This window comes from Salmo salar, chromosome ssa14 (genome assembly GCF_905237065.1).
Source record: "Salmo salar chromosome ssa14, Ssal_v3.1, whole genome shotgun sequence".
Taxonomy (NCBI): Eukaryota; Metazoa; Chordata; class Actinopteri; order Salmoniformes; family Salmonidae; genus Salmo; species Salmo salar.
The window spans coordinates 7,755,986-7,900,164 of record NC_059455.1 but is presented as its reverse complement, the minus strand read 5'-3'; the positions used below and the strand labels follow the sequence as shown (position 1 = coordinate 7,900,164).

The 144,179-nt window shown below is 41.7% G+C and overlaps 2 protein-coding genes and 1 non-coding gene across 3 annotated transcripts; 1 reads left to right on the top strand and 2 right to left on the bottom strand.

Moving 5' to 3' along the window:
• Positions 1-9,644: 9,644 nt before the first annotated feature.
• On the bottom strand, positions 9,645-43,976 carry LOC106568696 (amyloid beta A4 precursor protein-binding family B member 1-interacting protein). Its single transcript, XM_014139262.2, has 13 exons — positions 43,808-43,976; positions 41,770-41,829; positions 38,330-38,417; positions 35,276-35,520; positions 34,029-34,106; positions 33,614-33,773; positions 31,576-31,697; positions 31,134-31,208; positions 30,837-30,980; positions 26,591-26,701; positions 12,295-12,393; positions 11,695-11,815; positions 9,645-9,886 (listed from the first exon to the last, which is right to left on the bottom strand). Exons 2-13 carry the CDS (start codon positions 41,827-41,829, stop codon positions 9,798-9,800), a joined length of 1,392 nt encoding a protein of 463 aa, XP_013994737.2. The 5' UTR covers positions 43,808-43,976; the 3' UTR covers positions 9,645-9,797.
• LOC123726928 (U7 small nuclear RNA) lies at positions 34,662-34,714 on the top strand. Its single transcript, XR_006759038.1, has one exon. It is a non-coding gene; the product is annotated as a U7 small nuclear RNA (small nuclear RNA).
• A 9,540-nt stretch (positions 43,977-53,516) lies between the features above and the next one.
• On the bottom strand, positions 53,517-137,773 carry LOC106568695 (probable G-protein coupled receptor 158). The gene is made up of 11 exons (XM_014139260.2): positions 136,303-137,773; positions 131,382-131,487; positions 96,534-96,636; positions 93,622-93,839; positions 87,518-87,586; positions 76,677-76,786; positions 75,163-75,401; positions 71,890-72,028; positions 63,077-63,182; positions 62,600-62,746; positions 53,517-57,182 (listed from the first exon to the last, which is right to left on the bottom strand). The coding sequence occupies exons 1-11, from the start codon at positions 137,172-137,174 to the stop codon at positions 55,359-55,361; spliced, it is 3,933 nt and encodes a 1,310-aa protein (XP_013994735.2). The 5' UTR covers positions 137,175-137,773; the 3' UTR covers positions 53,517-55,358.
• Between the last annotated feature and the right edge of the window lie 6,406 nt (positions 137,774-144,179).

Sequence of the window (144,179 nt, the reverse complement as noted above, 5' to 3'; positions counted from 1 at the left end):
TCAGATGTTACTATGGAATACTGAAGTACAATTACAAGCATTTCGTAAGTGTCAAAGGCTTTTATTGACAATTACATGAAGTTGATGCATAGAGTCAATATTTGCAGTGTTGACCCTTCTTTTTCAAGACCTCTGCAATCCGCCCTGGCATGCTGTCAATTAACTTCTGGGCAACATCCTGACTGATGGCAGCCCATTCCTGCATTATCAATGCTTGGAGTTTGTCAGAATTTGTGGGTTTTTGTTTGTCCACCCGCCTCTTGAGGATTGACCACAAGTTCTCAATGGGATTAAGGTCTGGGGAGTTTCCTGGCCATGGACCCAAAATATCGATGTTTTGTTCCCCGGGCCACTTAGTTATCACTTTTGCCTTATTTGCAAGGTACTCCATCATGCTGAGAAAGGCATTGTTCGTCACCAAACTGTTCCTAGATGGTTGGGAGAAGTTGCTCTTGGAGGATGTGTTGGTACCACTCTTTATTCATGGCTGTGTTCTTCGGCAAAATTGTGAGTTAGCCCACTCAATTAGCTGAGAAGCAACCCCACACATGAATGGTCTCAGGATGCTTTACTGTTGGCATGACACAGGACTGATGGTAGCACTCACCTTGTCTTCTCCGTACAAGCTTTTTTCCGGAAGCCCCAAACAATCGGAAAGATGATTCATCAGAGACAATGACTTTACCCCAGTCCTCAGCAGTCCAATTCCTGTACCTTTTGCAGAATATCAGTCTGTCCCTGATGTTTTTCCTGGAGAGAAGTGGCTTCTTTGCTGCCCTTCTTGACACCAGGCCATCCTCCAAAAGTCTTTGCCTCACTGTGCGTGCAGATGCACTCACACCTGCCTGCTGCCATTCCTGAGCAAGCTCTGTACTGGTGGTGCTCCGATCCCGCAGCTGAATCAACTTTAGGAGATGGTCCTGGCGCTTGCTGGACTTTCTTGGGCGCCCTGAAGCCTTTGAACTGCTCTCCTTGAAGTTCTTGATGACCCGATAAATGGTGCAATCTTACTGGCAGCAATCTCCTTACCTGTGAAGATCTTTTTGTGCAAAGCAATGATGACGGCACGTGTTTCCTTCCAGGTAACCATGGTTGACAGATGAAGAACAATGATTCCAAGCACCAACCTCCTTTTGAAGCTTCCAGTCTGTTTTTCGAACTCAATCAGCATGACAGAGTGATCTCCAGCCTTGTCCAAGTCAACACTCACATCTGTGTTAACGAGAGAATCACATTTTACTTTAAAAAAAACAACATTTTAGTCATTTAGCAGACGCTCTTATCCAGAGCGACTTACAGTAGTGAATGCATACATTTCATTTCATGCATTTTTTTATTTATTATTTTTTGTACTGGCCCCCCGTGGGAATCAAACCCACAACCCTGGCGTTGCACACACCATGCTGGCATTGCAAACACCATGCTCTACCAACTGAGCCACAGGGAAGACATGATGTCAGCTGGTCCTTTTGTGGCAGGGCTGAAATGCAGTGGAAATGTTTTTTGGGGATTCAGTTCATTTGCATGGCAATGAATTGCAATTCATCTGATCACTCTTCATAACATTCTGGAGTATATGCAAATTGCCATCATATAAACTGAGGCAGCAGACTTTGTGAAAATGAATATTTGTGTCATTCTCAACTTTTGGCCATGACTGTACTACATAACTAAAATGTTAATGTAAAGCATGTCAGGCAAGGCTGTGACTAGATGGCAGTTCCATGTGATGAAGGCCTACAGGCCAGGCTCCAGTTCATCATTGCTATCTCCCCTGATGTTAAGCATATTTGTTGACAGGGGTACAAACAAATGTTTATACAGTGCATTCGGAAAGTATTCAGACCCCTTGACTTTTTCCAAACTGTATAAATAAATACTGTTATTGAGTTTGTTTTATGCAACAGAATCGTTTTTTTTTAAGAACACTCTCATCTGTGTGTGTGGATTGAAAGTAGGCCTCTGGGAGATTTAATGCTGACAGAAGTTTTACGATGCTTTGGGTGATAAACCTAACAAGACCGCATTCCATAGCATGAGTTGGTGTTTCTGTTCTACTAGGTACCAGGGAGAGATGGCTTGGGGCCAGACCCTGGTTTCTACACAATGAGAACTGTCTTTACAGCAGATACTGTGACCCATTTACAGCAGATACTGTAACCTTGTGACCCATTCCATACATCTGTTGTTTGTCATGAACATCCAGGATGATGGACTTTGCTATAAAATTCTGTGGCTCAAATCCACTCGTTGGGCTCTCAACGAATCACCTATGGGGGCTCGTTGACAAGCTCCATTACTTCAGTAATTAAATAATACAGTTTTGAAGAAATGTAAAAATCTCTCCTTTTGATTACAATAATTCCACAACAGTAGACTTACCCTGGTGTGGCGTTTTGATAACTGTGTAACTCTTTCTAGGACAAGGTGACTTCTACCAATATATTTGCCTGTATTTACCCCCCAAAAATTAAATGGTATTTAGCTGCGAATGTGGCTATCGTAAAGAACTACAAACACCATGATGATCTGGACAAAACTGCCAAATCATGGCAAGGATAAGAATCTTTGGATTAACTATTTAATGTTAGCTAAATTTAGTAATGAATAAATTGGCAAAAGTTCTTTAAATTGACAGTTCTGTGAACTGTCTTGTGCAAGTTTTAAATTGACACAATACCTGTTAGCAAAGGTTTCAGCTACAGATAACATGCAGGAGCTTGCAGGGATTTGTATTTTTGCATGATGTTTACTTTGATGCTAATTAGCATTTTCGAATCTGAGAGTAAATAGAGCCGAATACATTGATAAAAGTCACGTTGTCTGAGAGATTTACATGGTTATCAAAACGTCATGCCAGAGTAAGCCTACACAAAACACAGCCCTTATTTTCAGTGTTTTTAAAATCCCCTATGGGAAAAATGAATGGTGGAAAAACTATTGGAACCATTTTCCTGTCTGACCGCTAGGTTTTATGGGTATTATGACACCTCCACTGTGGGGCTCTATTGGCACACTGTCACGCCTCCTAGATGGCATCAGCTGGAACTCTGTGTTCAGTGCATGTGTGGGGTCCGATAGGACCTTTCTGGCCTGTCTGATGGTCTCCTCGAAAATGTCCTGGAGAGAGGAGGGAAGTGTCATGTTTATAATCTTACATTTACATTTAAGTCATTTAGCAGACGCTCTTATCCAGAGCGACTTACAAATTGGTGCATTCACCTTATAATATCCAGTGGAACAACCACTTTACAATAGTGCATCTAAGTCTTTTAAGGGGGGGTTAGAAGGATTACTTTATCCTATCCCAGGTATTCCTTAAAGAGGTGGGGTTTCAGGCATCTTCCGTGCTGTCTTGGTCAGTTTCAAGATTTGGGCTTTGAGCTGCACTGTCAGGTTACCAAACCAATAGAACAGTGCTGTAGCATAGGACTGATTCAATGGTGGATGTATAAAAGAGGATAATAATCTTCTGGTTGACTCCATCATTGGAGGCTCCTTAGAGGAGGAAGGGGAGGACCATCCTCCTCAGTAAAATTTCATAAAAATAATACAAATAGTGAAACATTAAAAAAGTGATCCTTTTAAAACTTTATTAAATGTATTCATATATCACCAAATAATTGATTAAATAACCCTTTTTTGCAATGGTCTACAGTAACTTCAACAGCACTGTCTGTGGTAGCACCATGGTGCAGCGGTCCTATGTGTTAGAAGTTTGGGGAAATTGTTGGATAGAGATTAAGAGTGAAAAGTGATAGTTGAGCATTTTTTTGAAATTATTCAATTAAAATTCGTTGTTTCAAATTACAGGAGACAGGTGAAATATTATCAATTGTTTTCTTAACTTTATTTTTGCGTCCAGTTTGTGCAATTTATTTACATTTGCCTTGTTAACTTCAATAATTTAGCTAACCTTAGCTAGCTACGGAAAAGTTGCGAATTAAAATCGAGGGTCGACCTCTGCCTGAGATCAGTTTCACGAAGAAGGGTGAAAAGGTGAGGGTGTTCAATGGCACCTGGTATCAAAAGTATAGCTGGTTAACAGGGGGCCTTTCATTAAGCCGACTGTAATTGCTAGCCTTGCCTGCGTGTTTGGGCATGCAATATTTTGAGATGGAAAGTTCCACCGACAAGGGGAACTACAAGGAGCTTGCAGAGGTAATTGCACGTTTCGATGCTTCACTTGCTGAACATATCGAACTTTCGACTGTATTTTCTGGGATGTCGAAAACAATTCCGAATGATTTGATAGCTTCCATCTCATCATCCATTAAAAGATTAAAGAGAGAGTTTGACGCAGCGCATTTGTTTCGCGTGCGCTCAAGTAGACTTTCCACTTTCATCCGGTATACATTTAGCAAAGATGATAACACATAATCACTCCGGACAGACACAAGTAAAAAGTCATGATATAAATGTTGCAGCAGCCTAGGCTACACCTAAACATTAGAAATCTGACATGCTGTATGGGATGAAAACAAGACTATTTTTCAGTCTGATCAACAGTAGGTTACTAATAAGAGCAGCTGCATACATCCTATGCGCCCTGTCCATCTGGTCAGGGTAAACTAATTGGTAACGTTATGTATTTATAGTCCATTTGTGTGTCAGGAGAAAATGTGAATGTGATGAAATTGAGTTTATATTTATAATTGGGCTGGCTAGGCTGCCTATACGTGTTTAATCCATAATGATTAACTGGAATTAAGGAATCAACATAATAGTGATGACGGATGTGAGTAAATGTTTTGTAAGGCCTACAGTTGCATAGACCTGCATGATGCAAACATGCCTAAAGCAAGCTCAGCCCTGTGAGTTCTATTGTAGTATCAGTTGTCTGTGTCTGGGTAGAGGAAATCCCCCTCTTAATATAGTCTAATTATAATTTATATGAACAAATATAAGGTAGCTGCAGTTTGCAGTCGGGAGTTTTTAAAAATCATGTGACCTGATTATGAAAAACTGGTCCCTTCATAGCCCAATTAAAACCTTTTTACAACTGATTAATCACTGTCATACCTTAGTGTCCAGAGTTTTCCTACTTAGGTTAACATATAAGGAAAAACTCCAGGCCCCAGGGTGTAAAAATTGCCCCACAGCTCTGGAACCTATGGTGGCACCAGTCTGCTTGCAGTTGTCCGTTATCGTCAGGTATGTGGATGATCAGGGCTTTATTCAGGAACGTTTCTTGGAATTCTTTGATATGTCATGTGGGCGAAATACGCAGTCTGGTTTGACTTTATGAATTTTGAGATGTCTGAGTTTAAGTTCATAGAGAAACTCGTTGTCCAAACCTACGATGGTGCAGCTGTAATGGAATGTATCTGTTATTTGTATTTACAGCTAAGTCCCCTCCTGTTGCCTGATTTTTAAGAGGTGATGACTACTCCACTCCACTACCTTTGTCAACATTCTCCTGACATGAACTGAAGCCACGTCTCATGCCCACTCATCCACTGGCACATTGAATGTTTCCTCGCCAAGCACTGTGAGAACCCCTATACATTTTCTCTCATTCCTGTCAGTCATTAGACTCAACTCATTAGAGGTAGTCACGTACACAATCACATTATTACACATCAATGATTTTACTCCTTGCTTGGACTAACTCATTCTTTTAGCTCTTTTGTCTATCTATGTAGTGTGTTGTGTTATTGTTTTTCGTATTCCCAGTCAAATCCTGTCCTATACTGGTCAAGCCTCTGAACACCTCAACTCATGCATCATACCCTCATTCAATCACTGCTGTGATCCCTCTCAGCCCTCTCATTCCCAATAATATTGTACTATAAATGTCTATCTTAAATGCTTTAGGTTAAAATAATTAGTCTTTGCCGATTTTTGAAACACACTTTGTCGTCTCCGTGCGTTACGCGCCTATAATGTGGGTCTCCCATCCTCCTCAACATGTTCAAGTCACCAGCCTCCATAGACCCTAAAGTCAATGCAGGAAGTGCAAGCGCTATTGGATGCGTGAGCACACGCTCTCTCAAATCGGAGTGCCTGTTGTCCGGACCTCTGGCAGTCTCTATGGGAGTGCCACAGGGTTCAATTCTTGGGCCAACTCTTTTCTCTGTATACATCAATGATGTCGCTCTTGCTGCTGGTGAGTCTTTGATCCACCTCTACGCAGACGACACCATTCTGTATACTTCTGGCCCTTCTTTGGACACTGTGTTAACAACCCTCCAGACGAGCTTCAATGCCATACAACTCTCCTTCCGTGGCCTCCAACTGCTCCTAAATACAAGTAAAACTAAATGCATGCTCTTCAACCGATCGCTGCCTGCACCTGCCTGCCTGTCCTGCATCACTACTCTGGACGGTTCTGACTTAGAATATGTGGACAACTACAAATACCTAGGTGTCTGGTTAGGCTGTAAACTCTCCTTCCAGACTCACATCAAACATCTCCAATCCAAAGTTAAATCAAGAATTGGCTTCCTATTTCACAACAAAGCATCCTTCACTCATGCTGCCAAACATACCCTCGTAAAACTGACCATCCTACCGATTCTCGACTTTGGCGATGTCATTTACAAAATAGCCTCCAATACCCTACTCAACAAACTGGATGCAGTCTATCACAGTGCCATCCGTTTTGTCACCAAAGCCCCATATACTACCCACCACTGCGACCTGTACGCTCTCGTTGGCTGGCCTTCGCTTCATAATCGTCGCCAAACCCACTGGCTCCAGGTCATCTACAAGACCCTGCTAGGTAAAGTCCCCCCTTATCTCTGCTCACTGGTCACCATAGCAGCACCCACCTGTAGCACGCGCTCCAGCAGGTATATCTCTCTGGTCACCCCCAAAGCCAATTCCTCCTTTGGCCGTCTCTCTTTCCAGTTCTCTGCTGCCAATGACTGGAACGAACTACAAAAATCTCTGAAACTGGAAACGCTTATCTCCCTCACTAGCTTTAAGCACCTGCTGTCAGAGCAGCTCACAGATCACTGCACCTGTACATAGCCCATCTATAATTTAGCCCAAACAACTACCTCTTCTCCTATTGTATTTATTTATTTTATTTTGCTCCTTTGCACCCCATTATCTATTTTTACTTTGCACTTTCTTCTACTACAAATCTACCATTCCAGTGTTTTACTTGCTATATTGTATTTACTTTGCCACCATTGACTTTTTTTGCCTTTACCTCCCTTATCTCACCTCATTTGCTCACATTGTACATAGACTTATTTTTCTACTGTATTATTGACTGTATATTTGTTTTACTCCATGTGTAACTCTGTTGTATGTTGTCGAACTGCTTTGCTTTATCTTGGCCAGGTCGCAATTGTAAATGAGAACTTGTTCTCAACTTACCTACCTGGTTAAATAAAGGTGAAATAAATAAAATAAAACATGGGTGCGCCAGCAAAGCCCACTGTCAATGTGGACCCCCAGGTACTTGTATGAGTTCACCTGCTTAATGTTCTTTCTGTGTACCACCATGGGGATGTAGTCTCCAATGGACTTAGAGTCAAGGATCATCTCCTTAGTTTTTTTCACATTCAGTTGTAGGTGATGTTCATCACACCATCTGATGAATCCTTCAATCGCCGCCCTGTAGCCGTTGGCGTCAGTCTTTGTTTAAGAGTCCGAGGACAACGGTTTTGTCCGAGAACTTAACTATGTAGTTGTTGCGGTGCTTGCAGAGCAGATGCAGTAGTTTGTGTACAGCGTGAAGAGGATAGGCGACCTTGAGGTGACCTTGAGGATAAGGCGCCTCTTCTTGAACTGCACTGTTGTTTAAGGGCTTGTAAGTAAGCATTTCACGGTAAGGTCTACACTTGTTGTATTCGGCGCATGTGAGAAATAAAGTTTGATTTGATTTATGGAAGCACTGTTGGCAGCCATTACAGATGTGAATCATTTTGAATAAGATTAGTATTGTGGTGGCAGAATCATGTTATGGGTATGCTTGTTGCTGGAAGGGGCTGGGGAGTTTGTTAGGATCAAAATAAATATGAAAAGAGCAAAGGACAGGTAAAAAGTTAGAGGAAAACCCGCCATAGTCTTCTAAATACCTAACCCTTAGATAGTTATTTTTTTGCGGAACAATTGCACAAATTCTAATGCTAAAGATACACCAGAATGGCTTCCTAAGAGGTGTTGAGTGTTCCTAAATAGTCTAGTAGTCTCAGTCCTGACCTAAATCTGCTTGAAAATATTATTGTCCATCAATGATTCCCAACCAAATATACTGAGTTTGAGTAATTTTGACAAAAACCCTAAGAGTTGTGCAAGGTTATTAGAATCTTATTAAAAATGATTCACAGCTCTAATGGCTGCCAAAGGTGCTTTCACACTGGGGTGTGAAGACATTCGCAATCAATACATTTTCATTTCTTAACATTTTCTGTAAATGTTCTTTCACTTTGAACAAGAGAAGTAAGTTGTAATCCCTTTTTATATTTAATTTTAGTATGAAGACAGTGCAATATGTAGACTTTCAGTAGCGACTGCATTGTTGGTTAAGGGCTTGTAAGTAAGCATTTCACTGTAAGGGTACATCTGTATTTGGCGCATGTGACAAATAAAATTTGATTTGATGTAGGAGCATACAAATGCAATCTTACTCCCAAGAAGGTAATTATCATGGATTTTTTTGTATAAAAAATCTAAGTATATCAAAAATTGGAATGATTGATAATAGTATTTTTTATATAAAAAAAATATCATTATTGATATAAACATGTAAATTATTGATATAAATTGTTTAAATTATTAATATAAAAAATGATATGAATATGTTAAAAGGGCTTTCTGTAATGCGTGGTACTTGACAAAACAACTTCTGTTATCCCCCCAGATAGCATATGAACACGTCATAAGCAAGAGAGGCATAATAATTCATGTCCAACTGTGTAAACTAGCAGGAAATGTGTTTTTAAATGTAAAAAACGGAGTTAGAGCTGTCAAATCCACTGCCGGCATTAAACCTAAAGAGGACATTACCATTGGCTACACGGAGTAGCATTTAACAGAAAGCCTTGTTTTCAAACACTGGAATGTGAGATGTAATCTACACCTCGATTAGGATGATAGAAATCCTCATTATTTAGGTTAATGATTTTTCAATTTGAGCATAATTATTTCTATATAGCCTAGATTTTCTCGTTCTGAACTTTAATCCGAGTGGGGTGGATGTGGCTTCGTGACAGTGATCGCAAGAGCAGCTGCTCACCGATTTGATGCCTCCAATGCTGTTCCACCTCTGACACTGCCAAAACATCTGTATGTGGGTGTCGGCCTTTCCCGGTTAACGCTTGATCTGATTGAATCTAGCCTTTTAGGTCTTATTAATTCTGCTATATTCAACACATAAATAACCCAAGAACATGCATCATCAGTTAAAAATATAAATATATTATTTAACTAGGCAAGTCAGTTAAGAACAAATTCTTATTTACAATGATGGCCTACCAGGGAACAGTGGGTTAACTGCCTTGTTCAGTGGCAGAATGACAGATTGTTTTACCTTGTTAGCTCAGGGATTCGGTCCAGCAACCTTTTGGTTCCTGGGCCAACACTCTAACCACTAGGCTACTGTACCTGCCCCCTCAGTCAATGGTTTGGAAATGTCTTCACTACATTCCATTGTCCAATCATGTATTTTCAGATCAGTTACTTCAAAGAAGGAAGGGTGCATTTTATTGGAGCAGGGCCCTTCACCTCCAGAGGGTTGTATTTCAGCAAGCATTGTCCATGTAGACTGGGCCTGTCTGTAGGTAGATTGAGAATGTCCTATGATAGTCATGGTTGTGCATTGAGGGGGTGGAGCTCCTTCCCTAGACCCCAGAGCCCCAACCAGGAGGGTGCGGGGGAATAAAGTCTGGGGGAGGTTCAGGGAGGTCCTCCTGAGAGGTGTGTCCATTTGCTGAGGAAAGGAAAACAATATTTATTATTTAGATTATGTTTTGGGTTTGACCATATTATATTCCATTTGTGTGTGGTTTTTGTTTAACTATCCTTGTGGGTACCAGAAATCCTCAAAAGGATAGTAAAACAAGGAAAATTCAGACAGGAGGAAAATTGCTATTTTAGAATTAGGGTTAGGATTAAGGTTAGGGGTTATGATAAGGTTAAGGTTTAGGGAAAATAGGATTTTGAAAGGGAATACATTTTTGGTCCCCATAAGGATGTGCGTACAGTTGTCAGAAGTTTACATACACTTTTATGTTGGAGTCATTAAAACTCATTTTTCAACCACTTCACTAATTCCTTGTTAACAAACAATAGTTTTGACAAGTCAGTTAGGACATCTACTTTGTGCATGACACAAGTAATTTTTCCAACAATTGTTTACAGACAGATTATTTCACTTATAATTCACTGTATCACAATTCCAGTGGGTCAGAAGTTTACATACACTAAGTTGACTGTGCCTTTAAACAGCGTGGAAAATTGCAGAAAATTATGTCATTGCTTTAGAAGCTTCTGATAGGCTAATTGACACCATTTGAGTCAATTGGAGGTGTACCTGTGGATGTATTTCGAGGCCTACCTTCAAACTCAGTGCCTCTTTGCTTGACATCATGGGAAATCAAAATAAATCAGCCAAGACCTCAGAAATAAAATTGTAGACCTCCACAAGTCTGCTTCATCCTTGGGAGCAATTTCCAAACGCCTGAAGGTACCTCGCTCATCTGTACATACAATAGTACAGATGAATAGCAAGTATAATCACCATGGGACCACACAGCCGTCATACCGCTCAAGAAGGAGACGTGTTCTGTCTCATAGAGATGAACGTACTTTGGTACGAAAATGTGCAAATCAATCCCAGAACAACAGCAAAGGACCTTGTGAAGATGCTCGAGGAAACCGGTACAAAAGTATCTATATCCACAGTAAAACGAGTCCTATATCGACATAACCTGAAAGGCCGTTCAGCAAGGAAGAAGCCACTGCTCCAAAACCACCATAAAAAAGCCAGACTACGGTTTGCAACTGCACATGGGGACAAAGATCATACTTTTTAGAGAAATGTCCTCTGGTCATAATGACCATCATTATGTTTGGAGGGAAAAGGGGGAGGTTTGCAAGCTGAAGAACACCACCCCAACCGGGCAGCACGGGGGTGGCAGCATCATGTTGTGGGGGTGCTTTGCTGCAGGAGGGACTGGTGCACTTCACAAAATAGATGGCATCATGAGAAAGGAAAATGATGTGGATGTATAAGCAACATTTGAAGCAACATCAGTCAGAAAGTTAAAGCTTGGTCGCAAATGGGTCTTCCAAATGAACAATGGCCCCAAGCATACTTCCATAGTTGTGGCAAAATGGCTTAATGACAACAAAGTCAAGGTATTGGAGTGGCCATCACAAAGCCCTGACCTCAATCCCATACAAAAGTTGTGGGCAGAACTGAAAAAGCGTGTGCGAGCAAGGAGGCCTACAAACGGAACGTTTGACCCAGGTGAAATAATTTAAAGGCAATGCTACCAAATACTAATTGAGTGTATGTAAACTTCTGACCCACTGGGAATGTGAAAGCTGAAATAAATCATTCTCTCTACTATTATACTGACATTTCACATTAAATTAAATTGGTGATCCTAACTTACCTAAGACAGAGAATTTTTACTAGGATTAAATGTCAGGAATTGTGAAATTAATTTAAATGTATTTGGCTAAGGTGTATGTAAACTTCTGACTTCAACTGTATGTGTGTAATTGTATCACCTCTGTGCACAGTAGGTGTGGAAGGGCTGGAGGCAGGCAGACTAGTCAGGTGCAGAGTGGAGCTGATGGTTGATGCTCTCCTCACTGCCATCTGGTAGTTCTTGTACAGGATGGCCCCATACTAAACAAAGATAGATACAATAGGTACACACAACATACAGTGCAGTGAAAAAGTATTTGCCCCTTTTTGAATTTTCCCTACTTTTGCATATTTTTGATACTGAATGTTATCAGATATTCAACCAAAACCTAATATTAAATAAATGGAACCTGAGAAACCTACATTCCAAGTAAAGACAATATGTTGTGTTTCCTACAGGTTATAGAGAAGAGCACAAGCTCTGAACTCTTTACTGTCATTGTAAAAGAGCTTGTGCTCTTCTCTACAGTATTCACTGTAGTGTTTTTGCAGACTTTAGTCCGCAAAAACACTACAGTGAATACTATAGTATTTATACCATAGTATACTATAGTCTTTTTTTCATGTGGGAGTTGCTAGGACCATACTGGAAAGAATAATGTGAAAAGAATATAACTGAGCCTGCACAGTACAGCTCAGGTTGGCAAGATAGTAGGAAAAGAGTATTAATAAAGCCTGACCTTGGCTACTCTGATGGAGTTGACCCAGAGGGAGAGAGTGTGCTCATCATCACAACACAGGAATCTGATGTGTTGGGACTCCTTCTGGATCTGAGGATGCTTTGGGGAAAAGAACAGAACAAATGGTATTGATGGTAATCTCTGCTCTTAGCGCAACATCTCCTGTGCATGCAATGTATGTCACAAAATACTGTATTGATGCTTGATTCACTGCGCCGTCTTTGTTCAAGTAGTCCAGTATTTTTGTTGTTGTTGTAGTTCATCAAATAGACAACAGGGGGCAGCCAATGCTCACATGAGTCAAGCCATTAGAGGAGCACTATTTGTATTGCACTACCATGTTTCAAGTTTGATTAGTCGTATGTACAGGATACACATTGTATACACTGTCCAACGAAATGCTTACATCCATGTGGGTTGCACTACCATGTTCTCAAACCCTCTCACATTAAGAACCTTTCTCGTTCATGTTAAGAATGCCTGAACATTATCATACACACAAAATAAATGGTGAGTAAAAAATAAAGGCCCTAATTTGAACCATAGCTTTGTTGCCTGTTTGAAATCAAATTTGAAGATAAACAATTTTTTTACTAGAAGGGTTCTTTGGCTGTCCCCATAGGAGAACCCTTTGAATAATCTTTTTTGGTTCCCGGTAGAACCCTTTAGGGTTCCATGTAGGCCCCTTTCCACAGAGAGTTCTACGTGGAACCAAAAAGGGTTCTCCCTGGAACCAAAAAGGGTTATTTCTATTGGGACAGCTGAAGAATCCTTTTGGAACACTTTTTTCTAAGAGTTTAGGGACACTGGTGAGGAATAATTTTTTCTCCAAAATGGACAGAAAAGAATTCTGGTCATATGTTGTTGTTATCAACCATACAGTTTAAATATGCTAAAATTCAAGGTAAACAGCAACTTAAGTTAACTGCTATAATGTACCTTTAAAAACAGATCATTGTCAGACGTGGTTCTGCAAGTAACTGACATAAATATTAAGCAACCAATATTGAAAAGCAACCAAAGTGCCTGTCAAACATGGGAAAACCATACTGTCCATATACTTATGAATTAACATAAATATAAAATATTTCCAATGTGGTCTCAGGGCAATTCATATTATTCTGTACATAAATCTGTGGCACTCAATTTAGTATGATATATTAAGTTACTTAGGTTACATTATGAATGTAATAGTGGTCGTACAATATCATTCGAATTATAGGACGTACAGTATCATGTCTCACCTGGCAATGCCATTACATAATTACTTGTTACTTTTATTATCTGTATATTTTTAAACTGCACTGTTGGTTAGGGGCTCGTAAGTAAGCATTTCACTGTAAGGTCTCCACCTTTTGTATTCGGCGCTTGTGACTAATACAATTTGATTTGATTGGAATAGCATACGGTTTGGATAATGTAACTTATCATACATCTTGAATCAGCAGGTATAGTAACACTGCACTGTAACAACAAATTAGAATTATGGGGAGCATTTACATTGGCGGTTAGGGGAACTAACGATAAAGGTTAGGTTCATTTATGGAAAAAGGTTAGGAGAACTAAAACGACAAAGCTTAGGTGAATTTACGTAGTAGGTTCGGCAAAGGAGACTGGTAAGGGGAGGACGGCTCAGAATAATGGTTGGCATGGAGTGAATGGAATGGTACCAAACACAAGGAAACTATGTGTTTATACTATTCCATTACTTCCGTTCGAGCCATTACTATAAGCCGTCCCCCGATTTAAAGTGCCACCAGCCACCACTGGTGAATGGGGTTAACATTTTACATTTTAGTCATTTACATTTACATTACATTTAAGTCATTTAGCAGACGCTCTTATCCAGAGCGACTTACAAAATGGTGCATTCACCTTATGATATCCAGTGGAACAACCACTTTACAATAGTGCATCCTCAGAGGGTAGGGGGGCCAGCAGGCCAGTGGTGGATGAACGCAGTGCCCTTGTTTGGGTGTAGGGCCTGATCAGAGCCTGAAGGTATGGAGGTGCCGTTCCCTTCACAGCTCTGTAGGCAATCACCATGGTCTTGTTTAGCAGACGCTCTTATCCAGAGCAACTTACAGTAGTGAATGCATACATTTCATTTCATACATTTTTTTTTTTTTCCTGTGCTGGCCCCCCGTGGGAATCGAACCCACAACACTGGCGTTGCAAACACCATGCTCTACCAACTGAGCTACAGGGAAGGCTAATAGCTTCAACATCTTTGTTACATGAACTCTGTTCTTCTTTCCCAAACTGCCTTCATCCACCCCAGATGGGACTCGAACCCACAATCCCTGGCTTAGAAGGCCATTGCCTTATCCATTAGTTTAGAATAAGACCAAGTGGGGATTTTTTTGTATGGACGTCTATGAGAGACTGTCATATTTGGTCCACAACATTTATTGCTAATTTGCTACGTGAAGCTTATTTGATCCAATAGAACTTTCGTAATGTTTAGGTTTTTACAAATGAACTGATAAGTGGATGCTCGTGACAACTTTGAGAAAAAATATTTTATATCAGAGTTGTGTCTGTTGTTTACACACGTATCTGCCCTCTCATTAGCTAGAACGTTCCCACCTGATCTCACCTCCTCCTGCCTGCCGTCCTCCTTTGTGGACATTCATCTCCTAGCAACCAATGCCATGAGCAGCAGCACTTAAATTGCAATTTTGTAAAAACGAATTATAATTTTTTTGCGTTGCTGTCTTCTGCCAATCTAGAAGAACTGGAAGATACTTTTCTTTTGTGTAAATAGTTTGGAGTGATTTTGAGACATTTATCGACTTGGTTCTTGCTAGACTCCCCTGCTGAATCATCAGGCAACACAAGGAAGGAATCGGATAGGAGGACCATAAACCCAACAAGGACAACAACAAGAATTAGGACATATATAAGAAAACAAAACCAACAGAGAGAGAAAGAGAGGATTTCTGGAGGATAGTTCAGGCCTTGATAGTGAAACAAGCATTCAGACGAACAAACAAGCAAAATAGCACTTTGAAAGGAGGTAGAAACATTCCGAACATTGAGAGAGTATCTTAATTTATGTGTAATGTGTTGTTTCATTGAAAAACACATTCAATATCTTTATTTGTATTATTAATAAAATGTGCATTGTTTTAAAAGTGCATTTATCTACAGGTGCATTTTTTAAATAAGCACTTTCATCAAGTAAGCACTTCACATCATTCTAGAGCAGAGTGGATTGTTAAAACAGGTCACCATGGAGATGAATATGGATGCATTCTCTAAGCGTTGTTTCAGAGACCTTGCCATCACGTATCCTGAAAATGTTACGAGTGAGTCAGGAAAAAAGAAATTCAAAAAGAAATTGCTAAGAGAAGAGAATCCCCAGAGACTTCATCCTAAAAGTGAACAGGAAAATTAAAGGAGACCTTTTGTCCTACATGGATGATCCTAATGCTTGGCACACAGCTCTCCATAAGACCTTAAAATGTCAGAAAACAGAACAATGAGGCAACTGTACATTGATTCCACCCTCAAATGTAACATTCATATTCATAACAACGGCACTGTGATGGATCAAGGTTCGGAGGCCAGTCTGGATCAATTTGTCCACTACTTCGACCAAATAAAACCTCTTGTTGCTGAACTTAAAACCGCTCCACTCTCACTACCTACAACAGCCTCCACTCCCTCTGTTCCCCAGTATGTAGTCCCCAGTGTCCCTCTCCCTCCCTCGCCTGCAGCAGACACAGCCCTGATCATGCCTCTCTCACACGTGACACCTGCATCATATAGAGGAGATCAGCCTGGTGCGTCAGCATAGGGGTGAGATCCAGGAGCTGCAGTGTGCAATGAAAAATGTTGAGGAGAACAACCAGGCTCTCAGGATGGAAGTGCGCACTCTTAGAGAGGAACTGTCCAGCACAGACAACACCAGCCACATGCACGACCTCCAGAAGGAGCTACAGTACATGAGCTAAGGCAGGAATTTCTCAGCCACCACCATCCATCTACAAAGAGTCACACAAAAACCCAGGACCAGGCCAACAGCTGAGTCAGAACCCACCAACCAACCCAACCAACAAATGCACCAACCCAGCTGACCATCTCCATGCCCATCTCACGGCCTGTAATTACTCCCATCACTCCTGCCATCCTCCATAGACTTGACGAAAAACCAGATATTATATTAATGATGGACTCAAATGGAAAGTTTATATAGAGAATAAACTTTTCCCAAATAAAAAGGTGTCAAAGTTATGGTGCCCCACAACAGAGAGAGCTACTGGGTGAAATACCACAGTGTGCCATCACAGCAGCAAGATTTGTGACCTTTTGCCACAAGAAAAGGGCAACCAGTGAAGAACAAACACCATTGTAAATACAACCCAGATTTATTTTTATTTATTTTCCCTTTTGTACTTTAACTATTTGCACATCGTTACAACGCTGTATTTGTAATGCCTTTTATTATTTTGGAACTTCTGTGAGTGTAATGTTTACTGTTCATTTTTATTGTTTATTTCACTTTGTATATTATCTACTTCACTTGCTTTGGCAATGTTAACATATCTTTCCCATGCCAATAAAGCCCCTTGAATTGAAATTGAGTTGAATTGAGAGCTATGGAGCTCATGACTGTGGCCCAGCTTGCTCACCAAGCCATATCATCACTCACACCTGGGGACCAATGACCTGCGTGCCCAACATGAGAGGGTGGCCACATCACTAAGGGGACTGATAGACAGGGCCTCCACCATCTTACCCCTTGCAAAGATAGTAATATCTACCCTGCTCCAGAGGAGAGAATTTCAATAATGCCACCATCCAGAGGGTAAATGCCAGCCTCTCTCGGGACTGTGTGCTATGGCTCACTATTCCACCCTCAGCCTGCACTGTCTTTATGACAATGTATACCTGTACAAAGAGACAGTCTTAAAGGATGTTGCTCTGCGTGGCCAGTCCACCTCACCCACCAACTCCCTGAGACAAATAAGACACTCCTTTAGACCTGAATCCGGTGGCGCCTTATAGAGATAGAAGAACAGCCAGCAACCCTGCCCCCCACACCACCCTACACCACTTCTCTCCCAAGAATTGCATGCAGATAGACTGAGCGATGCCCAAGCCGCAAACAGTCAGTGGCCCCATGCACAGTTTGGAGCATCGGGGGTCACACTGCCCTCCACACCACCCTCTTCAATTCCCACTACAACCTCCTTCTCATACTACCAGACTAGGTCCGCCTCAGCACAGCTCTACCAGACCCGGCCCATCACAGCACAGCTCAACCAGACCCGGCCCATCACAGCACAGCTCTACCAGACCCGGCCCATCACAGCACAGCTCTACCAGACCTGACCCATCACAGCACAGATCCACCAGACCCGGCCCATCACAGCACAGCTCTATCAGACTAGGCCCACCTCAACTGCCCAGCTCTACACAGCACCGACCACTACCCTAGGGTGTGGCAAAACACTGTGGATGGTAGTGTTGATGCAGTCCACACCAAGTATCATTCACATCATCAGCCCTCATGTGCTGAGAGTTTGGAGCTTTGCCAGTCACACTGCCCTCCACACCACCCTCAATTCCCCCTACAACCTCCCTCCCAAGCTAGTTTTGGTTACCCTCCCTACTCCCATTCCCAGGACAGGCCTGGGACACTTCTTCCCCCCCATGGCAGCCCCAACCCTGCAAAATTAGCCACACCAAAGCCTCCTGTGCACACCCATAATGGAGCATTGGCGGGAGCTTCATCAGGGTGGACTGAGCTCTGCCAACACTGCTCTCCCAGTTCCCACTCCAGCCCCTGCATCCAGTGACTTGAGGGATGTCTGTCAAATGCTCAGTCTACTCTGCTCTCATGTGGTTGGCCAGGGACCTTGGCAAAGTCTCAGCTCACTCAACAAATAGCTGCAGATGACCCTATGCCTGTCAGCTCTTATGGGAATGAGCTGAATACCCCCCAGACTTTAAATCTAGTAGGGGGCTTGGGCTAATGCACCTAAATGTGCGAAGTATGATTGAAAAAATGGACACAATTGACATTTGGGAACAGGTTCTCTCGGAAACATGGTTAAATGGTTCTGTAACTGATAAAGACATTGAAGTAAATGATTATAATGTATTTAGGTGTGACAGATTACAGAAAGGGGAGGAGTGGCCATATATGTCAAATCTAATTTCATGGAGTGTCAATCTTCAGATATTTCTCTTCCCAAGAAATTTGAGCTCCTGGTTGTAGATGTGTCCATAAACCAGAATACACATTTATTTGTTAATGGGATTTACCGCCCCCCTGCTGCCATGGCAGACGTTATTGGTGGTATAGCTGAGTGTTTAACACTTTTTTTGTCCTTGGAGTTGGTCATTTGAGGGGATTTGAGTCTGGATTGGCTATCACCGGCCACAGATCAATTTAAGAGTATATGCATTGATTTTAGTCTGACTCAATTGATCTCAAAATGCACACGGCTAAATGTGAGAAACCCTGTGAACTCATTGATTGATTTAATTCTCACTAATAAGCCCCATAAATATTTGCCTAGTAGAGTATTTGCATATGATCTCAGTGATCATTGTCCTATAGTATAGTACAGAAAAATACTAATCCTTGTTTAATTAAGATTCTCCTCAAGTGATTTTACATTACATGTTCTTTTCTGATTTAGCCACTCTCCTGTATTACTGACCCTGAGTTGGCTCTAGAACATTTCTTCCCTGCCTAATCTATCTGACTCTGGCATCATAACTGAGAAGAATGGAATAAGTGATGCTTTTCATCATTTTCTCTCAGCAGGCTTTTTATCTAAGAGAAACTGTGGTTTAATTGACGTCAATCAACTGCTTTTCCCTCTGCCAGCCTCTAGCTGACTCAATGGCTAACCCTTCAATTTCTAGTGAATCTTTGTTTTCATTTCAACAATTTACTATCTGTGATGTGCTAGATGCCTTGATTAAGATTGATGTAAAAAAGAAAATCTAGGTCTGATATGCTTGATCCATATCTGTTGCAGCTCTCTGCCCCGCTGATTGCTGAATCATTAACCCATATTTTTAACATGACGATTATCTGGTACTATCCCCAAGGTTTGGAAGGCGGGCAATGTACTCCACCTTCATAAAGATGATGACCCTTGTGACCTAAATAATTATTGCCCTATTTCTAAAATCTCTTGCCCAGGTAAAATGTTACAATCCTTGATTAATTCTCAGCTAAGACCTTTCTTATCTAAGAAATGTACTCTAAATGTACAGTACCGGTCAAAAGTTTGGACACACCTACTCATTCAATACTTTTTCTTTAGTTTAACTATTTTCTACGTTGTAGAATAATAGTGAAGACATCAAAACTATAAAATAACACAGATGGAATCATGTAGTAACCAAAAAAGTGTTAAACAAATCAAAATATATTTTAGATTCTTCAAAGTAGCCACCCTTTGCCTTGATGACACCTTTGCACACTCTTGGCATTCTCTCAACCAGTTTCATGGAATGCAATTTAATTAACAGGTGTGCCTTGTTAATTTGTGGAATTTCTTCCCTTCTTAATGCGTTTGTGCCAATCAGTTGTTATGACAAGGTAAGGGTGGTATACAGAAGATAGCCCTATTTGGTAATGACCAAGTCCATATTATGGCAAGAACAGCTCAAATAAGCAAAGAGAAATGACAGTCCATCATTACTTTAAGACATGAAGGTCAGTCAATCTGTAAAATTTCGAGAACTTTGGAAGTTTTTTCAAGTGCAGTCGCAAAAACCATCAAGCGCTATGATGAAACTGGCTCTCATGAGGACCGCCACAGGAAAGGAAGACCCAGAAGAGGATAAAGTTAATTAGAGTTAACTGCACCGCAAATTGCAGCTCAAACAAATGCTTCACAGAGTTCAAGTAACAGACACATCTCAACATCAATTGTTCAGAGGAGACTGCATGAATCAGGCCTTCATGGTCGAATTGCTGCAAAGAAACCACTACTAAAGGACACTAATAAAAATAAGAGACTTGCTTGGGCCAGGAAACACCAGCATTGGACATTAGACCGGGGGAAATCTGTCCTTTGGTCTGATGACTCCAAATTTTCGATTTTTGGTTCCAACCGCAGTGTCTTTGTGAGATGCAAAGTAGGTGAACGGATGATCTCTGCATGTGTAGTTCCCACCGTGAAGCATGTAGGAGGTGGTGTGATGGTGTGTGGGTGCTTTTCTGATGACACTGTCAGTGATTTATTTAGAATTCAAGGCACACTTAACCAGCACGGCTACCGCAGCAATCTGCAATGATACGCCATCCCATCTGTACGCCATCCCATGTGTTTTTCAACAGGACAATGACCCAACACACCTCCAGGCTGTGTAAGGGCTATTTGACCAAGAAGGAGAGGGATGGAGTGCTGCATCAGATGACCTGGCCTCCACAATCACCCAACCTCAACCCAATTGAGATGGTTTGGGATGAGTTGGACCTCAGAGTGAAGATAAAGCAGCCAACAAGTGCTCAGCATATGTGGGAACTCCTTCAAGACTGTTGGAAAAGCATTCCAGGTGAAGTTGGTAGAGAGAATGCCAAGAGTGTGCAAAGCTATCATCAAGGCAAAGGGTGGCTACTGAAGAATCTAAAATGTATTTTGATTTGTTTAACACTTTCTGGTTACTACATGATTCCATTTGTGTTGTTTCTTAGTTTTGATGTCTTCACTATTATTCTACAATGTAGAAAATAGTATAAATAAGGAAAACCCCTTGAATGAGTAGGTGTTTCCAAACTTTTGACTGGTACTGTACATCAGTAAGGTTTTACGCCAGGTCATAGCACTATCTCTGCTGCATCCCTAGTAATAAATAATACGGTTAATTGTATGGATAAAAGGCAACATTGTGCTGCCCTCTTAATTGACCTGTAAAAGGCTTTCAATACTGTTGATCACTCACTGCTAATTCCAAGGCTTTCCTCAATTGGCCTAGACCAGGCTGCATGTAACTGGTTAAAAAATGACTTGACAGATAGAACTCATTGATCTATCTACTGATGGTGTTAAATCAGGTTTCCTGGATATCACAAAAGGTGTCTCGCAGGGGTCGATTCTGGGTCCTGTACTTTTTACTGTTTGCATTTGCAATATCGACTTGTCTGTAAAAAAAACTGTAACCTACACTTGTATGCCGATAATACTGTTGTGTATGCTATTGCTCCCACGGTTGACCAGGCTCTATCTGAACTATAGTCTGCCTTCATTGTATTACAGAAACACTTTATTGACCTGAAATTAGTATTGGATGCAGGTAAAACTAAGCATATGTTGTTCTCTAGAGCACATAAAAATAACTCTGATTTAAACTTATGTACTTTGGATGGTGTCCATATTGATCGTGTCCCTGCTAATAAATATCTGGGCATCTGGATAGATGAAAAGCTGTCTTTTAAAAAGCATATGGAGGAGTTAGTTAATAAGCTGAGAATAAAAATGTGCTCTTCTATATAAATAGGACCTGACTCTCACTAAATAGTAGATAGCAGATTATTCAATCAACGTTCCCATCGGTCCTAGACTATGGTGACATCATCTATATGGACGCAACTGCCACTTCATTAAAACCTGTTAGGGCTAGGGGGCAGTATTTGCACGGCCGGATAAAAAAACGTACCCGATTTAATCTGGTTATTACTACTGCCCAGAAACTAGAATATGCATATAATTATTGGCTTTGGATAGAAAACACCCTAAAGTTTCTAAAACTGTTTGAATGGTGTCTGTGAGTATAACAGAACTCATATGGCAGTCAAAACCCTGAGACAAATCCTGACAGGAAACTGAAATCTGATGTGTGGATATCACTTCAAACATTTGCCATTGAAACACACAGTGGCTTGCGATTCATTTAGCCTCCTACCATCAAAATTGACTGAAAGAGAGGATGTTTACCTTGGTCACAGGAAATGGGCCATTACCATTGTGACGTCGGCGCCCATGGGTACTCTCCCTTTTCGAAACGTTTTGAAAGACAATGCAACCATCCCAATGGAATATTATTGAAGCCCTGGTTGAAAAAGCCCCTAAAGATTTATGTTATACAACGTTTGACATGTTTGAACGAACTTAAATATATTTTTTTTGCTCATTCCTGACGACAAGTCAGACGCAGACGGTACATTTTCACTAGCCTTCGGAGCGCGCTAACGCTATTGGGACATAAATTATTAACTGTTTTGAACAAAACTACATTTGTTATGGACCTGGGAATCCTAGAAGTGCCTTCTGATAAAGATAATCAAAGGTAAGGGATTATTTACAATATTATTTTTGATGGTTGATCGTTCCAAGATGGCTCAAAACATGTATAGCCTAGACAATTTTTCTGGACATACCACGTCATTTATTGCAAAGTGTGATTTCCCAGTAAAGTTATTTTTAAATCTGGCAAAGAGATGGCATTCAAGACATGTTAATCTATAAGTCTTTGACTGACAATATTACATTTTAACAATGTTTTCGAATAGTAATTTTGTAAATTGTAGCGCTAATAAACCGGAAGCATTTGAGGCAAAAGATTTTCTGAACGGCACACGCCGATGTAAAATGCTGTTTTTATATATAAATATGAACTTTATCGAACAAAAAATGCATGTGTTGTGTAACATGATGTCCTAGGAGTGTCATCTGATGAAGGTTGTCAAAGGTTAGTGCTGCATTTAGCTGTGTTTTGGGTATTTGTGATGCATGCTAGTTGCTTTGAAAATGGCTGTGTGATTATTTCTGGCTGGGTACTCTGCTGACATAATCTAATGTTTTGCTTTTGCTGTAAAGCCTTTTTGAAATCGGACAATTCAGGAGAGGTGTATCTATAAAACGGTGTAAAATAGTCATATGTTTGAGAAATTGAAGTTATAGCATTTATGAGGTTTTGCATTTAGCATGACGCGATTCCACTGGCTGTTGATTAGGGTGGGACGCAAGCGTCCCACTGGCCCAGAGAGGTTTTTAAAGCTGTTAGATGCAGTTTATCGTAGTGCACTTTATTACGGGCGACCATTTTATAAAGCCCTTTTACAAAAGTCCCACTGTACCTAATATCTTTACTAAACTTTAGACATACGAGTTACCACACCCGGTCTCAGGGATAGTTAGCTCTGGAAATTCCTTTGGTCTCTACTGAGTTAGGTAAATCAGCTTTTAGTTTTCTTGCACCTTATTTGTGGAACAATCTTCGAAATGTTCTTAAATTTGATGTTTTGGTGCCTCTAGGGCAATTCAGAAGGCTGATTGGGGGACCATATCACTGATGAATGTGTTTGAATTTTGTTCTTTCTGCTTGCATTTTGTATTTATATTGATGTGTGTATTTTCTGTAATTTACATTATTCAGGGCTCATCTGTAAAAGAGACCTTGGTCTCAGTATGACTCCCTGATAAAATAAAGATTAAATAAATGTATTTCCATTGTTGGAGCAGTCAGTCGACTATCTTGTCAATATAATAGATCATCGTTGATATAAATTAATTATTGCGAACTTCATGAACCTACATTCATTTCCTTGCTGGTGTGACCTTACCATGAGAACCACCACTATCATAAACTTAACTAATTTCCTGAAAATGTGAGGTGTAACTGTAAAGAGAACATGGGGGCAGATCTGGGTTCACGAACTATGGCAAATTATTCCAAATATTTTAGCTGGGCTTGATTTAGCTTGCCGGGCACAATGGAGCCAATAGAATAATAGCAAAAAGGGAAAATCCTGCCCTTCTGGCACTCCAAGCAGGCTAAAGCAAACACTCAAAGTATTAGAAAGATTTCAAATAGCATTTGAATCCAGTTCTGGAGAGCACATGGGGGCTGAGCGGTAAATTGTAGTTGGTGTAGTAAAGACCATCATACACAGCTTAACCAAGTTGCAAGGTTCTCAATACTGACCCCAAACATTATTTTGAAGGGAAACCACAACCCAGCATGTCAGAGCTGCTTTGCACTTCAACCAACTAAGACCTCACTTCCCCCTGCTTTCGTTCTGTCTGAGCAAGTCCTATTCTGGGTATGGAAAATATTCCTTATTAAAATGCCTCCTCCTTGACGATTGACATTAGGTCATTTTAAGTTGACCCCTGTCTGTCTCTCTGTCTGTCTTGTATTCTCAGTCTCTCTCGTTCCACATAACAGCTGGTTTTGTGTGATCCTTTAGAGATCACCATTGGAAACATGTGGGTCTGTCTGTGTGGTGGTGTGGGTGGTGCAATGCCAATATGTTAAAGTAGTGCAGTGCACAACTTCCTGTCGAACACATCTAGCCTATACAGTGGTGGGGAAATGATTTTGTATGTTTGCCCACTGACAAAGAAAGGATCAGTCTATAATTTTAATGGTAGGTTTATTTGAACAGTGAGAGACAGAATAACAACAAAAATATCCAGAAAAACGCATGTCAAAAATGTTATAAATTGATTTGCATTTTAATAAGGGAAATAAGTATTTGATCCCCTCTCAATCAGAAATATTTCTGGCTCCCTGGTGTCTTTTATACAGGTAACGAGCTGAGATTAGGAGCACACTCTTAAAGGGAGTGCTCCTAACCGCAGCTTGTTACCTGTAAAAAAGACACCTGTCCATAGAAGCAATCAATCAAGATTCCAAACTCTCCACCATGGCCAAGACCAAAGAGCTCTCCAAGGATGTCAGGGACAAGATTGTAGACCTACTCAAGGCTGGAATGGGCTACAAGACCATCGCCAAGCAGCTTGGTGAGAAGGTGACAACATTTGGTGCGATTATTCGCAAATGGAAGAAACACAAAAGAACTCTCAATCTCCCTCGGCCTGGGGCTCCATGCAAGATCTCACCTCGTGGGGTGGCAATGATCATGAGAACAGTGAGGAATCAGCCCAGAAGTACACGGGAGGATCTTGTCAATGATCTCAAGGCAGCTGGGACCATAGTCACCAAGAAAACAATTGGTAACACACTACGCCGTGAAGGACTGAAATCCTGCAGCACCCGCAAGATCCCCCTGCTCAAGAATACATATATATGCCCGTCTTAAGTTTGCCAATGAACATCTGAATGATTCAGAGGACAACTGGTGAAAGTGTTGTGGTCAGATGAGACCAAAATGGAGCTCTTTGGCATCAACTCAACTTGCCGTGTTTGGAGGAGGAGGAATGCTGCCTATGACCCCAAGAACACCATCTCCACCGTCAAACATGGAGGTGGAAACATTATGCTTTGGGGGTCTTTTTCTGCTAAGGGGACAGGACAACTTCACCGCATCAAAGGGACGATGGACGGGGCCATGTACCGTCAAATCTTGGATGAGAACATCCTTCCCTCAGCCAGGGCATTGAAAATGGGTCGTGGATGGGTATTCCAGCATGACAATGACCCAAAACACACGGCCAAGGCAACAAAGGAGTGGCTCAAGAAGAAGCACATTAAGGTCCTGGAGTGGCCTAGCCAGTCTCCAGACCTTAATCCCATAGAAAATCTGTGGAGGGAGCTGAAGGTTCGAGTTGCCAAACGTCAGCCTCGAAACCTTAATGACTTGGAGAAGATCTGCAAAGAGGAGTGGGACAAAATCCCTCCTGAGATGTGTGCAAACCTGGTGGCCAACTACAAGAAACGTCTGACCTCTGTGATTGCCAGCAAGGGTTTTGCCACCAAGTACTAAGTCATGTTTTGCAGAGGGGTCAAATACTTATTTCCCTCATTAAAATGCAAATCATTTTATAACATTTTTGACATGCGTTTTTCTTGATTTTTTGTTGTTGTTATTCTGTCTCTCACTGTTCAAAAAACCTACCATTAAAATTATAGACTGATCATTTCTTTGTAAGTGGGCAAACGTACAAAATCAGCAGGGGATCAAATACTTTTTTCCCCCCCTGTATTTAAACATGCAAATATTCAGAATTATGTTCAGCTTATTTTCTTCCCTGCTGGCCCTCAAAACTTAGCATTTTTAAATGTTGCAAATGTACAGTATTGAGGTGGAAATATATTTTTCCCATAACATCTGACTATCAGTCTTCAAATAGTTTTCAACAAATCGATTTGCGCTTCAGTACACTAAATGGGCCAAACATGGACACTGACTTTCCACCCAGTTAGTCTAAACCCTGAACCTAGTTTAAACCCCCAAAAGTGCTCCAGGACCATTGCACTGTGACTTCAGCCAGCCTGTCAAAGATGTGTGTGTGTGTGTGTGTGTGTTACCCCGTCTGTTACCTCAGCGAGTCGATTGGAGAAGAGCAGAAGACAAATGTCCACTGTGACAAACTGATAACATTTGTTAATCTTTCCTCCAAGATGGATGGCCTACCTTGAGGATGAAGCAGAAATCAGTTGGTGCTTTGTATTTCTGTTTGTAATCAGTGGTGGTGTAGATATTAACTTTGTCAAACTGAATGAAGCACGCCAGGTCCCTGGATGTCTGCCAAGGAAGAAAAACATGAGAAAACCTAAAGTCTACTTATTCAGGTTATATCGTCGCTGTCTGATGAAAACATATTATCTCTAAAATAGAGACTTTTCAGGAAATTGTGAAAATTAACATATTTTCCCATTAACGAACACACAATTATGAAATTCAGAAACTATTTTCTTGATCCTAAAGTCATGAAATGTTCAGAGTACATTGAAGGTTGTTACTGCTTTCAAGAAAAAAATTAAATAATGAAAATTGGTAACAAATGGAGTTCCTAGGTTTTCATCAGACAACGACGATATGGATCATATCATTGGAGATCCAGTTAGTAAGGATTTCATAGAGCAGTGTTTTAGTCTGAAAAGTCCCAACTTGAATGAATGTGTGCACTGTGGACTTCCTGAGCCAATTGTTTTTAAGCGTTTTTCAGACACAACATATACAGTGCATTCGGAAACTATTCAGACCCCTTGACTTATTCCACATTTTGTTATGTTGTTACAGGCTTGTTCTAAAATGGATTACATTGTTTTTTCCCCATCAATCTACACACAATGACAAAGCAAAAACTGTTTATACATTTTTGAAAATGTGTGTGTGTGTGTATATATATATATATATATATATATATATATATATATATAAAACTGATATAACACATTTACATAAGTATTCAGACCCTTTACTCAGTACTTTGTTGAAGCACCTTTTGCAGCGATTACAGCCTCGAGTCTTCTTGGGTATGACGCTACAAGCTTGGCACACCTGTATTTGGGTAGTTTCTCCCATTCTTCTCTGCAGATTCTCTCAAGCTCTGTCAGGTTGGATGGGGAGCGTCGCTGCACAGCTATTTTCAGGTCTCTCCAGAGATGTTCGATGGGGTTCAAGTCCAGGCTCAGGCTGGGCCACTCAAGGACATTCAGATACTTGTCCCGAAGCCAGTCCTGCGGTGTCTTGGCTATGTGCTTAGGGTTGTTATCCTGTTGGAAGGCAAACCTTCGTCCCAAGTCTGAGGTCCTGAGCGCTCCAGAGCAGGTTTTCATCAAGGATCTCTCTTTACTTCAAATCAAATTTTATTGGTCACATGCACATGGTTAGCAGATGTTAGCACGAGTGTAGCGAAATGCTTGTGCTTCTAGTTCCGACAGTACAGCAATATCTAACAAATCCACAACAACTACCTAATACACACAAATCTAAGTTTAGGAATGGAATAAGAATATATACATATAAATATATGGATGAGCAATGACAGAGCGGCATAGGCAAGATGCAATAGATGGTATAAAATACAGTATATACATTTGAGATGAGTAATGCAAGATTTGTAAACATTATTAAAGTGCCATTATTAAAGTGACTAGTGATCCATTTATTAAAGTGGCCAATTATTTTAACAGTTTGATGGCCTTGAGACTGAAGCTGTTTTTCAGTCTCTCCGTCCAAGCTTTGATGCACCTGTACTGATCTCGCCTTCTGGATGGTAGCGGGGTGAACAGGCAGTGGCTCGGATGGTTGTTGTCCTTGATGATCTTTCTGGGGGTGGCAGGTAGCCTAGTGGTTAGAGTGTTGGACCAGTAACCGAAAGGTTGCTAGATCAAATCCCCGAGCTGACAAGGTAAAAATATGTCATTCTGTTCCTGAACAAGGCAGTTAACCCACAGTCCCTAGGCTGTCATTGTAAATAAGAATTTGTTCTTAACTGACTTGCCTAGTTAAATAAAGGAAAAAATATATATATTTTTGGCCTTCCTGTGACATCGGGTGCTGTAGGAATCCTGGAGGGCAGGTAGTTTACCCCCAGTGATGCGTTGTGCAGACCGCACCACCCTCTGGAGACCCATGCGGTCGTGGGCTGTGGAGTTTCCGTACCAGGCGGTGATACAGCCCGACAGGATGCTCTCAATTGTGCATCTGTAAAAGTTTGTGAGGGTTTTAGGTGACCTATTTCTTCAGCCTCCTGAGGTTGAAGAGGCGGTGTTGCGCCTTCTTCACCACACTGTCTGTGTGGGTGGACCATTTCAGTTTGTCCTTGATGTGTACGCCGAGGAACTTGAGGCTCTGCACCTTCTCCACTGCTGTCCCATCGACGTGGATAGGGGGGTGCTCCCTCTGGTGTTTTCTGAAATCCATGATCATCTCCTTTGTTTTGTTGATGTTGAGTGAGAGGTTGTTTTCCTGACACCACATTCTGAGTGCCCTCACCTCCTCCCTATAGGCTGTCTCGTCATTGTTGGTAATCAAGCCCACTACTATTGTGTTGTCTGCAAACTTGATGATTGAGTTGGGGCCTGCATGGCCATGCAGTCATGGGTGAAGAGGGAGTACAGGAGGGGGCTGAGCACGCACTCTTGTGGGGCCCCAGTGTTGAGGATCAGCGAAGTGGAGATGTTGTTTCTTACCTTCACCACCTGGGGGCAGCCTGTCAGGAAGTCCAGGACCCAATTGCACAGGGCGGGGTTGAGACCCAGGGCTTCAAGCTTAATGATGAGCTTGGAGGGTGATATGGTGTTGAATGCTGAGCTGTAGTCAATGAACAGCATTCTTACATAGGTTTTCCTCTTGTCCAGATGGGATAGGGCAGTGTGCAGTGTGATGGCGATTGCATCGTCTGTGGATCTATTGGGGCGGTAAGCAAATTGAAGTGGGTCTAGGAGGACAGGTAAGGTGGAGGTGATATGATCCTTGACCGGTCTCTCGAAGCACTTCATGATGACAGAAGTGAGTGCTACGGGGCGATAGTCATTTAGTTCAGTTACCTTTGCCTTCTTGGGTACAGGAACAATGGTGGCCATCTTGAAGCATGTGGGGACAGCAGACTGGGATAGGGAGAGATTGAATATGTCCGTAAACACACCAGCCAGCTGGTCTGCACATGCTAGAGGACGCAGCTAGTAGTGCTGTCTGGGCTGGCAACCTTGCGAGGGTTAGCACGTTTAAATGTCTTACTCATGTAGGCCACGAAGAAGGAGTGAACACAGTCCTTGGTAGCGGGCCGCGTCGGTGGCACTGTATTATCCTCAAAGCGGGCAAAGAAGGTGTTTAGTTTGTCTGGAAGCAAGACGTCAGTGTACGTGACGTGGCTGGTTTTCCTTTTGTAGTCCGTGGTTGTCTGTAGACCCTGCCATATACATCTCGTGTCTGAGCCGTTGAATTGCGACTCCACTTTGTCTCCACACTGAAATTTGGCTTGTTTGATTGCCTTGTGGAGGGAATAACTACACTGTTTGTACCATAAATGCCTGATTGGTTGGGTGCTGCAGAGTTACTTTGCTCCATTCACCTTTGCCTCGATCCTGACTAGTCTCTCTGTCCCTGCCACTGAAAAACATCCCCACATCATGATGCTGCCACCACAATGCTTCACCATAGGGATGGTGCCAGGTTTCCTCTCGACGTGACGCTTTGCATTCAAGCCAAACGGTTCAATCTTGGTTTCATCAGACCAGAGAACCTTGTTTCTCATGGTCTAAAAGTCCTTTAGGTGCCTTTTGGCAAACTCCAAGCGGGCTGTTATGTGCCTTTTATTGAGGAGTGGCTTCCGTCTGGCCACTCTACAATAAATACCTGATTGGTGGAGTGCTGCAGAGATGGTTGTCCTTCTGGAAGGTTCTCCCATCTCCACATAGGAACTCTGGAGCTCTGTCAGAGTGACCATCGGGTTCTTGGTCACATCTTGCTCACATCTTGCTCACATCCCCAGGATGCACCTTAATTTTGCTCAATTTTGAGTCTCATAGCAAAGGGTCTGAATACTTATGTAAATAAGGTATTCCTGTTTTTTATTTTTAATATATTTGTAGAAAGTTTTTGCCATTGTGGGGTAGTGTGTGTAGATTGATGAGGATTTTTTAAAATGTAATCAATTTTAGAATAAGTCTGTAATGTAGCAAAATGTGGAAAGAGTCAAGGGGTCTGAATACTATACGTTTTTATATTAGTTCATAAACTGCCTATACAATATACTGTATGTGCAAGACTATTTATTGACAAGCTGTTTACTCAACTTGCTGTGACGAAGGACATGCAGCCAAAACGCATCTGGGTTTATAATCTTTGTTTCCATTGAACATGCCATACAAATAAAGGCATTTTATAAATTATATTTAGAGTGCCTTGGTACTCCTTTCACTTCCTGTACCTTTGTCTTTCCTTTAGGCACATAATATATCCCAGATGCCCTGAGCAGGAAGTAGCGACGTTTCCACGATTTCTTGCCGTCCTCTCTCAGATACAGCAGCCCCTCCAGGTCTGGGACGATGAGAGAAGGCCCATCAAAATTTTCCTGGATTCAGAAATAAAAAATAAGGTGTGAAGAAGTGTTTGAGGGTTTGGATAAGCCTGATTTTCTCAAGAGGAACAACAAAATATTGGTACAGTAAATGTGTGTACTGTATAGGCTACAGAGAAGACTACAGGTGTGTTTGTGATAACTCACCTTTATCAGAAGTTCCTTATGCCTTTCTTTTATCTCATTAATATGTTTTTGGTCTTTCTTCCATAGGTAGAATATCTTGAAGTTGACGTGAAAAGAAAGTGAAAAGACAATGTCAGCACAAGGATATAAATAATGGAACTAAAACAAAAAGCTTGGTTTCCAGTTTGTCTCTACTTAAACCATTATTTTGTTTGGTAAAAGTTGGGAGAAGTAGAGACAGATCATTGGCTTAAATTAGAAAGCACAGTTAACTTCACTATTTTGTGTGAACTCTGGGTCATGTTCATATGGGCACACAACGGAAAACGTTTTAAAGAGCTTTGCAACAGAAAAAATATATATTTTTGGGGGGTGGAAAAGTCCAGGTAATTTCTCCCTGATTCAGTCTATTTTCTTCTGTTTGGTGCTTAATGTTTGGTGCCCTGTTGTCTACTGTACTCACCTGGGGGTCCTTGAAGAAGAGATATTTGTTGGGTCTCAGAAGGAAAATGATTTTGTTTTTACTGTCACGTGTCCATGCAGAAAGAGGCTCCACTAGATATTCATGGTCTTCAAACCCCCTTTCTGCATTGAGAACAAAAGAGGAGCCTAATTTCTTTATGAAAATGATATACATAAATCATACAATGTCATATATCTCACTGGTCATCCCCAAAGCCAACACCTCCTTTGGCCGCCTTTCCTTCCAGTTCTCTGCTGCCAGTGACTGGAACGAATTGCAAAAATCGCTGAAGCTGGAAACTTATATCTCCCTCACTAAATTTAAGCATCAGCTGTCAGAGCAGCTAACCGATCGCTGCATCTGTACATAGTCCATCTGTAAATAGCCCACTCAATCTACCTACCTCATCCTCATATTGTTTTTATTTACTTTTCTGCTCTTTTTCACACCAGTATCTCTACTTGCACATCATCATATGCTCATTTGTCACTCCAGTGTTAATCTGCTAAATTGTAATTACTTCACTACTATGGCCTATTTATTGCCTACCTCTTCACGCCATTTGCACACACTGTATATAGACTTTCTTTTTTTCTATTGTGTTATTGACTGTACGCTTGTTTATTCCATGTGTAACTCTGTGTTGTTGTTTGTGTCGCACTGCTTTGCTTTATCTTGGCCAGGTCACAGTTGTAAATGAGAACTTGTTCTCAACTAGCTTACCTGGTTAAATAAAGGTGAAATTAAAATAAAAAATATCTTAAATCATACCTAAAGTACACTAAATTACCAACATAATGTGGACACCTGCTCGTTCTTCCACAACCGATATCGACAAACCATTTCTGTATGGGCCTCACTTTTTTCACAGGGGCATTGCCATGCTGAAACAGGAAAGGGTTTTCCACAAACTGTTGCCACGAAGTTGGAAGCACAAATCAAATCAACCTTTTTACATCAGCAGATCAGTCAAAAAATGCTTATACAGAAACCTAGCTTAAAACCCCAAACAGCAAGGAATGCAGATGTAGAAGCACAGTGGTTAGGAAAAACTCCCTAGAAAGGCAGGAACCTAGGAAGAAACCTAGAGAGGAACCAGTCTCTGAGGGGTGGCCAGTCCTCTTCGCCTAGAATGTCATTGCATGCTGTAGCGTTAAGATTTCCCTTCACTGGAACTAAGGGGCCTAGCCCGAACCATAAAAACACCCACAGACCATTATTCCTCCTCCACCAAACTTTACAGTTGGCACTATGCATTTCGACAGGTAGCGTTCTCCTGGCATCCGCCAAACCCAGATTCATTTGTCGGACTGCCAGATGGTGAAGCGTGATTCATCATTCCAGAGAACGTGTTTACACTGCTCCAAAGTCCAGTGGTGGCGAGCTTTATACCACTCCAGCCGACGCTTGGCATTGCGCATGGTGATCTTGGCTTGTGTGTGGCTGCCAGGCCATGGAAACCCATTTCACGAAGCTGCTGACGAATAGTTCTTGTGCTGACGTTGCTTCCAGAGGCAGTTTGGAACTCGCTAGTGAGTGTTGTAACCGAGGACAGATGATTTTTACGCGCTACGCGCTTCAGCACTCGGCAGTCCTATTTTGTGAGACGTTGTTGCTCCTAGATATTTCCACTTCACAATAACATCAGCTCTAGCAGGACAGATATTTGACAAACTGACTTGTTGGTAAGGCGGCATCCTGTGACGGTGCCACGTTGAAAGTCACTGAGCTCTTCAGTCAGGCCATTCTACTGCCAATGATTTCCTATGGAGATTGCATGGCTATGTACTCGATTTATACAACTGTCAGCAACGGGTGTGGCTGAAATAGCCGAATCCACTCATTTAAAGGGGTGTCCACATACTCTTGTATATATAGTGTACCTTGACTGCACTTGATTGAGCTTGCTTGGTGCAATGGAACCAATGGAAGAGCCGAAAAAGTGCAAACCTGACCCAACTGGCTCAATCAAATGCTCAAAGTGTTTGACAGAAAACAAATACCACCTGAACCAAGGTCTGGTGTGTATGATTCTCACCAGTCTGCAGCTCGGGGTTGATCTCACACAGGCTCCAGTCCATGCTGTAGTCACAGTGGGTCTTCTCAAACAGATTATCCAGCACGTCCCTGACCGTCTGTCTCTCGTCCACCATCAGTGTCTTGGAGCTGCCATCACTCATCATCACCTTCACTACCAACTACCAGGAGGTACATACAAATAGCCATTGAAATATAAGTACTTATTGAGTACACTCAATATGACTGCTGGCCCACCCATCACAGAATGTTGACTTACATGGGGATTGCCATTCTAGTAATTAACAATGATTACTAGAAACATTTGCATATAGCATTTTTATCCAACTCAAAGTGCTTTGCATGATATAGGGGTAGCTCTAATCCTCACAATGTGAAGCTGTTATAGCGGGTTTAGTGAAATGAACCCAATGTACCTTCTTAACTTTGGCTTCTTTTAGCTTCTCCAGAGCCAGCTTGATTTTGTCAGTTTTGGCTTGTGCTTCGGCCTCTCCCTGGAAAAATTTGGTATACTGTTTGATTAAAAGAGCAGGAATGTGAAAAAGTGCTACACCTACATGAAAAAATACTACATTTTACTATAGAAAACTACAGTACTTACAGTAGAATTCTATAGTAAACTGCATTCAAAATGGTTAAATTTCCGTTTCATTACAAGGGTTCTATTTCTTGCTGTAAATGTTTTTTTTTTGTGGTATCCCTTGATCATGTGTAGTACTTACTATAGAATGCTGTAGTATACTGTAAAATACTATAGTAAATACTACAGTATTAACCAAAATAACACTGTAGTAAATACTACAGTAATGTCAGCAAAAACACTAGTCTGCAAAAACATTTTTTTTTACTATAGTAAATACTACTGTATCTTATTTGCATATACTTCGCTCATTCGTAATTTGTGGCACCCATAACTGAGAAACCTACATGCAGAGTATAGAACATATATTCTGTTCCGTACAGTTTCTAGAAAAAAGCAAAGGCTCTGAACTATCCGTTCATATAACTATCCGTTCAGACCTCAGTCATACCTAGCTACAGGTTATGGAAAATGTGCTCTTTTAGCATTTCTCCAGTAGGTTTCCTGAAGGAGAAAGCCTCCACTTCTATGTCAAAGATAATAAAACAAATACACCATAGTAAATACTACACTGATGTCCGCAATAACACTACAGTAAATACTTCAGTGTACTACAGTCCCTAAAAACACTACAGTAAATATACAGTATAATACAATCTGCAAAAACCCTACATTCATTACTTTAGTATATACTACTATTTTACATTATTTTAATACACCTTAGTATAAAAATACTGTAAAACTGTAGTATATACTAAAGTAATGAATGTACGGTTTTTGCAGATAGTATAATACAGTCTATTTACTGTTGTGTTTTGTGCAAAAAATCTACAGTGAATACTATAGTCATTATACCATAGTATATTTTTTATGTGGCAGTTTACTGTATTTTGGCAGTAATTAGCTACAAAAACAGAAAGGTAAGATGCCTTGATATGCAAATCAATAGAACTGCAGAACTCAAGGGCCTGACATTGTGCACCCCTGCATTTGAAACAGAAATAGTTCTGTAATCTTGGTTGAGACCTGAAGACTTGCATTAGCTCCCCTGACTAACGCCTAGGGTTACACAGTCACAGTTACCGGTGGAAGTGGTTTGGTGGGTTCAGGAGATGGAGAGGATGAGGAGGACGCCAGCGTTGACATTTGGGACAAGGAGATAGGTGCTCGGACATTTTGTTGTTGGGTGGAATAGCCAGACTTGTGTTGCTGTGTGTGGACATGTCCCGTCTTGGTTGCGCTCAGTCTCTCCTCTGTCTCTGCCAAATCTGACCCCAGATCAGCCATCAGAGCGTCCAGGTCATGATCCTCTAGCTCATTTAGAGATTCTGCCAGAGAGGAAGATGGGAAATGAGGGGTTTATCTTATCAACCCGTGATAAGACGTGATAACACAACCACTTCCCTTCTTATGAATACTTTTACCTTTCTAACGCATGTACTAGTGAACTGTGCTTAATATGGTTGCTATTGGCAAGCAGGACTTAAAATATTTGTCATATGCATCAACTCTAATTGTAAACCAGGTAGTTTGGGTACTCGATGCTAATTGGCTGAATAGTATTTCAGCCATCTGTATATGTAAGGGATAAATGCAGATGTTCTGTACATTACACTCTTAGAAAAAAGGGTTCCAAAAGGGTTCTTCGGCAGTCCCGATAGGAGAACCCTTTTGGGTTCCAGTTAGAACCCTCTGTGGAAAGGGTTCTACATGGAACCAAAAAAGGTTCTTCAAAGTGTGCTCCTAAGAGTGTACCTTGGAAATAATGGACGACGAAGCATGATGAGGCGGAGCTGAGTCCCTTTGCGTAGTTCGTTTTTCCAAGGTAATGTACAGAACGAAGGCGTTTATCCGCTAATACCACATTTGCCAAAGAAAACAATACTAAAGCAAACAATTACTGGTAGAAATAAAACATTTTCATTGATATTAAATATTAAACAACAGCAAAGGAGCTGCATTTGCATTTGTTTAAGCTGATTTCTATTGACATTCATTTGGATACATCCATAAGGAGCTGATGATGCAAGTTTTTTGCCTGGCATAGCTAGAAAAGTGGTTTGAGCCCTGAATGCTGATTGGCTGATATCAGACCGTATACCACGGGTATGACAAAACATACATTTTTACTGCTCTAATTACGTTTGGAAACAATTTACAATAGCAATAAGGCACCTCGGAATTTGTGGTATATGGCCAATATACCACGGCTAATGGCTGAATGCTGATTGGCTTGCGTCGTGCCTAAGAACAGCCCTTAGCCGTGATATATTAGCCATGGACCACACCCCCTCAGGCCTTATTGCTTAAAGTTGAAGTCGGAAGTTTACATACACCTTAGCCAAATACATTTAAACTCAGTTTTTCACAATTCCTGACATTTAATCCTTGTAAAAATTCTCTGTCTTAGGTCAGTTAGGATCACCACTTTATTTTAAGAATTTGAAATGTCAGAATAATAGTAGAGAGAAGGATTTATTTCAGCTTTTATGTCTTTCATTACATTCCTAGTGGGACAGAAGTTTACATACACTCAATTAGTATTTGGTAGCATTGCCTTTAAATTGTTTAACTTGGGTCTAACGTTTCGGGTAGCCTTCCACAAGCTTCCCACAATAAGTTGGGTGAATTTTGGCTCATTCCTCCTGACAGAGCTGGTGTAACTGAGTCAGGTTTGTAGGCCTCCTTGCTCGCACACACTTTTTCAGTTCTGCCCACAAATTGTCTATAGGATTAAGGTCAGGGCTTGTGATGGCCACTCCAATACCTTGACTTTGTTGTCCTTAAGCCATTTTGCCATAACTTTGGAAGTATGCTTGGGGTCATTGTCCATTTGGAAGACTCATTTGCGATCAAACTTTAACTTCCTGACTGATGTCTTGAGATGTGTCTTCAATATATCCACATCATTTTCTTTCCTCTTGATGCCATCTACTTTGTGAAGTGCACCAGTCCCTCCTGCAGCAAAGCACCCCCACAACATGAGGCTGCCACCCCCATGCTTCACGGTTAGGATGGTGTTCTTCAGCTTGCAAGCCTCCCCCTTTTTCCTCCAAACATAACGATGGTCATTATGGCCAAACAGGTCTATTTTTGTTTCATCAGACCAGAGGACATTTCTCCAAAAAGTACGATCTTTGTCCCCATGTGCAGTTGCAAATCGTAGTCTGGCTTTTTTATGGCGGTTCTGGAGCAGTGGCTTCTTCCTTGCTGAGCGGCCTTTAAGGTTAGGTCGATATAGGACTCGTTTTAAGGTGGATATAGATACTTTTGTACCGGTTTCCTCCAGCATCTTCACAAGGTCCTTTATTGTTGTTCTGGGATTGATTTGCACTTTTCGCACCAAAGTATGCTCATCTCTAGGAGACAGAACACGTCTCCTTCCTGAGCAGTATGACGGCTGCGTGGTCCCATGGTGTTTATACTTGCATACTATTGTTTGTACAGATTAACATGGTACCTTTAGGTGTTTGGAAATTGCTCCCAAGGATGAACCAGACTTGTGGAGGTCGAAAAAAAATTCTGAGGTTTTGGCTGATTTCTTTAGATTTTCCCATGATGTCAAGCAAAGGGGCACTGAGTTTTGAAGGTAGGCCTTGAAATACATCCACAGGTACACCCCCAATTGTCTCAAATTATGTCACTTAGCCTATCAGAAGCTTCTAAAGCCATGACATAATTTTCTGGAATTTTCCAAGCTGTTTAAAGGCACAGTCAACTTAGTGTATGTAAACTTCTGACCCACTGGAATTGTGATACAGTGAATTATAAGTGAAATAATCTGTCTGTAAACAATTGTTGGAAAAATGACTTGTGTCATGCACAAAGTAGATGTCTTAACCGACTTGCCAAAACTATAGTTTGTTAACAAGAAATTTGTGGAGTGGTTGAAAAACAAGTTTTCATGACTCCAACCTGTGTATGTAAACTTTAGACTTGTATTGTACTGTATACCACAGGTACGATGCAAAAATACTTTGTTTACTGTACTATTTTTGTTGGTAACCAGTTTATAATAGCATTAAGGGACCTCTGGGTTTGTGGTATATGGCCAACATTCCGCACCCCCTTGGGTCTTATTGCGTCAAGATAAAATTTCCACTGTTTGCTAATGTAGTGTTGTATTATGTTTCTCACCATTCAAATCTGTGAACCCAATAGAAAAGTTGTTTTCTCTCTGCGAGCTGGATGACATTTCTGAGGGCTCCATTTCATACCCAAGACTCTGTCAAAAAAATGGTTTCAGATGAAGTGTTGGCATACAGAGATTTTAGTACAGAACCAGATAGAAACTGTATGTTTTACATAACACTAATACAGATAGAGAGCACTACAACGATATCTGCAACATTTTTACATTCATTCTAAGAAAACCCTCTTTAAGGACCATCTCAGAAGCCACATTTCTAAGCTGTGCAGAAGACAGTCAAAATTCAAACCTTATACTTTGAATGCAAAACAAATAAAAACCTGCACTATGGTGATGATGTGATATCATATGAAAGTGATTATTTCATCTGATATGTCATGTTTTCATAAACGTCCCCAGCAGGCAATTCCAGGCGAATCATACACAGTGGATTTAGAAAGTATTCAGACCACTTCACTTTTTCCACATTTTGTGACGTTACAGCCTTATTCTAAAATTGATTACATAACATTTTTCCTCATCACTCTACACACAATACCCCATAATGACAAAGCAAAAACAGTTTGTAATTTCTTTGCAAATGTATTAAAAACTGAAATATTACATTAACATAAGTATTCAGATCCTTTACTCAGTACTTGTTGAAGCACCTTTGGCAGCGAGTCAGCCTCGAGTCTTGGGCATGATGCTACAAGCTTGGCACACCTGTATTTGGGGAGTTTCTCCCATTCTTCTCTGCAGATCCTCTCAAGCTCTGTCAGGTTGGATGGGGACCGTCGCTGCACAGCTATTTTCAGGTCTCTCCAGAGATGTTCGATTGGGTTCAAGTCCGGGATCTGGCTGGGTCACTCAAGGACATTCAGAGACTTGTCCTGAAGCCAATCCTGCATTGTCTTGGCCGTGTGCTTAGGGTTGTTGTCCTGTTGGAAGGAGATCCTTCGCCCCAGTCTGAGGCCCTGAGAACTCTAGAGCAGGTTTTCATCAAGGATCTCTCTGTACTTTGCTCCATTTATCTTAGCCTCGATCCTGACTAGTCTCCCAGTCCGTGCCGCTGAAAAACATCCCCACAGCATGATGCTGACACCACCATGCTTCACCGTAGGGATGGTGCCAGGTTTCCTCGAGACGTGACTCTTGGCATTCAGGCCAAAGTGTTCAATCTAGGTTTCATCAGACCAGAGAATCTTGTTTCTCATGGTCGAAAAGTCCTTTAAGTGCCTTTTGGCAAACTCCAAGCGGGCTGTCATGTGCCTTTTACTGAGGAGTGGCTTCTGTCTGGCCACTCTATCATAAAGGCCTGATTAGTGGAGTGCTGCAGAGATGGTTGCTCATCACAACAGAGGAACTCTGGAGCTCTGTCAGAGTGACCATCGGTTTCTTGGTCACCTCCCTGACCAAGGCCCTTCTCCCCCAATTGCTCAGTTTGGCCGGGTGGCCAGCTCTAAGAAGTGTCTTGGTGGTTCCACACTTCTTCCATTTAAGAGTGATCGAGGCCACTGTGGTCTTTGGGATCTTCAATGCTGCAGAAATATTGTGGTACCATTCCCCAGATCTGTGACTTGACACAATCCTGTCTCTGAGCTCTACGGACAATTCCTTTGACCACATGGCTTGGTTTTTGCTCTGACATGCACTGTCAACTGTGGGACCTTATATAGACAGTTGTGTGCCTTTCCAAATCATGTCCAGTCAATTGAATTTACCAGAGGTGGAATCCAATGAAATTGTAGAAACATCTCAAGAATAATCAATGGAAACAGGATGCACTTGAGCTCAATTTTGAGTCTCATAACAAAGGGTCTGAATACTTATTTCTGTTTCTGTTCTTTATTTTTAATACATTTGAAAAAATGTTTAAAAACCTGTTCTCACTTTGTCATTATGGGGTCTTGTGTGTAGATTGATGAGGAAAATGTTTTATTTAATCAATTTTAGAATAGGTCTGTAACGTAACAAATGTGGTAAAAGTCTTTCCTAATGCACTCTATGGTTAACAGTCTATAGAACTGGGTGACCTGCTGACCTGCATATGATCTCCCCTGGCACATAACCTAACTCTGATGAATATAGAGAGAAACATATGTTTTCATGTTCGAAGCCATGCTCAATGAAACGTTTAGCCCTTCGTGTCATGGGGTAGGAAACCCTGGATGTATTCTGAGGTCTGTTGGTCTCCATGGTCCCAGAAAGTAATCCAAATTATATATCAATCCAATCATGGTCAAATTTGAAAACATTTGATCCTCTTATGTTCAGGATGCATGATTATTCTAATCAAATGGTTATCTTCCTACATTTTAGTCATTTTAGCAGACGCTCTTATCCAGAGTGACTTACAGTAGTGAATACATCCATTTCATTTCATTTCCCTTTTTTTTGTTGTACTGGCCCCCCGTGGGAATCGAACCCACAACCCTGGCTTTGCACACACCATGCTCTACCAACTGAGCCACAGTTCCTAATTTGCATAAGACTGTAGACAGTGACACAATATTTGTGGCTCTCCAAAAGGATGACTGCCAATAAGTTTGAATTGGCATAAATACCCATTCCGTAGAGTTCGATTTAAATGTAATGTTATTTGGTCTAATTACTACTCCTGTTCTTAGAGCTACATTCATTAAAGGGGATGTTCTGTATTTTATGGTTCCTCACCCTGAAAGAAGTCTATGGGCCAGGAGAAACTGTAATCCATAGTTCGGTTTTCTTTCCATCCACTACAAACTACAGCTAACATTATCTACCGCTAGCAGCTAAAAATCTATTTAAGTGATATGGCAGCACCAAACCAGATATTGAGTTGTTTGATTTGCTCGGTTGCCCCTATCACTTCCATTTATTGTTAGCTAGCGGTGGCTAAAGTTAGCTTTAGTTTGTAGTGGCTGTTTAATGAAAACCTAGCCATCGATTACAGTTTGTCTGGGTGAGGAACCATCTAATATTAAGTTGTAAAATACTGAACTTCCCCTTTAAGAGGAGTTTACTGCTGAGTACAATGTACAATGCACATAGGTATTAGCCAGGATTCTATTAATGTCATCTAATGTTTCATCTGGCAAGCCACATACTGTACATACTTGTGTCATGGAGGGCCAAAGTGCTTGAGGACACCTTGGTGCCATGACCTTAAGTGGCTTGTGTCCATTACTCAACCCAGATAATGTTTCTCATCATTCATTTTACTTTATTTTATTTATTTGACAGGGATAATGCACAATAATCAACACCTTCTGTAAATGTTCCAGATTTAGCCCAAAGGTTCATTTCCATCTGTAGGCTCTGGGTTACACCTCTACACTGCTGAGTCTCAACAAAAACTACTTTTACACGGCTGCTGACGTATGTCTGGTTTATCCATTTCTGGTAAAACACTTCTGATGAATCAGGGGAAGTGTAGTTTATAAGAGTGGTCCCAGTGAGAACTCACCTGTGTTAGGAGGTCCATCTCTCCCAGCAGGTCAGTGAACATGGAGTCTATATCATCCATCTGTTACAGACAACAAGCAGACATATTTTAGACAAACGTCTGCACACTAGAAGGCCATCAATGAGCCCTATATACCTAAACATGATATCATTGATGTTGACATAAACACTAAGGACCATTATTGTGGCAGACAGAGAATAGGTCTACACAACCAATGCCACTTAAACTTGTAAAATCATGATTAAAGGGATAGTTCAGCCTAATTACAAATGTCCATATTTGTTTTCTAACTGGGAAAGCAGTCTATGGACAAAGAGAGGCAGTAATCCATCCTTTGCTTTTGTTATACTAGCCAATGCCAACAACCGCTAATTTGACCTATTTCTAACCAAAAACCAATGTGCCCCAGTGAGCATGTTTTGAATATCATGCCCATATTACCACGGGGAGTCTGCAATGTGACAATGTGTTATGTGACATCTAAAATTGCTTCCATGTTGCTTGGACTGTGAGAGACAAACACGTTTTCATTAGAGGCCACCAAAGTAGAGCTGCATTGACACAGAGGGCTACGCTGAACAATAAATGATCCCATAAGCAGTCTGCTGCTCTTTGAGCGAGGCCTGTTCAGGTTAGCTAATGATTTAGTCAACGTTAAGGGAAACAAACACCAGTACATGTGTAGCAGGCAGCTCTGGCCAAATGGATCATCTCTCCAAGTATGCAGTTTAGATACGAGCACCGTCTCACCAAATTTGAGTGGCCTTCAACGACCATTACTCGTTTTTTTTGTTGGTATCTTTATTTTTTGCACTGACTCTTTTGCACTGGCTCTATGCACCCTCTATAGACTCTACCCACACACTCACGCATACAGTACTACACTGACACTCCAACACACACACACACACACACACACACACACACACACACACACACACACACACACACACAGTGTAATATGGTCAAAGCCACTCACTGTACATAAATGGCAACAACAGTTTGTATTTATTCATATTACCTCAGTACTGTATGTACTGTAAATGTGCACTACACTACATACGCTCACACAAACATGCATATTGATGCCACACACACGCATGCACGCACACACGCACACACACACACACACACATATTCATATAGGTACTCCTTGTATATAGCCTCATTATTATTATTTTATTGTGTTACTATTTCGATTTTTTATTTAGCAAATATTTTTCTTACTTTTTAACTTTGCATTGTTGGGAATGGGTTCTTAAGTAAGCATTTCACAGTCAATTCTCCACCTGTTGTATTCGGCGCATGTGGCCAATAAAATTATATTTGATTTTTAAAATAGCGTAAGAATGCCACGTGGTCTGTGGGCATGCTACTTCTGCACTGACACATAAAGTGACTCACTAAAGTTTAGACAGAGAGAATGGCCAATGCCTAATCATCAACAATGATTTAGTGTGCATAGAAAGAGGTACAGTGGTTCTCGATAGGCTGGCTACATATGTTGAATGTTCTTGTGGTCAAATGGTCCCTCTGTTTTATAATTGTTTTATAACTGTTTTATAATTGAGTACATAAGCAATTACTGGTTGCTACTGTAGAAAGATGTGTTCACTTTAAAGGGGCAATCTTATTCATTTAAATGTCCAGAGTGGATGTACCAATCCCAGATTTCCCCTTTAACCAAAGATGGCTGTTGAAGTATTTCCTAACTGGCCAATTTGTATTTGTGAGTATTGTACAAAACTGTATAACTTTTTAATCATATTGCATCATAACATGAAAGTAATACAATGCCCAATATGAGAAAGTTGAATGTAACAATCACATAATTGTCTTTGGTAGTACTATGAAGAAGCATTAAAGCTCAAACCTTCAAAATCTAGACAGTAAGATAACATAACATACAATGACACTACAAGTAGAGCTTAGCATCTATTCACAGACATATTAAAGAAGCAAAGTCATGTAATAAAAGTCAAAAGACACAAATGTCAAAGATAAACAGCATCCTGTCAAAAATCACCAGAGAGCTTACCTTTCTAGTCTAATGAATCTCCTGGATTACTCTTCGGTAATAGATTAGATATAAGATATTGTATCGTTAAGTACATGTGCACCTTGCACATGTGGGGTTGAATTGGAAATGGTATGAATACTGAGACTGAACGATAGGGGCTCTATTTCCTGTTCTATGTCGAAAGTTGACCTTCTTACTGTCACATGACTCAGGAAGAGGCTTGTTTTGTGTGTAACAATGAGGTGGCTTCCTCTTCTTGTCTCCTTAATCTGCACTGGTCTGAAGACGCAGGATAGGTGCCAACAAAATGGTTGACGCTTACTGTGAATTTGCTTGCGCCTGTCCAGATTTGATGGAGGATTTAATATTCAGTCTGAAAATCAAAGGTGTTGTTTAATTTTACTATAGGTTGTCTTAAAGTGGCAATCAGCAGTTCAAACAATAACAAAGCGACACCCCACCACTGTTTCGTTAAAAAGATGAGGGATGGGCTGGAGAAAACCACTCTCAAATTCATGGACATAGAGCTATGAATGCAAGGAATGACCATCCATGATATCAAAATTATAGTTTTACCCAAGTTTTGAGGCTATACAAGTTTTGTTTATATTTAATTTGTTTACAAACATGGTTTAAAACAATGTTGTATTTGGGGTTCTGATGGCGTAGGAAGGTTGAATTAAGCTCATGAGGCATTTTTTTCTTACATTCTTCAAGAATCAATGGGTACTTAACATTAATTGAAGTAAAACATTTGATCTAGTGAGGTACTCAGAAGTTATTCATACCGCTTGACTTATTCCACATTTTGTTATGTTACAGCCTGAATTCAAAATTGATTAGTTTTCTCAACCATCTATATACTCCATAATAACAAAGTGAAAACCTGTTTTTTTTTATATTAGCAAATTTATTGAAATTGAAATGAAATACATAAATATAATTTACATACAGTGCATTCAGAAAGTATTCACACCCCGTGCTTGACTTGTTCCACATTTTGTTGTGTTACAGCCTGAATTAAAAAAAATATTCAATTTAGATTTTTTGGTCACCAGCTAACACACAATACCCATAATGTCAAAGCAGAATTATGGTTTTATATCTTGTTGCAAATGAATTAAATATATAATGCTGAAATGTCTTGAGTCAATAAGTATTCAACCCCTTTGTTATGGCAAGCCTAAATAAGTACAAGTAAAAATGTGCTTAACAAGTCACATAATAAGTTGCATGGACTCACTCTGTGTGCAATAATAGTGTTTAACGTGATTTTATAATGACTACCTCATTCCTGTACCCCACACATACAATTATCTGTATTAGTCGAGCAGTGAATTTCGAACACAGATTCAACCACAAAGACCAGGGAGGTTTCCAATGTCTCACAATGAAGGGAACCTATTGGGTGATGGGTAAAATAGATAGATGAGCATTTTCAAGCATGGTGGTGGCTGCATCATGTTATGGGTATGCTTGTCATCGGCAAGGCAAGGGAGTTTTTTATGATAAAAAGATACGGAATGGAGCTAAGCACAGGCAAAATCCTAGCGGAAAACCTGGTTCAGTCTGCTTTCCAACAGACACTGGGAGACAAATTCACCTTTCAGCAGGACAGTAACCTAAAGCACAAGGTCAAATATACACTGGAGTTTCCTAGTTACAGTTTTGACTTAAATCTGCTTGGAAATCTATGGAAAGACTTGAAAATGGCTGTCTAGCAATGATCAACAACCAACTTGACAGAGCTTAAAGAATTTTTAAAAGAATAATGTGCAAATATTGTACAATCCAGGTGTGCGAAGCGCTCAGAGACTTACCCAGAAATACTCACTGCTATAATCGCTGCCAAAGGTGATACTAACAGGGGTGTGAATACTTAAATTAATGAGATATTTCTGTATTTAATCTTTTATACATTTGCAAAAATGTCAAAAAATATGTTTTTACTTTGTCATTATGGGGTATTGTGTGTAGATAGGTGAGAGACAAAAATATATTTAATACATTTTTAATTCAGGCTGTAACACAACAAAATGTGGAATAAGTCAATGGGTATGAAGACTTTCTGAAGGCACTGCATGTGTTTACATCTGTGGGTGGGGTGGGGCTAAGGCTTAAGAAGGTGTGAACGATGTTGAATGGGCGTAAACAAAGAGCTCTCTAGGAAGTGTGAAAATCTCATCAAAATCTTTCAAAGGGCATTTTCTCCTACTTTCCCATGTTTCCTCCAGTTACAGTGTATGAAAGTCTGTACTTTCATAAAATGTAAAATTAGCAAGTAACTTACATTTGATATTAGCCTCAATAGAAAAACCTGGACACATATGAAATATTTGATTTCAAATCTAAAATGCTGGAGTATAGAAATCAAATAAAAATAGCGCACAAAAAACAATAACGAGGCTATACAAGGAGTACCGGTACCGAATCAATGTGCAGGTGTACGAGGTAGTTGAGGTAATTGAGGTAAATCTAGGCAGGGGTAAAAATGACTAGGCAATCAGGGTAGATAATAAACAGAGTAGCAGCAGCGTATGTGAAGAGTGTGAAAGTGTGTCTATGTGTGAGTGTGTGCGTGTGTGGCGTTAATATGCATATATATGTATGTGTGTTTTGTGTGTGTGTATGTGTGTTGGTGTGTCAGTGTAGTATGTGTGAGTGTGTGGGTAGAGTCCAGTGATTGTGCATAGAGCCAGTGCAAGAATGTCAGTGCAAAAAAAGGGGGTCATGCAAATAGTCTGGGTAGCCATTTGATTAACTGTTCAGCAGACTTATGGCTTGGGGGTAGAAGCTGTTCAGAGACTTTCGGTCCCAGACTTGGCACTCCAGTACTGCTTGCCATGCGGTAGCAGAGAGAACAGTCTATGACTTGGGTGGCTGGAGTCTTTTACATTTTTAGGGCCTTGTATAGAGGTCCTGGATGGCAGGGATCTATCCCTGTAGGCTGTCTCATTGTCGTCGGTGATCAGGCCTACCACCGTCGTGGTGGTGTTGGAGTTGTGCGCGGCCACGCAGCTGTGGATGAAAAGTGAGTACAGGAGGGGACTAAGCACACACCCCTGAGGGTCCCCTGTATTGAGGGTCAGCGTGGTGGATGTGTTGTTGCCTACCCTCACCACCTGGAGGCAGTAGATAGCCTAGTGGTTAGTTGTGCAACTGACTAGGTTTCCCTTTCTCAATAGGAAATCCAGGGAGGTGTTTAATCCCAGGGTCCTTAGCTTAGTGATGAGCTTGGAAGGCACTATGGTGTTGAACGCTGAGCTGTAGTCAATGAACAACATTCTCACATAGGTGTTCCTTTTGTCCAGGTGGGAAAAGGCAGTGTTGAGTGCAGTAGAGATTGCAGTGGATCTGTTTGGGCGGTATGCAAATTGGAATGGGTCTAGGCTTTCTGGGATAATGGTGTTGAAGTGAGCCATGACCAGCTTTTCAAAGCACTTCATGGCTACAGACGTGAGTGCTATGGATCGGTAGTCATTTAGGCAGGTTACCTTAGTGTTCTTGGGCACAGGGACTATGCTGGTCTGCTTGAAACATGTTGGTATTACAGACTCAGTCAGGGATAGGTTGAAAATGTCAGTGAAGACACTTGCTAGTTGGTCAGCGCCTGCTCGTAGTACACGTCCTGGTCATCCGTCTGGCCCTGCGGCCTTGTGAATGTTGACCTGTTTAAAGGTCTTACTCACATCGGCTACGGAGAACGGGATCACACAGTTGTCCGGAACAGCTGGTGCTCTCATGCATGTTTCAGTGTTACTTGCCTCGAAGCAAGCATAGAAGTAATTTAGCTCGTCTGGTAGGTTCGTGTCACTAGGCAGCTCGTGGCTGTGCTTCCCTTTGTAGTCTGTAATGGTTTGCAAGCCCTGCCACATCCGACGAGCATCAGAGCTGGTGTAGTATGATTCAATCTTAGTCCTGTATTGACGCTTTGCCTGTTTGATGGTTCGTCGGAGGGAATAGCGGGATTGCTTATAGGCTTCAGGGTTAGAGTCCCACTCCTTGAAAGCGGCAGCTCTAGCCTAGCGCAGATTTTGCCTGTAATCCATGGCTTCTGGTTGGGGTATGTACATACGATCACTGTGGGGACAACGTCATCAATGCACATATTGATGAAGCCAATTACTGATGTGGTGTACTCCTCAATGCCATCGGAGGAATCTCTGGAACATATTCCAGTCTGTGCTAGCAAAACAGTCCTGTAGCTTAGCATCTGCTTCATCTGACCACTTTTTTATTGATCTAGTCACTGGTGCTTCCAGCTTTCATTTTTGCTTGTAAGCAGGAATCAGGAGAATAGAATTATGGTCAGATTTGCCAAATGGAGGCTCGAGGGAGAGCTTTATGCATCTCTGTGTGTGGAGTAAAGGTGGTCCAAAGTTTTTTCCCCCTCTGGTTGCGCATTTGACATGCATTAAAGTCTGCATTAAAGTCCCCGGCTACTAGGAGCGCCGCCTCTGGGTGAGCGTTTTCTTGTTTGCTCATGGCGGAATACAGCTCATTCAATGCTGTCTTAGTGCCAGCCTCAGTCTGTGGTGGTATGTAAACAGCTACGAAAAATACATATGAAAACTCTCTAGATAGATAGTGTGGTCTATAGCTTATCATGAGATACTCTACCTCAGGCGAGCAATAGCTCGAGACTTTTTTAGATATCATACACCAGCTGTTATTTACAAAAATACATAGTCCGCCGCCCCTTTCTTACCACACGCCGCTGTTCTATCCTGCCGGTACAGCATCTTCGTTCAGCCACGACTCTATGAAGCATAAGATATTACAGTTTTGAATGTCCCGTTGGTAGTTTAATCTTCCGCGTGGGTCATCTATTTTATTCGCCAAAGATTGCACGTTTGCTAGCAGAATAGAAGGAAGTGGAGGTTTATTCGATCGCCTACGAATTCTCAGAAGGCAGCCCGCCCTCTGGCCCCTTTTTTCTCCACCTTCTCTTCACGTAAATCACAGGGATCTGGGCCTGTTCCAGAGAAAGCAGTATGTCATCCGCGTCGGGCTCATCATACTTGTTAAAGGAAAAAAAGGATTCTGTCAGTCCGTGGTGAGTAATCGCAGTCCTGATGTCCATAAGTTATTTTCAGTCATAAGAGACGGTAGTGGCAACAGTATGTACAAAATAAGTTGTAAAAAAAGTTACAAACAACGCAAATAAACAAACCAAAAAATTGCATATTTAAGTTTTATCATCTTCTATCCATATTTCATACTGTATTTTGATACTACATTGATGCTAGAATTAGCATTGATATTCAACAATTCTTGGTAAGAACCTTTGTCCATGTAGAAATCCGTTGTGCGCTTATTTTTTGTCATTGTTGTATTTATACAATTGAGTTACTATATTGATGCCAGAGTTTTATTGAATATACTTGTTGTGACATTTAAATTATCTGCATTCATCAAGGATGATTTGTGTGTTAAGAGGATGCAGTGTTCAGAAATTATTCATACCCTTTGACTTAATCCATATTTTGCTGTGTTACAGTCTGAATTCAAAATGGATTAAATATATTTTTTCTCACCCATCTACAAACAATACTCCATAATGACAAATGGAAAATATGTTTTTAGACATTTTTGCACATTTTCTGAAAATGAAATACAGAAATATCTCATTTACGTAAGTAAATGAATTGTGAGTGTTTCTGGGTAAGTCTCTAAGAGCTTTGCACACCTGGATTGTACAATATTTGCACATAATTTTTTATTTATTATTTAAAGATGTTAAAGTTGCACTATGCAGAAATCACTCTGACATTTCCTGGTAGCTAAAATTCACATAGTTCTACTAATTTCAGTTTATGTGACAAAACAAGCAATCTCTTGTGTGGAGAATCATTGTACCATGTAAACCACAGTGAAATATGTTTTCTATAACCAACGTTTTTGTATATTCAGCTGTTTGAAGCTGGTGTACAAAACCAAATGTAAAAGATGCAAAAACTAAACTTCAGAACAGGAAGCATAGAATCAGCCCACATTGAACAGATCTACTGCCTCTTAGACTTTCTTTCAATGGGAATGAAAGATCTATAACTCGCCCAAAAAGTTACATATTGAAGCTTTAAGCTCTGTCAAGTTGGTTGTTGATCATTGCTAGACAGCCATTTTCAAGTCTTTCCATTGATTTCCAAGCCGATTTAAGTCAAAACTCATCTTGGTAAGCAATTACAGTGTAGATTTGACCTTGTGTTTTAGGTTATTGTCCTGCAGAAAGGTGAATTTGTCTCCCAGTGTCTGTTGGAAGCAGATTGAACCAGGTTTTCCTCTAAGATTTTGCCTATGCTTAGCTCCATTCTATTTATTTTTATCCCAGAAAACTCCCAAGTCCTTGCTGATGACAAGCATACCCATAACATGATGCAGCCTCCACCAGGCTTGAAAATACGAAGAGTGGTACACAGTGATGTGCTGGTTTTGCCCCAAACATTACGCTTTGTATTCGGGACAAAAAGTTCGGGACAAAAAGTTCAGGACATAAAGTTAATTTCTTTGCCACATTTTTGTGTAAACAGGATGCATGTTTTGGAATTCTGTACAGGCTTCCTTCTTTTCACCCTATCATTTAGGTTAGTATTGTGGAGTAACTACGATGTTGTTGATCCATCCTAAGTTCTCATATCACAACCATTAAACTATGTAACTGTTTTAAACTGTCTATGGGGCAGCAGGTAGCCTAGTGGTTAGGGCGTTGGGCCAGTAACCAAATGGTAAAAATCTGTTGTTCTGCCCCTGAACAAAGCAGTTAACCCACTGTTCCCCGGTAGGCCGTCATTATAAATAAAAATTTGTTCTTAACTGACTTGCCTAGTTAAATAAAGGTAAAACATTTTTTAATCCCAATTAGCCTCATGGTGAAACCCCTGAGCAGTTTCCTACCTCTCCGGCAACTTAGTTAGGAAGGATGCCTGTATCTTTGTAGTCACTGGGTGTATTGATACACCATCCAAATCTTAAATAATAATTTCAGCATGCTCAAAGGAATATTCAGCATATGCTTTTTTTATTTTCACCAATCGGTGCCCTTCTTTGCGTGGCATCAAAAAACCTCCCTGGTCTTTGTGGCTGAATATGTACTTGAGGGACCTTACAGGTCCCTTACAGGTGTGCGTAGGGTACAGAGATGGTGTAGTCATTCAAAAATCATGTCAACCACTATTATTGAACATGGAATGAGTCCATGCAACTTATGACATTTGTTAAGGACATTTGTAACTTCTAAACTTATTTAGGTTTGCCATAACAAAGGGGTTGAATACTTATTTTAAATTCAGGCTGTAACACAACAAAATGTAGGAAAAGTAAAGGGGTATGAAGGCACTTTCTGAAGGCACTGTGTGTTTCGTGTTAGCCACCATATTCTATTGTGAGTATCCTCTGCATGCCTTATATAATGTCTGCTTTGTGTGATGTATTTTTGTCCCTACCTTCTTGCCATTTATGCTGTTTTCTGTGCCCAATAATGTTTGTACCATGTTTTGTGCTGCTACCATTTTGTGCTGCTGCCATGTTGTGTTACTACCATGTTGTTGTCATGTTGTGTTGCTACCATGCTGTGTTTTCATGTGTTGCTGCCATGCTGTGTTGTTGTCTTAGGTCTCTCTTTATGCAGTGTTATGGTGTCTCTTGTCGTGATGTGTGTTTTTGTCATATATTTTATTTTATTTTTAATCCCAGCCACAGTCCACGCAGGAGGCCTTTTGCCTTCTGGTAGGCCGTCATTGCAAATAATAATTTGTTCTTAACTGACTAGCCTAGTTAAATAAAGGTTAAATAAATAACAAAATATGAATACTGTATATATAATGACAATTTTCAGGAGACCCTAGGCTACCAGAATGGGGTTGTACACTGTTGTGTGGAGATCCACATGTGTTAGACATCCACAAACAATCATATTATTTTAACATGGACACAGTATGTAAGTAATATAAACATATTGTTTACCCCAAATGAGCTGTAATAAAATGTTTATTTGTTTTTTACAGTGATTCCAATAAAATGCATTTGTAATACCAGATGTGCAATGCTGCTGCTGTAGTGTCTCTTCGCATTAGCACACGTTTAGCATGACATTTAGAGACATGTGGGGCTAAGTCCAGTAGATAGTAGGCTTACTATAACCACTAATTAAAGTTCTAAGAATAGCAATTATGCCACCAGCCAAAGTGCCAGTCTTTACTGCCGTAATACATGCTTTGTAAACATTATGACACCAAACCTCATGCTGATCAAGGCCATTAAACTCTGCTTTAACAAGACTGTAGGCTACATATTTTAATTGTGGTTGAAAGTTTGTTATATATTTAAGCAACAATGTTCCTGGGTACAGCCCTTAGCCGTGTTATTTTGGCCATACACCAGAAACCCCAGAGGTGCCTTATTGCTATTATAAACTGGTTACCAACATAAATAGAACAGTAAACAAGTGTTTTTCCATCACACCTGTGGTATATTGTCTGATATACACACTCTGAAATGTTTCCACCAATCAGGATCCAGGACCCAAACTATCCGGTTTATAATTAAGCAATAAGGCAACGAGGGGTTGTGGTATATGGCCAATATACCACGGCTAAGAACTACTTTTAATAAATGAGCAAAAATGTCTAAAAACCTGTTTTTGCTTTGTCATTATGGGGTATTGTGTGTGTATATTGATGAGGGAAAAAACAACATTTTAATCCATTATATAATAAGGCTGTAACGTAACGCAATGTGGAAAAAGTAAAGGGGTCTGAATACTTTCAGAATGCACTGTATGTTTTCAATAAACATTGGAGACGAATTATAGTTTACATGTTACCAATCTAAGCCAACCTGTCAGTTTTGCCCCATAGTTGTGCACGAGTTGGTTTTGTTGCTAAACGACAAACCCATCTATAGAGATCAGTTATTTCGGGAGCCCAGATACTCTATTTATAAATCCCATCATCGGATGGTTCGGTTTCCCAAGGTACTCCATACACACTTTTCTCTGAAGACAAAGCCTCTCTTGTTCATTGTCAGAACACAAAATAACTACAGCCCACAGTCCCTCTGTGTATTCAGCTTGACCCAGCACTGACCAGAAGCTTCTCCTTCTCTGATATGCAATATCAATACATATTTAGTATATTTTCAGTATATTCAATATTCAATCACTTATTTTATTTAATGCTTTGGTTAAGTGTCTAAAAACTTAAGGGTCATTACAAATGAGCAATCGGTTTGGTTCAACTATAAATTATATTGTTGGGACTTCATTAGTCTGATATTAGGCTCCTGGTGAAATTCTAGTCTGTAAAAACAATTCAAGGATGAGGAAGTAACATTTTAAGAATTGTCATAAGCATGTATGAACCCCTTAAATGGATAGACCAGCCAAATTGCTAATGTACATATTTTCTTGCTTATTGAAAGCAGTCTATGGACAAGGAGAAAACTGCAATCTACCCTTTGGTTTTGCTTACCATGTCAATGCCAATAATATTTGTATTTTCTAACCAAAATCAATGTTTTCCAAAATTCAAACAAATTAAGTAGCGACACAATCCCTTCCAGAGACTTTGAAATACAAGCCTGGCAGAAAATATTATGTCTACGGTTATGTATGCTTATCTCCACCAGGGGTTAGTGTTGTTCTATGTGATGAAGTAGTAGCTATTCTCTCCAGACCATGGTTAGTCAGCACTGTTCGACAATACCCGTCAAATAACAACAGAAAATAAGATTTGAGTTTTATATGAATATTTATTGCAAGCATACAATAGTGGTACAAGCAAACAAGTCATAACAGTCTGATGGAGCAGGGTTTGCGAAGAGCAGTGAGATGTTGGGTCAATATGTTTAGTGTCATGCAGAAGCCACTGTAGCATTCATACAGCATAATCGTGTTCCGGATTACCTAGATCTTATTCACCAGGATACCAAATGGAGGAAAACAGACAAACAGGGAGGAAATAAACCGAACTTGTCTAATAACAAATGTTTCTTTCCATTGCGAAAGTTTTCCATTGCAATAATGAATATGATCCTTATGTCTTTGACAACATTCAACAACAAGAGTTACTAGTTACTGGTGCAGTAGATCAAATCACCACCACTAAAATTTTACAAAGGCCATATAAAGGAAGAGGGAATCGGTAATAATGCTAAAGTGGCAAACGTTTTTTTCATGCAATGCAATGATGCAGACACACACACGCTGTACACACCCACACACACACATGCAATAATGCACACACACTGTACACACCCACGCAATAATGCACACACACACTGTACACACCCACACACACATGCAATAATGCACACACACACACCTACCTGTGTGGAATCTATGGTGACACTATTTTGACAATCAATGTCATAGCATTTGATTTTAGGTGAACAACTATAAGGTGCTATCAAGCAATTACATGGATTTGGAAAGCAAGCAAAAGTAAAATATGCTGTATAATCCATCTGACTTTTCTTTGCTTTTGGTCCATAAGAGAGCACTGAAGTGATTATACATAATCCTTAAAATAAAAAGTTTGATATATTGATGTTTGGGAAAAGTACAAGACAAAACTGGTTAATGATTCACCTAAAATTAACATATGTAAATTAATGTCAACATTGTATAAGAGGGGGGGAAATTGGGATTACAATACTGCTTCAATATTTTTTCCATATCATATTTTCAGATTAATGCACATAGAAACATTCTTGAAAGCTTTATGTTTTAAGTTGTATTTTAACTTTGAACATTGAATTATAATAGGCAACATCAAGTATTACATCTTCATTACCAAATGTTTTGGATGTAAGTTGACGAATGGACATAAAGACACTTTTGAAAGTGCTTTGCCACATGCTACAGCAGTTTTTTTGAGAAATGAATACATCAAAGATAAACTTCCGTTTTTTTTTTACAGACATAAAGCATGTTTGACTAAATGGAGACCAGGTGAGATACTTTTCCTTCAGGGCATGTATCATCATGTCGCTACCTATGTACTAAATGTTAACTATGTACGGTTTATCTATGTACCTATTTCTCCTGCTCAACACTCAAAATGCATATCCTTTGTATAATCTACAAGGCCCAAAATGAAGGCATAATTATCTGTGCACTGTGCTTAATATGGAAATTACATGATGTACTTCCCAATGACCAACATTCTGAACTCATACTCCAACCATTACTTCACAAAAATGGCACAGATGCAGGATACAGGCCAAAGAGAACTCCTAGGACATCATTTAATGTATTGAAGAATGTGAAAAAAGGTGCACAAATGCAAACTGAGAAAATCCACAAGGAAATTGTACCGACAACACATTCCTCTACATTTCAGAAAAGTGACTTTAAGTTACATAATTGCACAACTAACAAAACAACAAATACTTTGTTTGGAATGCTTTAAGAGACGGTAGTGTCATGTTTTTCTTCACAATATGATTTTGACATAACCACAAGGCAAATTGTGCATTGTTTTTTTCCCCACACTTCCCCTATTTTTAAAACCCAGTTTGCAGGGCTTTTGTGCTGTGAATACAAAACATATAAAGTCTATTATTGCAAATATCATGCACTTTTCTCTGACCCATTGTCTTCAAAATCACACGGACAAACGTCAACCTTTTTGGCAGTGCTCATTGGTTGTTTATAATTAGAACTCAAAGAGTTTTCTTTTGCTGGAGAAGTTTTTGTCTGTGCCATGTTGGTTGGTGCGTTCTCTACCTCCCACGAGCATGCCTCCGCTCTCTTGTTCTCCAACACCTCCGGGTCTCTTGTCGAGCTTTTCCGTCTCCCAGACGCGGGCACGGCGACCGAACCGCCCTCCGAGGATTGGCTGACACGTCGTCTTTCCGAGGGCTTGCTGGAGGAGCTCCTCCTCTCCTTGCTCTTTGACCTGTGCTGCTTCTCTTCCTCCCTGTCCCTCCCTCCTTTCTCTCTCTCACCCCGCTCTCCCCTCTCTTTGTAGGAGCATGAGCCTTTTCGTTTCCGCTTGGAGTGAGTCGTGGGGCTGGAGCAGTTTTTCTCCTGGCTGGGGGAGGGCGGGGCAGGGGCTTCATTGTAGTCCCAGGGACAGATGTCCACCATCAGGGTGGGCGGCTGCAGCAGACTCCCAGTGGATTTGGAGTAGTCTGAGTGGAGGATCTTGGGCTTCCCATCGGTGGGTGTAACACTCTTCTTACTTCTGATCCTCTCTGGGGAGATGGAGTCTGAATCACCTCCCAACACCGGCTGCTCCTCAAAGGCCCAGGGGCACACCTCTAGTTTGAGGGGGAGTGGAGATCTGGGGCTTCCTTGTTTCTCTGGCCTCGTCTGGTTCACTCCCCTTACCTTTGGAGCGACGTCGGCCTGCAGGTGATTGCCCTGCGGCTCCCTGTTGCTTCTGTTGGGAGCGACTGCCCTTCGTGCTAACCACGCCACCACCACCACCCCCCCCCTGTGGACTGTGGTGGTCTCTCCCAGAGCAATGGACACATGCTTCTGTGACCTTCCTTCCGAGGGGGTTGGGGGGTCCTCTACATCCCAAGGGCACACCTCGGAGAGGTCATACAGGTTTCTCCCTGGCTCTGTATTGATGGACGGCTGGCTGCCACTCACCTGTTGCTTCATGATGCCCATCTTGCCCATGGGCGTCTTGGAGTACTCCACCGACTGGCTGATGATCATCTTGGGATAACACTCCTTCTCTTCCGCCTCGTCCACCTCAGATAGCATCCTCCCATCGCAGCCCTTGAGTCCCTTCTTGCTTGCTTCCTCCACGCAATGTGTCTTGCTGGTGAGCCCGGGCATCTTCTCTTTGGCACTGGTTATGACACTCAGTGACTTCTGCATGATGGACGTCCTCAGGTGGATAGGCTTTTTATCCACTGTAAAGTTGTGCGCGCTGGCCGACTTGCAGACCAAGGGCACTGACTCCGTGGACTCGGAAGGTTCAACTCTTGGGGCATGCTCTGGTGACTTCTTCACCTGTCTCCTCATGAGGGATCCAAGCAAGGAACCCTCACCGGCAGCCATTTTGTCCCCACACGAGCTCTCTCCGCCAGCAGTTTGCTCCCCTTGGTCACATACGTGGTCGTAGCTGTGTGATTTCTTCAGGCCCAGGACCTTGTTTTTCAGAGAGTCTTCCCTGGACTTGTGACCAGAGTGGGATGGGTCAAAGGGGTTCTGTCGAAGGTTGCTCCGGTTGCTCCCATGCTCACTACAGTCACGATCCTCACGACTGCCATGGCTGCTGTGCCGGTGCATAGTCTCTGGGATCTCAGTGATGCGCCTCATGAGGGAGCGGCCCAGGCCCTTCTTGGAGCTGCGCTTCTTCTGGAGATGGGGGTTGTTGGCCAACATCTTCTTGCGCTTGTAGACCTCCAGTTGGACGTAGAGCTTCTTTAGCTCGTCCTAAAATAGCAACACAGAGAGAGGTGTTGAGAGAGAGAAAAGTGGATGAGAAATCATAAGAGGAAAATGATTTCTCTAAGTGTTTGTGCTACAGACATTTTCTGACATCACAGACACAAACTAACCATGGTCCATTTCCTTGACAGACCAGAACTTTGCCACAAGGTAGTGACTTCCCACAGGGGTCAGTGTTGGGGCCAATCCTGTTTTTATATCTACATGCTCTTTCTAAACCAAATACCTAAGTATACATGAAAACAAAAGGGACACAACATCTCTACCTTATAAAACTTTGGCATCTGCTCTAATGAAAAGCGCTATACAAATTAAACTTGATCATTAATTACAAAAATGTGCTGCTGTCAGTGATACGCCTTCATTGATTGGGCATGTTCCCAAACAAAATGTATTTTCCTTTGTTAAGACAGAGCAAATGGGTGCTTAATCTAACCAGTCTCTTCTCTGTAAAATAAGCTGAATGGCGCCAGAGGAGATGGCTGCCGTTTCACAGGCTTCTACCCAATTGTGCTATTGTGTGTGTTTTTTTGCTTTATTTGTAACTTATTTTGTACCTAATGTTTCTGCCACCGTCTCTTATGACGGAAAAGAGCTTCTGGATATCAGGACAGCGATTATGCACATCGTACTGGACAAAGATTTTTTCTTTAACGAGTCGGACGTGAAGGATTTACTTCAGACCCAAATCCTTGTCATTCACATGAAGAAGAGACAGAGCTATCGGGGACGTAGGTCGAGGTGCCTTGTAAGATTCCGACGGCGAGTGGGTAATCCGCCTCTACCATCAGTCCTATTAGCCAAAGTGCAATCATTGGATAATAAAATGGATGAGCTCCGATCAAGAGTATCCTACCAAGAGACATTAAAAACGGTAATATCTTATGTTTCACAGTGTCGTGGCTGAACAATGACATGGATAGCATACAGCTGGCTGGGTTTTCCATGCATCGGCAAGATAGAACAGCTGCCTCCGGTAAGACAAGGGGTGGCGGTCTGTGTCTATTTATAAATAACAGCTGGTGTAGAAAATCTAATATAAAGGAAGTCTCTAGTTATGCGCGGCTGAGGTAAAGTATCTCATGATAAGCTGTAGAACACACAATTTACCAAGAGACTTTTCATCTATATTTTTTTGTAGCTGTCTATTTACCACCACAAACCGATGCTGGCACTAAGACCACACTCAACAAGCTGAATAAGGCCATAAGCTAACAAGAAAATTCTCATCCAGAGGCGACGCTCCTAGTGGCCGGGGACTTTAGGGAAACTTAAATCCATTTTACCTCATTTCTACCAGCATGTTACATGTGCAACAAGAGGGAAAAAAACTCTAGACCACCTTTACTCCACACACAGAGACGCGTACAAAGCTCTCCCTCGAGCCTCCATTTGGCAATTCTGGCCATAACTTTATCCTCATGATTCCTGCTGACAAGCAACAACTAAAGCAGGTAGTACCAGTGACTTGCTCAATACGGAAGTGGTCAGATGACACAGATGCTAAGCTACAGGACCGTTTTGCTAGCACAGACTGGAATATGTTCCAGGGATTCTTCTGATGGCATTGAGGAGTACACCACATCCGTCACTGGTTTCATCAATAAGTGCATCGATGACGTCGTCCCCACTGTGATCGTACGTACATACCCCAACCAGAAGCCATGGATTACAGGCAACATCTGCACTGAGCAAATGTGTAGAGCTACCGCTTTCAAGGTGCGGGACTCTAACCCGGACGCTTATAAGAAATCCCGCTATGCCCTCCGACAAACCATAAATCAGGCAAAGCGTCAATACAGGACTAAGATTGAATCATACTAGACCGGCTCTGACACACGTTGGATGTGGCAGGGCCTGCAAACTATTACAGACTACAAAGGGAATCACAGCCACGAGCTGCCCAGTGACACAAGCTTACCAGATGAGCTAAATGACTTCTATGCTCGCTTCGAGGCAAGCAACACCGAAGCATGCATTAGAACACCAGCTGTTCTGGACAACTGTGTGAACACGCTCTTCGTAGCCAATGTGAGTAAGACCTTTAAACAGGTCAACATTCACAAGGCCGCAGGGCCAGATGGATTACCAGGACATGTACTCCGAGCATGCGCGGACCAACTAGCAAGTGTCTTCACTGACATTTTCAACCTGTCCCTGACCGAGTCTGTAACACCAACATGTTTCAAGCAGACCAGCATAGTCCCTGTGCCCAAGAACACCAAGGTAACCTGACTAAATGACTACCGACCCGTAGCACTCACGTCTGTAGCCATGAAGTGCTTTGAAAGGCTGGTCATGGCTCACATCAACACCATTATCCCAGAAACCCTAGACCCACTCCAATTTGCATACCGCCCCAACAGATCCACAGATGACGCAATCTCTATTGCAATCCACACTGGCCTTTCCAACCTGGACAAAAGGAACACCTATGTGAGAATGCTATTCATTGACTACAGCTCAGCATCCAACACCATAATGCCCTCAAAGCTCATCACTAAGCTAAGGACCCTGGGACTAAACACCTCCCTCTGCAACGGGATCCTGGACTTCCGCATGGGCCGCTCCCAGGTGGTAAGGGTAGGTAACAACACATCTGCCACGGTGATCCTCAACACAGGGGCTCCTCAGGGGTGCGTGCTCAGGCACTACAGAGGATAGTGCGTACGGCCCAGTATATCACTGGGGCCAAGCTTCCTGCCATCCAGGACCTTTATCTTCTTGGTGACAGGGGGCAGTATTCGGAAATTCAGATGAATAACGTGCCCAAATTAAACTGCCTGCTACTCGGGCCCAGAAGGTAGGATATGCATATTATTAGTCGATTTGGATAGAAAACACTCTGAAGTTTCTAAAACTGTTTGAATGATGTCTGTGAGTATAACATAAGTCATTTGGCAGGCAAAAACCTGAGAAAAAATCCAACCAGGAAGTGGTTTGTAGTTTTTCAATTGATTGCCTTTCCAAACTACAGTGTCACTGGGTCGTATTGCACTTCCTAAGGCTTCCACTAGATGTCAACCGTCTTTAGAACCTTGATTCATGCTTCTACTGTTACTGGGGAGAGAATAAGAGCTGTCTCAAGTCTGGGACCAACGAGTTGTTTACTGCGTTCCTTCTTTTTCCTCTGTAATGAATATGCTATTGTCCGGTTGGAATATTATCGAAGATTTATCATAAAAAGACCCTAAGGAGTGATTGTAAACATCGTTTGACATGTTTCTACGAACGGTAATGGAACTATTTGACTTTTCGTCTCGGGTTTTGCGCTCGCGCATTATGCCTTTGGATTAGTGATCTGAACGCGCGAACAAAACGGAGGTATTTGGACATAAATATGGAGTTTATCGAACAAAACAAACATTTCTTGTGGAAGTGGGAGTCCTGGGAGTGCATTCCGACGAAGATCAGCAAAGGTAAGTGAAGATTTATAATACTATTTCTGAGTTTAGTTGACTCCAGAACTTGGCGGGTAACTGTATAGCTTGCTTTGATGGCTGAGCTCTGTACTCAGAATATTGAACAATGTGCTTTTGCCGTAAAGCTATTTTGAAATCTGACACAGCGGTTGCATTAAGGAGAAGTGTATCTATAATTCTTTCAATAACTGTTGTAATTTTTATCAACGTTTATGATGAGTATTTTTGTAAATTGATGTGCTTATTCACCAGAAGTTTTGGAGGCATTATATTTTCTGAACATCACGCGCCAATGTAAAATGGAGTTTTTGGATATAAATATGAACTTTATCGAACAAAACATACATGTATTGTGTAACACTGAGTCCTGGGAGTGTCATCTGATGAAGATCATCAAAGGTTAGTGATTAATTTGAGCTGTATTTCTGGTTTTTGTGACGCCTCTCCTTGCTTGGAAAATGGCTGTGGTTTTTCTTGTTTAGGCGCTGTCCTAACATAATCTAAAGTTATATTTTCGCCGTAAAGCCTTTTTGATATCGGACAATGTGGTTGGATTAACGAGAAGTGTATCTTTAAAATGGGATATAATAGTTGTATGTTTGAGAAATTTGAATTATGAGATTTCTGTTGTTTTGAATTTGCCGCCCTACTATTTCACTGGCTAGCGTCCCACATGTCCCAGAGAGGTTAAACCAGGTGTGTCAGAGGAAGGCCCTAAAAATTGCCAAAGACTCCAGCCACCCTAGTCATAGACTGTTCTCTTTGCTACCGATTGGCAAGCTGTAACAGAGCGCCAAGTCGAGGTCCAAAAGGCTTCTTAACCTGTTAGGGCTAGGGTAATAACATTTTTCTTATAGTAAATCTGACTTTGGTGAGTGCTAAACTTGCTGGGTGTCTAAATAGCTAGCCCTGTGATGCCGGGCTATCTACTGAGAATATTGCAAAATGTGCTTTCACCGAAAAGCTATTTTAAAATCGGACATATCGAGTGCATAGAGGAGTTCTGTATCTATAATTCTTAAAATAATTGTTATGTTTTTTGTGAACGTTTATCGTGAGTAATTTAAATTTAGTAAATTCACCGGCAGTGTTCGGTGGGAATGCTAGTCACATGCTAGTCACATCCTAATGTAAAAAGCTGGTTTTTGATATAAATATGAACTTGATTGAACAAAACATGCATGTATTGTATAACATAATGTCTTAGGGTTGTCATCTGATGAAGATCATCAAAGGTTAGTGCTGCATTTAGCTGTGGTTTGGGTTTATGTGACATTATATGCTAGCTTGAAAAATGGGTGTCTGATTATTTCTGGCTGGGTACTCTGCTGACATAATCTAATGTTTTGCTTTCGTTGTAAAGCCTTTTTGAAATCGGACAGTGTGGTTAGATTAACGAGAGTCTTGTCTTTAAAATGGTGTAAAATAGTCATATGTTTGAAATTTTTGAGGTATTTGAATAACGCGCCACGGGATTACACTGGCTGTTGAGTAGGTGGGACGCAAGCGTCCCACCTAGCCCATAGAGGTTAACAGCTTCTATCCCTTAGCCGTAAGACTCCTGAACAGATAATCAAATGGCTACCAGGACTACATTCATTTACGCTGCTGCTACTCTCTCTTCATTATCTATGCATAGTCACTTTACCTCTACCTACATGTACATATTACCTCAATTACCTCGGCTAACCTGTGCCCTCGCACATTGACTCTGTACCAGTACCCCTTGTATATAGCCATCCTACTGTTATTTTATTGTTGCTCTTTAATTATTTATTTTTCTATTTTCTTATTGTTCACTTCAGTTTATTTTAGTAAATATGTTCTTAACACTTTTTTGTCATAAAACTGCATTGTTGGTTAAGGGCTTGTAAGTAAGCATTTCACTGTACACCTGTTGTGTAGACCTTACAGTGCATGTGACAAATAACATTTGATTTGTTTACGGAACAAAAAAAGACAGAGAGGGACCCTGCTCACCCGTATGTCCCCAGGGTCCAGGCTGTGCTCACTCCAGGCTGAGGTGATACTGCTGTTGAGGTAGGACCCAGACCGGCCCATGTCCAGCTCCTCCTCATAGGCTTCAGTGGCAATGTCATCCCTTGCCTGAGTCACTGTGGACAGAAACTAACGAGAGGGGAAAAAACCTTCTTGGGGTGACATTATTTAAAATGTAATAGTGCATTTGTTCACGGCGTGCTTGTATTTTCAGGAGGAAAATGTCACCAACAGACAAGATTGACATCATCCCATTGTTCCCAATTGTCATCTAATTAAATCTTGAGAAATGATCGGTTTATTCTCCACTCATCGAGTGTTTAAATGTTCTCCAGAAGACTTAAAAATACCCAGATGCGCACTTAAATTACAATACGATAATTATTATTGCAGTAAGAAGCTGTTAAATGTAATGCTTATGTATTCAGGGGAAAGGGAGAGGAGAGAGAGCAGGGTTACCTTTGGAACAAGCAGAAGCCCCAAAGTCACAGTCACGGTGAGGTGTGTGTGAGCGAAGACCAGCATGAGCATCCAGTCAGGGTGCCACAGAGGGGCCAGAGTGAACCTGCAAATAGATAGCAACAGATTTTTTTGAGGACACTTTTATTTAAGTGTAACAGAGTGCATTCTATTCTGCCCTGAGCAGGGTTGGAACACAACCCTAGTCAAAGAACCTATATGATTTGTGATTTTTTCCCCAATAGAATCCTATAGGATTCTCACAATCCTATAAAATGTTATGTCACTATCAGAAATCTATTGGAATCCTATTGGAATGTTTTTTCCCCCTATTGGAAATCAATCCTATAGGTTTTTGATAAATCATGTAGGATTTTGCCACCCCAATCTGAATCCTATAACTTGTTATCTTAATTGAACTCATTCATTTATAGTTTGTTGTCATTTTTTCCAGTACAATACAACAACATTAATTACAACATTTGTGTTGATCGGATAAAACTATTCTATATTATTTCGTTTTTTTATTCATGGCTGCAAGTTTATTTGCAGTATGACCACCAGTCCAGTACACCTTTTTAAACAAAACTCTCACTTGAGTTATTTGACTTGAGTCTTATTCATGCAACTTCTTGTCTTTGAGTTAGAAGACAATACAATATGAAATACAATATTATATTCAATGCTACAATAACACAAGGTTGTTTGGGGTTTCCCCTTAGAATGCACATCTTAAATAGAAATAAAAAGTTGAACGAAAATTCATATTTAGGTACAGTAACACAAAGATATGAGCATTTCTTTCATTTCATATACTGTATAATAGTCAGCTATGCATACAAAAAAGAGAATGTCCCCTTTATTCTCTTTATGTTGGGATAAGGAGAGGAAAAGAAAACTCTAAAGATAATGAGACCCCCCCCCCCACTCCCTTACTCCCAGGGTTCTACCACCCCCTCTCCCTCCCCGAACCTGCCTGCCTGCCCCCCTCCCCCCGGAGCTGACCCTCCCCACCCTCTCTCCATCCCCAGAAGGTGCTCCCTCCCCATCTCCCCTATCTCCCTCCTGGATGTTACTATGTTACTATCTAGTGACCTCTTGGCACACCTGATCCAGGTATTGTAAAAACCAAAAACATGATTAAGATTACATCAAATTGTTCATCTACCGTAGCTCTATGCTTTATGGATGTAATGCCAAATAGCACACCTTTTTGACACAAATGTAAACATCCTTGCGGACAATCTCAGAAGGTTTTACAGCAATTGTTGTCGCAGTTGGCACCATAACTTATAAGGACCTTCCCCAAACTGTTACCACAAAGTTGGAAGCACAGAATCGTCTAGAATGTCATTGTTCTTTGTAGCGTTAAGATTTCCCTTCACTGGAACTAACGGGCCTAGCCCTATCCATGAAAACCATTATTTCTCCTCCACCAAACTTTACAGTTGGCTCTATGCATTGGGGCAGGTAGCGTTCTCCTGGCATCTGCCAAACCCAGATCTGTCCATCGAACTGCCAGATGGTGAAGCGTAATTCATCACTCCAGAAAACGCGTTTCCACTGCTCCAGAGTCCAATGGTGGCAAGCTTTACACCACTCCAGCCGACACTTGGCATTGCGCATGGTAATCTTAGGCTTGTGTGCTGCTGCTCGACCATGGAAACCCATTTCATGAAGCTCCCGACAAACAAGTATTGTGCTGACGTTCTTGTGCTGACGCGCTTCAGAACTCGGCGGTCCCGTTCTGCTTGTTTTCTACCACTTCGCGGCTGGAAAGGGGGCATCCTATGACAGAGCCACCTTGAAAGTCACTGAGCTCTTCGGTAAGGCCATTCTACTGCCAATGTTTGTCTATGGCGATTGCATGGCTGTGTGCTCGATTTTATACACCTGTCAGCAACGGGTGTGGCTAAAATAGCCATATCCACTCATTTGAAGGGGTGTCCACAAACCTTTGTTTATATAAGGTAGGTACTGGGTAGAGGGGACATGTGGTTTCCCACTATAGGGTCACCATCTCAAGTGGCAAGGGTGCAGTGGAGGCTGCACCCTTGCAGCCTCCACTGCAAGGGTGCAGTGGAGTGGAGTCAATGGAGTCAATGGAGTGGTATCAACCACATGGAAACAACGTGTTTATATGCTCCCTCTTCAACGGGGGTTCGAGCCCCGGCTTGGCCGACTGTCTTCCCTAAACCACTTTCTGTACCCCTCTCTATATCTGTCTCCCTATCTGTACTTACATCTGTCCCTAAAAAAAATGTAATAATAATATATCCGATCTCCTAAAAAAAGAACACATTTTTACCCTAGTCAAAAAAATCCTACAGTATTCCAATAAAAAAATCCTACTAGAATCTAAAAGAATAAAACAAACCCTATTGGATAGGTTCCAAAATCTGATACAATTTTATTTTGGATTCTAACATGATTTTTTATTTATTGCAATCCTATAAGATTTTTGACTAGGGAACCTCCTGCACCACAACATGCCATGTAGTTCAGTCCTTGACTAATAATGTTCTGTACTATCTATTACAGAATGTCATATTTCATGTGGACCCCAGGAAGAGTAGCTGCTGATCCTAATTAATACCAAATACCAGAAAAAACTAAAATAAGCATGATTTGCATGGAGAAAAAAAAACAGTGTGTGAAAACAAAAGTACCAGGATGCACGCAAACTCAAAACTTTGCTCCACCACTACCTATGCAGTGGAGTCTCTCTGCTCTTTAATGGGAGTTGTGTTATTAGGAAGTACCCCAATAGTAAACGTGACTTTGAAATGAGTGGCCACTCAGTCATCACAGTTTGGTGAATATGAAGCTTCTTATGCCATTAATCGGAATGGAAACCCAGAGTATTACGGGATATGCAGCTTCACTAAGAAGGACACCAACCCCTGGTGGAGAGATGACCTGCTGGATATGTACAGAGTGACTGCTGTTTTCGTCACCAACAGAGGATACCACTTCCTGAGAAGCTCGACGGTGCTGAGATCCTCATCGGTAACTCACTGGAACAACGGCAACAACCCCAGATGTGCTGTCATCTTCCACACCTCAGCAGGAGAGACCCACACCTTCCAGTGTAAAGAGTTACCTTCTCGTTTCTTTACCACTCTTCTTCAACATACCCTTTGCATTAAACATTTCTTGACATTTGATGTGTTCTTTCAAATCTGATAGACAGTGCAAAAGGCTGTTGGATTCTCTGTTTGAGCGCTATGGAACCCCTGGCTCAGATGTATGTTTAGCCTAGTGGTTAAGAACGTTGGGTCAGTAACTTTTGGTTGCTGGTTTGAATCCCTGAGCCGGAAAAGTGGGAAAATCTGCCGTTCTGCCCTTGAACAAGGCAGTTAACCCCCAACAACAAGTCTTTCCCTTCCATTTCCCTTCATGAAGAGTATCACTTTCTGAACGAAAACAAGCCGTGGACTGAAGCACAGCGTTACTGCAGAGATAAGTACAGTGACTGGGCCACCATAGACAACACGGAGGACATGGACAGACTGACTAAAACTGTGGACAGTGGCTATACTGAAGCAGGCTGGAGAAGGGCACAGTGTTAAGAAAGTGGTAGGGGTCAGATAACACTTGCAGTGAAGGATATTTCAAATAGGGAAGGAGGAATGTGTGTTTATGAGAAACAGTATTTGTTGGAATGATCACTGATGCAACGGTCCACATATTTGGTTTATCTGCTACAACGGTAAGCAATCCCAATCACACAATCCATCATAAAATATTCTACAAATCTCTGTTGATATGATACTGTAGTAGTATATGTCATAGCCTTGCGGCCGGTTCAAATTCAAAGCACTGACAGGATGACAAATCAGGAGGGAGTGAGCTGGCAACTAGAGGGTTGCTGGCACCTACAGTACCAGTCAAAAGTTTGGACACACCTGCTCATTCTAGGGTTTTCCTTTATTTGTACTATTTTCTACATTGTAGATTAATAGTGAAGACATTAAAACTATGAAATAACACTACCAAAAAAGTGTGAAACAAATCAAAATATTTTATATTTGAGATTCTTCAAAGTAGCCACCCTTTGCCTTGATGACAGCTTTGCACATTCTTGGCATTCTCCCAACTCTTGAAGGAGTTCCCACATATGCTCAACACCTGTTGGCTACTTTTCCTTCACTCTGTGGTCCAACTCATCCTAAACCATCACAATTGGGTTGAGGTTGGGTGATTGTGGAGGCCAGGTCATCTGATGCAGCCCTCCATCCTTCTTGGTCAAATCTCTTCTTCTTATTTGTGTCCATTAATAGTGGTTCCTTTGCAGAAATTCGACCATGAAGGCTTGATTCACGCAGTCTCTTCTGAATAGTTGATGTTGAGAAGTGTCTGTTACTTGAACTCTGTGAAGCATTTATTTGGGCTGCAATTTCTGAGGCTGGTAACTCTAATGAACTTTTCCTCTGCAGCAGAGGTAACTCTGGGTCTTCCTTTCCTGTGGCGGTCCTCATGAGAGCCAGTTTCGTCATAGCGCTTGATGGTTTTTGCGACTGCACTTGAAGAAACATTCTAGGTTCTTGAAATGTTCTGGATGGACTGACCTTCATGTGTTAAAGTAATGATGGACTGTCATTTCTCTTAGCTTATTTGAGCTGTTCTTGCCATAATATGGACTTTTACAAAATAGGGCTGTCTTCTGTGTATCAACCCTACAACTGATTGGTTCCATTGCATTAAGAAGGAAAGAAATTCCACAAATGAACTTTTAATAAGGCACACCTGTTAATTGAAATGCATTCCAGGTGACAACCTTATGAAGCTGGTTGAGAGAATGCCAAGAGTGTGCAAAGCTGTCATCAAGGCAAAGGGTGGCTACTTTGAAGAATCTCAAATCTCAAATATATTTTGATTTGTTTCACACTTTTTGGTTACTACATGATTCCATATGTGTTATTTCATCGTTTTGATGTCTTCATTATTATTCTACAAAGTAGAAAATAGTAAAAATAAATAAAAACCCTTGAATGAGTAGGTGTGTCCAGACTTTTGACTGGTACTGTATATTTCAGGTGTCACCTAATGTCAATATTCCCTTGAGCAAGGAACTTAACTAAATGCTCACTGGGCGCTGCACTCTGGCTGCAGTGGTTCAGGGTCAGTAAAGAGCCCACCGGCTACCACAACTGGGCTCCAGGAAACGGGACTGCCATGGAGGACTGTGGGAGAACCGGAGCGGGGAGAACCAGGGCAGTAAAAAGAGATGGATGTCACCAGTGGGTTAGTCTGCCTGAGACCCAGGAGCTCAACTTTATCTGCAGCACCTCTGACAAGTAGTAGAATCTGGACCCAGCTTTTGCACGGTGGCATTCCCAGACACAGATTAAGCCTAGTCCGGAACAAAAAAATCAGAAAAGAGAAAAGTGTTACAGAATCCCCCTGCCGAGGGCACTGTGGGACTAATTTACAGCATGTGTGTTGTTGTTTATGTCTGGCTGGCACTGCATAGTCTAGCTTCACACGAGATATCGATTACCTCCAGCTTGTGGCTTCAGCCAATCAGACTGTCCCAATGCACCCCACACTCTGCCCATGCACTGATCACGCATCCTGTGATTGATTGGTCAGATGCTCCTAGCCAGCCCAGCACTGGAAAGTCGGGTCTGTTGCATGCTCCCTCAAGTGTATAAGTATTAGCCAGGCCTGTACTGTGTTTTACCAGTCTCAGAACGTGGGTGGACATGTGTGCATGGGATGCATAAACAAAGTTATCGCTGTTGTTGCTGTTGTTATCCTTGTAGTATATGCTACAGTTGCAGTATTCTATGTAGTTCTCATTCCTGTTATTATCATGTTACTACTGATATTGTTTACTGCTTCCTATTTCCTATACTGCACATTCCAGTTCTCTGCTGCCAATGACTGGAACGAACTGCAAAAATCTCTGAAGCTGGAGACTCATATCTCCCTCACTAGGTTTAAGCACCAGCTGTCAGAGCAGCTCACAGATCACTGCACCTGTACATAGCCCATCTGTGAACAGCCCATCTATCTACCAACTCATCCCCATACTGTATTTATTTATTTATCTTGCTCCTTTGCACCCCAGTATCTCTACTTGCACATTCATCTTCTGCACATCTACAATTCCAGTGTGTAATTGCTATATTGTAATTACTTCGCCACCATGACCTATTTATTGCCTTAACTTACCTCATTTGCACTCACTGTATATAGACTTTTTGTTTTCTTTTGTTCTACTGTATTATTGACTGTATGTTTTGTTTATTCCATGTGTAACTCTGTGTTGTTGTATGTGTCGAATTGCTACGCTTTATCTTGGCCAGGTCACAGTTGCAAATGAGAACTTGTTCTCAACTAGCCTACCTGGTTAAATAATGGTGAAATAAAATAAATAAAATAAAATGTAAATACAGTCCTTGCTCTTGTGTGCTGCTGTGCAATAGACTACTATTTGTATAATATACAGTCCTTGCCATTATTCTTACTATGCTATTGCCATGCTAGTCATTAATCTGGTGTTACTATGGAATACATGGTTATTAGGTCATTATTAGGTACAGTCCTTGTTGTTTTATCCCATATTCCATTCTATCGTACTCTGCATATACACTATATATACAAAAGTATCTGGACACCCCTTCAAATTAGTGGATTCGGTTATTTCAGCCACACCCGTTGCTGACAGGTGTATAAAATCAAGCACACAGCCATGCAATCTTCATAGACAAACATGGGTCATTCGAATGACCCATTACTGAAGAGCTCAGTGACTTTCAACGTGGCACCGTCATAGGATGCCACCTTTCAGTTCATCAAACTTCCTCGGTCAACTGTAAGTGCTGTTATTGTGAAGTGGAAACGTCTAGGAGCAACAACTGCTCAGCTGCGGAGTGGTAAGCCACACAAGCTCACAGAACGGGACCGCCAAGTGCTGAAGCGCGTAGCAGTCGTTTGTCCTCAGTTGCAACACTCACTACCGAGTTCTAAACTGACTCTGGAAGCAACGTCAGCACAAGAACTGTTCATCGGGAGCTTCATGAAATGCGTTTCCATGGCCGAGCAGCCGCACACAAGCCTAAGTACATCATGCGCAATGCCAAGCGTCAGCTGCAGTGGTGTAAAGCTCACCGCCATTGGAAAGCATTGGAAACGCATTCTCTGGAGTGACGAATCACGCTTCACCATCTGGCAGTCCGATGGACGAATCTGGGTTAGGTCGATGCCAGGAGAATGCTACCTGCCCCAATGCATAGTGCCAACTATAAAGTTTGGTGGAAAAGGAATAATGGTCTGCGGCTTTCCTTTCATGGTTCGGGCTAGGCCCCTTAGTTCCATTGAAGGGAAATCTTAACGCTACAGCATAAAATTACATTCTAGATGATTCTGTGGATTAAGGTTAGCGTTAGGGCTAAGGTAAGGATTAAGTTTAAGGTTAGGATAAGGGCTAAGCGTCAAACTTTAAATGAGGCAAGTGAATTTACAAGAGTTGGGCTCTTTCATATCCTTGACTAATTCAATGGGGATCATGGCGCCGAGGGACGGCGGTCAAGGTGCCACAAAAGTCTCTGTCCCTCCGTCCCTCCATTCCTCTATCAACTGCTCCTCCGATAATAAGATTCAACCTCATTAATCACGTTAGTCAAATCAAATCGTATTTGTCATGTGCGCCGAATACAACAGACCTTACCGTGAAATGCTTACCTACAAGCCCTTAACCAACAATGCAGTTCAAGAAATAAGAGTTCAGCAGTCTTAGTCATCCCAAAGGGTGTTTTTGGCATGGGTTGAAAAGCAACATCACGACTCCCTCCACCCCTCCCTCCAGCCCCTCCTCCCTTAGTCTGCCAGCCCTTATCTCTGGGCTCCAGCAACCTGGCTGCTCTCTCCGATCCCTCAGAGACGGCGACGAGTTTCTTTTTGTGGTTCGGTTCATCTGAGACATTCATGAGGGTGCTGTTTAGAATTTTACATTTAGGGGACAGATTTAAAGTATTCCATTTTTTTCCCCCTCCCGTCACTGTTGTAATATTCAATGTAGGCATATTCAATCACAGCTGGTTTGTTATTGGGTGAGGCATGCCAACATGTTGTAATGAAACCTTTTCAGATACAACCCCCGAGTTAGATTGATGGTTATGCCATAACCTTGCTGGTTTGTTCCGGCAGAGATAAGCATAACAATACACTTGTTTATCCTCATACTGTACGTACGCCAACCTCACTTACTTTCAATGGGATTTTTAAAAGGTATTCATTGGACCCAGCTGTTCGTGATGATCTTAAATATTACAGACAAGTTCTACATGCAGCTTCGTGATGAATGTTTTAGGTGCCACTTTAGATATATTGTATGTCGATTGATAACTTGTACATTGAGGCAATGGCTACTACGAACACACACACACACACACACACACACACACACACACACTTGTAGTTCTCCTGGGGGTCAAATGAGGAGGTGGCTCATCAAGCCAGTGCCACCAACCAGTGTCAGGTCCTCCAGCAGATTCAAGAAGAGGAACAGTTACAGGGCATAAGGAGTTTATTTTAAGCCTTGGCAGATTTATGCACTGTCTGCCTGGTGCAGGCATATTTTATTCACCTCTGTTCAAGTGGCTTATCCAAGCTGTCCTGCTGACTATTCATTTGCTTGATGGGAGGGAGCGCTCTATTCTGCCTTTTAACTGGGAATGTTCTGCTCCTGTTATTCTCCTGCTTAGAGGCCTATATCTCTTCTTGATTATGATTAGAAACTATAGGGCCACACATTTGTAAGGGCATACACAGTATAGACTCTCTCTCTCTCTCTTATTACTTACTTAAGGGTGTGGAATATTGCCGATATAAGGAGTTCATTGTATATGGCAACAGTCATGTAGCGTGGTTCATGGAAGGCTGACGGTACGGTCCGGACAGCATAGCAGAGGTACACTCCCCACAGAAGAAACAGGAACTCAGCTAGATAAGGAGAGGTCAACAATACAGGTGGGTTAGACCATTGTCCTTAACTCTAACACACAAATAGCAGAGATACACACAACATACAATGACTGCAAATTAAAATGATATTCTGGAAGTTCTGCGTTGTTTACGACAACCATTGTTTGCTTCGGTTTGCACAAAATGGCATACATGTAACTTGTTATTTAGCAATACAATTCAAGGGTCTCCTCATGTAGGGTTGGCACAATTAACATATGATTGTGTAACTGACAATTATGGACAATAACCATGAACAACAAAAAAAAAGAATTGTCATAATACATACATTTTAGGAGATGGAGGGATTCAACTTTATATTGAAGTAGATATAGTTTACTCAATAGCAGTTTTTCATTTTGACACGAAGTGGGTAAAATTTGTAATACTTTTATGAGTCAAACGGCACGGTCACAAGGAGAAACCCTTGCTGAAAGCTGTGTTGTATTCATTAGGTATGTCTAAACAAATGTTGAAAGATGCATTATGATACATTACAAGCTGAAAAAAAAAGTTCTACAAAAATGACAATTATGACCATAACCGTGGCCATTTGCATGACAATCAATCGTTATCCAAAATTCCATAATCGTCACAGCCCTATTCTCATGTCCCGTTCAAAGAATACAAAAAAAGATCCTAGTCCGTTTTGAAAAGGCCACAATTCAGCAGGAAAGAATTGGCAAAATTCAAGGACCTCAGCCTGTCAAGTGTTGATGGCTGCACATCATGTAGTCACTAGCCACTGACAGTTACTAATTTTGCTGTGCCCGTGAGAGTTCCCCTTTCTGCCAACAGTGATTTCCCACTGCTTGACAGCCAGCCCACTGCCTTGCTGACAGATCTCCTGCTGGATAGAGATCCTCTCTATTGTCCAAAGGTCGCTGGTGGTTAGCAAACTGAAAGGAAGTCTGAGTCTCTCATCTTGGTTTATTCTACATTCTAAGAACTGTACTCAGAACTGGCATTATCCTAAGTTCTCTGAACTGGTCTCAGAACTGTAAGACAGTCCAAGTCTCTCGTCTCTCCTTTATTCTATGTTTTTAGAACTGTTCTCAGAACTGCTCAAAACTGTTTAAAACATTTTCCGTTACATGCCCAAATGAATACGACCCACTTTTCAGAACTGTTTCAGGACTGATTCACTGTTATTCGGGAGCCCATAACGGTGATGCTAATTTATATTCCATTTCCAAGAACTGTTATCAGAACTGTAAAGCAGTCCGAGTCTCTCATCTTTCCTTTGTTCTACATTCTCAGAACTGCTCTCTATTGTCTGCCCATAAAAACAGCCCTAATTTACATTCATTCAATAATTAACACCAAAGACAACAGGGATCATGTCGGATTGCGGATTGTCATCTGTAAATAGTGATTAGAGTGTATTATTATTCATATTTTGTGAATCATGATGACTAATTATAAGCTATTTAATATGTAATCAGTATGCACGGTGAGCTGTTCGTAAATGCTGGTGGGAGGAATAAGTAATTTCTTATTAGATAAACACTTTTTTTTCATTAACTGATAAATCATTTTTAGCATTATTGTAGAACCACAAAACAATACAAATAATAATTGTATGTTCTCTTTTGAAATGATTTTCCTGTACAGCGCCTTAAACCTGATAGCACCTAGACGGGTGGATATCGCCCACGCGTTTCCACAAGCTGTCAGAACAATCAGCGGGGCGGCTGACCCCCTACCCCCGACCGCAGACCAGTCTCTCCTCTTCACCATTTCTATTTACAGGCACTCTAGCTGTCTCTGCCTCCCCTGCGAAGCTGCACAATGCTCACATGCCTTATTTCAAACCCGTTGGTGAAAACACTCTCCGCATCGCTGTCCATATCTCTCTCAAGGTCCTCAGACAGAGCAGAGCACACCGCTTCTCAGGGATCCATCCTCTTTAAAAAGGATTGGATGACAGGTCCTGTGTCTCAGCTGCGTGTCACATTCCCCTCTAGAAGGGGGCTTGGCAATTCTCCTATTTGAACTTGTTATTCGGAGACTGGAGGAGTCCATTTGTGTTCCCACCTACAGTTTGGCTTTAGGAATGATGAAACAAACAACAACAACAGCATCAGCCCCAGTGGCGATGATAATAGGAGTAGGGCCTAGTATCAAATAAAATACAATTTTACTGGTCAGGTACACATATTTGAAGATGTTATTGCGGGTGTAGCGAAATGCTTGTGTTCCTAGCTCCAACAGTGTAGTAATACCTAACAATACAAAACAATACACACAAATCCCCCTCCCCCCAAAATAATAAATAAATATTTATAAATATAGAAATATTAGAACGAGCAATACCAGAGTCCGGAATATAAATGTATACTGAACAAAAATATAAAGGCAACATGCAACAATTTCGAAGATTTTACAGTGTTATAGTTCATATAAGGAAATCAGTCAGGCCCTAATTAGGCCCTAATCTATGAATTTCACATGATTTGGCAGGGGTGCAACCATAGGCCGACCAACTTGGCAGCCAGGTCCAGCCAATAACAATGAGTTTTTCCCCACAAAAGGGCTTTATTACAGACAGAAATACTCCTCAGCAACTTGGCAGCCAGGTCCAGCCAATAAGAATGAGTTTTTCCCCACAAAAGGGCTTTATTACAGACAGAAATACTCCTCTCAATTGGAGGCAGGTGCTTTCTCGTTGCCTCTGATTGAGAGTCCTATATATGGGTAATTGTTTGGTGTAGTGTTGTGGGAGATTGTTACTTGTTTTGCCTGTGTGAGCATGACAAGACTGCTTGTGAGTTCTTCGTTTTGTTATTTTGGTGTTCTCTTTATTTAAAATAAATGACAAGATGAGCATCCACATTCCTGCTACGTTTTGGTCCTCTATTCCCGACGACAGCCGTTACAGGTAGAGTACGGGGTGGTAGCCGGCTAGTAACAGTGACTAATGTTCAGGGCAGGGTACTGGGTAATGTTATAAAACCAAGATAATGAAAACGACAATTGGCGTAACCCGCTACAAACATAAAACGGAACGTCACAATGACATAATTCCAACCAGTTTTTAGCTTTAATGATGTCATTTCAACTAGTTTCCCACTGGGTATTGACTAGGGGTCCACACTTCCGTCACGACTCACCGACTGCCATCATGTAGTCCCAGCGGTCCAGCAGGCACATGCTGAACTGCAGCCCATTGGGGGTGAGGCCTATGTTGATAAGGGCCAACGTCCGGTCAGGTGTCTGACACACGGCTGAGGTCCAGGCCACCAGGAACCACAGCACCACCAGCAGAATGACCCCCAGCAGACGCAGCACCCGCCAGCTGGTCATGTATGGGGTCCTTTGGGCCGTACGGGACAGGAACACTTTCAGCACCCTGGAGGAGAGAAGAGAGAGAAGGGTTGTTGTAGTTCCCAAATCCCAACAGGCAAAATTTGCCTTCTAATGGCATAATTTTATGGTTTTATAATTCTTGTTGAGAAAAACACATAACTAGATTATAACCAACAGGTCTCTGTAATAAACAGGTAAAGATATCCTTTTCATTATTGCTTTTCATCACTATCATCATTATGTATTTTACAAATTATGTAACTGACACAACTAACACTCCTTTCACTGCAACTACTGTACTACCACCACTACCATCCCAACATTACTCCTTCCACCACTGCAAATTCTATCGTTTTGGTTATTACTTGTTCTATACTACCTGTACTGCTGCAAGCCCTTGCAAACACTAGTGTCTCACTGAGACGTGTGGGCTAGATTAGCATAGATATATAACAAGGAGATATTTTGACCTTTGGGTTCTCTGAGGGAACAACCATGATTGATCCTGTCTCAGATTTGACATCTGTGTGTGGGATTCCCCTAGAGGCTACTGACACTGAGGTCATGGTTCGAGCTTTCTACACCAGGAGGAATTTAATTGGTAATTTTGTCAGGTGAAGTAGCAGTCTGCCCTTTGGCCCCTCTTTTCTGCACTGCTCTCAAAACTATACTGGCTGAAGTGGGGGTGTACCCCTCCAAACACACACACACACACACACACACACACACACACACACACACACACACACACACACACACACACACACACACACACACACACACACACACACACAGATTGAGTTGCTTCTCTACTGTCTCAGTATAGTGAAATGTAAAAAGGTCAACATGAGGGCAACTCATTTCCAGAAGAGGAGAGTGGAGAAAACTCTATGCTACGGTAAGTAGTTCTGTGTGATTGAGAATGTAAAGTGCTACCTATGCCTCTCGCTTCGACTACTAAGAAGCAAAATAGAACGACTGCAAACCAGGACCAATTCTGAGAGAAACCTGGATATGAGAGAGCGCTCCACAGGGCAAACTCATCAAGGAGCATCATTGGGAAAATTGGGGGGAGAAAGGACTCAAAGTTCTGGGCTGAATACTGCAGAAGTTATCCAATTTAGCCATATGGCATTGGTTTCTCTGCGTGATACATCTGGGGTGTATTCACTAGGAACGGGCGTAACGGAGAGGGACCTACCTGATTATGCAGTTGCAAAACGTTTGCAACGGTGGAAAACATTTTGTTACTGTGTGTACTTATGAATACACCCCTGTGAAAGACTTCTAATAAAAAATGGAATGAATTAACACATACCTATAAATCTTTAGGATCACTGTTCCGTAGGCTGTGGCAAAGCCCAGGAGACGCACCCATCTCAGGAGGATACAGCGGAACATGCTGGGGTTGAAGTACAGTATCATCACCTAAAGACAAGTGGAGATGCACATTACTTTGACTATATTTTACATTATTTTTTATTTAAAAAAGAGTGGGGCAGTCCCACTCCTTTAGTATTTTCCCTGTTTAAAAAACAGGGTAGTGAAAAAGCAAGGAGAGTGTGTTAGAGCGGATTGGATTCAAACCCATGCCTACAGTGGTATAACTGTTTGGCCATAATAACCATCGTTATGTTTGGAGGAAAAGGGGAAGCCTTGCAAGCCGAAGAACACCATCCCAACCGTGAAGCACGGGGTGGCAGCATCATGTTGAGGGGGTGCTTTGCTGCAGGAGGGACTGGTGCACTTCACAAAATAGATGGCATCATGAGGAAAGAAAATTATGTCGATATATTGAAGCAACATCTCAAGACATCAGTCAGGAAGTTAAAGCTTGGTCGCAAATGGGTCTTCCAAATGGACAATGACCCCAAGCATACTTCCAAAGTTGTGGAAAAAGTCAAGGTATTGGAGTTGCCATCACAAAGCCCCCTGACCTCAATCCTATAGAAGATTTGTGTTGCAGAACTGAAAAAGTGTGTGCGAGCAAGGAGGCCTACAAACCTGACTCAGTTACACCAGCTCTGTCAGGAGGAATGGGCCAAAATTCACCAAACTTATTGTGGGAAGCTTGTGGAAGGCTACCTGAAACATTTGACCCAAGTTAAACAATTTAAAGGCAATGCTACCAAATACTAATTCAGTATATGTAAACTTTTGACCCACTGGGAATGTGATGAAAGAAATAATATAATAATTCTCTCTACTATTATTCTGACATTTCACATTCTTAAAATAAAGTGGTGATCCTAACTGACCTAAGACAGGGATTTTTTTACCAGGATTAAATTTCATGAATTGTGAAAACTGAGTTTAAATGTATTTGGCTAAGGTGTATGTAAACTTCTGACTTCAACTGTAGCAGCGGCATAGACATGCTGGACCACCCCAGGCAACAACTCAAATGTAATTTATAACTGTAGGTTAATTTGACAGGGAAATGCACATTAATCAGCTTTTTTGTAAAGATGACAGATTTTGAGCCAGATAGCTAATTTTCAACTTTAGTCCCTAGGCAGGTAAAACGACTACACATCAATGAGGAATCAGGCACTCCCATTTGTCTTTCTGCATTGCTGACAACTTCATAGTCAAACACGCAGTTGCCGGAAAACATTGGGAAAATATCTGATCTATGTACAGCATTATAACCTAAAGGGATGAAGATCCACATTAACATAGGCTACACATTGAGCTCCTACATTTCTCTTTCTGCATTGCTGACACAACTTCATCTTTTGTTAATAGTCAAACCCAGTAGCAGGAGAACATTGGACACATGTCTGACCGCGGGGCCAGTCTGGCTGCCTCTCAACCTTCACGTTGTTGTCTCATTTTCTGGATGACGTCTAAAAGGTGAGTCACAGGCATCTGTTTGGAAAATATTGTCATGCCGTTAGCTCCTTGTGAAGTTCATTCTTGCTCATTATTGAAAAAGGCAAGGGGGCAACTGGGGATGGAGACACGAGGTCATGCATTGTAAACTGAACAAAGGGCAATGCTTTTTTGCAAGGTTTCTGTATGCTAACTCACTTATTTCATTATATATTCCAGCAGATGCAGAATCGCAAATGTCACATCTCAAGCGACTAAAATGGAGTTGAGTTATAAAACCTATACTGAATACACAATATACAGTTCAAATCGGAAGTTTACATAGACTTAGGTTGGAGTCATTAAAACTCGTTTTTCAACCACTCCACAAATTTCTTGTTAACCTGTTGGGGCTAGGGGGCAGTATTTTCACGGCTGGATAAAAAAACGTACCTGATTTCATCTGGTTACTAATCCTACCCAGTAACTAGAATATGCATATACTTATTATATATGGATAGAAAACACCCTAAAGTTTCTAAAACTGTTTGAATGGTGTCTGTGAGTATAACAGAACTCATTTGGCAGGCAAAACCCTGAGACATTTTCTGACAGGAAGTGGATACCTGATGTGTTGAATTACCTTTAAGCCTATGCCATTGAAACACACAGGGGTTGATTAATGTTTTCCTATTGCTTCCACTAGATGTTACCAGCCTTTACAAAGTGTTTTGAGTCTTTTACTGTGAGATCTGACCGAACAAGAGCCATGTAACGGTGATGGCCGATTAGACTCTGGCGCGCGAGTTCATGTTGGGTACCCTCGTTCCAATACGTTCTAAAAGAGAATGCATTCGTCCACCTTGAATATTATTCATGTTCTGGTTAAAAAAGGCACTAATGATTTATGCTATACAACGTTTGACATGTTTGAACGAACGTAAATATATTTTTTCCCCTCGTTCATGACGAGAAGTCCGGCTGGCTTAGATCATGTGCTAACAACACGGAGCTTTTTGGATATAAATGATGAGCTTTTTTGAACAAAACTACATTCGTTATGGACCTGGGATTCCTGGAAGTGACATCTGATGAAGAGAATCAAAGGTAATGGATTATTTACATAGTATTTTCGATCTCTCCAACATGGCCGTTTGTCTGTATAGCAAAGCATATTTTTCTGGGCGCAGTGCTCAGATTATTGCAAAGTGTGATTTCCCAGTAAGGTTATTTTTAAATCTGGCAAGTTGATTGCGTTCAAGAGATGTAAATCTATAATTCTTTAAATGACAATATAATATTTTACCAATGTTTTCTAATTTTAATTATTTAATTTGTGGTGCTGACTTGACTGCCGGTTATTGGAGGGAAACGATTTCCTCAACATCAATGCCATAGTAAAACGCTGTTTTTGGATATAAATATGAACTTGATAGAACTAAAAATGCATGCATTGTCTAACATAATGTCCTAGGAGTGTCATCTGATGGAGATTGTAAAAGGTTAGTGCATCATTTTAGCTGGTTTTATGGTTTTGGTGACGCCCGTCTTTGAATTGACAAAACATTACACACAGCTATTGTCAATGTACTCTCCTAACATAATCTAACTTTATGCTTTCGCCGTAAAACCTTTTTGAAATCGGACAACGTGGTCAGATTAAGGAGATGTTTATCTTTCAAAGGGTGTAAGATAGTTGTGTGTTTGAAAAATTTGAATTTTGACATTTATTTGGTTTCAAATTTGCCGCTCTTGAAATGCACCTGCTGTTGATAGGGTGCACCACGAGTGGCACGCTAGCGTCCCACATAGCCCCAAGAACCTGTTGGGGATCTTATCCCGATATCGGGATTCATTGTCAAGAGACCACGGCGGGAAATTCAAAAACTGCAAGAATCTAATAATTTCAATTTCTCAAACAATCAACTATTTCTCACAATTTGAAAGATAAACATCTCCTAAATCCAACCACATTGTCCGATTTCAAAGAGGCTTTACGGCGAAAGCATAAAGTTAGGTTATGTTAGGAGAGTACATTGAAAATAGCTGTGTGTAATGTTTTGTCAATTCAAAGACATGCGTCACCATAAGCGGATAACCAGCTAGAATTATGCACCAACCTTTGACAATCTTCCTCAGATGACACTCCTAAGACATTATGTTACACAATACATGCATTTTTTGTTCCATCAAGTTGATATTTATATCCAAAAACAGCATTTTACGAAGCGGTGAAAATCAGATTTTTTTTTCTCTCAAATGCTTCCGGTGAACAACGTTACAAATCACAAAATTACTATTCGATAACATTGGTAAATTATATTATTGTCATTCAAATATTCATAGTTTAACATTTCGTAAATGCTACTGCAATGCCAGATTTCAAAATAACTTTACTGGGAAATCACAATTTGCAATAAACCGGGTGCTGTGCTAAGAACAATAGGCTAGGCTATACAGGTTAGCACCATCTGTAACCATGTAATATCAAAATTACTATTGTCAATATTCCCTTACCTTTGATTATCTTCATCCATTGGCACTTCTAGAAATCCCAGGTCCACTACAAATGTGGTTTCTTTTGACAAAGTTCATAATTGATGTCCAAATAACTCCAAGTTGTTCCATGTTGTTAGCGCTTCGGTAGGCTACTAAAAAGTAGCGCGGGGGGGGAGTCACGGCGAAAAGTAAAAAAAATAATCTATTTACATTGTTCAAACATGTCAAACGTTGTTTAGCATCAATCTTTAGAGCCATTTTTAACGTGAAACATCAGTAATGTTTCAACCCGACCTCTCCTGTGTCTTGAAAAACGTCTTTGAAAAATGTATCGCATCACATGATTGCGCAGGTGCAGCCAATAATGAAGTGACGACATCCCAGGGAGGTCAACTTCTCTTCATTGCCATCCGGTCTCTGTTCATCATAGACGCTTCAAACAACTTTATAAAGATCGTTGACATCTAGTGGAAGCCGTAGGAGTTGCGAAATGAATCCTTTCTCACTATGGTATCTATAAAACAATGACACTAAATAGTACAGTCACAAAATTCATTTTTTTTTAAAATCTATTTTTCACAGGTTTTTGCCTGCAATATGAGTTTTGTTATACTTACAGACACCATTCAAACTGTTTTAGAAAATTCAGAGTGTTTTCTATCCGAATGTGTTAATAATATGCATATCCTAGCTTCTGAGTTGGTGTAGGAGGCAGTTAAAAATGGGCACATATTTTTTTCAAAATTTCTCAATACTGCCCCCGAGCCTCAACTATAGTTTTAGCAAGTCGGTTAGAACATCTACTTTGTGCATGACACAAGTCATTTTTCCAACAATTGTTTACAGACAGATTATTTCACTTATAATTCACCTTATCACAATTCCAGCAGGTCAGAAGTTTACATACACTAAGTTGACTGTGCCTTTAAACAGCTTGGGAAATTCCAGAAAATTATGTCATGGCTTTAGAAGCTTCTGATAGGTTAATAGACATCATTTGAGTCAATTGGAGGTGTACCTGTGGATGTATTTCAAGGCCTGCCTTCAAACTCAGTGCCTCTTTGCTTGACATCATAGGAAAATTCAAAAGAAATCAGCCAAGACCTCAGAAGAAAAATTGCAGACCTCCACAAGTCTGGTTCATCCTTGGGAGCAATTTTAAAATGCCTGAAGTTACCACGTTCATCTGTACAAACAATAGTATGCAAGTATAAACACCATGGGACCACGCAGCCATCATACCGCTCAGGAAGGAGACGCGTTCTGTCTCCTAGAGATGAACGCACTTTGGTGCGAAAAGTGCAAATCAATCCCAGAACAACAGCAATGGACCTTGTGAAGATGCTGGAGGAAACAGTTACAAAAGTATCTATATCCACAGTAAAACAAGTCCTATATCGACATAACCTGAAAGGCCGCTCAGCAAGGAAGAAGCCACTGCTCCAAAACCGCCATAAAAAAGCCAGTCTACGGTTTGCAACTGCACATGGGGACAAAGATTGTAATTTTTGGAGAAATGTCCTCTGGTCTGATGAGACAAAAATCGAACTGTTTGGCTTGCAAGCCGAAGAACACCATCCCAACCGTGAAGCATGGGGGTGGCAGCATCATGTTGTGGGGGTGCTTTGCTGCAGGAGGTACTGGTGCACTTCACAAAATAGATGGCATCACGAGGAAAGAAAATTATGTCGATATATTGAAGCAACCTCTCAAGATATTAGTCAGGATGTTAAAGCTTGGTCGCAAATAGGTCTTCCAAATGGACAATGACCCCAAGCAAACTTCCAAAGTTGTGGCAAAATGGCTTAAGGATAACAAAGTCAAGGAATTGGAGTGGCCATCACAAAACCCTGATCTCAATCCTATAGAAAATGTGTGGGCAGAACTGAAAAAGCGTGTGCGAGCAAGGATGCCTACAAACCTGACTCAGTTACACCAGCTCTGTCAGGACGAATGGGCCAAAATTCACCAAACTTATTGTGGGAAGCTTGTGGAAGACTACCCAAAACATTTGACCCAAGTTAAACAATTTAAAGGCAATGCTACCAAATACTAATTGAGTGTATGTAAACTTCTGACCCACTGGGAATGTGATGAAATAAATAAAAGCTGAAATAAATCATTCTCTGTCACGCCCTGACGTTAGAGAGACGTTTTATTTCCTCTATTTTGGTTAGGTCAGGGTGTGATGTGGGGTGGGCATTCTATGTTGTGTATTTCTTTGTTTTGGCCGAGTATGGTTCCTAATCAGAGGCAGCTGTCTATTGTTGTCTCTGATTGGGAATCATACTTAGGCAGCCTTTTCCCCACCTGTGTTTGTGGGTAATTATTATTCCTGTGTGTTTTGTGTGCGCCTCAGTTGCGTCACGTTCTTTTCTGTTTACCTGTTTATTGTTTTGTTCGGTTTCACCTCAATAAAAGATGTGAAATTACCAGCACGCTGCGCCTTGGTTGATTTACGACAGGGAGTTTGAAGATAGCGAACGTGACAGAATTACCCACCACAAGAAGACCAAGCAGCGTATGCCTACGGGGAAGACGAGGTGGACATGGGAGGACATCCTGGACGGCAAAGGATCCTGGATGTGGGAGGAGATACAGGCCAGAGTGGATGCCTCCCATGGAAACAGGTGGAAGCAGCAAGGGAGGAACAGCGACGAGATCGGGAGTCACGGCAACGATGGAAGCCCGAGAGGCAGCCCCAAAATATTTTTTTTTGTGGGGGGGAAATCAGGGTTGAGACCTGAGCCAACTCTCCGTGCTTACCGTGGGGAGCATGTGACTGGTCAGGCACCGTGTTATGCGGTGATGCGCGATGTATCTCCAGTGCGCATTCACAGCCCGGTGCGCTCGTTACCGGCCACCCGCATTTGCCGGGCTAGAGTGAGCATTCAGCCAGGAAGGGTGGTGCCAGATCAGCGCTCCTGGTCTCCAGTACACCTCCTCGGTCCAGGATATCCTGCGCTGGCTCCGCACACTGTGTCGCCAGTGCGCATTCACAGCCCAGTGCGTCCTGTGCCAGCGCCCCGCATTTGCCGTGCGAAAGTAAGCATCCAGCCAGGACGGGTTGTGCCAGCTCTACGCTCGAGACCTCCGGTGCGCTTCCACGGCCCAGTATATCCTGTACCTGCCCCACGCACCCGGCTTCCAGCGAGACTCTCCAGCCTGGTACGCCCTGTGCCTGCTCCACGCACCCAGTCTCCAGTGCGTCTCTCCAGCCTGGTACGCCCTGTGGCAGCTCCACGTACCAGGCTGTCAGTACGTCTCCTCAGTCCGGTGAGACCCGTTCCGGCTCCACGTACAGAAGCCTCCAGTTATGATCCATGGTCCGAAGCCTCCAGTGATGATCCATGGCACGAAGCCTCCAGTGATGATCCATGGTCTGAAGCCTCCAGTGATGATCCATGGCACGAAGCCTCCAGTGATGATCCATGGCCCGGAGCCTGCAGTGATGAACCATGGCACGAAGCCTCCAGTGATAATCCATACAAATCAGACCTGTGTTCAAATAGTATTATTTTTTCATTTAAATTCTAAAGGTGCGCTTGATTGAACTTGCATGACACAATGGAACCAATGGAATAGTCCCAAAAAGTGAAAGCCCCAGCCATCTGGCCCTCCAGGTCGGCTAAATCAAAACACTCAAAGCATTTGAGAGGCAACAAATACCATTTCTAATCCAGGTTTAGTACATCCTTCACATTTCCACAGCTTTACAATATAACTCCCAGAGATACAGTTTTATCTCGTCTCTATGGTATATTCCACAATTCGAGGTATGCAGTGTGGCTGTTTGAGAGATGGCAGGTATCCTCTATAATTAAGCAGAGCGACAGCACCTGTCCCCTGCGGCGAGATGGCAGAACATCGGCAACCAGCTTGCTTAACTCGCAAACAGGGGAAATGTTCTCGTGGATATGGGATGAAACAATGGCACAGTGCCACACACAACTCGTGAAGCACATATCACACTTCCATGATATGAGAGGAGGCCTCATTTAGTTGCAGAATTCACTGGAAGAAAATGTTGGTAAAACTTTACCTGAAAGGTACCTAGGTAAGGACTTCATAACACATAACACATACCACATTCATAAGCAATACATAAGGACACGTTCATAATGATATGAGAAGCTTTAGCTGCACTTTTCTTGAAGGGTACCTGCATAAGGACTCCATAACACATTATCAACCATCCATAGGCCATTCATAAGCAGTACATCTAGGCACTTCATAGATGCTTATGTCAACAAGTTGCCTGCATTATTAATCCTTTACCCAAAGTTTTGCCTATATCAAGCACTGTCAACAGAACATTTGTACAGCTTTGATTTACGCACGCATCTCTCATCTCGGTGTTAGCGGAATAGGTACACCTACAGTCTATGGATTTAAATACATGTGCGTAATGTAGGAAAGATCCACAATTACTACTAGTATACCCTAATTGCATCCACTTGTCATGGCCAGAAGCAATGAAAGCAACACAAGACTGGCAGCACTGGAGATCTTTCGTAAGTTTATGTTCCTCCAGGAATAAAAAAGCAAGTAAGTGAGTATACCCTAATTGTCCAAGATGCATTTATATCCTATACATTAAGAAGAAATACTGTCAATATCTTTTCAGCATGGGCTCTCGCTCATCATGCATCATGACTGTAAATGTGATCGAGGGCATCAAGGAATTGCTGCAGTCAGCTGACATGCATCCCTGGCTGTAAGCTGGCTTTTAAAGTTCCAAAGCTTACATTTGCATGCGAGTCATGAAAAATGTATATAAAGCCACGTCCATATTACCCGGTGGAGGGCTTATAGTGGTGACGCTATTGGTAAAGTAAATGAGGTCAGTCACTTATGAGACACATTAACTGGTTGGTACACAGGCAGGAGACAGACTGCTGTATATCATCCATGTATTGCCAAGTTGGTTTCCTTCAAAGTTACTTATATTTTCTTAATGTACAGTAGTATCTGAGGCTAGAAACGGGAATGTTATGAGTTTGATTGAGGAGCGAAATGTAACAGTGTACAGAGCATGCACACACACACACGGACACACACACGGACACACACACACACACACACACACACACACACACACACACACACACACACACACACACACACACACACACACACACACACACACACACACACACACACACAGCACACCCAACAGCAACATCATAACAACACTCCAATGACAACAATGGGATTCATATTGTATACCCCTCCCAAACATAGTCACCAGTTACATACTCATTAACTGCATTTGATCATGTTCTTCATAAACTCACTGTACTGATAACCTCCGGCTAGTATTAGTTGTATCCAGGCTTCTGTAGTAACCAAGCCCTGTCCATGTAGAACAGCAAGTCCCACATTCCTCCATGACAAGTCAAAATACATCACGTCCCAAACAAGACGTACAACTAGGCCAAATATACGCAAGCACACACGTGCAATAGCACACACACGCAATACCCAGCAGAGTATAACTCGCATGGGACCCTCAAACGAGAAGGGAGCTACATGTTTGTTTCCCAGCATCAAGCTGCTAAGGTGGCTTCCTCCTCTTTCCCCTCTCCATACCCCCAACTCCTCCCAATAAATTAACCAGCAGATGTATTTTTAATACAAGTTGCGCTAGAACTTGACGGACTCTTTAAAAATTGAGCGCCACGGCAGAGCAGCTGCACTAAGCTGCGGCTGTGGCAACAGCAGCAGCAGGAGGAGATCACATCACTGTGGAAGAGAGAGACGGGGCGAGAGAGAGTGAGAGAAAGAATAGAGAGAGATCACCAGGGTTGCATGAGCACATTGGAGTGAGGAGTTCCTGGGTCCTGTGGCAGAAGGGATGAAAAGGGGAAAGTATATTTTGGGGGGATGGAATCACTCCACTTTGGTTCAGGAATAGCCTGAGGTGCAGACAATTTGAGGACTGGAGTGGTGCACCCCTGGTTTAAAAGTATATCACAACGATAATGATGACAACCAAACCATAGTAGTAATGTTGATCAGCTTAGGTTTATCTCCCCATTTGTGTGGAATGCACCAAAATAATGTTCAGGGGGAAAAAATATGGTGAGGTGAGGTCTCCCAGTGCATAACGTGGTTACTACGTAACATTGTTACAATATAACGCTGTTACTATGTTGTCACTATGTTACATTGTTCCTAGTTACGTTGTTACTACATCACGTTATTATAAAGTTGCGTTATTACTAAGTTGCATTATTACTAGGTTACGTTATTACTAAGTTACGTTATTACTAAGTTATGTAAATACTACATTGCTACAGGGACATTGCTCCAACTCTAGCCTGAGAGGAAAAGCCCAGTCTCTAACGCTGACTTTAGCCAACAACACCGAACCTCATTCTTGTCAACAGACTTTTAATAGTCCCTCCTGTGTGGTTTACTTCTCTGGCTTTGTTTTCCCTTTTTCTTTTATAATTTTCCAAATGTGTTCTCTAGACAGCTGTGTTTTGCTGTTGGCAGCCATTGAAGGTATTTGAAGTGAGAGAATTTGAAATCCCTGTAGCTCCATAAAAACGCCATGCAACGTTGGCTGTAAGCTCCCCCGTCTGTTAAAACTCTGTGTGGCGCTCCAGGTTGGACTGTACGACACACTTTAAAGCATTACTCACACACACCAGCTGTGTTGTCGTCCAGGATGTCTGTGGCTTGTTTTTTTGTGTCATTTTAAAATATAGCTGTGATATATCAATTTAGAGGGACTGTGGACAATGGACAGGCATGCAGACGGACAAAGACACAGAAATGCACACACACACACAAAGTCACGAACACAAACACAAACACACGTCTAAACTGGAGACTTACGGTAGAGTAGAGAAGCAAGGCTCCAAACAAGATGGCTTCCAGGAGAATAAGACCAGATGCTCGGATCCTCTACAAAAAAGAGAGCGAGAGAGAGAGAGACTCAACAGTAGAGAACAATAGAGAGAACTCAGCCATGCAATCTCCATAGTCAAACATTGGCAATAGAATGGCCCGTACTGAAGAGCTCAGTGACTTTCAATGTGGAACCGTCATAGGATGCCACCTTTCTGCCAAATTTCTGCCTTGCTAAAGCTGCCCCGGTCAACTGTAAGTGCTGTTACTGTGAATTGGAAACATCTAGGAACAACAACTGCTCAACCACGAAGTGGTAGGCCACACAAGCTCAGAGAACGGGACCGCTGAGTGCTGGAGCGCGTAGACATTCTAGACGATTCTGTACTTCCAACTTTGTGGCAACAGTTTGGAGAAGGCCCTTTACTGTTTCAGCATGACAATGCCCCCGTGCACAAAGCGAGGTCCATACAGAAATGGTTTGTCAAGATCGGTGTGGAAGTACTTTACTGGCCTGCACAGAGCCTTGAGCTCAACCCCATCTAACACCTTTGGGATGAATTGGAACGGACGAGTGTGAGCCAGGCCTAATCGCCCAACATCACTGCCCAACCTATCTAATGCTTGTGTGGCTCAATAGAAGCAAGTCCCCGTAGCAATGTTCCAACATCTAGAGGAAAGCTTTCCCAGAAGAGTGGAGGCTGTTATAGCAGCAGGGGGGGACCAACTCCATACTAATGCCCATTATTTTTCGAATGAGATGTTTGATGAGCAGGTGCCCACATACATTTGGCCATGTAGTGTAACATCCATCAACCATAGAGTTACTAGGATGATCTACACAATCATATTATATGAGAGAAATTGTCATCCATTCACTCATTCTGAATCTACTCGGCTGAAAATAAATAAAGAATTTGACTCAATGGCACAACACAATGGATATGAATTATCAAGATAGTCCCTTTGTTGAACTGCTCTGCTACCAATCATGTTAGTGAAAATGAGCGAGGGCCACGGGACAACTATGGGCTTAATTTAATTACTCATTATATCCTAGAAGGCAATGTATTCTATGTAAATATGTAAATTCACACACCTCAAGGGACATCTCATCTGAACTGCATTTCTGAAAGATTCTTATATGGAAGCATCGGATCGTGGCATATTGCTGGATATACAAAACAAACGGCCTGGGATGTGTGGACTCATCTTGACAGACTGCTTATGAGATCGGAAAACATCTGTGTAATGTCTCTAAGAGACAACCATATTGGAATATCATATACAGGTTTGTTTAACCCTGACCTATAGTGTGTCAATAACCATCACTGCTGTGGAATACGTACTGCAAAAGGTGCCCTTCTTAGGATGAGACATGAAATAGAGTTCTTGACTCTGTGGTCGCTAAAAATCCCATGACACTTAATGCTTGATTATGGCTGTTAACCCCAGAGTTCTGGCTATACTCACCCTGGGCCCTCCCCAGTTTCAAATTGGCCCAATCACTCATCACCTCTCCATAGGGAAAATGGATTCTGTGTGATGAACATTCTGGCACAAAATGGCTACCATGCATCACCCGGGTGGATGCTACTACAAATTGGTGTTGGATGGAATAATGAGTTACTCCAGATCAAGGTAAAGTGCTTCGAGAGCAGATGAAAAGCACTATGTCAATGGAATCCATTACTACAACAGAAGACCGTCAAATGTTCCCAAGAACTCTAAGGCTGTCACAATGACTACCACCCTGTAGCACTCACATCTGGAATCATGAAGGGCTTTGAAAGGCTGGTCATGGCACACAACTCCATCATCCCAGACACCCTAGACACAATCCAATTTGAATACCGCCCCAACAGATCTACAGATGATGCAATCTCAACTGCACTCCACATTGCCCTCTCCCACCTGGATGAGAGGAATACCTATGTAAGAATGCTGTTCATCAACTACAGCTCAGCGTTCAACACCATAGTGCCCTCCAAGCTCGTCACCAAGCTTAGTGACTGAACACCTCCCTCTGTAACTGGATCCTGGATTTAGTGACGGGCTGACCCCAGGTGGTGAGAGTGGGTAACAACACTAGTTTGAAGATGGTGCCGGAAGGGATGGCTGCCGTTTTATGGGCTCTTAACCAACCGTGCTATTTTTTTTTCTTTTCGCATTGTTTGTAACTTATGTTGTACATAATGTTGCTGCTACTGTCTCTTATGACCAAAAACTACTTCTGGACATTAGGACAGCGATTACTCACCTTGAACTGGGCAAAGAATTTTTCTTTAAATGAGTCGGACGAGAGGGGTTTACTCCAGACACCCGAACAGGCCCTCATCCGCGTCATTCGCAGGAGAAAGTGACAGAGGTATCGCGGAAGGAGATTAGGGTGCCTTGTGAGGATCCGGTGAGACGAGTGGTTAATCTGCCTTTGCAATCAGTACGATTGGCCAACATACAATCACTGGATAATAAAGTGGACAAACTACAAGCACGTATATCCGACCAACGGGACATTAAAAACTGTAATATCTTATGTTTCACTGAGTCGTGGCTGAACGACGACATGAATAACATACCGCTGGCGGGTTATACACTGTATCGGCAGGATAGAACAGCAGCCTCTGATAAGACAAGGGGTGGCGGTCTATGTATATTTGTAAATAACAGCAGGTGCACGATATCTAAGGAAGTCTCGAGGTTTGGCTCGCCTGAAGTAGAGTATCTCAAGATAAGCTGTAGACCACACTATCTACCTAGAGAGTTTTCATCTTTATTCTTTGTAGCTGTCTATTTATCACCACAAACCGATGCTGGCATTAAGACCGCACTCAATGAGCTGCATACAGCCATAAGCAAACAGGAAAACGCTCAATCAGAGGCGGCGCTCCTAGTGGCCGGGGACTTTAATGCAGGGAAGCTTGAATCCGTTTTACCTCATTTCTACCAGCATGTTAAATGTGCAACCAGAGGGAAAAAAACTCTAGACCACCTTTACTCCACACACAGAGATGCATACAAAGCTCTCCCTCGCCCACCATTTGGTAAATCTGACCATAATTCTATCCTCCTCATTCCTGCTTACAAGCAAAAATTAAAGCAGGACGCACCACTGACTCGGTCAATAAAAAAGTGGTCAGATGACACAGATGCTAAGCTACAGGACTGTTTTGCTAACACAGACTGGAATATGTTCCGGGATTCTTCCGATGGCATTGAGGAGTACACCACATCAGTCACTGGCCTCATCAATAAGTGTATCGATGACGTCGTCCCCACAGTGACTGTACGTACATACCCCAACCAGAAGCCATGGATTACAGGTAACATCCGCACTGAGCTAAGGGTAGAGTTGCCACTTTCAAGGAGCAGGACTCTAACCCGGAAGCTTATAAGAAATCCTGCTATGCCCTCCGAAGAACCATCAAACAGGCAAAGCACCAATACAGGACTAAGATCGAATCATACTACACCGGCTCCAATGCTCGTCTAATGTGGCAGGGCTTGGAAACAATTACTGACCACAAAGGGAAACAAAGCCGAGAGCTTCCCAGTGACATGAGCTAAATGACTTCTATGCTCGCTTCGAGGCAAGTGACACTGAAACATGCATGAGAGCATCAGCTGTTCTGGACGACTGTGTGATCACACTCTCCGCAGCCGATGTGAGTAAGACCTTTAAACAGGTTAACATTCACAAGGCCGCAGGGCCAGACGGATTACCAGGATGTGTACTCCGAGCATGCACTGACCAACTGGCAAGTATCTTCAATGACATTTTCAATACCAACATATTTCAAGCAGACCACCATAGTCCCTGTTCCCAAGAACACTAAGATAAACTGCCTACATGACTACAGACCCATAGCACTCACGTCTGTAGCCATGAAGTGCTTTGAAAGGCTGGTCATGGCTCACATCGACACCATTATCCCAGACACCCTAGACCCACTCCAATGTGCATACCGCCCCAACAAATCCACAGATGATGCAATCTCTATTGCACTCCACACTGCCCTTTCACACCTGGACAAAAGGAACACGTATGTGAGAATGCTATTAATTGACTACAGCTCAGCGTTCAACACCATAGACCCTGGGACTAAACACCTCCCTCTGCAACTGGATCCTGGACTTCCTGACGGGCAGCCCCCAGATGGTAAGGTTAAGTAATAACACATAAGCCACGCTGATCCTCAACACGAGGGCCCCTCAGAGGTGCGTGCTCAGTGCCATCCTGTACTCCCTGTTCACTCCTGACTGCACGGCCTGGCATGACTCCAACACCATCATTAAGTTTGCCGAAAACGACAGTGGTAGGCTTGATCACCGACAACAACGAGACAGCCTATAGGGAGGAGGTCAGAGACCTGGCCGTGTGGTGCCAGGACAACAACCTCTCCCTCAATATGATCAATACAAACGAGATGATTGTGGACTACAGTAAAAGGAGGACCAAGCACGCCACTATTCTCATCAACGGGGCTGTAGTGGAGCAGGTTGAGAGCTTCAAGTTCCTTGGTGTCCACATCACCAACATACTAACATGGTCCAAGCACACCAAGGCAGTCGTGAAGAGGGCACGACAAAACCTATTCCCCCTCAGGAGACTGAAAAGATATGGCATGGGTCCTCAGATCCTCAAAAGGTTCTACAGCTGCACCATCAAGAGCATCCTGACGGGTTGAATCACTGCCTGGTATGGCAACTGCTCGGCCTCTGACCACAAAGGATTACAGAGGGTAGTGCGTACACCCCAGTACATCACTGGGGCCAAGCCTCCTGCCATCCAGGACCTCTATACCAGGCGGTGTCAAAGACTCCAACCACCCTAGTCATAGAATGTTCTCTCTGCTACCGCACGGCAAGCTGTACCGGATCGCCAAGTCTAGGTCCAAGAGGCTTCTAAACAGCTTCTACCCCCAAGCCATAAGACTCCTGAACAGGTAATTAAATGGCTACCCAGACCATTTGCATTGCCCCCCCCCCCTTTACGCTGCTGCTACTCTGTGTTATTATCTATGCATAGTCACTTTAATAACTCTACCTACATGTACATATTACCTAAATTACCTTGACTAATTGGTGCCGCCGCACGTTGGCTCTGTACCGGTACCCTCTGTATTTAGCCTCGCTATTGTTATTTTATTGCTGCTCTTTAATTATTTGTTACTTTTATTTGTATTTTCTTTAACATATTTTTCTTAAAACTGCATTATTTGTTCAGGGCTTGTAAGTACACATTTCACTTGTTGTATTCGGCGCATGTGACAAATAAAATTGGATTTGACCTCCGCCCACGCTGACCCTCAACACAGGGGCCCCCAGGGGTGTGTGCTTAGCCCCCTCCTGTACTCCCTGTTTACCAACGACTGTGTGGCCACGCACGACTCCAACTCCATCATCAAGTTTGCTGACGACACGACTGTGGTAGTCATTTGGTAGTCAAACAAACAAAGGAGTTCTGGCACAACACTTCAGTTGCTTCCTAATTCCCTACATAGTGCACTACTTTTGACCACAGCCATATGGGCCTTGGTCAAAAGTAGTACACTATATATGGAAAAGGGTGCCATTTGGGTAACAACCTCCCCGCAGCTGTGTTCCTCAATGCAGGTCCTGGAGGGTATGAATCAGTACATATTTTGGTCTCTCTTTCTTACCATTCAAAAATGTCAATCCAGTAACAGTTTACTGAAATCCAACAGGATTCCGTGTGATGAACATTCTGGCACAAAATGGCTACCATGCATCACCCAGGTGGATGCTACTACAAATTGTATGTATGTATCCTTTCACTTAAAATGTCTTGAAATCATCTCATAATGATCTTGACTAATTCAATAAAAGCCATTATCATTACGTTGTAGCATAGAAAAACATTATAAGGGCTCATACATTCTTATAACAAATAATACAACATTTAAATAAAGTTATTATAGAAATCACAAGTGTATGAAATAGAAACACCAACCTATACCAGTAATACCTTTGGTGAAAAACATAATACCAGTCTTATGTTTTCTGGATGGAGTTCCCCTATAATTACCTGCTTGACCCCTAACCCATGCTTCCTCCCAATGAGCCCTTACCTTGTTCCTGCGGAAGTGGTAGACCAGCACCATGGCCACTAAGTCCAGCAGCATGCAAAGGCCCTGGAAGGAGGCTACAGAAAGCCGGAGGGCCCCGTCTTCCTGAGCCAGGCAGGGCGTGTCGTCCCGGCAGTAGGGGCAGCCCTCACGGCACGGCAGGCACTTACTGGACACCTCCGAGAGGTCCTCACTGTGAGCGTGACCACTGCTCTCTTTCCCTGGAAAGGGCAGATAGACAAAACATCGAGGAGATACAGTAGAGGATGATGTGTTGTGGAAGCCTTGTGGAGGCAATAACATTGCGTATTTGAGTTACGTTTAAAAAAAAAGTGTGTTCTCAATGTCGTTCTTTCTGTGTATAATTTTATACTGACCCCAGTAAGAGTAGCTGTTTGGGATTGAAATAAACAAACTGCCAATGAGTACAAAAGTACTACAGATGGAAAATAGCTGGCAATAACAAGCCTTCCATTTGATCTACAGTGAAACATTCAAGTCAAAACATTTAGAACAACAGTGTGTGTGTGTGTGTGTGTGTGTGTGTGTGTGTGTGTGTGTGTGTGTGTGTGTGTGTGTGTGTGTGTGTGTGTGTGTGTGTGTGTGTTCTCTGGTTATGGTTATATCACTAAAGAGAACAGGGGCAGTGGGTTGTGTATCTTCTCGCAATTTGTTGTTGTGATTCATGTGTGAAGAAAGACCAGGGTTGTGTTGAGTGGGGGACACTGAAGAAAAACCTGTTGGGTAACACTTTACTTAAAGCCTACCCTGCAGGTACTATTAGTTATAACATGTTATATGTTATATAATAAAGCTTAAAATACTGTATGCTATGTCTTTAGTAATGATTACAAGACATTATAAGGGGGTCATACATGACAAGTCTTACAATGCATTATAACGGCATAATAATGCATTATAGCCAACACACACACACACACACACACACACACACACACACACACACACACACACACACATAATACATCCCCCAAGGCATACTGTCTGTTAAGACACTTAAGAACACAGTTAACAAGCGCAGGCTGAGATGACAATGTAGTCCCCAATTAAAGATATGCACACTTTGGATCGACAATAAAAAACTAAACGAGAAAAAGAACTGATAGAGAATTCAGCTGAAATAATCCCGTGACAACCCGTGACTAGTTCATTTTCAGAATAATTTGTTCGTCATAGATACTTTATCCACTGACCACCGAATTTAGGAGGATAACTGACTGAAATGTAGCTGAAAAACAAGCGGTAAAACAAGAAACGTAGGAGTATTTGAACGTAGGAGTATTTGATAGCACGTCATGACTGCATCACGTTTTGTAAATAAGGACCTAGTATGCATTTCCCTTATCATAAGATCTTGCATAAACAAATGAATGCTAGCTAGCCTAGTTTCCCCTCATTGGTCCTGCATTTAGAATGTATCTAATTTTGGTTTGTTAGGATGTTGTTGGTTTAGTTTTCTGTAACTTCATAGCAATAGGCTGCTGCCTGGCCATTGATTCAGCATGCTTGCTAGCTAAGTGAGCCAGCTAATCATGAATGCACAATCAGCCCAAAGAAGCACTACACAAATTGCAGACAATTTGCCCTGCTACAGTGGCTAGCTAGCCATGTAGCCAGTTGAAGTCGGAAGTTTACATACACCTTAGCCAAATACATTTAAACTCAGTTTTTCACAATTCCTGATATTTAATCAGAGTAAAAATTCCCTCTTAGGACAGTTAGGATCACCACTTTATTTTAAGAATGTGAAATGTCAGAATAATAGCAGAGAGAATGATTTATTTCAGCTTTTATTTCTTTCATCACATTCCCAGTGGGTCAGAAGTTTACATACACTCAATTAGTATTTGGTAGCATTGCCTTTAAATTGTTTAACTTGGGTCAAACGTTTCGGGTAGCCTTCCACAGGTAGAAGGTAGAACACTGTTGGTTCCAGGTAGAACCCTAGAGGGACAGCCAAAGAACCCTTTTGGAATCTTAGAGTTCTGTCGGAGAGTTGCTGAACATATTTATGCATAGACAACCTCTTATATGAACTCTCTTAATTGTGTAAAATTAAGAAAAAACATTGACTAATCAAAGAAATATTAAGGAAATCTTTTCACTTTTTGTCAGCATCTAAATTCATGGGGTTTGCCATGCCTTGGAAGATGAGACCCTCTCCCCGCCAGTTTTTAATTAATGCTTTATTTCTTTATTGTCTTGATAGTTGCTGGGAAACAACAATACGTGAAATCGGGTTGTGAAGAATAACAGTGGCAGGTCAATTCAGAAGTGGAAATGAGTATCTCTCCTACAAGCCGGAGAGGCGCATTTGAAATATTTTTTTAATGACGTGTTTGTGGGCTTTTGAAGATGACTTTTACCCCTCGATGCTACTTTCAAGTCTCCCATTGCATTCCAATAAGGCTGTCACATCCTCAAGGCGTGCTGTCTAGGAGATTTTATGAAAAGGACTGTATACATACTAATACTTTACTCCATATGCCCTGGTGGTAACCTAAGTCTGTGCTTGCAAAGTCATCCAAGGTATTTGTACAGAGGAATCAAAAATAAAATATTTCTTCCATCGTTCCATCCATCACCATTCCATCCATTCTTTCATCCCTCCAACCAACCTAGCAGACTAGTATCCTACAAACTACAAATGAACAATATCAACAACAAAAAATACATGGATATTATAATCACTTATTAAATTATTATTTAACCTACATGAAAAAAAATGATCATGATGCCAAACCAATATCAATGAAAACGAATGCCCAGGTGCCCCTTGATTTCCATGTTGGTCCGTCACTCACATCTGCTGCTAATGCTAAAATAAAGTGATTGAAATCAGAGTGGAGGGAACAGATGCCACATGTTGCTGGGTAGGGAAACCGCAAACCTACTTGTGAAACCGTTGAGTGCCACTCTCCTAGGGTGGTAGAAGCCTCTCCGGCATTGGCACTTGTACTTGTCCAGCACGAATCCATGGCCGACAATGGGAGTGCACTAGGGAGAGATAAGAGAGAAAAAGAGAGCGAGAGAGAGAGCAAGAGAGAAAGAAAGAAAGAGTGTTTATATGAAAGCCAGGTAAACAGGATGGAGGGAAGAATGAAGGGAATGTGACTCAGCCTTCTGTTTGTGTTTCTTGAAAGTCACAAAAAAACATGTTTTGTGTATTTCTAAAATGATATGAAATACCCTGTGGCGCTGTTATGGGAAATTCTGTCAAAAACTGAAATATTTGGGTTGGTTATGTAAGGTTGGAAAATGTCTCTATGACAGAACAGTCCCTAGCTCTTCCCTTTTTTTCCCTATTCTGGTCTGTGCTCTTTGAAAAGGCACTCTCATTTCCTATTCAATTCTCAACTCAATTCAAATTAAACTCACTGACAGGCCTTTACTAACAGCCTTGGAATTCAGTTATTTAAACAGAACCTAGTTTACCTTTCTCAGCTATATGTTAACGTTTACATTGTGTAGTCATATAATCACAGACAAATACTACAGCGGATGTAGACATTAATCATGACAACACAGAAAGGGTATTAGGTCAAACTTAAAGCATCCTGATAAAATGCCTCTACAACACTGTCACATAACACTGATGTAGAATTCCATACAGTTCGATCAACTTTCCATAAAGACAACTGGCAAATGTTAATGTTTTTATTAGAAAATTGTGAAAGCCACATTCTGTCAGATGTATTTATCATCAGAGGGGGCCCACTACCAAAAACAATGTAAACCATATTACAGGGTGCCATTTTCCCATGCAAATTTTAGCACTTGATTTCTGCATTGCACATAACATCATTAATCAGACACTGGGAGCGATTTGTCTAAATGAACTCGTCTCAACCCTGTTATTAAATTAAGCGTATTTTCTTCTGATGGGCAGATCCCGAGCAAAAGCCCCAATAATGATCCTGAGAACAGCGTCAGGGGAAATAACACACCCATGCCAAGTTGCAGGAATATAATTAATACCTAAATTAAGAATTAAAACCTGTTTGCAGAATTTAAATTTGCTGCATAATTCCAGCTTGGAGACTGAGTGATGGCTGGCTATGAGCTCCTGGACCATCTGGATCGACTGGGAGGAAACACTTTCCTTAAAAATGTGCAGTTTTGAGCTCCGTCCGAAATAGATTTGCAATGACATGAATGCTCATGAATAGTGGATTATACTGTGTGTGTGTGATGGCATTATGTAGGGGTTGAGACATTGTATTTCAGTGGTGATGTAGAGAAACTGGGGTAGGCCTTGAAGGAAGGGCAGTCAAACCTACTTGTTACTTTGAAGCATAAACTGTAGTGGTTTAGATCAATTGTCTTTGAGCCTAGAGAACTAGCTCCCCTTCACCACTAATCATATTCTACTGGGAGGAGAAGGTTTTGTAATGTCTGATTTGAAGTGTGAAAGCCTGGCAAAAACAAACAGATAAAATCTTGCTGTTATAGCTCTGTGTTTAGGGGAAAATATAATGAATGTTTTATCACCAATATTTTGAGGAAGCAGTGTGAGATATCCCTTGGCAAGTTGATCAACACTTTGTTTCTTACATTCCAGTGGCGTGTCCAGAACATTATGAATGGGGTGGCCATGTTGGGGCACATAACATTTGAAAGTGCCACCCAGAGTGAGAATTATCCTGTGAAATTTGGGGGGTCTAAAATGTTTTAAGGGGACCTCCTAATTTATGGGTGTCACGTTTGTGTGTAGGAATGGACCAAGGCGCAGCGTAAATATCGTTCCACATATTTGTATTATAATGTGAAACTATGCAAAACATACAATAAACCATAAACAAAGCAACAAACTGTGATGAAGAGGTGCAACATGCACTAACTCAAAATAATCTCCCACAAAACAAAGGTGGGAAAAACAACTACTTAAATATGATCCCCAATTAGAGACAACGATGACCAGCTGCCTCTAATTGGGGATCATCCAAAAACCCCAACATCGAAAAACAGAAACTAGACCCAAACAACATAGAAAAATTTAACTAGAATAAACCCCCCAGTCACGCCCTGACCTACTCTACCATAGAAAATAAGAGCACACAATGGTCAGGACGTGACAATGGGCTTTATAGTAAAGACATAATTTAACTGTAAAAATGTATTACCTTTTAATGTGTCATGAACACAACCAGTCATGACGTTTTCATCTGATTGTCAAACAAATCACTTAAAAAACAAGGTTAAATAGGTTACCTGCGCACGTTCGTCTACTCCAAAATTCATCTACATCCGAACAGCGCAATGTGTACCTGCCATTTGAATGGAAAGGGACATTACAAACACCATGTGTAATGACATTCAGCCTACAAAGTGGTGTGTATTGATTGATGCCAAGGAAAACGAGGCTTCCCCCAAAATTTGAACAATACAAAAATAAACTAACGTATACAATTATTTCTCATTCGTGTCTATCCACGTTTCATAATTTTACTTGAATTCGGAAGAGGCTAAATCTATTTAACCAAAGAAAGAGTCCGAGCGAGGCCCTCCCAGAAAGTCTGAGATCTGATAGGTCGTTGCTGAATATATTGATAATTTTGACCAAGATGCATACTGACAGCAAGACTCATAAATCTCACCGGAGAAAGCATCCGAGCAAGCAAAACAGCTCCCCTCTGTCTTAGTATATGTAGCCCATATATCTGATCCTGTCTGTCCGAAATAATATGACATGTTCTTTCTGGGGGGGGGGCAACTGTGGTGGCCAATCAGATTTCGGGGGGGTCATGGCCAATGTTCCGTCAAATTTGTTTAAGCTTTTTGAAACTTCTGGCACGCGTTTACTGTGAACACTGACGCTGTAACATCTTTAAATTAGTTTTAACAGTGGTCAAGTAGGCTACTGTGGCTATTTCATCACAATGTAGGACCTAACATGAAGACAATGGAAAATGCGTCCCATAACTGTCACGTCCTGACCAGTATAAAGGGTTATTTGTTGTGGTAGTTTGGTCAGGATGTGGCAGAGGGTATTTGTTTTATGTGGTTCGGGGTGGTGGCTTATTTAGTAGGGCGTTTGATTGATTATTTCCAGGTTTTTGGTCTATGTTCTATGTTTTGGTATTTCTATGTTCTTTCTGGTTTGTTGTATTTCTATGTTTAGGTTATGGGGGGTTGGACTCTGAATTGGAGGCAGGTGCTTTCTAGTTGCCTCTGATTGAGAGTCCTATATATGGGTAATTGTTTGGTGTAGTGTTTGTGGGAGATTGTTTCTTGTTTTGCTGAGTGTGCCCGACAAGACTGTTTCGTTGTTCGTGAGTTCGTTTCGTTTTGTTGTTTTTTGGTGTTCTTGTTATTTAAATAAATATACAAGATGAGCATCCACATTCCTGCTGCGTTTTGGTCCTCCATTCCAGACGACAACCGTGACAATAACATTTTAACAGGGAAATAGCTGTTCTATCGTTCAGCCTACAGTAACAGCCAATGTGTGGTGTTCAATGTACTCTAGGCCTACATTGCATGAGACTTGAAAAAAACATGCAGGGTTTGACATTAACCTGTTTATCCACTTGTCCTTCAGACAAGGAGGTGACTGAAAATGTTGTGTTGTTTGATGCAAGAAACCACTTTACAAAATAAAATGCATCCTTATTCCCACACCATTATTACATGGAATTAGACGAATTATGCTACCCTCTGCCTATTGGCTACTTAGCTTATTCAAGACTGTCTCAAAATGCAACACTGCTGCTTTAAGAAAAAAAGAAAAAAAGCTCTTTACCTGTGAAATGCGAATGTTTTGTGCTCTTATAAGAATCAATCACTCCCCCATTGCTGACTACAAATGATCTATAACTAGGCTAATAACTCACTAACTAGCAAAGAATATGAACAAATATACAAATGTGCACACGTCGCTACATGTAGCTCTCACTTTGATCTCAAAACAAGCCCATCTACTCACTACCGCTCAGACTGTAAAAACATTCCAGTTCAAAGTGAATGGCACAGATCTATACATGGCAATGGCCTATTTGCATATAGGCCTACTGCAGCTCTGATTGGTTATTGCGCACCGGTCTGTGTCGAGTACAGGCCCGAGTCGTGCCTGTCAGCGCAGTAGAATCCTACTCCGATGCGTTCTGCCTACAATAAAATCTCTTGCATAGTTAGTTTTGCATACCAAGTCTTGCATAGTTTGATTTGTTCGGTATGTTGCATTGAAAGTGTCTAATATTGTATTGATTCCATCACAATTGCCACAGCAAAGGGATACGTTGAGACTGTCAACTGACGGGGAAAACTCCAGAAAGTTGAGTGAAGTTCAATCTTATGCTTCTCTGCAGGGGCTGATATTTATTTTGCAAGGCCTGGGCCACCCCCTGAACACGCCATTGTTACATTCTCGGAAAAATACTGTACATTTACTGGGATAATAGTTTACAACTGTATTCGTTGTATATTCGTGTCAGAAATGGGATCCAGAAAATGAGGAACGGTTGATTTGAAAAGGGCACTGATTTGAATAACTGGGCCTGAATTTATTGATTATCTTCCAGGTGTATTGAAAACAAAGCGAAACTAGTTCATGGGCAAGCTGCTACTACGATTGGAGCAGGCGGCAAAGAACTGGTCTCCCAAGAGGTTCAGAGAGTCAGACTGCACAAACTTCCAACATCTGCAGAGAGCGCACAAGCATGTTAATATCATCTACCACCCAGCAGGGGAGTGTGGGTAAATAAACCCTCCAGCTTTATTATGGATTTATTTTGTGCTTACGTTAGCTCTGAAGGAGAAACTCATTAAGATAACACCCACCAAGGGCCATGGAGCGCATGGAAGTATGCTTATTGTGTGGGATTATCGAAGTCAATGGAAGAATTTATATCAACTTGCATTTATATCAACTTGAAATAACAGCTTGTGTTGATATGTGCTCAGTGACATGACATCTGTCGCTGTATCTCAAGTTCAGGGTGCATCTAGAGCACAAATTCATCTCTTTAGCCACCTGCAGTGTATTTAAACGATACACACGTGACAAGGGTTGATGTGGTTCTTGGTTGTGCCATGTGTGTCATACAGTAGATTGACATGGGAGTTTTTTTTTTTCATTAGTCCACTGTTGATACAGCCCCAAAATGTTTGGTCTGTCAGCTGTCAAGTTTTTTGCATCATCATGATAATGTGCCAAGTGACACTTTGCTTTCTTGAAAACTTGACTGCTGACAGTGGACTAATTAAAAAAATACCAACGTATAGTTTTTGAGTAGAGTTTTCCTTTAACAGTGAGTATCAGTACCTCTCCATACATCACTAATCAGTCTTTTATACTGACTTGGCTCCAGGCTGGAATTAAATGGTGCCAGGGTCTCTCCTTGTTCTTCTGGAGTTATGAAAATGTGCGAATTAGTCTTTAGATATGTCACAGTTTATTATATCACCATCTTGTAAAGGGAGAGTGTAATAATATGTGATTGTGCCCATGCTATTTTGGTAACATGTTATTTCACATATTACCACGTACATGTGACAGGGCTAGCAGACGCTATTGTGAAACAGTCAAGAAAAGAGCGACCCATTACATCTTAATTCAACCATGAGAATACTTCAAGGGAGAACAGAAAGGTTAACATTCATCTTGGTGTATGCACCTCGTGGTCAAAATGGTTGGAATCAGACTAGGATCTTACAATGACTTTAAAGAACTTGAGTCTATGTTCCTGCGGCGTGCTGTCTACCAAATGCTCTAATCAGGCAATATGCAAATTAGAGGGGGATTCCCTTTTGTGTTACGCCGATTGGAATTCCCCTTTGAATAATGTGTAGCCAGGTATTTACTCTGACCTTTACTCCAAAACTGTCTAACCTTGGCTCAAAATAGATTTCGGAATCTGCATTATGCCCCTCATCTTCTTAGGCACTTTCTTATATTTATCCCTGGTCTTTAATAGACTGGTGGTGGCTCGTTAATGGGCAAGGTCTTGCAAAGTGCAGCAAGAAAGTCTACATTTCAGACGTGCACATTAAAGTCCTCCATATCGGGGACTTTGAGCGGTTCTGGACCGGTTCCGTCTAACATTTTGGTGTACATTCTCATGCCTTATAATGCCAAAAAGACCCATCTGTCTGCTCTCCGTTTCCACTCTCTAAGGAGCTGACTTGAAGTGTCAGGTTTCAGACCCCATATTTGCATAGGAAGTGATGTGTCACATTTTCTAGCCTATCCTAGCAAAAATAGATTCTCTTCCTCTAAGTGAGTCAGCCCAGCTTGCGAGACAGCAAATGAACGATAGCAGTCTAGTGAGTCCAGCCATTCATCTCGCTGTGATATTCTCAAACCGATTTAGAGGTCTCAACATGAAAAAAATACTACATTTCATAGAATTGAAAGAAGACCACTTTATCTTGGACACAGATGGACGAAATCACTGTGTGCTTAAAGCTGAAGTACAGTTTAATGAGTCTGCACACATTTGAATGGTACCTCTGTTGACAGTTTTAAAATAGTGCCAATATTGTACTGTCACTAAGTATGATCATAGTTATTTTACAGTGATAAGAAATATGAACTCTTATAGTAAGTAATTTATAATTTGATTGTTAATATATTTAGAAAGCATTTCAGTAATTTCAAGACCCATTGCCCCACTACTTCGTATTTTCATAATATTTGTACTATGTACTTGAGCTTGTGTCTTCAAAAATGAGTATCATTGCACTGAAATAGATTGTGCTAACACTCCCTGGGGGAAAGGGAAGGCAGGGTGAGAAGTGAGTCAGAGTTGCAGCATGTAACATAGACATTAATAGGGTGAAAGTCGCATGTTGCAATCATTTCAGCTTCAGCTATAGCAGGGTTTCCAAACTCAGACACCCACATTTTGTTTTTTCCCTAGCATTACACAGCTGATTCAAATAATCAACTAATCATCAAGCTTTGATCATTTGAATCAGCTGTGTACTGTAGTGTTAGGGCGAAAACTAAAACATGTACCGCTTGGGGTGTCAAGCACCGAGTTTGGGAAGCGCTGAGCTATAGGTTTAGAACATTTTAGAGTGGAGGATTCAATATTCGTATCTTTCGTCAAGAGATCATGTATCAGTTGGCTGGGACATGCCCTCAGAATACATCGGAACCATACCTCCACATTATCTTTGTATTGAATCCTAATTGGACAAGAAAGAAGTGTGGTAATGATGTGGTAGTGATGTACATAACCTGAGGTTCAGTACAAGACTAAAATGACAGTTTGAAATGGACAACCTCGTGGTGGCTTTAGTTACCCCAATGCGAGATGAGGACCAAGTAAGACATTTTTTGGAGGTCAAGCTCCATGATAATGAAAATAAAATCCCCACATCGCAGATGGAGTTTCTCTGAAAGGTTTTGTGTTTCTTGAGATCAAATTTAATAGGTTGTTCAGTGTGGTTTGTGGGCTTCCTGGGAAAGAATCGCTAGTCTCTCTGTCCAATTTTAGTTTTCTCTGAATGCAACTTTGGGCAAGAAAGCGGGAAAACAGGACGCTAGGGGAGAGAGAACACGCTGTTCCTCCAAAATCTGAAAATATCCCTGAGATCATTAAACCGTGAAAGCATTACAATCACTCTTTCCCCAGGGGTCTGCAGACTGCAGCCTCACACTGAAATATGTCTGAGAAGAAAGGCCTTGGTCTCTAGACTGTCTGGAAACTCTCTATCAATGTATGAGACAGGGAGAATTTAGCCACTATTAGATGGTCACCTACTGCAAACCACACAGTGTGCGGTAAATAGGACTCGATGTTGGTTTTCTGGGAGCAGATAAGAAGGTGGTGAACTGAAAACTTCCTGAAGGGAGTACATAGCCATTCTTCCTCATAACCTGTGCTTAATTAAATGGCTAATTAAGGGTCTCATTTGGTGGTGTTTTAGCTATATATATCACTCCCAAACTTTTACAGATGCACAATCGAGAGCATCCTGTCGGGCCGTATCACCGCCCGGTACGGCAGCTGCTCCGCCCATAACCGTAAGGCTCTCCAGAGGGTAGTAAGGTCTGCACAACCCATCACCGGGTGCAAACTACCTGCCCTCCAGGACACCTACACCACACGATGTCACAGGAAGGCCAAAAAGATCATCAAGGACAACAACCAACCGAGCCACTGCCTGTTCACCCCGCTATCATCCAGAAGGCGAGGTCAGTACAGGTGCATCAAAGCAGCACATCAATTCCTAGTACAGGTGCATCATAACCCTAACCCTAACCCTGAAAAACAGCTTCTATCTCAAGGCCATCAGACTGTTAAACAGCCATCACTAACATTGAGTGGCTGCTGCCAACATACTGACTCAACTCTAGCCACTAAATAATGGAAAAATGTATGTAATCAATTTATCACTAGCCACTTTATATAATGCTTACATAGCCTACATTACTCATCTCATATGTATATCCTGTACTCTATACCATCTACTGCATCTTGCCATCTTGATGTAATGTATCACTAGCCACTTTAAACAATGCCACTTTATATAATGTTTACATACCCTACATTACTCATCTCATATGTATATCCTGTACTCTATACCATCTACTGCATCTTGCCATCTTGATGTAATGTATCACTAGCCACTTTAAACAATGCCACTTTATATAATGCTTACATACCCTACATTACTCATCTCATATGTATATCCTGTACTCTATACCATCTACTGCATCTTGCCATCTTGATGTAATGTATCACTAGCCACTTTAAACAATGCCACTTTATATAATGTTTACATACCCTACATTACTCATCTCATATGTATATCCTGTACTCTATACCATCTACTGCATCTTGCCTATGCCGTTCGGGCATCACTCATTCTTATATTTTTATGTACATATTCGTATTAATTCCTTTACACTTGTGTGTATAAGGTGTTGTTGTGAAAATGTTAGGTTATATTACTTGTTAGATATTACTGCATGGTCGGAACTAGAAGCACAAGCATTTCGCTACACTCGCATTAACATCTGCTAACCATGTGTATGTGACAAATAAATTTGATTTGGTTTGATTATACATGCAATGATAAACTCCTCAACCACTGAGAGAACTGTACATCTGGAAAAGAGTCCTTTCCCATCACATGCAAATCACTTCAAACAGAAGAGGACATAATAGAATGGCAATGGAAGAGGTTATAAAGCGGACACAGAGAGGAAAACAGAAGTTGACATTTGTGTTTTATAAGGAAGACGAGCCTCTGTTATCCACCATTGGCACCGGTGGGTGGTCACTGAGCCCCACACAGTCAGGTCCAGGAGGCCCAAGACAATTAGGATAAGCTGGTGTTCTGTTGACAGCCTCTTTAATATTGCTGTGGCAGCCGCAGAGCTGCAGACACTAGATTAGGAGTAAATTATGTTTCCTTGAGGCTGAATCCCTCTTATCCTGCCAGCATGTCTGTTGTCAGGGGAGTAACAGCCAAAGAATAGGAAAGTGGAGAGAGGCAATATGTATCTAAGGCTCAACAATTACAGACCTTCCCCTAAAATTCAGGCATCAGGTATTTTTTATTCTTACTAACTATTCATCCAAGTAGGTAATTGAGAACACATTTGCTTTTACAATATGGCATAATAGGATTATAGAAGAATTGAATGCAATTTGCCGGAAGTAAAAATTTCCAATTGCAAAGTGAATTGACAAAATAGGCTATAATGAAATGTGAGTGAAGACTGCTGTTGTAAAAAATGTTTTGCCATTAATTAAACTGTAATAAGCTTGGACCTTTGTAGGTAATGTCAAGTCTTTTATACACTCTAAAATGTGTTCAGTTGTTCCTGCTGGCAACAGATCGTTCTTCGCCTGCACAGTGGTAACACTCATACAGATCAATAGTGGCTTCTCATCTCAGGGTAAGTAACTGGGAGTTGCACGCATTTCTCTGCCAATTTATCATCACCCAAAAGCCCATTGTCAGAGGAGCACACCGGCTAAATGTCAAAGGACCAATTATAACACCATTATCCCAGTCCTGCCAGAAAGCAGTTCTTAATCCACCAGTTTCATTCTGTTTAACACCGTAAAACATCAGTAACACAAAGTCACTCAAAGTCGTTTATGCTCCCTTTAGTTTTTACTCGTTTTTAGCTTCTAACATGTTGACCACACTGCGCTGCGTGTTGCAAAATAAATGTACACATACATGTTATTCCATCATTTCATCCAAACTGCTTGGGCAGATGCAACTAGCATCTACGTAGCCAAACATTAAAATAAAACATGGTTCTATTTTTGACACTTGATGTGCTGCAAGTCCTGCCTCTCCAATCTCCTCATTGGTTTTTAGGAGCATATACCCACGTGGGTGATTGAAAGATGAGCTGAGGTCCACACTCCAGTCCAGTTGGTTGAAGGAGGAGAGATTACTAGAAACTAACTAGGTTTACTCTTTTATCTGTGGATTAATTGTCGGAGTAGTGGAGCTTGTGCATTTTAGGTAAAATAACAACCCAATGTTTATATCCCAGGACAAATTAGCTAGCAACAGCAAGCTAGCTAGCTAAATGGCCATGAATGTTTCATGCGTTTCGACCTGTCCCTAAATTAATATAAGTGGTTCAGAGTTCGTTTTGACATTTCAACCTGCGTGTCCTGATCACATCTGGTGTGAATGGACAAAATCAACATGCGAGTGATGGCGCTTGCAGATGCATGCGCGTGCCCGGTCTAGTCAGCATGTAAGCAAGTAGCCTAGGTCCAATAGCCGAGAGTCATTTGAAACTTAAGTCTTGAGCCTATTAATTCCCGCCATCTCCTTGAGCAGTCTTGCCTTATTCGCTAATTGAGACATTCCATCCTGTCAGCAGCCATCTTGTCACATCCTGCTCGGGTCCCTTAAGGTGTGTTCAAGACGTCTGAGAATGTGTAGTGTGAGGATGAGTGGAATTAATAAACAACAAAGCTATGAAGCTTTGATGAGGCAGGTCTGTTAATTCACTCAATTCACTCTCCCAGTCTGTTAGGGTAGCTCCATGTGTTCATAAGGGTTCTTATAGCCACGGCTATAGCTGGGGCTTCCTATCATCGAGCTGTTAAATTCTGTCACAGTCAACCGGAAATGCAATTTGGCATTTCATAATGAGCATCTGTGAATGTACCATCTTCATTACGGTTGATTAACAGGCAGCTTGAGACTTCAGTGGCTTCAGCCAGAATAGGCTATGGAGGTCTTTTTGTTGGTTTACTTTAACAGGGAAAAATACAAATTCCCTCATTCCCAAATAATGGTTTGAAACTCCCTCTGGAAAGATGAGATACGAGGGGACTCTGACAGAACTCTATTTTTGTCTCTTTGCTTTTTCCTCCACTTGCCAGTTTTTTTTATCTGTTGGAGATAAAATGGGGATGGATGTGCGTGCCTGCCTGGAACTATGCTACTCTGTTGGAGCCAGCACACACATCCAAAGACTGTTCAGCTTTAGAACTGCATTCACTGGACCGTTCTGCTGTGGTGATAAATAAAACACAACCCATGTGGTCCTCAGATTCAAAGGCCCCAACAGTATAGAGTACAACCTTTGTGCTTTATGTAATCGAAAATGACCTCAACTTGAATTCTGAGTGACAACATTGTGCATTAAGATGATTTTGACAGAAAGATTTGAAGTAATCCTTATGACAACTTTGATAGAATAATGCAACATTGAGCCTATGGTTTGTGAATATTCACAGCAAGGCAGCCGATTCTTATTTTATTCTCCAGCACATAATAGGATGACTCGTAGAATCTGACATTTCAATTTGAAAGAAGTCAAAATGATGAGTCACCAAAGTGAAAAGTACAACAACAAAAAACCACAGACAGGGTCAGTGATGCACTTCTTTTGATTGTGGGGGAACCGAAGCTGTTCTCATGTCAATGACATGACAAAACATGAGTATTTTAGTGATGGTACATTGCAGGCACGCACATCACAGCGAGAAAGGTTTTGTTTATTTCTTTGCCACAATATTTTTTGTCAATATCCACTACTCTCCTCTCATCCTGAGCGAGGAATAATAAGGGAAGTGAAAGAGGCAGTGAGGTAGAAACATAAATATTTACGTTGCGCCTTCTCCTGTTGTTGCGCTGAGACAAGGTTGAGGCCAAAGCAATTTTTTTTTTTGCAGGGCAGATGCAAACGTGTCTTAGTGATACATTTTTCAGATGTGAGGGAAAAGCCTGAACATTAAAGTGTATGTGTCACTGCCACACTATTGGGTTTAAGCCTAAATTAACTGATGCCAGCCCACATAACACATTTCAGTATATAGGCAATGCCCTCTACATTGTGCGAGTATTGTTCTGTATGTTTTGCCCATTCCATTTGCTCTGTATATTGCTGATTATAAAGTACTGTATGCATATACATGTACTTACAGAGATAGTGTGTGTTTGGAGTGTTAACTGGAAGATGCCCAAAGAAAAATCCACTCAAAAACTATCTTTTGTTTTTTTTAATCATTAGTCCACTGTTGATACCGTCTGAAAACATTTTTCATGTCAGCAGTCAAGTTTTCAAGATATTGGACTTTCAAGACAAAAAAATGTCATTTGCCACATCACCATGATGATGCAAAATGAAGGGAGAGAGAAACAAAGAGAATGAGGTATTAACGGGTAAGGAAATGACTTGAAGATTCCATCTCTGGGCTTCTCTGAAGTGTTAAGTGCCTCCATGAAGATGGAGCGAGAGAGAGAGAGAGAGAGGAACTGCAGATGAATAGAGGAAGGGAGGAACGGAGGAGAGTCGAAGGCGGACTACCCTCCTTAGCTGTCACAGCAGCTCATGCTCATAAGCAAAGCGACCCCTTTGAAGCTGTTTATCTCTATCGCCAGGTTTCAGAGGATTTGCAGGAAAAACACACACACCTAATACAGACTCAAAACATTCTTAACTCTCACTAATTACATATGCTACAGTCCTTTTGTAACATACTTCCCTACAACAGAGGATCCATAATGCATGAGGGCTTGTGTTTGTTTTTTTAACACAGGCACTTCCTATGCATGCTCCCTGATTCAGGGCAAATGAGAAAAGGGCAACAGCAGTTCCTCTGCATGAAGTAGTAGATGTGTGGATGGAACCACAAGTAAAAGTTCATACACAAAATGTCCAGATGATAGCGAGTCAGGTTGTGGCACACATAGATACTGAACCCATGTGGAACCTTTGGCATACCATGTAATGTAATGCCATCGTTTTCTGGTTGTAAACTGGCTGTCTGGTTGAGAAGGCGTCATACAACCAGAATAACCAACTGCTCTCTGTTACAACCAGATAACCACGTAAAATAGTTGCCACAAAGTTGTACGTTGTAGTCTTTGGGGACTTGATGAGCCCTGCATACGATTTCTATAGCTATTCAACGAACATGTTGGTCTGCTAAATGACTAAAATGTAAATGTAAAATAATAATACCCCATTGGGCAAAACTGGTTGCAACATTGTCGGGCTGTAAAGGGAAGTTTTGTTAACGTTTTTTATGACGTCTTTCCCATGATGTCTTGATCTTGCCATGACAAATATGTCTTTACCTGGTTGATACAGAGACCAATTGGCTGTAATCTGGTTCTATTATGTCTTCTCAACCAAAAAGGCAGATTGCAACCAGATAACCATGTTGCAAATGTTAGATAATAGAGATAATAGGGGGGAAATTGGGCCAATGAGTCATGAATAGGTAGAAGCACTTTGAGATACTGAATGGGGGTAAGTAGAGATGATGATACAACAAGAGAAGAGGACAGGGAGCTTCGAAAACAGATACAATTAAACCAGCTCAGGTTTTGGCCTCGACATAGGCTTACTAATATCACCTACGTGATCGTGTTTCTCCTTAATTATTATCCAGCTAGAGCACAAAACCCCAAAATCAACAGCTAACCCTTTCGTAGGGTGCCCCGCCTAAACAATGCTAAGTGAAACACTAATGTGATTTAAAATCACTTACAAGTACCTGACTGATAGATGTATACGGTTCCATATTGATCCCTACTGTAATAACTGTTTCCCTCTTTCAAATGAGCTCATAAGAGATCGCCAGGCATGATTAAGACTTGACTCGCTGTGAGATTACAATCACCTGGAGCTCCGTAACCATGGATTCCAGTCTACTGGAGCCAAGCGCTGTGGTGACTAATCAATTTACTTCAAAGAGAAGGACACAGAGCATTCAGAATAGCTATGGGTATTTTTCAGTGCTCCACAAAGTGAAAGTCTATGCTTGAGAAATGGTTTGCGGGTGCCAATTTACTATGATGTATGCACGCATAACTGTAAGTCGCTTTGGATAAAATCGTCTGCTAAATGGCATATATTATTTTTATATTATATTACTCTTTAACATTTCTAGGATGACCCAACCTCTTTCCCTCTTGGGTGCATATTGGACCTGACCTCAACTTTCCCCAAAATGCTGTGCTGCAGGATGACACCCGCTCATGTACAGCAAAAAAAAAAACGTTGTTAGGGTCTTTTAAATCAGTTTTAAAAAATTGGCCTAATTCCGTTTTTTCTCAGCTTTCTCGGTTTTGTTTTTCCAGGTTTCAGATTTTCCTTATTTATCCGCCTCCCCCTTCCCCACCCATTTTTCCCCCACTTTAACAGAACAACAACAAGAATATTTTTTTGGTGTGTTCACAGCAATGCTACAACCACACCAACGGACCACTTTTGGGGTCTGGTAAAAATCTTTAATTCAGTGCACAAGCATGTGTTTCTGTAGTGCAGTAAGCGCACGGGTGATGGAGTTTGCAAATCAAATGCTGACTTGTGGTGCCACTGGACAGAGAAAACTGAGTAAGTTAACCTTTATTTATTGTACATTTAAATGAGTCTGTAGGAGTTAAGTGTTGAGTTAGATTACATAGCTACCTCAATCGTTGTTGCAAATCATTTTGGTGACTTCACAGCAATTGTTAGCTAGCTAATTAGATACAGCCACGTGTCATAGGTCAAGTCATGAGATTGGTAAACTAAAGAGGAATATAATTGTATGAATAAAATGGAGTTTCCCCATCTCCCCATTTATTAGAGTATTTCTGGTGCAGAACAGAAATGCCCTTATCCAGATGGTGTGACAAATGCATTTCCTAACAGACCTGCTAACTTTCTTTGTTGTTACTTTTAAAGGTTGAAATCAACATTCAATACCTCCATCAGGCAGATGCGCAAGAACCATTTGTCCACCACCTCAGGAACAAGCTACACTATTCACAGCCCTGTGTAATGTTCAATGTTATTGCATTGCAGGACTTTTTGAAACTTTATATATTTAAATTGTTTTAAAAATGTAAACCTAAAAGAAAATGTATGGTTTAAACTTGTCTTTAATATTTATTTATTTTTACTGTTAGTGATAATTCCCTTAGCCTTTATGTAAAAAATCTAATTAATATTTATGATGTAGCCACTTGACTTTATGGCTGTGCTATCTATTGGAAAACATTCCCCCTGGCCTCAAGGGAGAAGAAAACTAGCTAATTAGCAAAGACATAGCTAGCTAGCTAATGGCCTCACAGAGAAGAAGAAGAAGAAAGACTACACCCTTAAAATCTGTGGTTGATATGTGTCGCGCTTGTGGGGAAAACTATATAAGAGTTACAAACACAATCTCTTTATTACCAAGACGTCGGACCTATGGGGAAGGTCCTTGTGGGAGATGATTGGTTGGTAGATTAAGCCAATGAGTAAGGCGCCAGGAGATTCTCCCGGCACTCTGTATTGGCTAACGAAGGCCATGTTTGTTGTGTTGGTGCACCAGATCTTCCGAGTATTTGGGAGGTCCCTGCCCCATTGAAGTTGACATTATAAATGGTTACGATTAAGGTTAGGATTAGGTAAGAGTTATGGTTAAGGTTAGGGTAGTAGTTAAGGTTAGGATTTAGTGGTGGGACGCAATGGTGTAAAGTACTCAAGCAAAAATACTTTAAAGTACTACCCAAGTAGTTTTTTTGGATATCTGTACTTTACTTCACTATTTACATTTTTGACTAGTTTTACTTCACTACATTCTGAAAGAAAATTACGTACTTTTTACTCCATACATTTTTACAGACACCCAAAAGTACTTGTTACATTTTGAAAGCAGGAGATGAAAATGGTCCAATTCACACACTTATCAAGGGAACATAACTGGTCATCCTACTGCCTCTGATCTGGTGGACTCACTAAACACAAATGCTAAGTTTGTAAATGATGTCTGTGTTGGACTGTCTCCCTGGCTATCAGTAAATAATTAAAAAAAGAAAAAAATCAGGCCATCTGGTTTGCTTAATAAGGAATTTGAAACGATTTAAACTTTTACTTTTGATATGTAAGTATATTTTAGCAATTACATTTACTTTTCATACTTAAGTATATGCAAAACCAAATAGTTTTAGACTTTTACTCAAGTAGTATTTTACCGGGTGACTTTCACTGTTACTTGAGTCATTTTCTATTAAGTTACCTTTACTTTTACTCAAGCATGACAATTGGGTACTTTTTCCACCACTGGAGGGACATCCCAAGGATTATGGGATAGCACTATCCGAATGAGATTAGGTGTAAAGAGAATAACTTCACTTCACTTTAGAGCATGTGCCATCCTTCAGCATGTGACCCTTCATTAAGCACATGTTTATATCATATTTGACACAATTGACATTGGTGATTTATAAAGCCTGAAACAAAGTTATTGATGCTTTGTAATACATTTACAGTGCATTCGGAAAGTATTCAGACCCCTTGACTTTTTCCACATTTTGTTACGTTACAGTCATATTCTAAAATTGATTAAATTGTTTTTTCCCCCTCATCTATCTACACACAATACCCCATAATGACAAAGCAAAAACATGTTTTTAGACATTTTTGCAAAAAATAAATAAAGACTGAAATATCACATTTAAATAAGTATTCAGACCCTTTACTCAGTACTTTGTTGAAGCACATCAACCAAATGTTTTTATAAAGAATTGTACACCTCAGATTGTAAATTCACACCAAGACAGATTGAGTCCTTTTTAAAAGATATAAGAAGTCCTCTTCTCTCAACTGAGGAAGCCCAAATCTCTCTCCATGTGACGGTATTCCGCCTGAGGTCTATTTATCATTTTGGAACCAATTAGGTATACTGTTACTTGAAATGATTAACACAGACATTCACAAAGGTACATTTGGAAGGGATGTAAATACAGTACTAATTTCGCTTTTATTAAAAAAGGGAAGGCCGCCACTCAGTACACTCACTATCGCCCTCTATCTTGATAAACACAGATATTAAACTATTTCTTCAATTCTGTCATCCCGTCTCGAAACTTACTTACCCAAATTGGTATATCTAGACCAAAGCGTGTTTGTTAAAAAATGCTTATCCTCAGATATCCTCTGCCGTCTTTTACATATCTTATATGCTTCATCAGAAATGTATGCAGTTCTGTCCTTGAGCTGTTCTTGTCTATTAACGTACTGTATTATGTCATGTTTCACGTTTTGTGTGGATCCCAGGAAGAGTAGCTTCTGCATTTGCAACAGCTAATGGGTATCCTTATAAAATACCAGTTCTATCTCTCGACGCAGAAAGAGCTTTTGATAGACTAGAATGGTTATATTGGTTTTGGAACATATGGGACTTGGCTCCAATTTCATTAATATGATTAAGATACTACATGCCAATCTCTCAGCCATAGTAATAACTTCTAGTTATTCTGTTCCGTTCAGGATAATTAGAAGTAGCAGGCAAGGTGATCCCATCTCACCTCTGCTATTTTTTGTCAAAAGAGCCCCTGGCCGAGGCAATTCGACAATATCTCTCAATTCTACGGATCATGTCAGCTCATTATAAGCTGACAATGTCTTTCTTTATCTTGACGATGTATCTCAATCCCTCCCAAAATCTTTGAAGATCATAGACAAATTCAGCTATATCTCAAGTTATAAAATAAACCTATTCAAATCTGCCCTACTGCCTCTCAGGACCCCGATGGAGGACTTCATCATCTCTACTTATGGTAGGAATGAATTAAGACTACAGTGAGGGAAAAAAGTATTTGATCCCCTGCTGATTTTGTACATTCGCCCACTGACAAAGAAATGATCGTCTATAATTTTAATGGTAGGTATATTTGAACAGTGAGAGACAGAATAACAACAAAATAATCAAGAAAAACACATGTCAAAAATGTTATAAATTGATTTGCATTTTAATGAGAGAGCGGAACGGAATCAGATACAGTAGAATAGTATAGAATACAGTATATACATAGGAGATGAGTAATGCAAGAAATGTAAACATTAAGTGACCAAGATACCGTAGAATAGTATAGATGACAGTATATATGAGATGAGTAATGCCAGATATGTAAACATTATTAATAGTGTTCCATTCCTTAAAGTGGCCAGTGATTTATAGTCTATGCCTACAGGCATCAGCCTCTAATGTGCTAGTGATAGCTAGACATCGGGCGGTGCAATAGCGGGCGGTGCAATTGCCGTATCAGGCAGCGATACAGCCCAACAGGATGCTTTCAATTGTGCATCTGGAAAAGTTTGTGAGCCCAAAGTTCTTCAGCCTACTGAGGTTTAAGAGGTTCTGTTGCGCCTTCTTCACCACATTGTCTGTGTGCGTGGTCCATTTCAGCTTGTCAGTGATGTGTACGCCAAGGAACTTGAAGCTTTCCACCTTCTCCACTGCGGTCCCGTCGATGTAGATAGGGGGTGCACCCTCAGCTGTTTCCTGAAGTCCACGATCATCTCCTTTGTTTTGTTGAGGTTGAGTGAGAGGTTGCTTTCCAGGTACCACACTCCCAGAGCCCTCACCTCCTCCCTGGAGGCTGTCTCGTCATTGTTAGTAGTCAAGCCTACTACTATTGTGTAGTCTGCAAAGTTGATGATTGAGTTGGAGCCGTGCTTGGCCACGCAGTCATGGGTGAGGGGGCTGAGCACGCATCCATCGCATCCACCGATGTCACACTTCTGCATCTGCAGTGAAAGGTGGCAGAGATACAGCGGTGTTGTTCATACCATGAAACATCCCGAAAATCTATCTTCTCACAAAAACGTCTGTAGCGTCCGAACGGTTTAGCCTCTACGGCCCCAACAAGCGTCACAGGACTCGTCTGAAGTCGATACTGCAGATTTGCCAACTTCTGTCTGTAGCGTCCAAACAGTTTGGGCTACACACTAATATGACCCCTCTATGGAAAGGTTGTTTTGATTGTTGTCTAGGATGAACACAAGCCTCACAGGACTCGTCTGAAGGTACCCCGGTACAAGTTTTAAAAATACATGGAAGTATATATGAAAGTACTATAGTTTAGTGCCTAAAATAAATAGGTGTAAAAATAGGTGTATAAAACAACAATTCCTGATCTTTCTTATACCTCTTAGATATGAGACAGACACCCCTCCCCCTGTTAGACTCTAGAAGGTTAAAAGTGGAACAATAGAACACATCCTGACAGGTTAGTGGTATACATGGAATCTTGGAATGTTCCTTCAGTGGAACTCCCATAAGAGGGGAGAAGCCTAGAAGGGGGAGCACACAGACAAAGAGCATGGTCAATAATTCAGTGTTCTTGCTGCAATCCATTACACTGCATTTATAATACATCATATAGCCAGGGCAATGCCACGCAAGCCTGAACAGCAAGTCTGACCCCACTACTGAATTGAGCTGCAACACATCACACACACACACACGTTGGGGACCAAACAATTAATTCCGATTCAAAATCCTATTTTCCCTAAACCCTAATCCTAAACCTGACGCTTAACCTAACCTTAACACTAACACTAACCTTAACCCCGGAACACCCTAACCCCTAAAACTAATCCTAACTTGTAACCCTAATTCTTATATTTCTGTCTTGTTTCTTTACATTCTGTTTATTGAAAATGTTCCAATATAAACATCCATAGACATACAACAAGAACAACTAGTTCCTATATCCCCCTCCCCGAGTCCCTAGTATCCTAACTGCACGTAGGGCTCCCTCCCTCCCATCCCTTCCCTAGTTCCCTCTCTTCCCTATTCCCCCAGTACTAGCTCGACAGATAGTCAAACATACAAAAATTGCAGTGAGAAAAAATGTAGAACCAAACAAAATAGATTTATATAAACACAGTGATCAGATCGTATTTACACATGGATAAGGTTTTAGATACATCACTTATTACTTAAGAGCAATACATTTATTAGCTGCTATAATTGCTAATTTAACTAATTTAGCTTGATATTGACTTCTAGTTGGCAATAGAGACTCATCGCCTAAAAGTACTAGGGAGGGAATTATTGAAATATTCAAAAGAGGTCACTTGAGATATGACCTCCCAATATACATCAAGTTTTGGACATGCCAAAAACATATTTACGAGGGTTCCCACCTCTGTCTCACAGAGGGCAGTATTTTCAGTATTTTGCATTAATTTTATGAAGCCTCTCTAGGGTGTATACCCTACGCAGCAAATTAAACTGCATCATTCTATGCCTAGTGCTAAAAGACAACTCTTGGGCATCTAAGAAAAGTGTCTCCCACGTCTCCTCTTCAATAATGATGCCAAGGTCGTCTTGCCATTTAGAACATACATTCAGGGCTTCATTTTCTATCAAGGTCTGTAGACCAGAGTATATGCATGATATAAAGCCTTTCACCTCCATTCTATCCTGCCACAGCTTGTCAGCTGCAGTTGAGGGCAAAGGTTGTGATCTACTTCCCAGTTGAGAAGCTATGTAGTGTCTGACCTGTAAATACTTGAAAAGTGAGAGTGAGAAGTTGGAACCTTGAGGCCAATATTTGAAAAGTGAGCATCACCCCAACCTCACATAATTGACCAAATTACCTTATACCTTTCTTGAACCAGAAAAGATTGATACCGTCTCTTAATGCTTTTGGTAAAATAGGATTTTCATGAAATGGAGTTCGCTTATATACTGATTTATTTCCTCCAGTCAGCTTGCAAACTTCTGTCAATATGTTAAGGTAGTCTTTTATAAAGGGATTATTTATGGAGCTACTAAATGCTTTGGGTGGTGATATGTAAGGCACGGTTGCCAGGTGACATGGAATGAAGAGAGTTTTCTTCTATTTGCCTCCAAGCTAGTGGATCAGAACTGATGTCCTACCATACCCATATATTGCCTTCAGTTGCGACGCCCAGTAATAAATCCTCAAATCGGGCAAAGAAAGACCACCCTTTTAATATGGTCTGCACAAAGTATTGTGTTTAACTCTGTGGGGCTGGCTTTTTCCATAAGAATTAAAAAATCAGAGTGTTACCGTTTTTCCCAATTGTTTACACACTAAAACAGGTCCATGAGGCACATTAACCCAAACCTGTAACTCATTTAGCAGAACCATACACCAAATCTGCAATAATACTGGCACACGTTTTGCTTTACACTCAGATTGCAATTCTATAACAAACATTTGGCAAAACACAACACACAATTCTCTACCTTTGGCACAACCACAAATCTATTGTGCGCATATTGTCATGGGCGTCGTAAGGATTGGACCAAGGCGCAGCGGTAAAGTGCTCATCTTCTTAATTTATTAAAGATCACTCAAAACAAAATAAACAAATGACGATAACAGTTCCATAAGGCTCCCAGGCTATACAGAAAATAACCACCCACAAAACACAAGTGAAAACAAACCCAACTAAATATGGCCTCCAATTAGAGACAACGACAACCAGCTTCCTCTAATTGGAGGTCATTGCCAAAAACCCAAAAGAAATAGAAAACTAGATATACACATAGAAATAGAAAATATAGAACATAAACCAAAAACACATAAACACACAAAACAAACACCCCCTGCCACGCCCTGACCAAACTACAATGACAAATAACACCTTTTACTGGTCAGGACGTGACAGTACCCCCCCCCCCCGAAAGGTGCAGACCCCGAATGCACCTCAAATACAAAACCCCACAAAAACAACCCAAACTTAAAGGGAGGGAAGGGAGGGTGGCCACGGTCAACGACGGTCCCTGTGCTACACCCCCCCTTCCCAATCCTCCCACTACGGAGGTGGCTCTGGGCGTAGCTCCCGTTCAGAAAACTCTGAGCTGAGGGAGCGTCGCTGGAGACTCCGGGCTGAGGGAGCGTCGCTGGAGGCTGCAGACTGGAGAGCGTCGCTGGACGCTCTGGCTGTAACGGGTTATGGAGGCGCACTGGAGGATGAGTGCGGGGAACAGGAACAGGATGTACTAATGGCAGAGTGCTCACAGCAGGCACTGGCTGTACCGGGTTATGGAGGCGCAGTGGAGGGTGAGTGCGCGGAGCAGGAACAGGACGTACTGGACTGGGCAGGCGCACTGGAAGCCTGATGCATGGGGCTGGCTTTGGAGGCGGCAGACTAGTAACACGCACCTCATGGCTAGTGCGGGGAGCAGGTACAGGACGTACTGGACTGGGCAGGCGCACTAGAGGCCTGATGCATGGGGCTGGCTTAGGAGGCACCAGACTAGTAACACGCACCTCAGGGCTAGTGCGGGGAGCAGGAACAGGACGTACTGGTCTGGGCAGGCGCACTAGAAGCCTGATGCGTGGGGCTGGCTTTGGAGGCGCCAGACTAGTGACACGCACCTCAGGGCTAGTGCGAGGAGCAGGAACAGGGTAAACTGGACCGAGGAGATGCACTGGTGGCCAGATTGCTCTGCGCCGGCGCACTTCTCCCTGGCTGCCGGCCAACTCTCGCCTGGCAACGCTGCAGAGCCCTTATTGACCGCACCGGACTGTGCACGCGTATGGGCAACACAGTGCGTACCTCCGCATAACAAGGTGCTTGCTTGATCCGTCGCTCCCCATAATAAGCACGGGGAGTTGCCTCAGGTCTCCATCCTGACTGTGCCCCCCCCAAAAAAAAAAATTGGGGCGGGGATGCCTCTCGGCCTCATGTAGCTCCCTTAATTCCTTCTCCCAGAAACGTCGTTCTGCCTTTGCTGCCTCTAGTTCCTCCCTCGGTCGCCGGTACTCCCCAGCCTGCCTCCAGGGTCCCTTTCCGTTTAAGATTTCCTCCCATGTCCATGACTCCAAATATTTCTCCTTCTGCTCCTTCTTCTGCTGCTTGGTCCTCTTTTGGTGGGTGGTTCTGTCACGGGCGTCGTAAGGATTGGACAAAGGTGCAGCGGGTAAAGTGCTCATCTTCTTAATTTATTAAAGATCACTCAAAACAAAATAAACAAATGACGATAACAGTTCCATAAGGCTCCCAGGCTATAGAGAAAATAACCACCCACAAAACACAAGTGAAAACAAACCCAACTAAATATGGCCTCCAATTAGAGACAACCAGCTTCCTCTAATTGGAGGTCATTGCCAAAAACCCAACATAGAAATAGAAAATTAGATATACACATAGAAAATATAGAACATAAACCAAAAACACAGAAACACACAAAACAAACACCCCCTGCCATGCCCTGACCAAACTACAATGACAAATAACCCCTTTTACTGGTCAGGACGTGACACATATGAAAAGCAACACTGTTCAACAAGCTAAGCTCAATTACCAATTGATCACTTTCACATGTACAAACACTAATTGCATAAATGTTTACTTTGCAATCAGACCTTTGGTATGGATAAAAACGCCACAGGTGAGTACTCCTGTGTTTGGAGAACAACGGAAGCAAACTTGGCTGAGAGGTAGAGGTGGAGGTGGGGGTAGAGGTGGAGGTGCAGGAAGACCATGAACAAGGAGAGTAATCTCCGATGAAATTCGGGCAACTGTGGTGGACCATGTGGCCAACCATGGTTTGACCTTGAGAGAGGGTGGGCAGAGAGTGCAGGCCGTGGATAAACCACGCCGCCTCCTCCGTATTCTAAAAACAACTCTCCATTGGCTGTTCTCTAGCCACAGCCACTGTCCACTCTCCACACAGCTAGTCCCTCCCTTTTGGGTTGCAATGGGAATAGTCTCCTGCTGTCCTCATCCTGGGAAAATGTTTCCCACCATTGGAAACAAGGGTCAAAGTGAGTGAGCCGCTTCACCATAGCATCCATTCCAAAATGAGAATAGGTATGTACTGCATACATTGGACCTATCTACTACTATTAAGTAGTAAAAGTAGTACAACATAAAGCACAGTAAAGACTGTAGATTCCAATACATACTGTAAGGGGAAACAAAGTAAATGTTTCATGCATTACTGTACGAAATTGGGAGTTGTACTACTTTGTAACATGTTTATCTTGTATACTATATTACCGTAGTGTTTACTGTACACTATTTTGTTTTTGTACAACTTAAAGATGACCACCACGTGGACAACACCCTGTCGTTCTCCACTAACATCAAGACGGTGACCCGATCCTGTAGGTTCATGCTCTACAACATTCGCAGAGTACGACCCTGCCTCACACAGGAAGCGGCGCAGGTCCTAATCCAGGCACTTGTCATCTCCCGTCTGGATTACTGCAACTCGCTGTTGGCTGGGCTCCCTGCCTGTGCCATTAAACCCCTACAACTCATCCAGAACGCCGCAGCCCGTCTGGTGTTCAACCTTCCCAAGTTCTCTCACGTCACCCCGCTCCTCCGCTCTCTCCACTGGCTTCCAGTTGAAGCTCGCATCCGCTACAAGACCATGGTGATTGCCTACGGAGCTGTGAAGGGAACGGCACCGCCATACCTTCAGGTTCTGATCAGGCCCTACACCCAAACAAGGGCACTGCGTTCATCCACCTCTGGCCTGCTGGCCCCCCTACCTCTGAGGAAGCACAGTTCCCGCTCAGCCCAATCAAAACTGTTCGCTGCTCTGGCACCCCAATGGTGGAATAAGCTCCGTCACGACGCCAGGACAGCGGAGTCAATCACCACCTTCCGGAGACACCTGAAACCCCACCTCTTTAAGGAATACCTAGGATAGGATAAAGTAATCCTTCTAACCCCCCCCCTTAAAAGATTTAGATGCACTATTGTAAAGTGGTTGTTCCACTGGATATCATAAGGTGAATGCACCAATTTGTAAGTCGATCTGGATAAGAGCGTCTGCTAAATGACTTAAATGTAATGTAAATGTATTAGAACATGTTAGTTGAAAATAATGCCATTAAGACTGTGGGAAATCCAACAACAGATTATTGAAAACCATGCCATCTTCCATAACATCAGAGTGAGCTTATCAACCATAGCATCCTTAAGAAACACCATCTCCGGACGCAAATCTACAGTCCCATTTGAAAGGAATTCCCAAAGAGTGAAGCACAAACGGTAAACATTACAGACTCATTGATGTTGCCAGTGAACTTTACTATACAGCATTTACTGTAATTTCAGATAATCATGGAGTTCACTCTGTGCTGGCCAGGTACCACATATTCATAGATGAGGCTGGATTCGATTTAGCGAAGATGAGGAGGAGAGGAAGGAACATAATTTGTCAACGCGCCATCATTGAGGTACCTGGCCAATGCAGGGGAAATGTCACCATATCCGCAGCTATGAGCCACAATTGGGTCCTCCACCTCCATGCCACCCTTGGACCATACAACACTGCCAATCTCCTTAATGTCCTGAACCCCTTACATGACAGTCTTTTTAAGCCAGTGCAGAGAGGTCCAGGTGATCCTGAGCAGCAAATGCACTGTATGTTCTAATTTGGAACAACGTGAGTTTCCATCGGGCTTGCTCAGGTTCCATCACCATCCCAGGTTTACAATTCTTCATTTCTCAACCCCATTGAAAAGTTGTTTTCAGCATGGCGGTGGAAGGTGTATGATCGCAAACCCCATGAACGTAATGCCCTTCTCCAGGAAATGGAAAAGGCCTGTGGTGACATTTCAGCAGAGTCCTGTCAGGGGTGGATGCGTCATGCCAGAAGATATTTATCCTGCGCCAAGGAGAATTTCGCCTGTGATGTTGATAAAGATCTGTGGCCGGACAAAAACAACATGCATGACTGATATTGTTAATATTAATGTTGATACAATTAACACGTCCAATTAGTAACATTTGTGAAATCATGCCACCTGTCTAGTTCTTCCCCAGCCTTTTTAAGTAATGGCACATAATTTACTTTACAGGTGTTAGTCATTTCTGTGGGAATTTGCTGTCCTAAATAAGTAATTATCTGAGACCTCCAGGAAAAGGGTTATGCTTTTCGTCAGATTGATCTTGTAGCCTGAAAAGGAACTGAATTAATTCAAAGTTTCTACTAGTGCTTGGAATGATTGCTCTGGTTTGGATAAGTAGATGTTGCCCGCGTAGAGAGAAATAGTGTGTTCCCGTTCACCTACCATGGATAACATGGATAGCTGCCTGAGACCTAATAGCTTCCGTTAAGGGTTCAATAGCCAGGGCAAAAAGGAGTGGTTAAAGGGGGCATTTCTGCCTGATCCCACGAGAAAGCTTAAACTGAGAGGAAATATTGTTGTTAGTCAGAATCTGGGCAACAGGACGGTTATATTGTAGTCTGATACATATTCATACACTTTAAAACGTCTAGAAGAAATCTCCAGATCAAATGATTTTTCCACATCCAAGGCAGCCATCAGGCTCCTGTTTACCCTCCACACAATACATAATATTGAATAATCTCCTAATATTATCTGACGATGATCAGTTTCGTACAAAGCCTGTCTGATCTACATTAACCAGGCCTGGTAAGACCCCATCGAGTCTATGGGTTATGAGTTTAGCAAGAATTTTATAGCGTGTATTAAGTAGGGATATGGGCCTATAGGAGTTGCACTTGGCGGGGAATACAGTTATGAGGGCTTGATCATATTACACAGTGGGTCAATTAACTTGGGAAAGAAAGACTTGTAAAATTAAATGGAACATCCATCCAGCCCAGGTTGCTTCTCGCCTGTAATGCAAAAAATGGCCTCCTGAATTTCATCAGATATTAAAAATGATGGAATTACGGTGCCTCACGACAGGAAAGACGTTTGATATTTGATGGTCTATTTCGAAGACAAATGCCCCTCTGTCCTCTTGACAATAAAACCCAGGTCGTTTACTCATATCAATCTCTTCAAGATTATCTCTGTCTTCATTAGGCAAGGACTTTAATTTTACTCTATGCAGAGACCCCTGCATCATTTCTGACGAACCTCCTTTAGACATTTATTTATTTAACTAGACAAGTCAGTTAAGAAGGCAAAAGGCCTCATGCGGGGATGAGGGCTAGGATTAAAAACTATATATACACATATATACATGTATGTATGTATGTATGTATGTATGTATGTATGTATGTATGTATGTATGTATGTATGTATGTATGTATGTATGTATGTATGTATATACACACACACACACACACACACACACACACACACACATACACATACATATATTCCTCACGCGAAGCAGCCACAACTGTCAGTATGTGTCCATGATTAAGTCTTTGAATGAAGAGATGGAGATAAAACGATCCAGTTTGAGTGTTTTTTGCAGCTCGTTCCAGCCACTAGCTGCAGCGAAGTGAAAAGAGGAGCGACCCAGGGATGTGTGTGCTTTGGGGACCTTTATCAAAATGTGACTGGCGGAACGGGTTTTGTATGTGGAGGATGAGGGCTGCAGTATGTATCTCAGAATAGGGGGAGTGAGGCCTAAGAGAGTTTTATAAATAAGCATGAACCAGTGGGTCTTGCGACGTATATACAGAGATTACCAGTTTACAGAGTAGAGTGCAGTGATGTGTCCTATAAGGAGCATTGGTGGCAAATCTGATGGCCGAATGGTAAAGTACATTTAGCCGCTTGACAGCACCCTTACCCGCCGATCAATAAATTACTTCTCCATAATCTAGCATGGGTAGGATGGTCATCTGAATCAGGGTTAGTTTGGCAGCTGTGGTGGAAGAGGAGAGATTACAATAGAGGATAGGTCATCTAGCCATACCCTCAAGTACTTGTATGAGGTGACTACCTCAAGCGCTAAAAACCCTCAAGGTAGTAATCACACCGGTGGGGAGAGGGGCATTCTTCTTACCAAACCACATCACCTTTGTTTTGGAGGTGTTCAGAACAAGGTTAAGGGCAGAGAAAGTTTGTTGGACACTAAGAAAGCTTTGTTGTAGAGTTTAACACAAAATCCAGGGATGGGCCAGCTGAGTATAAGACTGTAACATCTGCATATACATGGATGAGAGAGCTTCCAGCTGCTTGAACTATGTTGTTGATGTAAATTGAGAAAAACATGGGGCCTAGCATTGAGCCTTGGGGTACTCCCTTGGTGCCAGGCAGTGGCTGAGACAGCAGATGTTCTGACTTTATACACTGCCCTCTTTGAGAGAGGTAGTTAGCAAACCAGGCCAAAGACCCATCAGAGAAACCAATACTCCTTAGCTAGCCCACAAGAATGGAATGGTCTACCGTATCAAAAGCTTTGGCTAAGTCAATATAAATTGCAGCCAGATCACGTTTAGAATTCTCATTTTCTTTATGGGCAGGTATTTGTAAACGATACCACTGAAAATATAAAAAAGAAGGTCCAAGCATCTTCGACAGAGGGGATCAAGCTGATTCTATACCAATTTACAGAGGCCAGATCATGAAGGAAGGGTTGCTCATAAAAGTTTTTAACAAGCGTCTATGACAAGTCAGGACAAGTCGTTTCACTGAGCAGCCATTGCGAACACAGGCTGTAAAACAGTGATCACTAAGGGCATTATAGAAAACACCAGACTGATACCTATCAGGATTATTTGTAAGGATAACATCAAAGGAGAGTAAGCTTTTCTGGGTGTTTTGAGTCATACCTTGTGGGATTGGTAATAATCTGAGAAAGATTTAGGGAGTCCCATTGTTTAGGACCTGGTCAGGTGGTTTAAGCATGTCCCAGTTTATGTCACCTAGCAGGACAAATTCAGACTTAGTGTAAGGGGCCAGGAGAGAGCTTAGGGCATTTAGGGTAAAGGCCGGAGCTAATGGTGGCCGATTTAGGCCAGCAACAGTCAACAAAGAGTTATTTGAAAGTTTAATGCGTAAAACCAACAAATCAAATTGTTAGGGTACAGACTTGGTGGAGACAAACGAGCACTGAAAGTGTTCCTTGGTAAAGACTGCCACTCCACCGTCTTTGGAAGATCTGTCTAGCCGAAAAAGGTTATAACCAGAAAGGTTAACATCAGTGTTCAAAACACTCTTTCTTAACCACATCTCAGTAATGACCAACACATCTGGATTGGAGCAGTAAACCCACACTTTCAATGGATCAATTTTAGGTAATAAGCTTCTAGTGTTACCGTGCAGAAAACCCAGGCTTTTACAAGAGCAGAAATCAGTGAAGCAGATATCAGAGCACAAGTCAGAATTGGGGCTAGCAACAGTAGATGGGCCAGGGTGTACATGAACATTTCCAGATATAATCAACAGTAATACAATCAAGGCACAGCAGAGGGCAGGGAGAGCTCTGCAGTGTTTATTTATAACATTTGAATGTGCATTAGATGGCAACAAGATCATATTGTTCAGCAATTTCATCAGGTAACATGAATACAAAGCTGGTGAGAAATGGTTAGAATAGGATGGGAGGCCAAGAGTCTGTGTAACCAAAAGAGAGTCAGAGTCCCGTGTGTGGGTGTGTGGGTCATGAGTCATGAGGCAAATAGCATAAAGCACAAGCAAAAAAATATAGCAACTTGGGGCTAGCCATTGTAAGTTCAGAATCACTCGCCTCAACAGTGCATGTGTGCTGGAGGCAAGTGAAAGCTTGGGAGAGAGGGGGGAGTGTGTCGGGGGGTACATATACCTGACAGGGGAGACAGGCCAGGGCAGACAGTGAACAGATTGCCAGGTGGAATCCAAGTAGCAGTGCAGCAGGCAACGGGAGTAGGTGTCCCACCCACTTGGGAGAAGCTTTTTCGGAAGGCAGATTCCTTGTAGAAAATCCCAGCTAGCTAGCTAATGTAGCTAGCAAGTCTCTATCGGTCTTTTCCACGTGGAAAAGGAGGTCGTTAGCTAGCTATATCAGTATCGGCAAATGGTCCTTTATGACATCCAAACAAAGTTGTCCTGTGGCTGTTGTATTTTGGGGATTCTGAGGATGATATCTTCTCTGCACAGATGAAGGGGGCTTCAAAGGCCTCTGCATTTGGGTGGGGAGGGGCTGTGAAACTCTCCTTCCATTGTTAGGCTCAAGAGTTTTTACACCTCTCACTTCACACTTCAGCGCTAATTTCAGTCAGATTCTTTCCTAGCAGCTTGGTACCCTTATATATTAAGCTTATATATATTTTTTTAATGTAATTGTTAATTGGAATGAAGGTTTTGATGTTGAGGTTGGTATCCTGTAGAAGTCCTTGCAAAAAATTATAGTTTATCTACATTATCCAACTCTAATTCTATATTTTTGCAGAAGAACTCAGGAGCCCATGCTCTCTGTGTCTATTCACTCTCTCTCTCTCTCTCTCTCTCTCTAACCTGACATGTATAGGTTCTCATAAAAGCTCTTGAATGCCAAGTTAATATAATCAGTACTCTGGACTACAACGTTACTAGGCAATGTAATTGAACCTATGGCTCTCTTGGCTTCTTCCCTTGTTATTTGCCAGGCAAGTAACCTTCCTGCTTTATCTCCATGTTCGTAATAGTTCTGTTTAAGTCTAGTGAGCGCATGTTCTGCTTTACACGTCATTAAGGTGTTCTATTCTAGCTGTTTTGAGGTCAGTTTTTGTTTCGTTGCATCCTCAAATGTTGTGCTATGTTTGTTCTCAAGGTCTTTAATTTCTCTTTTCAAGAATTCTACTTTGGCTGTATATATCTTCCCCTCACTGGCTCTATACGAGATTATCTGTCCCCTTAAATATGCTTTTAGGGTCCCCCATACAATTGCAGGGGATGCAGAATTAGTATTAATACTTAAAAATATATACATTTGTGCATTTATAAATGTTACAAAGTTAGTGTCATAGAGGAGATATGACCCTAACCTCCAGCGGTGAATGGTCCGATAGGGATTCTGGCTAGATATTCACAAATGGGAATCAAGAGGCCTTACCCACTGGTAATAGGAAATAATAGGTCAAAATAATAGGTAATAGGTCAATTCTCGAATAGCAATTATGGCCAGGAGAGGAACATGAGTATTCCTTGGCCGACTGATTGAGAAGTCTACATATATCTATGAGTCCAAATGTTTTCATTTCCCTTTTCAACATTCTAGCTGCCTGTGTGAGGTTAGTCACCTTAGAGGAGGATCTATCATTGGCTGAGTCCAAAACCAAATTAAGTCTCCTCCAATGATAATCTGTGACGAAGGGCAACTTAATTTAAGAAACAGATTTTGATAAAATGTAGGGTCATCAGAGTTTGTCCCATAAACATTCACAATGCACAAGGGCACAGAATCAATACAGCCTTGTATGATCACAAACCTACCCCCCAATCCTCAATCTGTGATTGTAATTGAAGCCAACAAGCACTGTGGCTTAGTATGGCTAGAGTGAGAAGTAAAAGAGGAAAAATACACCTGACCAACCCATTCTATTCTAAGCTTGCTGTGCTCAGCGTCTGTTAAATGAGTCTCCTGTAGAAGGGCTATATCCACCTTATGCTGCTTCAGGTAGCTTAAGATACATTTCACAGGTCTGTTTAAACCCTTCACATTCCAAATTATGAGATTATGAGTATTAGGGGCAGACGTTTAGGGGTTAGACTGAGGCAAATTAGAATGAGAGATGTAAATATATTGAGGGTTAGGGTTAGGAGAAAAATGTAAAACAAATGAAAAGGTACAATAACTGGTATATAAGCCTAAATCTCTCCAACCTGTGTGAGCTAGAATCAATCCCCCTCCCCAACCCCCTGTCTACTCTCTCCCCAACAGAGATAGTGAAACAACCCAACTCTATTGAGGCTATTACAGCTAAATGTTAACACATTCCCACTTACCTAACCCTGCTATGCATGGTGTCCCCAAGATAAATTAAATTATACTTTTTTTCCCCCATTGTGTATAGCCATCACCTCTGTCGACTAATATATATATAGTTGAAGTCAGAAGATAACCCAAACTTAGGTTGGAGTCATTAAAAATAGTTTTTCAAACAATTCACAAAAATTTCTTGTTAACAAACTATAGTTTTGGCAAGTCAGTTAGGCCATCTACTTTGTGCATGACACAAGTCATTTTTCCAACAATTGTTTACAGACAGATTATTTCACTTATAATTCACTGTATCACAATACCAGAGGGTCAGACGTTTACATACACTAAGTTGACTGTGCCTTTAAACAGCTTGAAAAATTCCATAAAATGATGTCATGGCTTTAGAAGCGTTTAGAAGCTTTAGAAGCGTGATAGGCTAATTGATATAATTTGAGTCAATTGGAGGAGTCCCTGTGGATGCATTTCAAGGCCTACCTTCAAACTCAGTGCCTCTTTGCTTGACATCATGGGAAATCAAAATAAATAAGCCAAGACCTCAGAAAATAAATTGGAGACCTCCACAAGTCTGGTTCATCCTTGGGAGCAATTTCCATACGCCTGAAGGTACCACGTTCATCTGTACAACAATAGTACGCAAGTATAAACACCATGGGACCACGCAGCCGTCATACCACTCAGGAAGGAGACGCGTTCTGTCTCCTAGAGATGAACATACTTTGGTGCGAAAAGTGCAAATCAATCCAAGAACAACAGCAAAGGACCTTGTGAAGACGCTGGAGGAAACCGGTACAAAAGTATCTATATGCACAGTAAAATGAGTCCTATATCGGCATAACCTGAAAGGCCACTCAGCAAGGAAGAAGCCACTGATCCAAAACCGCCATAAAAAAGCCAGACTACGGTTTGCAACTGCACACGGGGACAAAGATCGTACTTTTTGGAGAAATGTCCTCTGGTCTGATGAAGCAAAAATATAACTGTTTGGCCATAATGACCCTTGTTATGTTTGGAGGAAAAAGGGGGAGGCTTGCAAGTTGAGTCCACAGGATAGCCAAGTGGCACAGGCTGTATGTCAGTCCCAACAATCTCAGCAGCCTCTTGATTGGAGTGAATGCCATCCCCCTCTTGTGAAGTGCTGGTGAGAGATCATGAAAGATCATGATGTGGGATTCCCCAAACCGTATGTCCCCCTTTGCTCTGGAGGCCTTGAGTATGCTGATGGTGTCCTGGTAGCGGAGCAGCTTGATAACGAAATCTCTGGGAGGCCCTACCTGACCAGGTGATCTTCTCTGTTGCGTACGTTGAGCCCTTTCCATTTCAAGTGGGTGAGCCTAGGGTAGGTCCAGTAGCTTGGGTAGCCATTCCTGTAAGAATGCAATTGCATTGTGTCCTTCAACTCCCTCAGGGAAGTCTTTGATCCTGAGGTTGCTGCGCCACTGAATATTTGAGGACATCAACCTTTTCCTCTAGCTTCAAGATGGAGTCTGCTAGCTTCTTGTCCGTTTCCTCCACATCTTTGCGTACATCAACAATTGCGATCTCATGGTTAGAGTGCCTGATTTCCAACTGGGTTAACCGCTCACTTGTGGCCAGTTGGTCTTGGTGTAGTTGATGCATGATTTAATCAATTTTGTTGAGTCGGGCAGATATTGTATTCGAACGATGGCATTATCCATCTCCATCTTGAACCAGGCAGGTGCTGCCTCATTGTCCGTCTTTGATGGGGAGGTAATTGAGGGTTTAGGAAGGTCTGTCTTTTTAGGAGGCATCTTGTTTTGGAGCTGGTAAGCGATAGCGTTATGTCTACTTGCTTTTTTAGTAGGTTAACAGCATAAATGTGGTCAAAACTAAATTATATATGAATTTCTCTGAGTGCTATGCACAACGCGTCCTCTCAGTGTGCCGCCACTTTCCCCGTGTAACCGTAATTCTTACCCTAGCGCTAATTGTAACCCTAAACCTAAACCTAACCCCTAAGCCTGAAAAAGCAATTTTCCTTGTGGGGACCGCCGAAATGTCCACACGTCCAAATATTCCTTGTTTTACTATCCTTGTGAGGACTTCTGGTCGCCACAAGGATAGTAAAACCAAACCAAACCAAACCACACACACACCCCTTCTTCACACACACAGCATCAACAACTTGGAAGACGGATGGTTCTGTCGATATAGCCTGCACTCTGAGTGTGATAAAACATGATGTCTCTCCAGCGCCAGTCATGAAAACACTAGTAAAAACCTCATTTCACTTCCAGAGTGTTTTACACTGTATTAAGCCGTGAACAATACACGCCCACAAGCAAAGGCTTATATGCAGCATCCTTCCTGCATATTCAATGCAAATATTGCTACAGAGCTCTGTTAATCTTGCTATTCTTTACATAACAACAAAGATAAACCTACACAAAAATAAATCTGCACTGCTGCTCACAAGAGTGAATTTACTGTCTACATGGAGACAAAGAACATTTCAACAATAAACTTCACACCAAGAGAAACAATACCGAGGGCACGATTGTTTTTGTTCTCATGCCTTCATTGATTTCCCCAGTAGCAGTAGAGATATAGGATGTGTATTTGTTATCTTGACAAGTACCCAGAATTTGTATATGCATTACCAATTATATTCAGAGGGACATACAGTACATTGTTTGCAAAGAAGCAATGTACTGCATTCTTACTAAGGTCTTTATGTACTGTATGATTTTTTGTTAGCAAAACATTTGTGGAAGCGCCACTAGATGTAGTACTGGGATTAACAATTACAACCATGTTTTTACCAAGAGGGGGTGTTTGTGTTTGCATGTAAAGTGTAGGAAGCACACACCACCAATGTATGAACTATGGATGGATGGATGGATGGATGGATGGATGGATGGATGAACGGATGGAAAGTTGAACGGATGAATGGAAGTAGACTCACTTCCATGCTGGTCACGTTACATCGGTGAGTTCCAGCAAACCAGCCACTGCTGGAGCACTGGTCAATGTCCACATCCTGTAGGTTGACATCCACTCGAACCACACCCCTGTAAGAGGAGACAGAGACACAGAGAGAGGGGTGCATAGAGGTTAGAGAGAGCAGTTAGCTTACACTCAGATGTCTCTTTTAGCGTAAGAAAGAAAGAAAGAAAGAAAGAAAGAAAGAAAGAAAGAAAGAAAGAAAGAAAGAAAGAAAGAAAGAAAGAAAGAAAGAAAGAAAGAAAGAAAGAAAGAAAGAAAGAAAGAAAGAAAGAAAGAAAGAAAGAAAGAAAGAAAGAAAGAAAGAAAGAAAGAAAGAAAGAAAGAAAGAAAGAAAGAACCGCAAATGTTGCAATCCATTGTGACATCATCTATAACAGGGTCTCTACTTTGGTCCAATGTCTACAGGTGAACTATTGAGGGAAATAAACTATTCAAGGCAAAAACTGGTATGAGCACTGAATGCCAGAGTATTTTGTCCAATTTAACATCAACTGCAACAACAAAAACTATATCCTGTGTATCTGGTTTATATGTTATGTCAAATAAAAAAATCTTTATTTAAATGTTCCCTAATGAGAGAAGTAGCCAAGCTTAAATAGCCCAATTGAATTATGTCGACTCCAGCTCTGAGCATCATGTTTACTGTAACCAAAACATAAATGTATTTTAGGCTTACAGTAAATCAATAGACTGATGGTGCGCTTGATGTTGCTTACCTCTGGGAGACAATATTGCACACACACGCTATCTACTGGCACATGATTAATTAGGCTACTGCATTGGCTTGCATCCAAAGCACCTTCACATATCCACAGTTTGCATTTGGACAACTGGATAGCTATTGTTCAGGGCCCGTATACATAAAAAGTCTGAGAGTAGGAGTGCTGATCTAGGATCAGTTTAGACTTCTAGACTACAATAAATATGATTATATGGACGGGGAGGGGGCGGGGCTAGCTCCCAGCCTGCCATCAGGTGTTCTCTTTCATGTAGTTTAAGATGATCAAATGGGCCCCTGGTGGGTCGCTCTCTTTATTCAGTCTCTGTCTGTTAGTCTCTTTTGCTTTCCTTTTCCCTCTCTTTCTTAACTTTTTTTTTTCTCAGTCTGCCACTAATCCCCCTGATCTCTGTATTTCTGTGTCTGGCAATCTTGCCACTCTTTATTAAAAAAATCTAACAATATCTCCCAATTCACCCAGTCTGTCAGTCTGCCCCTCTATCTCCATCTCTCTTTCTCCCTCTCTTAAAATGCCCAGGCCTCAGGGGTTGTTCTCAAGAGGAGCCTGACAACCATTAGCTCCATCTGTCTGGTGGGAATTGGAACAAACACCCATGAAGAAAAAAAGGCTGAGGCTCATGCCATCTTTCCCCAGGCGCCAGAATAAGACGGGAAAGAAAGAACATGTAACTGTGATAGAGGAAGTGTTGATGAGTGGAATAATCTGTGTGCGTGTGGGAGGGAGAGAAGGAAGGTGAGAAAAAATGTGTGCGAGAATGTGAGGATTCATGGGGTAATCACCAAGCAGGAGGGATTATCTTTTTAAGTCACTCTGCTAGAAACAAAACCATACAGCCATACATAACCAGTGGTGGAAAAAGTACCCAATTGTCATACTTGAGTAAAATCACAGATACTGTACCATAATAGAAAATGACCAGATAAAAGTGAAAGTCACCCAATAAATACCACTTGAGTAAAAGTATAAAAGTATTTGGTTTTAAATATACTTAAGTATCAAAAGTAAATAGAATTGCTAAAATGTATTTAAGTGTCCAACGTAAAAGTAAAAGTGTTAATCATTTCAAATTCCTTATATTAAGCAAACCAGGCGGCATGATTTTCTTGTTTTTTAAATGTATGGATAGCCAGGGAGGGGCACACTCAGACATCATTTACAAACATAGCATTTGTGTTTAATGAGTCTGCCAGATCAGTTGCAGTAGGGATGACCAGGGATTTTCTCTTGATAAGTACGTGAACTGGACAATTTTCCTGTCCTGCTAAGCATTCAAAATGTAAGTATTTTTGGGTGTCAAGGAAATTGGATGGCGTAGAAAGTATATTATTTTCTATAGGAATGTAGTGGAGTAAAAGTCAAAGCTGTCAAATATAAATAGTAAAGATACCCCCAAAAATTAATTAAGTAGTACTTAACCATATTTGGTAGCACTTAGCAAGCCCAACAATGACCGTATAGCCAGTCTAATCCAAACAAACCATTACCAAACAGCGTTATATGAAATAATCTCTCTACCAATGTGTTATAGGCTTACTAAATGGATAAAATAAATGAGATCTAAATGAACCTGTATCCAGCTTTGAGGAAAGAGAGGAGACGCCTCAGAGGACATGGACCAATACCTCAAGCTCAAAGCCAATGTTCTCATTCTGCATATCCTCCAAAAAAGCACACTGGAATTATTTACATTTTGATTAGGTTTACACAAAAAAAACACGATCTGTCTTGGCTTCTTTTATCCTTCAGGTGAATAGATTGCTTTGGATGTACATCTAAAGAGTTGGCCCACAAACTCAGAAAAAGAAAGAGAGACGAGACAGTGCAGTGGGAATCTCTTTGATCTCGACATGTTGGGGTTGTAGTTGTAAAACCGAATCCACAGGCCTGTTCTTAAAGTCATGCTGCTGCTGCTAATCACTAGACGACGATGCCACATCCATTTGTGGGAATGTCAATTGAGTTTTAATGTGCCCTCAGGACATTCTGAAATTTTGAACAGTAACCAGCTCTTTAAAAACCAGTAGAAGCAGTTACTTTCGCAGCTAATTAAAGGTCATCTCGCCGATGGCTTAATACCAATGTCCTCATAAAATGCCTGTCATGTTGTGTTCGTGGCCATAAAAAGAGAGGACTGAACTTTAGAAATCAAGTACATTGGACTTGAAATCCGAAAAGTCTTAAAAGCAGCTCCAAGGTTGATATGGTTGATAGCAATGATTTTTTGCTAAGCAGCAACAGCAGGGGTCTTTGTCTGGCTGCTAATGTATCAAATTTGTAGTGGAGACACGTCAACAATGGTCCAATGCCAAATAATACCTTTCTACACATAGGCATTTGTTTATCCCCTTCCAGATCTGAATTGTCTGGATCGGTGTGAGCAAGCATCATGACAGTTCTTACCCTATTGCAGAGACCTATCAAAACCTTTTTAATCTGTGAAAAGGTTTCAACAAGGGACTAGAGCAAGGGTGGGCAACCCTGGTCATGGAATCCCTGGGAGGCCAGGTAGGTGAAATTTTGCCAATCACTGATATTAATAAATCAGCTTAGTTGGTGTTGTAAATGAGTAGAGTCAGTTGTGGTGCTTGGTTAGAACTAGGCTAAACTTTTGCTGTACCTGCAGCACTCCATACCAGAGCCCCTTGCTTAATGATATGGGCTTTGGTAATTGTTTGGGATCGGCTCAGGCAACCGCTTTGAGATCATCTTGCATTTATGCTAAAGAAATGCACAAAACTGACTAACTTACATACACATGTACCATCTTAATTTGATCACTCTGTTGTCCCAGATAATTTTCCTTCACGACTGGATATGCAAACTTGTAGTGTATTCAAGGTTTAAAAAGACTTCTAAAGTTTGTAATTTCCACTTGAAAATATCAGACTAACTAAAAATATATCACCCCTACAAAAATGTCCATTAGTTATAATACACATAATTTTTCACATTTCCTGTTGCTGAAAGATTGTTTTCCTGCTGTGAGAAATGGTTCAAATTAAGATCTGTAGTCCTGCCTAAACAAATCAAGCTCAGTGATAAACTAACATGCTGGAATTATTATGTGGACACAGCAGCACTGAGGGAGTAAAGTGGGAGTAAAGTGGACTTGAAATTCAAAGTGGTTTCAGATTGCCATTGTACTGCATGTCTTTTATAATTTATTCATGACTACATTTATTTTTTGGACACATTTGGACTGGAGCCTTGAAATATGATGTACTTTGTGTTTCCTAATTAACTAACCGACACTTTCAAACACCTATCGCACAAAAACATACAACAAAGCCAGGTCTTTCGAACCATGCATGCTATGATAGCAAAGTAAAACTAATTAGGCCTACTGTTTTAGTTTTACGTTTTTACAGCAAACACAAAAAGGAAGTGTAGTCTTCCAGTGTGATTACAAAAAAAAACATGAGCTGTTTTTGACAGACAGCAGTGTTCATAGACAGTATAGCGTTACATGTCTTTGAGATTCTATCAAGCCATCTGTTCCTTCCACTAGGGCTGATTTCTGGATTGCACAAGTATCAGCCAAGCAGGAAAACAACTATAGGCTAGTCAAACATCCCACAATGTCTATCATATCCTCAATTTAATGTATTGCCCTCTTGCTGTGCATATCACTGGATGGGACAAATAATTTGTTCATAGTTATTCACTGAGTAAGATTTATTTCATATTCACTGGACCTATTCTTTATAAAGTGGAGGGAATATAGATGGGTTATGTTTGGGTTGGCTTTCTCAATTATAAGCTACTGAAGATTCGACTACCATAGCAGGACCAAATGCTGTTTTCAATTATGGCTAGCTCTGTGCAAACTATCCACAAGCATCAGAATAGAGGATAGGTCTAAAGTTACTATCATAATAAGATGCTCTAGGTAAACTTTAAAACGTTGTTGTGGGGAAGCAGCTTTATCCTACTGTTTGTGTTGAAAGGATTTATTAGGGCCCTTTTCCATGCACCTGCTTCAAAGCCCGGGTCAGTTCAGCAACGCTGTCTACTCAGGACCAGAAAACTATATTTAGGCCTACCTAACATTTTTTCAATCAATAAACAATAGACGCAGCACATTTTAACCGAATGTGTTACTTTTAAATAAACAGTCATGAGTGACAGCCTTAGCCTCACCTGAACTCGGGTGCGGAATTTGTCTTCAACCCATAGAACCCCGCAGACAAGGTGAGTAACCAGTGTGGTACGAAATTCCCATGCTCGCATTCCAGGTAAGGCGCAGACCACTTGATTTGACCTTTGTCCAGAATGTAGCTATTTTGAGTGGCTGTGGCGTCTCTGCCTGACGCCCTTCTCTGACTGTGCATTTTCTTTCGGTCCCTGAACTCGTTAAACCACTCAGAATCCGGGCTCCTGCTCTTGAGACGGTGGTGAGCAGAGTTGGAAAGGTCCTGGAGGACCACTTCCCTGTCAGTTCTTGTCGCTTGAAGGAAAACGTGAGGACCCGGTGTTGGAGCATCATTATGGAATGTAACCACTGCCTTGTGAATTTTGGGGTCCCCTTCAAGAATACTCCGAACCAGCGCGTGGTACCAGTGAATATCCCTCCGAAGGCTGTACTCTCGCGACCTGTTGGCTTGCAAAATCATGTTCAGGAAGTTGGTCGCGTGCGCTATAGTGTCCAGCACGCTATGGAGAGAATAATGAGAGGCCACATTGGTTCCACCGCGGAGGCTACTCAACTCATACCTCCGAGAACAGTTGACTTGTTCAAGAGCCGAAGAGTCTCCAGTGTGCAGGAATGCTGTCACCACTCTAGGCAGGTCCTCTTCGATTTTGTGCGCCACCACCGTGCGCTCCGTTGCGGATCCTGGGTAATAAGTTGGATGGTGCAGCGATTCCTTGTTGATATTTTGAGTGCTGTAAATAGAAGGGTTCTTTCCTCGTATTTCTGCGTCTTTGTCGTTATCCGACCATTCTACATACCCATAATTGGATCCGAAAACAAATCCCATTTGCAAAAGCATTTGAATTAGTAAAAAACACATACTTTGACTTCTTTTACCAACACAGTGAAGAATCCGTTTGCTCTCTGTTGAAACCCGAAACTAACCCCTTTCGAGCAACGACTAAATGTGAACGCTAATGTTAAACTACTATGCGATTACTTCGTATCATCCCTATTTTATAACATAAGGTGCCATTTAAAGATAGCCTTCTACCGAAACCTCTAGGCTACTTGCTACTTGTCCACGATAAAGAGATGCTCGACGTTACTTGCTTCCACCAACCGCCGTTCACGCTTTGCAACCGAGTGTCGGGCAGATGTTTTCAGTCAATCAATCCTCTTACTGCCCAGACACTTTTAGTTGGAAGTGACGCCTTCCCAACTCCAAGCAGCTAATTATAAATTATAAACAGCTATGTTATTGCAGCGGTGAGCTCAGATAGTCGCTTTTACACAGAGCCATGGGCGAGGTAAAACACAAGCCGCCTATTTCAATCCTCCTAGAGCAGGCAGGAGAATGAGAGTGAAAACAGAGGAAAACTGGACGCTCGAGCAAATTGCTTTCATAGTCCCATCCCTTCCAATATCGCATAGGGCACCTGAAGTGTTGTAGACACACGCGTGTGGCTGCTATTGCTGCCAATCCTCTTTGTGAAGTGTTATAATATGGGTGGAGCTGCAGGAGCTGTTCGGGTGCTGAATGTAGCCTGTCAGTATGGGAAAGGACGTTGACCGATTTATGCATGACAAGTAAAGTGAAACTTGCAGGGTTTTAATTGGGATTTTGTAGGTGATTGAATAGTGCCTATTATTTTTGTATTTTCCTTGATAACTGTCCAGTCATCTCCCACAGTGATATCTTTATTTTATCATTACTAAAATGCATGTCAGGTGAATGACAAAAGTGGCACCACAGGTTCAAAAGTGGTGTGGCAAAATTTGTACGTGTCTTTTCTGGGGCCTGGATTTTCCTGATCTTATGACCTAGTCAGGTAAAACTCTGGCTCCTATTTGTAGGCAATTACAAAATATTATCATTAAAGATAGCCTCATTTTTCATCTGTGACTACAGGGCTGGTGTTTTTCTTCTCCGGTCATGTGAATTGGAAACACTCCTGGCCTAAGGTGGATCAAACCCTTTCAAACTACCACAAACCTTGTTATTATTCATTCTGGATTTGATATCAAAAGAGCCAGAGACAACAACTTCAATGGACAACATACTGTACTGTGTAGTTTAGTGAACTACTATAGCAGGATTGAGCATTATGTAAAGACTAGTTACCAATGTCTTTAAATATCTATTTCACTCTATACAGTGGGGGGGGGGGAAAGTATTTGATCCCCTGCTGATTTTGTATGTTTGCCCACTGATAAAGAAAGGATCAGTCTATAATTTTAATGGTAGGTTTATTTGAACAGTGAGAGACAGAATAACAACACAAATATCCAGAAAAACGCATGTCAAAAATGTTATACATTGATTTGCATTTTAATGAGGGAAATAAGTATTTGACCCCCTCTCAATCAGAAAGATTTCTGGCTCCCAGGTGTCTTTTATACAGGTAACAAGCTGAGATTAGGAGCACACTCTTAAAGGGAGTGCTCCTAACCGCAGCTTGTTACCTGTAAAAAAGACACCTGTCCACAGAAGCAATCAATCAATCTGATTCCAAACTCTCCACCATGGCCAAGACCAAAGAGCTCTCCCAAGGATGTCAGGGACAAGATTATAGACCTACACAAAGCTGGAATGGGCTACAAGACCATCGCCAAGCAGCTTGGTGAGAAGGTGACAACATTTGGTGCGATTATTCGCAAATGGAAGAAACACAAAATAACTGTCAATATCCCTCGGCCTGGGGCTCCATCTGCGTGCCAGTTATGGTTTTCATTTGCACATTTTCGTGAAACAGTTTAATTTTATTTTTAATAACATCTCAAAATCCCTGTCATGTGGTAAATCAAAATTCTATCCAAATCTAAATGAAAACCTAAAAAGTAACTTCCATTGCCAACTTTGTAAAAATAGCCTACATAAAGCCAACAAATAAAAACATTGGGAAAGGGGGATACCTAGTCAGTTGTACAACTGAATGCATTCAACTGAAATGTATTTTCCGCATTTAACCCAACCCCTCTTAATCAGAGAGGTGCGTGGGGCTGCCATAATCGACATCCACGTCTTCGGCGCACTGGGAACAGTGGGTTAACTGTGTTTCTCAGGGGCAGAACAACATATTTTTACTTTGTCAGCTTGGGGATTTGATTCATCAACCTTTTGGTTACTGGCCCAATGCTCTAACCACTAGGCTACTATTGCAACCTGCAGGTAGAAAATATCCTGATAAAAATAATTATTCTATAAATCACATTGGCTACACATGGCCTGTCTGCAGGGGTGCAACTTTCACTGGGGATGGGGAGGACATTGGGAAATTGCATTTTTGCCCCCCTCACAGTTTTATCATTGGAATTGGATACAACAGGAGGGAACGGTGTGGTTTAGGACCATGTGGACGACCTCTGAGCGGTCGGGTAGGCTGTTTGGAGTGTTTATCAGACTGGATAAAAAATACAATAATTATGTCCCCCCCCACTTCTAAAACCAAAGTTGCGCCCCTGCCAGTCTGCAAGGAACTTGAAACATCTATTTGCACAAGGGATAAGAAGCAGTGCTTGACTTGGGCAGCCGGCACCTCAGATTTTCTACTGCTTGAGCTCATGTTCCTCTTATAGAATATTAGCTCAAAAGTATTGTGGAACTCGTGCACCTAAATATAAACAGTACCAGCACCCAAAATGAGTACCATAACCTATTTCATTCCAGGTCAAGCACTGATAAGAAGCCTATTTTATGGCATTTCCACTGGATCAGAGCATGACATTTTTCCCTTTCACTCTGAGAGGTTATTGAAAGGGAGAGAGCTGGAAAGATTTTTCAAATACACTGGAGAATTATTGTAATTCTCAATGAATGTAAAACAGACTTTGTTTGCTTGCTGTTTGAGGTGAAGAAACCATTACTTTGAGAAGCTCCATGTCATTAGTGGTCGTGCGTTAAGCCAATCAGAAATACTATCAGATCCCGAAATGGGTACATTTATATGCGTACATTTGGGCACAGGCCAGGTAGCCTATAGGCTTACTTCATTGCGTGCGCATCCTTACTCAACATTTACAGGAGCGCTCCAAACAAGACAATGACTAAATTGACAGAACTCGTAAATGGAATTAAATAAACCTAAACTTGTTTCTCACAAGTGTAGAATAGGTTGTGCACTCTGCAAACAATGTGTCCACTCCAACAATGAGACAGGAATAATAACATTTTTTACATTTACGTCATTTAGCAGACACTCTTATCCAGAGCAACTTACAGTAGTGAATGCATACATTTCATTTTTTCTGTGCTGGCCCCCCGTGGGAATCAAACCCACAACCCTGGCGTTGCAAACACCATGCGTTGCAAACACCATGCTCTACCAATTGAGCTACAGGGAAGGCTGTAGCTCAGTTGAAACAGTGAATGCATTAAAATAAATTACTGTAACCAAAGTAACAAACATTGTAGATTAGAAATTATAGGAATTAACAGTACATGTGCTACTGGTGATATATGTAATGGGGAATTGATATACACTAAATATAAAATGCAAACAATTCACACAATGAATGTGCACAAATTGGCGGTAGAGAGTGCATTCTAGAGAGAAGTGCATTGTGCATCTGGGCGCATGGTCAATCCAACGTCTTCATTGACCGTGCAGCTTTTAAGGTAATATGGCCTCAGCAGAAGTCAGGGAAAGAATGGCCTCAGCAGGAATAAGGACATTCATACTTCTTAACTAGCCATATTTATAACTGTTATTACTGTAGCTAGCTAGCCAATTTGACATGGTCCATCAATCAATATAGCCTAAATCATGTCTGTCAGCAGCAATCATAATTAAAAACAATGTTGAAAAGGGGATCATGTTACCTAACTTCGCTAGGTAGGCCTCCGTGGGTTGGAGAAAAAGTACATTAGGTCTACTTACCACTCACCATATGTTTAGCCATCTGTACAAAGTTTCTACCGGTAGCTTACAAAGTAAACATTATCAGCTAACAGTACCACAGCAAATGCGCCCTTCTGCTGTTTGACAGGCAGAGTCCAAAAAAGATAAGAAGTTAACCTAAACCACTCATACATGTCAGGTATAGTTTACTTTTATTTTATATCACTGAAATATTCAATTAATGGTGGCCAATATTGAGAGGTATCATGATGCTACCCAACATATCTGAAATTACATGATCAATTGATGTTTACTGATCATGAAAAGCAAACAGTTACTTGCGGTATAACTTTGATGATAGAGCTAAATGTGGGAAATTGTTTTGCATGGAATAATCAGAAATTTGTAGGCCTGACTACAACCCAGTCGCTCATAATGGTGTATGTATACCACGCAGAAATACTTTTCAAGCATTGTGAGTGACTGGGTTGCTTAGACAAGGTTTTCCTTTCCTATTGTAGTGGATGAGGAGTTAAGTGCGTATTGTGTAGTGGAGGCTCCTCCTCAGAAGAAGGGGATGACCATCCTCATAAAAATAAAAATAGTTAACATTTTTATAAATCTATGCTAAATATATTCATGTCACCAAATAATTTATTAAAACACACTGTTTTGCAATGAAAGTCTACAGTAGCCTCAACAGCATTCTGTAGGGCAGCACCATGGTGTAGCCGGAGGACAGCTAGTTTCCGTCCTCCTCTGAGTACATTGTCTTCAATACTAAACCTAGGAGGCTCATGGTTCTCACCCCCTTCCATAGAATTACACAGTAATTATGACAACTTCCGGAGGACTTCCTCCAACCTACTAGTGTCACACCCTGATCTGTTTCACCTGTCTTGTGCTTGTCTCCACCCCCCAAGGTGTCACCTATTTTTCTCCATTATCCCCTGTGTATTTATACCTGCGTTTTCTGTTTGCCTGTTGCCAGTTTTCTTTAGTTTTGTCACGTCTTACCATCGTGTTTCCCATGTTCTCCAGTTCTCTAGATCTTGTTTTCTAGTCTTTAGTCTTCCTGGTTCCGACCTTTCTGCCTGCCCTAACCCTGAGCCTGTCTGCCGTTCTGTCCCTTTTTGACTCTGCCTTGGACTACGAACCTCTGCCTGCCCTCGACCTACCCTTTTGCTTGCCCCCTGGTTATAATAAATATTCTGAGAACCGAACCATCCGCCTACTGTGTCTGCATCTGGGTCATATCCTGAGTCGTGATAGTACAAACAGGCCATGACTGACCCAGCAGACTCAGACCAGCTCCACAACGCTGTCTCCCTACAAGGAGCCACCATTGGAAGACACGATGAGCTACTTCAGAATCTTATGGAGGGACTCCATACCTTGGAGGAACGCCATGACCATATGTTCAACTCATTACTGGAGCAAGCCACAACGGAAGCCTCCCGGGTGCTCAGTAACCTCACTACTAGCGATGCTTCTCCCCAGCCAACCCCGGCTTCCCGAGAACCTTGCTTTCCTCCTCTGGAGCGCTATGCTGGAGATTCTGGAACCTGCCGGCTGTTTCTCTCCCAGTGCTCATCGTTGAGTTACAACCCTCTTTGTTTCCTTCAGATCGATCAAAGATAGCGTATCTTATAACGCTGATGTCTGGAAGGACGCTCACTTGGGATACGGCGGTGTAGGATCAGAAATACACTCTTTGCCTTAGTCTGGAGGATTTTGTGGCGGAGGTAAGGAAGATGTTCGATTCCCTGGTGTCCGGGAGAGAGGCGCCTCGGAAGCTACTTCTTCTGCATCAAGACTCCCACAGTATGGCAGACTACGTGGTAGACTTTCACACGCTGGCTGCCGAGAGTGCCTGGAACCCGGAGTCCCTGTTCGACACCTTCCTTCATGGATTATCGGAGGAAATCAAAGACGAGCTCGCAGCCCGGGAGTTACCCAGGGACCCCGACTCCCTCATAGCATCGACTATAAGGATCAATGGACGCCTGTGGGAATGCAGGACCACACCACTTCAGGGGCGGCTTTATTCCCTCACTGGCCCGGAGACCAAGACCATGGAGGTATACATTGAGGACTCTCTAGATGCTGGGATCACGCGTCCTTCTGCCTCCCCTGCCAGCGTAGGGTTTTTCTTTGTGGAGAAGAAGGACAAAATCCTGCGCCCATGTATCGACTACCAGGGCCTCAATGACATCACTGTAAAAAAATCTGTACCCGCTACCACTCCTCGGCTTTCGAGCTTCTCTAGGGGGCGACTATCTTTTCGAAGTTGGACCTTCGGAACGCCTACCACCTGGTTCAGATACGGGAAGGAGATGAGTGGAAGACAGCCTTCAACGCGGCTAGCGGACAATACGAGTACCTGGTTATGCCGTTTGGTCTGACCAACACAGTGTTCCAGGCCCTGGTCAACAATGTGCTCCGTGACATGTTGAACAGGTTTGTGTTTGTCTATCTCAACGACATCCTTGTCCGACAAGTCTTCCAGCGCCTCCTGGAGAACCAGTTGTTTGTTAAAGCGGAAAAATGTGAGTTCCATCGTTCCACTATCTCCTTTCTAGGATACGTCATCGCTGCAGGGAACATTCAGATGGATCCTGACAAGATGAGAGCGGTGGTGGATTGGCCCTAACCCACATCGAGTGCAGCTGCAACGTTTCCTGACATTTGCACATTTCTACCGCCGCTTTATTTGGGGCTACAGCACCCTGGCCGTCCACCTCTCTGCATTCACTTCTCCCAAGGTTCCGTTCATGTGGTCCCCAGCTGCTGACCGTAAAGCACAATTTCACCCCTTGGACATTGGAGTGGGGGCCGTCCTGTCCCAGCATTCTGTCCAGGACCAAAAGCTGTATCCCTGCGCTTTCCTCTCCAATCATCTCAATTCTGCTGAGAGAAACTATGACGTGGGAAATCAGGAACTACTGGCAATCAAGTTGGCGCTGGAGGAGTGGAGACACTGGCTTGAAGGGGCGACCATAAGAATTTGCAGTATCTCCGCACCGCCAAAAGCCTCAACTCAA

Excerpts from the sequence above, each read along its gene's own strand:
- LOC106568696 (XM_014139262.2), bottom strand. The coding sequence starts at position 41,829 with ATGGATGATATAGACTCCATGTTCACTGACCTGCTGGGAGAGATGGAC. Across the intron at positions 31,209-31,575 it reads TCTTCTTCAAGGACCCCCAG|ATATTCTACCTATGGAAGAA; the intron begins GTGAGTACAGTA and ends GTCAACTTCAAG. Across the intron at positions 9,887-11,694 it reads CACACCTACTGTGCACAGAG|CAAATGGACACACCTCTCAG; the intron begins GTGATACAATTA and ends TCCTTTCCTCAG.
- LOC106568695 (XM_014139260.2), bottom strand. The coding sequence starts at position 137,174 with ATGTGTTTTTTACTAATTCAAATGCTTTTGCAAATGGGATTTGTTTTC. Across the intron at positions 96,637-131,381 it reads GTAACGTGACCAGCATGGAA|TGCACTCCCATTGTCGGCCA; the intron begins GTGAGTCTACTT and ends ATCTCTCCCTAG. Across the intron at positions 93,840-96,533 it reads GGCACTCAACGGTTTCACAA|GGAAAGAGAGCAGTGGTCAC; the intron begins GTAGGTTTGCGG and ends TGCCCTTTCCAG.